Source organism: Uloborus diversus, chromosome 1, assembly GCF_026930045.1.
Source record: "Uloborus diversus isolate 005 chromosome 1, Udiv.v.3.1, whole genome shotgun sequence".
In the NCBI taxonomy this organism is placed as follows: domain Eukaryota; kingdom Metazoa; phylum Arthropoda; class Arachnida; order Araneae; family Uloboridae; genus Uloborus; species Uloborus diversus.
The window spans coordinates 101,864,599-102,008,777 of NC_072731.1; the positions used below are offsets into that span (position 1 = coordinate 101,864,599).

Consider the following 144,179-nt stretch of genomic DNA (forward strand, 5'->3'; position numbering starts at 1 on the left):
GTTAATCCAGTTTTCGCTTTCACCATTTTCAATCAACTCATATTTTAGAAGGAAATAAGGAAAACTAACATTATTTTGAGAAGCTCGAGAATACTACTAAGGAACGAATTAATTTCTGTCGCTGAAAGCAAACTAAGACTCATCGATTGCGTTAATAAATACTCAGAACAAACTGCCTGTGTTTACGTCAACAGACACACGTGGAACGCAACGTGGCAATGTTTTAGTTTCATCGGCAGTTTTGTAAATCACCGCAAGGTAGCGTATTCGAGCGCTGGAGTTCCGGATTTGTTGGAGTCAACTGTTGAGATACAGTTATCGTTAAAAACACTCGAAAAAAAGTTATTAAGAACATTAGCAATATCACTATCGTCCTGAATTAAAATTCCGTGCTCATCAACCAGTGGCCCAATATGACTATTTCGAACTTTCCCCGAATTAGCGTATGCAAAAACCCTCTTGGGATTCCTGTTTATATTATCTGCCAGTCTTTGTTCCAACTCTCTTTTCTGAATCCGTACCAAATACTTAAATTTACGCCTTGCCTTACAATATTGGAGCCTATCTGCACTGTGACCAGTTTCTCTAAACCTATGAAAAGCAGCTTGCTTGTAATTTAGACCGTCTTTAGGTTCCCTGGAGAACCACATTGGCCAAATTTTAGTGTTGACACCCTTTCTCTTAAAAAAAACATGATCCCCAACCGTTTTCGCTAGCTTTTCCTTAAACTCTGCAGACTGAAGATTCACATCGCTATTGTCCATTCCAGAAGAAAAAATTGCTTTCAAACTGTGCCTAAGTGCCACAAAATCAGTATTTCTGAAATTGGGCACAAACCTAAAATTCTCTACTTTGTGCTTGTCAAATTTAATCCCAAACCTAATACTGTTGTGGTCACTGTCTCCAATGTGTTCCCCTACACATAACCCCTGAACAGAACCTTACATATCACAGAAAACTAGATCCAAAATCACGTCCTGTCGAGTACCCTGAGTTACAATTTGATCTAAAAAAGTCACCAATTACTTTCAAAAATTCTTCTTCTCTGCATGGTAAAAATTATTCCAATCAATTCCTGGAAAATTAAAATCTCCCATTATAATGACTGACCCCTTGCTTGAAATGTCACTAATAATACTAAACAACCCTGGCTTAAGTTGGGTGGCCTATAAACGTTCCCTAAACGTAGTTTATTGCCCTTATTGCGCATCAACTCCAGCCAAATCATATCAATCTCATTAGGTTTATCATTAATTACCAATTCATTGCAAGTTAAAGTGTCTCTGACATAAAATAAAACCCCACCACCTCTTTTACCTACTCTATCTTGTCTAAACAAATTGTACCCAGCAATAGATAATAAATCATCATCACTTTTAGTAGCCCATGTCTCGGTAACTCCAATAATATCCAACCTCTCGTCTATTGTTATGCTTTTCAATTCTTCCATCTTGTTCCTAATACTACGAGCATTTGTATAAAAAAACCTTAAGTAAGCCCATCTTACCTTTCTTTAATGCTGCGCGATTATTTGAATCCCAACTGTTAAAATCTTTTCTCTTACTAGCCACCATATTTCCGTTTCTACTAAAATCCCAATAGTTAGTACCCATTCGAATTCTACTCCTTAAAGCATGCCCCTCATTCCAACTTAGTTTTTTGATTCTGAATCCTCTAAAACCAAGCCACTAACCATTTTGACCCCCGTAGAGCTCAGATGCAGGCCATCCCTAGCAATCCAATCGCGTTTACATTTACTCCACACATCAATAAACCTGGTAAATGGGAAGATTGGGCGCCGACTATTGGGCGCCGCATATTGGGTGCCGGGAACTTTGGGCGCCGAGTGTTTTGGGCGCCGGGAACTTTGGGTGCCGAGCATTTTGGGCACCGGGAACTTTGGGCGCCGAGCATTTTGAACGCCGGGAACTTTGGGCGCCGAGCGTTTTGGGCGGCGGGAACTTTGGGCGCCGAGCGTTTTGGGCGGCGGGAACTTTGGGCGCCGAGCGTTTTGGGCGGCGGGAACTTAGGGCGCCGGCAAGCGAATTTTGAAACCCTCTCAATTACAGTGCATTGGCGAAATTCAGAAGCTGCCAAAATCGTTGGCGACAATTTTGCAGTGCTGCTCTTTGCGGAGCGCAATGCTGCTTATGCTCTGCTCAAGAGCCTCTACTTGCAACCAGGGCTGTGGAGTCGGAGTCGGAGTCGAAGAGTCTGAGTCGGATAGATTTTAGGGTAAAGGAGTCGGAGTTGTTCAAAAACATGCCGACTCCGACTCCAGGCTTCTTATTTTCTTTCCTTTTCACTGATTCTCCTTGCATTTTTTAAGAACTGACTACCAATTGGTTCGATTACATGTATAAAAAGATACTAATGAGAAAATAACAGCCGTTATGGCAATCAGCTAGCTTGAGTGCTTACCGAACTTTCTGTAGCCGTCCCCTAGTTTGCTTGCTTTTGAACTTAACTAATAGCAACTGTCAGCAAACGATTTTGTTGCCTAACATTTTCAATTAATCACTTTCAAATAAAAATAGAAATATAGTGTTTTGTTCGATCTCAGTTATAAAATAGTAAAAGAAATGTAACAAATTAGTAAGTCAAGGCCCGTAGCTAAGGTGGAAACGTTTAAGGGTGATCGGCAAATTCAAAAAAGTTATGGCGCGAAAGCACGAATATCCAAAAGATCCGATGAAATAATCTCATGTTTTTTTTTTCTTTATTAAAACTATTTCTATAAGCTTGGTTCTGACTAAAAAGTATGGAACAAAATAAGTGTAAATAATTTCTTGATTACAACACTCAATAATTGCAGTTAATCTTAAAATCTTCACATTAAAATTAATTTTAAAGCAGCCAATAAAATTTAAATTAAAAATTTAGAGAAGAAGAAATATAGGTATAGTAAAAGCTATTCGTATAAATTTGTATACCCCTCCATTTTGTGTAAAATTAGCTCCTGACGTATACGAGTATGTGCCTTATTTTCGCTGAAATTTTATTGATGAAATATAATTCAAAATATATTCACGAAAATTTTCAGAATTAAAATATTTATATATTTTTATACACTCTGAAATTAACTTTTGGTGTCATCTACCAGATGGGTGTCACCGGGGCAGTCACCCCCTCTCAAGAACTTGGATTTAGAAAAAAAAGCTTTTTTACTCTCAAGTTACAGCTTTCAAAAACTGAAAGCACACGATTTCATCAATATCAATTTGTTAAACATTAAAGGGGGGCAAATTACAGATAATCCTTTTCATATTTTTTAAAAGGGATTTTTAAGTCATCTCACTTTTTAACTCGTAACTATTGGAAAATTTGATTTTTAAATTGAATTTCTAACGTTGTATACGGCTTAGGTTTACAATAAAAAACAAAATGCGAAATTTTCATAAAAAGGAATTAATATTTAAATCTCTGTTTAGAGGTTTCCCCCTTATTGGTTTTTCCTTAGCTGAACCAAAACTTAAACTGGAGTTTCAGTTTATTCATATAGCTGTGCTAAGCACAGTGCTAAAAGTAGTCATACCAGCACTTTTGAAAAAAAACTGAGTTATTAGAACCAAGTTGTTCTCTGTTTCGTATTTTACATAATAAATAAAATGTTTTAGGGTCATTTGATAGAGAACTTAAAAAAAGAAAGAAAAAAAAAACATCAGAATCAAATGTATGGAAGAGCCAAACATTAAAACACTATCTCAGCTTGAGCCCAACTTCAAATTCCACTTTTTTGCTTAGCAGGGCAGTATACAGAGTGCGGCATATATATAAAAAAAAAAAAAAAAAACCTGACGAAAATTGTATCATCGAATGGAAGAAAGGCAATTTCATTTTAATAAGTGCCTAATTTATTTTTGTCTCTCATTTTATTAGAAAATAGTTTACAACATATTTCCTAGTTTATGTATTGTTTTTCATTTTTCTTACAATTCTAAATAAAATACTTGCTAGTTTAAGTTGTTTAACCAAGTAGAACCACAGTTCGTTTGCTTGTTGTGCCCCGGCAAACAGTATTTGAAACGGTATGTCGTTTCGAGTGGCTTGGAAATGATCGTCGATGTCCGGAAAGTTGACAAAATGAACAATGAACATTTGACTTGAGCCATCTAGCTGGAGAACACTCTATTACATCTAGGATTGGCAGCGCACCATTAGTCCGGTTTCTTTTGGGTCCCCCCTCGTAGTACCTTTTTCACAAGGAATATTCTACTTATCGATAGCCACGTCTACATTTCCCTTGTTTACAACGGCAATAGGGCATTAACGAACAATATTATGGAATGCTTTCTATGCTTTTAGCATGCTTCATCGATTAAAATATTTATGTGACTCCCTTTGTTGATTTTATTTCATTCACAATTATTAAAGTCTCAATTTTGAAAATGAATTTTATAAATATGAAAAGTAGAAAAAATAAAATAAAACGAACGTATAAATTTGCATTTTAATTTTTTTAGATTGTTTTTCATTACCAATAATTGAAATGACTCCCAATACTTTGTTCATATGAAAGAGCATTCAACATGATAGGAATATACTTTATTAGTTCTTATGCGAAAGTAATTAAAAAAAAGATTAAAAATTTCAGGAAATAATTTTTTATAAACAATTAACGACTGGAATGTCTTGAAATCAAATTTTTCTTTTCTTTTATGAAGAAAACACGAAACAAGCGGTCTACTGTGAGTTCTGTAAGAGTAAGGTAAAAAAAAATGGACTCTCATTACATTTTCTTCATAAAACCTAGTTCATAAGTTTTATTTAGTAAAATTTAAGATTTTATATTTAAATTTTTATTTAGCTTCCAAAATACGGCTAACTGTTTCAATAAAAGTTTTAACAAATTTAATACTTTTTTTTTAAGAATAAACAGTTGTTTGGAACAGCATAGTTATATATCTTAGAATATTGCTCATTTAAAGAAGACACGAAGCTTTAACGATAAATTTACAGAAAAGGATATAAAGCACTGATTTACGGCAGTACTTTTCTATACTTTTTTAAATATTAAAGCATATTGCCATGTACATTACATAACATTCTGAGGAATCAGCTTTACGACTATATTAAACAAATAACACGATTTAGAACTGTCGAAAGTTCTAAATTAAGCAAACAAAATACATATTTAGGCAATTTCTTTAATTTATTTATTAATTTATGATTCAGTTTTGCATACACATTCAGATACGATAAATAATATAAAAGTCAAAAATTTTTAGGCTATCTAATAACCTTCAACATACATCGCAGTTATTGTGCTGGCAAAGGTTCCGCGTTCAAAGTACGAGAAATCGATAAATCTACGGGCACTCCTCGCTTTGGTTCATAGGGTGTCTCTCGAGCTATCATACGTATACAATCTATAATAGGACAGACAGACAGGCAGAGGGTACATCCAGTGCATTGATCAGTCATCACTTGTGGAAGATGAGTAACTGGATCAAATCGGATGGCTTGATATCCCGAGTCATTGCAGGCCATGTAGCATTTTCCACAGTTGATGCACATTTCCTGGAACAAATGAAAATTCTGTCTTGAAATACATCCTAAACCTAGTTTGTTTAAGAGCTACCTGTAAGCTCGTGTTCTTTTCCGAGGGACTCCCATCTTTTGATTCGTGTTAATGGAACTTTCACGGTTAGGCAACGGTCCCTTTAAATTTTCGTCTGCGGGTATTTCGATCCATTATTCAGTGTTAATAGTGCTATAGACACTAGTTTAATTTAATAATCACTGGATTTAACGCATCGTAAACATGCGTAGGGCTAAAACAGGCTTATGACTGCATGAAAAATACTGAGAAAAGGAATAAATAAAAAAGAGAATAAGAATTTTCACCATATTTCTGATAAGGAGCCAAGCATTGAGAAGAGACAAAATAAAGGAAGTGACTTTCCTTCGTGAAGCGAAGATCCCAAGTCGCGTTATACAATTTAAAATATAGCATATTGGAAGAAATCAGGTTTCTTTTGCTAGTTTCACTCAAAACATGTTAACCGTTCGTCGTTGTTGAGTCACATGACTTGGCGTCTTTGCCTCAAATTTGGTAAGCCAATGATTGGACTTGCTCTCTCCATTCACTAATTCCTGCTCTAAGAGGAGCCAAGACGCTAAAAATCATAAAAATACGATTACAAAGATAGTATTTCGTACCTAATGAATTGTTCATAATTCTTTTACAACATTTTTAAGTTAAAAAAATTCGAAAGATCCCATTTTTAAATGAAAAGAAAATTTTATAATCCGCAAAAATGCATGTGGTAACATACGCAGAAGAATCAAGTTTTCGTCTGCTAAAGTACTCGCAGTGCCCGTGTAATACCGTGGTAATATCCGCCATGACGTCAGGTGAATAGAGCGCATTTGAAAAACAAACTGTACAGATGTGAATAACAATGGTTGAAGAATAAATACTTTAACAAGTTACTCACTTCATCTATGACTGCCACTACTTGTTCAGTGATGTCTAGATTTGCAAATGTTCCAATCTTGTCTAAAGCAGTACCAATAATATCCTAGGGAGTAAAACTGTGTAAACAAAATTTCTTTCAGTTAGAGTTAAACTTTAAAGACGAATTTTCACACTGACCTTAATTTTTGGTATTGATCTTGTTGGTGTATTTGGTGGTCTGTTTGGTTTAGGATTATATTTTTCTTCTAATAAGTCTTCATGAAGTTTAATTTCAGAAATTATTGCTTGTTTTTGTGCCAAGAATGCTCCGAAGTTTGGAAGCTTCTAAAAATGAATTAATAATAACAATAATAATTCAAAAAAAAAGCAAACAAACCATTATTTAATTCATTTTCAGAGTGTCATGATTTTACGAACTAAATAAAAGTAATAAAACAAAACTCTTCAGGAAAAAATAAAAATGAATAATGCAAGAATATCAAGACAGAGATATAATATCTTTTATAGTTCGGATCTTAATTTTTTCGGACTCCGAATACCATTTGCTACAATCAGTTTATCCAAAAATCTATGTATATAAAAATGGATGTATGTTTGTGGGTGTGTGGGCATGTGTGTATGTTCCTTATACAAACCCACAGTTTTCTTTGGATTTCTTCCAAATTTGGAACAAAGGTCAATTGTTGCTCAGGAATTCATATAGGCGGGTTTTTGGAATTTTAAAACGACCCAAAAGGTCTAATTTCATATTTTGAGTCATAAAATTACTCTTTTCTACACGAACAAATTTTTGTATAGTTATAAATTTCGTCTAAATGAAAAGCCAGTAAACAACTGCCCTGGATGAAGTTTTTTCAAAGCTTAACTTTAATCGTTAAATTTTTGAACCTTGGTTTAAAGCAAATGAAAACGGTTATCAACATCTAACCACCAGGAACTATTTTAAATGCAATCAACACAAAATGTATCGTGAACGATTGCCGTCAATGCTATTTAGCGAGAGCGCTGAAGCATGTTTGGCGAGAAAGCCGTAGATGTAAGAAATGATGCTGTACATCGTTTCTTAAAGTGCGACCTATGAAGCCCCAGGGGTCCATTGGTGCTACTTGATTTGAATGCTACCGTTAAATTATAATTTTTAAATATTGTTTAACTATAAAATCCACAACAGTAAGAGTTGCGTGTAATTTTGGAATAGTGTTTTTCCCGTTAATAGCAGAGAAAATACGAACATGAGTAAGGTAGTAATATTGCATTCAATATTGACGTACAATCTTCGAATGTTTCAGCATTAGACTACTTTTATTAAAACCACATCTATTTCATCCTTACAACATAAATTTAATTTAATGTTCTATGATCCTTATGAAATCAATTTGCAATACATATATTTTCTTTATACTATTCCTTGATTTACGTCAAATCTTTAAGTAATTCTGTTCAACTATAACCGATAACTTAATTCGGTTTAATAGATGTCGCTCCAGGCGGTCAAAGAACAGGGGTACTAATAAAGCAAATAAATTGCAAAATAATCATAGTAATGCACAAAAGCGCATTCGGAATTTATCTTTCAAAGGCGATGGATGTGGTCAAGGCTTTCCTTACATGTATCTATATGTATAAAAATGGATGTATGTTTGTGTGTGTATATGTTCCTTATACAAATCCGCAGTTTTAGTCGGATTTCTTCCAAATTCGGCACAGAGGTAAATTATTGCTCAGGACTTCATATAGGCTGGTTTTTCGAATTTAAAAAAGATCCAAAGAGGTTAAAGTTTATATTTTAAATCATAAAAAGGCTGTTTTCGACGTAACGAATTTTCATATTTTTATGAGTTTGGTCTAAATGAAAAGCCTGTAAAAAATGCCATAAATGAAGTCTCTTCAAAGGTTAACTGTAATCGTTAAGTTCGTGAACCTTGGTTCAAAGCAAGTGAAATTGTTCAGCAACATATAACCACCAGGAGATATTTTAAATCCAATCAACACAAAAAGTATACTTAACAGTGGTTGTAAAGTTGATAAGCGACAAGCGTAAAGCATGTTTGGCAAGAAAGCCGAACGGAAAAGAAATGCTGCTGTTAATTGTTTTTTGAATAGCATCTTGCAAAGCAGGAATGCATTGCGGTCTCCGACGGTTCTACTTGCTTTGGTATTTCCATAGCAGTAATGGTAGAGCGAAATTATGGATCAGTATTTTCCACATGAACAGCTCAGAAAATACCAAAATTAGTTCGTATCAATAATTCATTCATTATCTATGTACAAGCTTCAATAATTTAATGTTGGATGGTCCTTAAAACCAATATGCATATGTTCTTTATACTATTCCATGATTTACGTCGGATCTTTACATAATTCGGTTCAACTAAGTTTAATCGCTGAAATCTAACAAAGAACTGGGGTAAAAAATACTAATTTCTCAAATAAATTGCAAAATAATCATATTTGTGCGTAGTAGCGTATCTGGAATTTGTTTTTCAAGGGGGAGGGGGGATGGTCATGACGTTTCTTACATGCACATAAACAACCATACTAGGATTACCAATGTGTGCTAAAACTAAAGGTTGTGCACCTTTTTTATCCGCAAAACCACACGGAAATATAATTCGGCGGAATTCATACAGTTTGGGAAGGTTGGAGTTTTAAGTTTGAAAAAAATGCAAATAAATATCAATTTAAATTTAAACTGTATTAAACTGCAAAAAATTGCTACGTTTTTTACATAAACAAATTTCTTCATTTGAAATTTTATATTATTTTAACGCTTGAGTAATAATACACCTGATGAAGCATCTTCGCCGACTAGCAATAATTTTAAATCTGTTAGCTGGTATGATGCAACTTTTGACAGAGATTACTATTAAAAAAGGCATGATGAAATATTGCGCCACAATATGAAGTTTTTTTCTTCATCGTGAAATAAACTAAACAAAGCTACATTCGCAATTACAAAGCTCAGTTCGATAACTGCTATTGTAAACAATCGAAAAATATTGGAAGTTTCTAATTACCACTAAGCATTTCAACCGTCTTTAAAGAAGTGCTGTGAGATATGAATGGAAAACTATCACTGTAATAGCTTAAATTCTCTTTAACAGTATAGGGATAAGGTGAAACACTTTGTATTTCACGTGTAACCACAATGGACCTTTTTTAAACTTCAAGAGATTGTAATCTTCAATGAGACTTTCGTTTTCTATCACGAACAACAAGTCATAAGAGCGTCGATCAAGTGCTGTAGATGCATTTGAGATGTAACTATTTTCGATATAGATAGCTTTGTGTTACTTGCTCGGTTGGTTTCACCCACAAATATAATTCTTCTTGCTTCTGGGAGGAGGACTAAGAATAATATTTAGGAGAAAGTTTTGAGTTAAATTTATGTATCAGAAAAATTTGAGTCATTTGAGTTTTAAATTTTTAAACTACGTTTCAAAACGGAAAATACATTTCGTTTACTTTTAAGCTGTGGATAAGGGGAACAAAATATGCAACAAGATTCTGTAAAATATAAACAAAAGATTTGTCTATTAGGCAACTGCAGTTGTAAGTGCAAACAAGACATTTGTTTTTAATTTCAAAGACTGCAAATAATATTTAAAAAAAAAGCTAACACGGATATTGACCAAAATGCGTACGCCTACTTCTTTCTCTATAACGCAGTTTAAATAACGGTTTTTAAATAGTTCCTTCAATAAGTTCACGTCCACTTACTTCTATTTTTATTGTTTTAAATAACTTAAAATAATAACTGTAATGTAGTCAATGGACCCATTCCCACCTCTCACGACCACTGTCTCTCAATAAATTAAAATTTTGGTGTTCTCTAAGGAATACTCTGTCTAAAGCAACAAAACTTAAACACGTGCTCTCTCTACCTGCATCAGTGTGAGATATCCTGTATAACATTTACGGCAAGTATTAGGTTTTAAAAATTTGAACAAGAACTTAAATCTTGACAAATTTCAAATCGTTACAAGGCATTAACATTACTGTCTAACTATCATTTTCAGCTACGAAAATAGAAATTTGACGTCAATATAAGAAAATAAAATGTAGCTGACGTGCGTCTTTTTAGGCAAGTTACACTTATCCAATTTTATTCTATGGCATTGCACTAAATCACCATGGAAAGAGCGAGCAGACACATTTTGTCAAGTTTTTATAGTAAGCAAACTTTTTCTGCGAAATGTGCTTGCCTGAAAACATACAAAATAACCTATCACTTGGTCGCTTCATTCGAAAAACACCGCCAAAAACTCCGTAAAACGGAGTGTTACCGTCTTTTAACAACACAGACTGAATTCTTTATTTTTTGTACGGTGGGCTATCTGTTTAGATTTTGGACATTGAGGATGATTTTAAATTAATCTGAAAACATTGTAACTGTGGCCAAGAAGACTATTTTGTATATATTTGTGCATGATAGATAGGGATTGACTTTTTTTTAGCAAGCTCACGACTCTTTCTAAGGAAACATTCAATGATTTATTTCCAAATAAAATGTATGTGAAAAGTACTGTTGTATTTTTTGATGTATTGGGGAAAACAAAACGTACAAAGGCAGCACAACGCTTTTCTTTCGAAGCATCACGTAAAAGGTTTTCTATCAAGATGTGCAAAGACAATCATTTGTCTTTGCATTAAGACAATTTATGTACCGCCTGTCTGATTTAACCTCAGACAACGCACCAGTGGACACTACAGAGCCCAAACAATATTCCTCATACTTTTTTGCTTTAAGTTGATGTTACTTTTTCGGCAAATGCTTAATTTTCTGTGTTATTTAAAGTATTTTGAAGATTTGAGCCTAGAAAGCGGTGTGAATGTAATTTTGTATGTTCATTTAGATAGAATTCATTCATTTGATTATCCAAAAGATATGCTGCATTGAAAAGCACTCGGGCAACGCCGGGTAATAAGCTAGTGATTATATAGAACCACGAAATAAGCCCTCACACGGTGTTTAAGTTTAAATACATGAAAAACAATTTGTTTTCCGTTAAAATAAGCTTTTTAAAAAATACACTTTTACCATAACTGAAAATAGTTACTCTATTTCGTCCCCCTACTCCTCCAATACATCTTGTAAAAGAGGTAACAATAGTTCAAAAAACAGGTAATAATAACACATACGGATTAAGAAGTGTATTAAAGTAAAACGAGAGAGATGGGGCACAATTATCACAACATGCACTCCTGTTTGTGAAAATTGCACCAACACGAAGGACTTACGCAAGTGAGCTGAAAATTGTAGGAAATGTAAAGTAGGGCATGATATGCAAATGATTAGAATTGCAGACCGGTAGCGCATGCGTATCCTGAGCAGCGCCCTCTGAACGGCGGAACGAACCGAATATAAATAGACGGCTGTAGCGAGGCGTGTATGATTATGGGTGGTTATATGCTAGAGTAAACGTTAACTGAATCTGTACTATGCCTCTTCGACGAAAGAAAGCGAAATTTGAGCAAATTTCAGAGTTTGAACGGGGCAGAATCGTCAGCCATCGTGAAGCTGGATTGTCTTATCGTGAAGTAGCCGCTCGTGTGCAGCGTAACAGCAGCACAATCATGCGTGTTTAGAAGAAGTGAACGGACGAGGTTCGGACAGCTTGGAAATCCGGGAGTGGACCCCGAAATGTGGCGTCAGCTCGCGGTGGCAGACACCTTGTGCGTATGGCGCTGACGGACCGCACAGCTTCTTCTAGACAATTGGCAGCATAGTGGTCAACAGCTACAGGCGTTTCATTGTGTGCTTCATCAATTCAGAGACGTCTGCTGCAGCGTTGGCTGCACGCAAGGATTCCTTTATACAGGATTCTTCTTACGCAAAACCATCGCCGCCTGCGGCTACAATGGGCCAATGTGCATAGGAGCCGGCATGCTGATTGGCAGCAGGTCGTCTTTTCTGACGAATCCCGCTTCAATTTGTGGCACCACGATGGCTGAATTCGTGTCTGGCGCTATGCCGGTGAACGGCACATTCCGGAGTGCATTATCGAAAGCTACAGTGGGCCAACACCCAGAGTTATGGTCTGGGGTGCCGTAGCATGTCATGGACGATCACAAGTGCTACTCATGGACAACAACAGCATATCGTAAATTTCCTAATTTTTATGCTAACTTATCAATCTCCTGAACCCGAAAATCCAATTCTTTTTCCGCACAAAAAATTCATTAATTACTTATTAAACATTGTAATTGTCCTAAAAGCTCCGCGAGAAGAAACGACCCCTGATTGGCCTGACGTCGTTTGTGCAACAGTACACCACGCCCCTTTCGCCTCGCAATACGTTTTTCAATAGGAGTTTAACGCTGATGCTCCTCTAAATTTATTTATTCTGTACTCTGTTCTGTACCTTTAATATTTTGAACACATTTTTGATTTTCAAAAATTATTGTGCAATGAAACAAGGACCAAATCTGACATCTGTAATTTGCAGAAAATAAAACGTTACACACCAGCATTTTTTTTTTTTACCCCAGCTGAAATCAGAGATGTATATGGAAGATCAGAGGTGCGATTTTTTCGGTTTATTTTTTTAAGTTAGTGTTTAATAAGTCAGGATAGTTACTACAAATGTGAAAATAGAAGTGGATGAGTTGTAGAGTTAATAAGTTCGTGGTTTGACTGACCAAAGGAGGATGCAATACAGCGCGCATGCGATTTTAATCTTTTCTTTCAATTCAGTTAAATGTTTTTAAAAGTTAAAATTGATAATTTATATCACTGATTAACTGCAAAATCAATTTCAGTATTGCTGCTACCCCCCCCCCAAAAAAAAAAAAAAAACAATTGTAAGCAAATTAAGAAAAACGAAACACGTTATTTTAATGCCAAAAACATGTACGCGAAAAAAAATATAATTATTTATAGAAAAAGTACATTATAGAATATCTGAGATATTGTTTGATCCAAAATGTGATATTTCAATCAATACTAATCTTTCAATCAATTTCTTTTTAAAATACTCAACTTCTTCAAAAAAAAAAAAAAAAAAAGCTACAGATTGTGGACAAAGGATATAAGTACAAACATAAGTACAATACTGTTTCATTTTAAAAATGTTTTTGCAAAAATATGTGTTTTGAATGAATAGTATATATTTTGGTGTTTTTACAAGTTGGGTGTTTCCAAGCTTACAAAAAATTTGAATAGTTTTTTTTCTATTCTAATTTACCCTAAGAGCATTTGTTGGAAATATCAATTTTAAAATAATACTAATGATAATAATTTTAAAGAAAAACTAAAATTGAATGAAAATATAACTTTAAGCTTGAGTAGTTTTAAGGTATTATAATTCCCCCCCCCCCCAAAAAAAAAAAGTTCTGCACATTGTTTTCGGATCTTAAAATTAGTACAAAAAAAATGGGGGACACAAATTAATGTTTATAAAAATGTAAGAAAGGGCTTAAAAAGTTAATGTTAAAGTTGTGAGAACTTCGAAAAATAAGTAACCTTAATGGAAAAGAGGACATATAAACTATAAAAATAATTTTTCATATAAATCAATGTTTGAGCAATGGTTTTTTTTTTTGTTTTTTTGTTACTAAAAGAGCGAAGTTCTTTCGTATTTTTGAGCATAAAAAGAAGAAAAAAGTTAGTTGGGAAATCACTTTTCATAACTCTTGAAATAACTTGTATATTTGATGCATGATATTAATTGAATTTCTGCTTGCATAATATGCTTTCAAAGCAAGATCAATTCCTTGACTATAATGATTCAAGGAAATGTTTAGGATTCAAGGATATTTTTACATCAATTCTTAGTCAATTCATTCAATTTACTTAGACTCATGTTTATGTGATGCCTTCTGTTCATCTAAAACAAATGTCTCAAGTGACCATTGACCACCTGCAGGTGTGCGATCTTTCAAAATTCCTGGAAAGTGTCATTCCCCTTAAATCTGTATATTTTTTGCTTCCCAAGGGTAAATTGGGAGAATTCTCGAAAAATTGAACAATAGCGCAAGCAAGCGCAGGGAAATAATGAAACAGTTCCTTCTGAAAATGCGGTAGATGTTTTTTTTTTTTTTTGAAGTTAAGATGTGGTTTGGAAACTGATAACATTCAACCATGTAACGATCACAAAAAACCATATTTCCGGCAGAAAAATAAATACAAAAATTACCTAAATAAATACCCGAACTAAACACAGAAATGCCTAAAGCACCCTACTAAAGCACACGGACATCGAAGAAAGACGTTAAGCAAATGCGAAGCGAAAGGCACATACACGTCACTTCTCGGAGAGTCACGTGACTCCCCGTTTTAGCGGAAAACGAAACTAATCTATTTTTAGTTGTAAATAATTTTTAAACTATCGCTCTGAGATGAGACAAAAAATGTATTCTGACAATTTTAGGTCATTCTGATTGTATTAAAATTAAAAACAAAAAATGCTGTTGTTGTCCATTGTGGGCAATTTGAACAGTACCCGATACATAAACGAAATTTTACAGCCCCAAGCTATTCCTTTCTTGCAAGGATTGCCAGGGGCTGTATTCCAGCAGGATAATGCCCATCCACATGTCGCCAGGACTGTCAAATCCTACCCTGATTCGCAGCAGGTACAACTGCTTCCTTGGCCTGCAAAATATCCGGATATGTCACGGATTGAACATGTGTGGGATTTCGTTAGGCGGCGTCTCGCTCGTGATCCTCGTCCTACTGCTTCGACAGACGAACTTTGGTTGCGCAAACAAACAATTTGGAATAAACTTTCCGCAGGCAGATATTCAAACTTTGTTTCACTCCATGCCGAGTCGTGTAGCAGCTCTTATTGCGGCGCATGATGGACACACAAAATACTAATTTCTACCTCTTTTTATTGTTCGCTTTGTTTTAAAATGTAATCATTTATTTGTACCATTACCACTCAACTGTGTATTCAGATCATTCAGCTTATAGCTTACCCCAAACAAATATGTCAAATACAAATAAAAAAAAACTCATTTTAATGAATAAAAAGAAAAGAAAATAGTATTACAATAACTTACGTTTTCAAAAAAAAAAACAGAATAAGTACTCCCAAAACGTTAAGTCAGCCACCTAGATTCATGAAACTTTCACAAATAAATAGTATTCTTGATCGCAATCAACAAAAAATATCACCGGAGGTGACACATAGTGTCAGATAAACTTAGCTTTAGGACAAAACGTAAATAAATAAAACTTAGGAGGACGACGAAATTGGGCACGGTGATATGTCAATTTACGTTATAAGTAAAAGATAGTTCTCAGAATAAAAAAAAAACCAAAAATGTGCAATCATCCAAATAAAATTTTCAATATAAATTGAAAAATGAAAAAAAAAAAAAAAAAGAAAGAAAGAAAGAAAAGAAAAAAAAAAAAAACACCAGAAGATTGACGAATATATTAAGTACATACAAAATGGACTTAAACATAATCGGAAAAACCTATTTTTTTTCCTCTAGAAAATAACTGATTCTATAATAGTAATGCATTAGTGTTTAAAACTCAGGGATTTGCATATTGTCGAATCTTATGTAAAGAAACGAACGAAATAAAAAAAGTTGCTTTGAGACAAAGATGCAAATCTCGTACATCAAATACATCAACGCACACGTGTGTGTGGGCGGAGTCAGCGGTGTTATAGGCTTCATAAGTGCCAACAGCAAACGATGCATCTCGTTCGTTAACCCACCTCGGCAAATTTCTTGGTGTTTTTCAGCATCAATCAGTATTTTTCAAACTCTAACAGTAAAAACGAGTAACCACCAACGTTCGGAAAATAGAATTAAGTGGTGAATTATGGGAAAGCTAGAAGCAGGACCTGTCAAGGTGGAGCCAGCGTCGATAGAAACTTATGGAGTTCCATACAGGATCCTGTACAGTTCCATAATACAGGATCCATCGACAGCAGGCCTGGGAAAGGCCATTATAATAAGTTTTAACAGGAACGCAACAGCTTCTTAGCTTTTTCGTGACATGTATGCGGCCATAGCGACCGAAGTTTCGAAGTCGACTGTTTCCAGAAAACTTCATGAGAGAGGTTTGTTTTGTACATGAAGACTTGCTCTTTGCTTCTCGCTCACTGCTACGCACAATAGAGCCCGTTTAGCATGGTGCAGAGAGCATAGAGATTGGATTATGAACCAGTGGACCACCGTTATCTTCATTGACGAGTAACGGTTTAGCTTAACCGCCGATTTTTGTCTTACGTTCGTATGGACAACAGGGACCCGCTACCATCTGCCTTTTGATGTCCACTAAATCGACCACTATGGCGTCAGAGGTTTGATGATCTTGGTAGGCATTATGTTGGAAGCCCGCGCACAACCCTTCAGTCCTTAACAGAGGCTGACAGCTGTGAGTTATAGGAATGAAGTCTTGGATCCCCATGTTTGCCTTTTAAGGGTTGCTGCTGACCCTGAGTTCATTCTAATGGACTAAAACGTTAGGCAAGATAGAGTTCTTTCGGTCGACGAATTTCTGGAAGGGGAGGGTATTAACGAGATGGATTAGCAAAGCAGATCTCCAGACTTCAACACTTGGAGCATGTCTGAAACTCTTTCGAGCAAGGCCGGATTAAGGATTCGGAAGCCTATAGGCATTAGAAGTGATGGGGCCCCCTGGAGACATGGCAAGGTCAAAAACGGGGGGAGAGGTATGGGGGGGGGGATCTGCAGTGTCTAAATTTTTCACTCACAAACGTGCACACGCATATACTTTTATTGCATAAAAACAGGGAAGGGGGGGGGGGGCCTTTTTTGAGGAAAATTTAACTTTTTTTAACGTATTTTAAACTAAAATATTTCTTCGGGGCCCCTCAGAACCTCGGGACCCCTAGGCTACTGCCTACTTTGCCTATTTAGTAATCCAGCCCTGCGTTTCGAGAGGGCAATAGCGACTCGCAACGCCCCTCCGAATATCACATATGGCTTGAGATCAACGCTATAGGATGAGTGGGACTCATTGCCTCCGAAACTTATTAACCACTTCATTTCAAATATGAAATCACTCTGCAAAGTCTGTATATCTACTAGAGGGGCCATAACTCCTACTATTTTGTTAAATTTTTCAACCGCTGTTTCATAACTTCCGACTCCAACGAATGTTGTTCATGGTCAAGCCCTAAATATTTTAAATATTGGATAATTATTTGTTTTGTCATCAATATATATATATATACGTACTAGATTTCATTAAATTCGCCCAGTGGTTCTGGAGATAATTGACCAAATGAAAACTCTCTTAGTTTTGCACACTAATGTGTGATAGATTTCAAGCTGCTAAAGAAAAAAAAAAAACAAAAGTAAACTAATTCTTAATCTTCAATGAAGAAATCATTTAAAATTGCATTACAGTCATTAAGGTTAACTTTGAGTCACACAAGTTAGCTGTGCGTCACTTAAGATTTTTAGGTATATTTGACTTAAAAAGAAAATAAAATAAAATAGAACTGCGAATTTTTCCAGACAAGGGCATGAAATAAGTTTTCTACTCTTGATAACATAGTTACTCTGAAGGTTCAAAATCTGGTAAATGTCGACATTTATGTATTTATTTATACAAATGCCGGGCATTAACACTTAAGTTATTCGCCTTCTGGCTTCCCAATATTTTCGGTGTCCAAACGTGAGCATTATAAGCCCAAAATTGCATAAACTGCAAGCTGGTTAGTCCTTGAGACCAATTTTAAATAAATGGGCATTTGGGCAATCGTGCCCGTTTAAAAGTCGAAAAATTACATTAGAAAATCGTAGATCTTAAATGTCGACATAACAAGCATTAATGGATCAACGATTTTAACAAGAAGGAACAAATCTTGAAATTGCCGCATTTACCCTTATTACTTTTTTCAAGTTTTCATATAGAGTTTCATCGAAAAAACCGCTGAAGTAGAGTGAATTTCCCGCCCCTAGAAGTGATGTCCGTGGCAGGCTTCTTCCCACCCCCTTCCCAGATCCTGCTCTAATTACACGGGAAATGCGTTATGGATAAGTAAAATTATTAATGCAAATTGATAAGAATTTTAATTTCTCAGAACACAATCATCTAAAAAAGGAAATTCTTTCTTGTTCTCATAATTAACACTTCATTGCACAATTAATATTAATGTCATTTAATTGTCATTCATTTGTGATAAAAACCTTACTCAAAATGACATTTTTTTATGTTTAAATGACGAGTCAAAAGCTTTTCTACTGTTTATTAATTTTTGTTTTGGTTTAGAAAAAAGCCGTAATTATAAATTGTCTTCAATTCACCACTGGAGACTAGAACCCCCCCCCCCCCCATCTTGATCATTAGTTTGAAAATTTTTAGAAAGGAGAAATTGTGACTCAAAAATAAATCAATGCGCAATCCTTTCCCATTCTCGGATTGCTCATTGATTTGTGAACCGATAGAGTTGTTTACCATACCAGTACATGGCCCCTGGATGGCTACAAACCATATTAACGATGTGCTCCAATACTGCCACTGGTTTTCCTTTTTGATGCCTGGGAGTTGGAGGACTCTGTCCATTCCATTCATCCAGATCCGGTAAGCTTTGGATGTAGAGCAACATTTTGAGTCCGGTCACGTAGTCATCAATTACTGTGAAATCCTGGTTTTGGACTGCACTGCAAACCTAACCGATATGAGAAATGATGCTTTATACGTAAAACATATCGTCTGCTAAATATATCACATAAACATCACCAGTAATTTCCTTACTTTACCAGCATTAATCTGAAAACAGAAAGCTGCTTAAGCATACAAAGCAATAGCACGTTTGCACGTTTTTTTTTTTTTTTTTGAGAAATTAAAATTGTGAAGAGTGTATTTTTTTGAAAAGGGAAAATGATTTGTAAATACGGAATTAAAATGAATGATACTTGACGAAATTGTCATTGCTATTTTCGGATAAACATGGCTCTTTCTGAATGAGCTGGATGCAACCCGAATCGTTTTGTATCTACCAAGAAGTATTAAATCATGGAAAAATAACATATTTAGAAAATTCGTTGAAGGAACTGGCTTTTAACTTTGTCGCCTGATGTTCTTCTTTATGAATCACGTTATATTCTGATGATTTTAATACTTATTAATATCAACATTAACTGTCCTTTCTCAGAAGTTGCGCATAGCATTCGCGAAAGATTCCATTTTGAAAAGAGGCGATGACTTGACACATTGCACTTTCTGAAGTTTTCAATTAAACGCGTGCACTTGCTATTTCTTCAACCACCACCACCTTGATTCAATATGAGAAGAATAATCTTTTTTTTATGAAATTGATTTAAATAACTCTCTTAACAATTTCATTTACAATTAAAGCACATAAAGTGGTTTCTATATTAATAGTTGGCAATTTTGAAAGATAAAAAATGTGTTAAAAGGGAAGTATAAGAGGGAAAAACAGTCCAGAAGTTTCTGGTGTCACATGATGAACCTCTATACTAGGCAGAAACTAAATTTGGCAATCTAAGGAATTGGGAGGCCACGACCAACCCTTCGCTTGGGGAAAATCTTGGTTGAGCCACTTGTGCACAGGCAATGACAAAGTTGACGTTGGCAATAATATAAAACTATGAAGAATTAAAATGGTTGTTTCAAACCCAAGAACGAACCTGTAGTACAGTTGCACCCGCCTGCAGAAACTGTAACCCTGCTTCAGCAGAATCGATACCACCCGTAGCTAGAATTGGGAACCCTGGAAGAGCTCTGGCGATGGCCGAAACGGCCCGCAATGCGATGGGTCGTATGGCGTTTCCGGAAACCCCACCATAAGTCGTCCTCCTGGCTTTTCCTATGGCAGGCCAGGGTGTTGCGTCACTTTTAAGTCCCATGAGGCCCGAAACAGTGTTGGTCACCGTCACACCGTCAGCGCCACCTTTGTAAAAAAAAAAAAAAAAAAATATATCGCACATATAAGTGCATAGTTGTGTTTAGAAAAACACTAAAACGTTCGTGTGAGGATAAGTTAGCAAAAGTCATTAGTGAAAGCGAATAAACGATCGAATGTATTCGCTTATTACAGCAAAAATATTTAAAACTAATTTTATGTCTTTTGCCAGCAGACCCCGTGATGCTAACCGGGTCCATAATCCAGAGAGGCTATTTCATTGAGCCAGCACCCGCTATTCGCATACATAGAAATATAATATAATAGGTCGACTGATTCAGCAATCCTCAAACTGCTGATATCTAAGGACAAGAGAGAGAGTTATTATGTTTATGAGCTTCAATGGATAAAACGTGATATATGCGTGATTAGTAATATTACGATAGATTACAATTAGTGCTCCAATAGCACCAGTGTATTATGAAGATACGAGTGTACAAAGTCTAAAAATACGTTTAAAATACATAAACTTGCTTACAATGCATAAAATAATGCAAATCAAAATGTTTTAGTCTTTTATTACTTTTTGATTTAAATTACTCAAAATAATTAAGGAGCTATGAAAGTAGTTTGAGATTTTTTCAGCTTTTTTAAGTCCTCGCTTATTTTCTCATCTGAAAGCAACAATCAGAAGTTCAGTCCATTGCGACATATAGCTTTTTGAATGCACAAAATAATTCAAGGTTCAAGGACAAAAATTCAAGGAAAAAAAAATACACATCTTCAACAAACTAATATGTGCTGTTTTGTTTCTCTCGCAGGAAACTTCTCTTATATAAAACCTCTCGTGGTGGACCAAAAGCTGATATGAAAGGGGAACGTGCTCTACTAGAATTTAGCTCGTGATCTTACATTTATTCCTATTCCTATTCCTATTCAGAGTCACAACTGACTACAACTGTATTTATGTCGAGGACTGCATACTAAGTGCCATGCCTCCATTATTTTATATACCGATTGATGGCAGCACCATCACCGTATCGAACAGTTAATGAGAATTTAGAACTAGTCCAGGAGTTAATAGCTACCTGGTGCTAGCACCCCCAGAGGTATCGTTTCAGTTGGAGGACATTGAGACCACGAGCATATTTAACGTCGCCCAGTCCCCTTTAATGACGACGGTGGGTCTTCGACCATCGAGGTTCGAACTCAGGACCCTCCGGTCCCGAATTCGACACTCTACCGATCGGGCTACCACGGCCCCATTACATTTATATGTTTCAGAAATTTTACTTTAAGGAAATCAAGTTGTTTCTTGGAAAATAAGTGAAAACACGCTTTAAATACTTCAAAAGCAAGTGCTCCGAAGTTGTAAATTATTATAACCCTTTCAGTGGCAGTGGTCGCGCTGTGAAACCACTAATTTATACATTTTTTTCTCTGTTTTTTCCGAATTTTTTGAATCAAAATAGCTTGAGTCCTCATCTTTTAAGTTCAATTAACAGCATTAGATGGCAGAATAACAAAAAATATTTTTTCGTAGGCGCAATTTCTTGTTCAAATCATCAAATTTTCAATTTTTCGTTTACCCCAAAAATTGGAATTTTTTTCAGATTTTAAAAATTTTAATTAGCGCTGAAAGAGTGAATCATTTTTCTTCATTTTACCTGAGGTAGTCAATCATATTGTTCGAAAAGATTCAAATTCATTTTTACATGCATAAACATGTTTTTGTCCTTCCCCAGGTGGGTGGTGCGAACAAATGGGGACACCACCCCAGCGAAAAAAATTCTAAAAAAAAAAAAAATTAACTGAAAAATCTATGTCTAGATGATCAAATAAACCCACTTGTGGTGTTTTTCTTAAGATTCCTCAAAAATTAATGACGCGCCCCTGAAAGGGATAACTTACCTTTGTACGCAGCAGTAGCAATTGCAACTATATCAGTCACGTTTGGAGTCAACTTGGCAAAGAATGGAATTTTAACAGTACTTCTCACCCACTTGCAAATTCCTTCCACTAGCTTTGGATCCTATAATAAGAATTGAAGTTATTTCTTTTCTATATATAATTAAAGTTTATTTGATCCAGTCATTTCACTTGTAATTTGCTCAAAATTTTTTAAAGTGCAGATGTACTCAAAGCCATATTTCTCTCTCCACTCCAATAAACAAATGGTTTAAATTATTGGTTTTCTGCTTACAGCCTTGAGTTCAATGCTATAACCTCAAATATCATCCTAATTTCGCAATTTAAGAAACGTTCTCTCACACTTCTTTGTTGATCAAACAAAAATCTTCATTGAGAGCACCCCCCCCCCTCCCCTCGTAAACCGATATTCAGCGTAATATTAACTATAAACGAAATACACTGAAAGAGCCAATACATTATGAACACCTACTTAATAACGTGTTGCGTCAATTTTAAATTCTCCTTGACATGGATTCAGGGGCACCCAGATGGGAGGTTACTGTGACCTTCCAAAAATTTACCTAATTCGGAAAACTTTGTCTGTAGATTCGGCAAATTGGGAGCCATAATTGCAGTGCTGCAATTTTAAAAAGCACGAATGTCCCTTGTGGTTAGAGGTGCCTACGTGAGCATACCCACATTTTATCGTTTGACAAATTCAGAAGTTCCGTCCTCCTAATAATTTAAGTTCGGGGCACCCCTGCATGGACTCCACAAGTTCCTCACTAATGACTAGTTGACTAGGGTGCACCAAATGTTTAAGCAGTGGTCACACAAATCGAGATAATTTGACATGCTATTCTGCTTATGTTTGATCTCTGGTTAGCTTTGCTATAAAAAAAATGTACTCGATCAAATTATGGAATTTATGCCAAGATTCAGCGATAGAGGTGACCAGCCGGACATCAATTGGAAGTCATCATTATGCTTTTTGTACCATTCTAACACAATATGAGCCTTTTGGCAAACGACATTGCTCTCTGAAAATTTCCACTTCCAGTTGTCAAAACAGATCCATGCAAGGGTGATAAGCAATTCTACTCAGATATTCCGCAAATTTCAGAACCTGTTCCATCAAGACTAAGGGTCTAAGAACCGCCTACAAGAACGTCTCCCAAAAAAAAAAGTTATCGCCAGTGTACATTAATACCTCTATCGACGCGATAATTGTGAAATATCCGATCAAGCAGGCACCTCTCATCCACTTTCCCATGGTCCAGTCTCAATGTTCCCGGGCCCACTATATATGTAGTTAAGAGTCATTTTTTTAAAGCTGGACAAAGTGAATGGGGGCCTGATAGTTGACACCTTCAATTTTCCTGAAACTTTCAGGATATTTTACTAGTATTGTGATAAGAAAAAGTGAAGCTTCTTTCCTCTTTAATTTGACTTGTTGGCCCTCGAGTGGAGGTCAAAGTTTAGGGTCGTGAGAAAAAAGAGCTAAATACAGTCGACTCCCGCTACTAGGCGATTCGACTTACGCGAAATGGCTATAACGCGAATTTTTCACGAACCAAAACTTTTAGAGCTAACGCGAATTTTTCGTCCACAACTCGGACTTTTTTGGAAGGAAGTATCAGCTTCATTATTGGCTACTAAATATTGATTTAATTAATGTTATTATATTCCTTTAAGTATCACTAACAGCCAAAGTTCCCACACCAAACTAGTCTAGTGGATCAAATAACCACTCAGCATCTTTCATTTATTTTTTTTTCATTCTAAACATAGAAGTTGATGAAATATGATGGCACCTTAGTGTCACCTTTATCTAAAGTTTGTGAAGATGGAGAAAAAAAAGAAAGTTTCCGATATTTTTTTTTTAATTATTCTCGATATGCTTGAACAACTACAAAACGTCAACGGTAGCAGGACAATCAGTACGAGCGACTCTTCCATATTAAAAGTCAAAACGAAAAGATATCCATAAAAGCTCAGAACTTAGTTTCATTCATTTTGTGCACCTTAAAGTATTTCACGTTGAATAACAGTTTTTTATTTTTTTAAATACAGTAAAAGTTCAGGTCCAGTGGCGCCGACTCCATAGGGCTTGAGGGGGCCCGAGTCCCCTCAATAGTTTGTTTTGGGTATTTTTACCCCAATAACTTAAGAACATTATTTGTCATATTATGGTTTCTAAAATCACAAAATTATATGTTGGTACTTTTTACTTTCTTTGTTTGAAAATAGTTACATAGTGTCGTGTTTAGCAATAACTATAAGGATACGATTCACACACGACAAACATTTATTTTACAATTCTACCACATGAACACTACAGATACATAATCTATCATTTTGCGAATAAGAATGGAACTCAAACGGAAACCATGGCAACCACAACTTAACACAGCTTGGTAAAATATTAATAAATAGTTGTTGCCAGGTTCAAGACACAACAGTCCCTCTGCGACTAAATATAACGTTACAACCCAAATCTCTTAGGTGCTTTTCTAATTCTGGTCGAGCGTCGCAATGGCACAGTAGTCGGGGAAGGAACTTCTATGCTAGGCTCAGGTGTAGGCACAGGTATCGGGGTTGATGAGGGTTCTGATGCAGGAATAGAAAGATCAGGCTTTTCTATCCCACTTGAATCAGATATTGCCTCTGGTTCCTCAGTACTTTCTGAAATTGTAGGAACACAATTTTCAAGTGTTGATCCAGTTGTTTCCAAGGATTGTCCACACTTCCTTAGCTGGTCAACATGTCGTTTCCATATTTCATTTCCGACTTGTACGCTATAATTCAAAGATCCATCACGGTTGATCACAGTACCTATCTTCCATTTAGGTAGTCCTGCATAATTCCTCACGGCTACTTTCTCCCCTTCGAGAAACTCACGTGTAATTTCTTCAGTCAAGCAGTGAGAGCTTTGCTTTTGCATCACATGTTCTCTTACATTCGGTTTCAAAATATCGAGCCTGGTACGAATACATCGTTTCAAAAACAGAAAACTTGGAGTTTCACCTGTTAATGAGTGTGGGGTTATTCGATACTGCATCAAATATCTTTGGAGTTTCACATTAATATCTCCAGGATCGCTTTGACTAGATTTCAATGATGCTTTAAAACCTTGAACTAACTTTTCTGCTTGCCCATTCGTAGCAGGATGATAAGGAGCAGAAGGTCTATGCTTAATGCCATTCATTTTCAGGAATTGACGAAATTCGTAACTTGTAAAACTTCGACCATTATCGCTCACAACCGTCAATGGAAGTCCATAATGGGCAAATAGAACTCTTAAGTATTCAATTGTTAAGTTCGATGTAATATTCTTCATTGGCATTACCTCCACCCATTTAGAAAATGCATCAACAACCACTAGAAACATTTTCCCCATAAATGGACCAGCAAAGTCGACATGAATCCTTTGCCATGGACCATTCGGCCATTCCCACGGATGTCGCTTGATTCTTGATGGGTCATTTCTAGTTGACACGCAAGCAGCACAATTTTGGACAAAACTAGTTATGCTCGAATCTATACCCTGCCAATAGCAGTAACTTCTTGCGAGGGCTTTCATTTTAACAATTCCAGGGTGTCCTACATGGAGCTCCTCCAAGACAGCTTTATGGTACTTCTGGGGAATGCAAACTCGATGACCATACATAATGCATCCTTGTTGCAAAGAAAATTCGGATTCTTTACCTTTCCAGGGTAAAGGCAGCTCAGTTCCAGTTCGTAAACTTTCATAAAGTTCAAACAGTTTGCTGTCAACTTTGGTCGCTTTAGCAATTTCACTTGCCGTAATTGGAAGCACTTCAACTTGTAAAATGTTAGCTGCATCTGCATCTGTAATATGCTCTACCTTCCCGGTTGACAATGGCAATCTTGACAGAGCATCTGCGTTTCCGTGATCCTTAGTGTTTCGGTACCTAATAGTATAACTGAAAGCTTGTAAAAACAGTGCATAGTGAACCATTCTTGTAGCAGAAAGACATGGTAAACTTTTATTTGGAGCAAAAATTGATACTAGGGGTTTGTGATCAGTGACTAAGTGAAAATGGCGTCCAAACAGGTACTGGTAATATTTCTTTACTGCCCAAACAATACTTAGGGCCTCCTTGTCAATTTGAGAATAATTGCGCTCTGTTGCTGTCAAAGATCTCGAAGCAAACATAATCGGCTTCTCCGAACCGTCTTCAGTAATATGGCTCAACACAGCTCCAATTCCCACTGGTGATGCGTCTGTTTGCAGTACAATGGGTAGCTTCGGATCGTAATGGCATAATAGTCTTTCTGATGATATTTCTTGTTTTAGCTTCAGAAAAGTATTCTGAAATTCTGTGGTCCAGCAAAATTTGGTTCCTTTCTTAAGTAGCTTATTTAGTGGCGCAACACAAGTGGATAAATTTGGTATGAATTTTCCATAATAATTCACTAACCCTAGAAAACTCTTTAACTCAGAAACGTTCTTCGGAACAGGCGCTTTCAAAACTGCTTCAATTTTTTCTTGAGTTTTGTGCAGTCCAAATTTGTCGATTTTGTGACCACAAAAGTTTACGGAATCTTTGAAAAATTCACTTTTACTCTTGTTAACTTTAAGTCCATGTTCAGAAAGTCTTTCTAATACTTGTTCTAATCTGCTTAGATGTTCTTGATCGTTACGGCCCGTTACGGTGATATCATCCAGAAATACATGCACTCCTGGGATTCCGGATAACACTTGTTCAATACTACGTTGCCAAACAGCAGGGGCTAAGGCGATTCCATAGTTCATTCGTTTGTATCTGAATAAACCTTTATGTGTATTTATAGTAAGTAAATGACGATCCTTTTCATCAACCATCATTTGTAAATATGCCTCTGTTAAATCTATTTTAGTAAAAGTCTCTCCGCCAGCCAAATTCGCAAAAATGTCCTCGATCCTAGGTAAGGGATACTGCTCAATATTAAGTCCAGGATTTATTGTCACTTTATAGTCTCCACAAATTCGCAATTTTCCGTTTTGCTTTACAACAGGTACTATTGGAGTTGCCCAATCACTATATTTAACTGGTTCGATGATATCTTCTGACACTAATCTAACGAGTTCAGCTTCGATTCGTTCCTTTAAAGCAAATGGTACCGGTCGAGGCTTGAAAAATACTGGCTTGACACCAGGTTTCATTTGTAGACGACAGCTAAAGTTTTCCAATTTTCCTATCCCTGGAGTAAATATTTTCTCATGTTTTTGTAACAATTCTAGTAGTTTATTGCTACGGGAGTCGGATTTGTAAGCACAAACAGTCTTAATTTCTTTCCAGTCAAGAGAGAAACTTCTTAACCATTCTCTTCCAAATACTGCACTCACTTTTTCATTTACTAAATAAATCTTCTTGTTGCTACTTTGATTCTTATACCGAACTTTGACATGTGCTTCTCCAGCGGGTATGATCACAGAGTTGTCAAAATTACGGAGTATCATATTCGTCGGTTTAATCACTACCAGTGGACACAGTTTCTTAAAATCAGTTACATTCATGCATGTGACTGCGGCTCCAGTATCTAATTCAATGTCACACTTTTGGTCTTCAATAAAAACTTCCAAATATATTTTATCTCTTGCTTGCGTAGCAGATTTTACATTAAGAACAGGGGCACTGTCAGAACACGATTCAATTTGTTTCACAGTTTCAGTTTTATTTCTTTTTGTGCGACAGACCTTCGCCAAATGTCCTTTCTTTTGGCAAATTCGGCATTCCGTGTCTTTGTGTTTACATTCATGGGCTAAATGAAGCGTACTGTCACACCTATAACATTTGCGAGATGATTTTGCTGCTTTTCTTTGAAATTCTGGTTTTTTAAATTTATTCGAGACAGTTTTAGCAACTTTATCTTCCGAACTATACAGTTTATTAATAGATACCATTTTATTTTGAATTTCATGCACATCACGTTGTGCCGATTCCATAGCGAAAGCAATTTCTTTCGCCTTGGCGTAAGTCAAATTATCTTGCGCCAACAACTTCTTCTGGATGTTTTCATTCCTTAAACCCATGACTAATTTATCTCTTAGCATTGTACTTAAATTGTCGCCAAAATTACAGTTCATCGACAATTTTTGTAATTCAGCGCAATATGTAGTAATATTCTCACCTTCTAATTGATTACGCTTGTAAAATCTGAAGCGTTCCGTCATCTCCAACGGTTTTGGATTCAAATGTTCAGTTAATAATGTTACAATGTCATCGTACTCCAGATCAGAAGGAGTTTTTGGCGTAGCCAAATTCTTCAATAATTTGTAAGTAGTGGCACCCATTAAACTTAAAATGGCTGGTACCTTCTTAGTCTCTTCAATCTCATTCACTAAGAAGTAAGACTCAAGTCGTTCTACGTAACTTGGCCAATCTTCCACTGCAACATCAAATGACTCAAAATTAATGCTGGAAGATCCCATCATCTTCGTCGCCAACTTTTTGTCGTGTTTAGCAATAACTATAAGGATACGATTCACACACGACAAACATTTATTTTACAATTCTACCACATGAACACTACAGATACATAATCTATCATTTTGCGAATAAGAATGGAACTCAAACGGAAACCATGGCAACCACAACTTAACACAGCTTGGTAAAATATTAATAAATAGTTGTTGCCAGGTTCAAGACACAACACATAGTAAAATACATTCAGTAAGGAATTAAAAGAAATAACTATTGCGGTAGTAAGCAGGTTAATTGAAAACGAGTGGTGTGAATAATGATAGTGTTACATTGCTGAGAGCACTCATACAATTTGTTCTAGTGCGCGAACTTTCGGGTCAAGTCTGTCGCCGGCGGCGCTCTCATCTAAGTGTTGCTGATCTGGAAAAAATATATCAGAGTTTGATTTGTATATGAAATGGAAAACGTGATAGTTTTCTTCAATTATTAGAGTTAATAAAGTAATCTGTATTAACTTTTTTAACTCTATTAAAGCATTAATTTTGAGACATTATTTTTATTTAATGAACTCTGAGCCTTATTCAAAGCAAGCTTAAATTAGTTATTTCACTATAGTAATCAAAGTGCGACAGCAATCTTTTATGCTTTATTCTTTTAATGTTTAGTTTAGATTTATTTAAATATTATTTCTCTCTTTTCAGAGCTATATATTCACTGCTCTGTAATAGACTAAAAGAATAATTATTACTGTAAATTAAATTAGCTTTTTACGAAAATATCATGCATGTTTTTTTTTTTTTCAAAGCCAAAAAATGGGTTGGCTTGTCGAGTTTCTCAGAGTGTCGATTTACCGAGAGTCGAGTTTTTGGGGTTCTAATGTTGATCATATGACTCTAAAAGGCTTAAAAAACTTTAAAACTCACTATTTTTTATCTCAAACTTAGAAAAATTTCCCCTGGCAAGACCCCCGTTATGGGCACCCCCCCCCCAATAGTTGTTATAAATCGGTGCCACTGGGAGTGCCTTTCCATGCAAGTCAAGTGCACTATCTTGTATAGTGCCGTAGTCTAGCTAAGGCACTGCATGGCTACCCACAAAATGGAACTGTAAAATTGTCCTGCACTTTAGGCAAGTGACGTGATCTAAGTGAAGCAGAAAATTTGTGTACCAATTTTTAGATTGTTTTACTTCGAAAACGCCATGTCACATATTTTTTGTTTGTATAAATTATACCCAGTGTAATAAAGTTTTCTGTAACCTTGAACACAACATGGCAATTCTTCTCACAAAGCTGATCCCCCATTTTGGAGCACTATATTTTGGAGATCCTAGATCCTCAAGGACAAACAAATAAGTTTTTTTAAAAAAGAAACTTTACTTTTTCTTATCATAGTACCACTAACACATCCTGAAATTTTTACGAAAATTGAAGACATCAACCATCAAAAGTGTCCAGTTTAAAAACAAATGACTCTTAAAATCTAATCAGCAACAGTTCGTATTCGAGCTCTCTAACTTTGAATTGCATTCTATTCCTAGCATTTCGTTTTGATTTCCATGAAAGGAACACACGGACAATCTGAATTGTGTTCATCTCTTAAAACATATCGTTGCCTCAAGCATCACTAAGACATATAATCCCAGGAATAACACTAAGATATCCTACTGTTGCTCTGAAGCGACGATATTTGTACATCAGAATTCGGAAATTTTTATGAATTCATATCCTTCCGAGATTTAAGGGTTAAAATTCAAATTATATTATTATTTTTTTTTTTGACTCAAAAGTAAACGTTTTTAATTTGGAGAAAAAAATCTATATTATTCTATACTTGGGACAAATAACCTGGAAGCATTGTGAAGGCTGCACAGATCTTAATCACAGTATAATGAAGCTGCCAGGTTAGGTTTGCTCCGACTATAAGCATTCGTTGTATTTACAGAATCTAACTAAGCGTGGTAAGAATTTCTTACCTGGCCACAAGCCAATCCCATTCCTCTCTCGCCCATTCCATGTGGACACGATAAATTTAATTCGAGGGCATCTGCGCCAGAAGCCTAAAACAATTTTATGAGATCTTATTAAAATAACAACTGAATTCAAAATTAAATGCAATCGATTTACAAATACTTTTATCTTTGATTGGATTTTCAAACAAAGTTTTCTTACCTCTGCTAGTTTTGCAAGATGAATCCAATCGTTTTCATTATAGGAACACATTATGCTGGCTATAACGATCTAAAAATACATGTATTAGTGTTAAGACCAATTTCGTTAATGTTAAGCGAAATTTAATTTTTCAAGTTCAGTGAACATTTTCCTCCTCAAGAATTATATACAGACTTAAAACGATAGTAGAACAATATTTTTTAAATATTACTAAATTTGGAAGAAATAATAATATGCATTTAATCTACAACTTTTAAAGTTTATGATCGTAAGCTAACATTTAAAAGCAATTTTATAGCTACAACATTTATTAATTTTAAAAACCTTAATATAAAAGGGATCGTTATTAGTTTCTATAAGAATGTCACTACCTTCCCTGGGAAGTCTTTTTTCAGTTCAGTGATACTCCGAAGCCAATAGGAAGTGGTTTTCTCACTAATGAGCTCTATGTTTAAGAACGACCCTTGTCCTGGACCATAAGTATGTCCTGATGTAGTTCCTCGAATGATTCTTGGAGACACGTTGGTCACAATGTCCTTGAGAAAATGAAAAGTAATTAATTTTTTTTCGAAATATAATTCATTGAAGGCATTCAAACATTCATCTTGAGAATACCGTAATGCTTCATTCTCACAGTTGAATTGATAAACATAATTTCTTTCTTTTTTTTTTTTTGGACTAAAACCCGTCAAAATTTGTGAGAACAAGCTGGTGAAGAAAATTTAATGCGGCATGAAAAGTAATCTTACCGGATTTAGGTTAATGTTCAGCATATTATCTAAAACTGCAAGATCACATGTTGTAGAACTTCTCTTTAGCCCAATAGCTAATTACATAAATCATGGCACTAGTTTGTTCCTTACAAATACTGGTGGGACTAAGCTTTAAGTTACGTTCCTTATCAGGAGCTTAGTTGACAGTACAAGCATAAAATTAACTAGTTGTTATGGTATCCAGAGACTGCAATTTTACTTTGCTTATGGATCCTACAATAGCCATAACAATGCAGGAGGTTCTCTCATAGAAGCTGAAATCACGTTACTCTGGTAAGTAAATTTAAATAAGGGCAAAAGTGCAGGTTCTAGGAACCGTTGTTTGAAATTTGCTTGCACTGATGGAATTGATTACTTGATCAAACAGTTCCCAGCCATCCTCCCTAAAATTGAAATTTATAACAGTAGTTTTTGATCTAGTTATGTAACAGATTGTATTTTACCAACCTAGTCTTTCTAGTCAATATTGAAAACTCAGTAAAAACAATGACGTGCATTTTTTCCTGTTTTCCTTTTTACAAATGACCAGCAATATGTATTAGTTAAATATTTAGAAACTGATACTATGTACAATGCCAAATGGAATTTCTTTTTACTTTTGTAACATTTGACTTTACTTGCAACCGTTAATTTCTCTTTTTATCAAATCACTTAGTAATACGTATTATGAAGACGTCACTGCAACGTCATGGACTGGCATTCGTAAGTTGCTGCTGATTTCACAGTGACGCTTTGTGACCGTCACGCAATGAGGTGACTTTCACATCAAGTTCCCATCTTTGTTACTGTGCTATTAGAGGGATGTGGGAGCGTTTTGAAAACTAATTTTGCGTCTTTTGAACTAGTTCTCCACTATTCGATTAATGCCAAGCTTTTTGAGCAATCACGATTGCTAATTGTTTTCACTTGACCGTTCTTGATGTTTGGTTCCTTTTTCAACCCCACCGTTCTCTGCAGGCGCAGCTCCTCCGGTCCTGAGCAATCCGCTTCTCCTGGTCGGGGGCGTCCATGTCCTACACGCACGCACGCTCATACACATACACACTCACACACATACACACACGCGCCTTTAAACACGTACTTTCTTCTTTGCGATTTTGGATGATGTAATAAATCAGGACTTCAAGTTTAGTCAACAGTGCAGCATTGCTAGTAACAAAGACAACAGAATGCTTGGGTTTATCAATAGATCTGTTTCTAACAAATCTAAGGTTCTTCTGCCTTTATATAGGAGTTCAGTAAGACCCCATTTGGAGTATGCTGTGCAGTTTTGGCCGCCTTATCTGAGGAAAGATATTTGTGCATTGGAAAGGGTTCAAAGAAGGGTAACTAGACTAGTAAGGGGACTTTCAGATTTAGGTTATAATACCAGACTTAATAGACTTAATATGTATAGCCATAGCCTGGAGCAAAGGAGGATCAGAGGGGACATGATTCAGTTGTTTAAATTTATCGAAATGAATGATGTTAAAGGATTAAATTTTCGCACCGAAAGCAGGAGGAGGGGTCATTGTTTTAAGCTATTCAAATATCAGGTTAACCCGGAAATAAGGAAAAACAACTACTTTAGTAGAGTTGTGGGCACTTGGAACAACTCACTGGAAGAGGTGGTAATGAGCAAGGGGGTGGATTGCTTTAAGAGGGCCATAGATCTTCATTGAGGATTAATAAATTGACTAGGCCAGCCTAACTAGCCCAAGAGCTTTTGGCGGTCGTCGTATTTGTATTTGTATACACACACGCCAACGTGCATACACAGAGGTCTACGAACTCATACAAGCCTACACATACCATACACAACTATACACACGTAACCGCCCAAGAGGAGGTGCAGGCTTGGGGGGACAAGAGCCGTTTCTAGAAACAATTGAGTAGGGTGGTAACAAATGAGTCTAATCCTGTCGCAACTCATGATTGCAAAAAAAAAAAAAAAAAAAAAAAAAAAAACATAATTTGAATTCAAAATTTCAGAATTCAAATTTGGTATAATTATTTTCTTTTCTTTTTGTTTACCAGATGTAAAAGTTTATTTCAGATCACCTTTTCAAGGGAAAATGTCTTGGTGAGTGCAAATGCCCACCCGGCTTCAAAGGCACGTCTGATCATCGGGCTGCTCGTGGTGGGAGGTGCACTTGCGAGCCCAAAGGGATTCTCTAACTTTAGTCCACATATCTCAACGCTGAGGTCAACGAGGTCAACGGGAGACATGAACGGAGGTAGAGAAGGAGTTGGTGACACTTTAATTTCGTGTTGAGACTGAAACATAAAAGTATTCAATTAGACGAAAAAAAAGAGGGGTCACCTTTTTTACTTTATTTTTTGTCAGAAAAAGGAATTGAATTAACATTCTTAAAAAGAAAGTCGATTTTAATTGTTAATAATATATACACGGGTTTGAAAAATCTCTAAGCCAAACAAATTTTTTAAAATTATTAGAATGAATGAAGGACGGATGCAAGGGAGGAGCAATCGCCCCTCCCTTGAGAAACCTTGTACTTGCGATTTTTTCGAATTGAAGTCCTAAAACACAAGTGTAGGTCCCTTTTGACTACGATAAGGAAATAAATGCGACTGAAATTTCTCTGCCGGAAGCTTTTCGGAATTGAAGTTCCAAAAAAGCAGTTTTAGACTACGTTCTATGATGCTAGAAGGAAGAGGTTTCGAAGCATACCCATGGAATGCATCCGAAGTTAAAGTTCTTAATCGCAATTTCAGAATACCTCTATCAACGGAAAAGGAAAGAAATAGCTTCAGGGACCTCCTTCGCTGATAAATCTCTATATTTTAGTTGCTTTCGATAGAAAAACTATGGCAGCGTCCCCCCCCCCCGCCCCCAAGTATGTATAAATCCGATACGTAGTCAGCGGTAAGTAGAAAAATCAACCGCCCCCTCCTTGAAACATTTCTGGACCCGTCAATGGAATGAGGGTCATTCTTCAAAAAATGTAACTTTTCTGTCATACGCCTTTTACAGTAAAAACTTTAAGGAACAATTCATTTAACAATGATTTTTAATATTATCAAAAATATATCTATTTAAACTTGCCAACAATTTTTTAATAATAATTTTTATTTTAGTATATTTTTGGTTCACAACATGTACACTCTATAACAAAAAAATCAAAGCACCAAGAAGGAGTGATCCGATTGAGACGAAAGCTGGTAGATAGGAAGACGATCGCAGAATAGTAAATGACTGAATTCTTAGAACAATTGAATAATTTATATCAGAGTTACAGTAAAACAAGTTCAATAAGGTATTGACCCGCCTCTATCATGGATACAAGCTGAAGCACGGCGTGGCGTGGCAAACACCGATAAAGCTCCCGGAGGGTGTCCTACGGTAATTCCGGCCAAATTCGCTCCAATTGTCGGACGAGGTCATCAACATTCCTTGCCAGATGCAACCGCCATCCCATCATATCCCAGATATGCTGGATGGAAGAGAAATCTGGCGATCTGGCAGGCAACCAGCCGAGGGTACTCCAAAAGGAACGGCAGCAAAACAGGTCTTAGGATGTCGTCGACGTACCACTATGCAGTAAGTGTCCCTCTAATTATGACCAAAGGGGTTCAGTTATCAAAGGAAATGGCACCCCAGATCATAATGCCTTGTTGAGAGTTAGTGTGGCGTGCAAAAGTGAAACCAAGATCCGCCCTCTGCTTTGGGTGTCTCCAAACACGTCTTCGATGATCGTCATGACACTGTTGGAAACGGGATTCGTCGCTAAAGACTATACGTCCCTAGTCGATACCATTCCAACCTGATCGAGCCATGCACCACTGTAATCTGGCTCGGCAGTGTTTAGGCGTCAGTGTCAGGTGACGTAACGGTCGGTGCGAGCGTAGATTTCGTTGTCCCAACCGTCTGTAAATGGTCATGATGGACTCTGGTGTTTGGGTTGAACGTCTGATGGTTCATAGAGATGAAGAAAGCGCTGTGACAGCTGATCAGACAATCACTCTGTCATCACGATCTGTTGTGACCGTAGGTCGACCGCTACCATCCTGACTCTGAACTCTGTCATTTTTCACCCATCCTTGCCAGCATCTTCGAATCGGCGCACAGTGAAGTATTTGACTGAAAATCCTGGCCAAAACTAGTTTGAAATTTTCACTCTTCTGAAGGCGACACCCTTGTGTGCGTTTGTGCGCTGTACGGCGAAGCTATCCCACATATAGGCATGAAACGTGGTATACAAGTTGTGTGAAAGGCCTGATGTAACAATTTGAAACTCGATTTTTTAAATTTGAATGAGAAAATGAAATATTTAACATTTTATCCACGGTTTAGACTTTTGCATGTTTACGATCGTAAAAACGATCCTAGTAAACGTAGAAAAAAACCCAATGCATCACTAGATAGGAAAAATAATTTTCTTCAAGAATATGGTTTGTTTGAAGTTCTAACGCAATTAATCGAATTTCTAAGAATTTACAAAGGGAGGTCACTTTTCCGACTTATTTCAATTATTCAATCAATGTAAACTAAAACTCCTGCATCCAATATTCTAATAATGTTATGGCTCTGAAACTGTTTAAAGAAATAATGTTAACACCTTACCTTCATTTACAGCGTAAACGCTGAAGAATGGGTGAGGTGATGTTATGTTGTTTCACTGATTTATAATAATTTTTTTTTTCAATGAGTTGAAATAAAAAATTTCAATAATTTTCACTCGATCCGAAATTGATTCCACAGTTGGCTCTTTGCCAATAATGCTTAGACAAGTGATAAGTAAACATGTTCGATGCGAATGGCTGTTTTCCTTTGAAGATATGTAATTAAGTGCACTGTTCGAGGGAAAAAAAGCAAAAAGCGGTTAAAAAAATCCTAGTATTCTGTACAAAACACCAATTTGAAACCAAAAAAATAATCAATTTTATTCTTTTCGTTTGGTTTCAATCATTAAAACCCTGAGTTAATCATGCACAAAAAGAATTGAAGACAAGGGTTTCGAGGTCACAAAGAACCTTTTTTCTATTGTACCAAAAATAAATAAATGAACTAGGATGTTATAACTGTAAAAACACTCGAAAATGGATATTCAAAAGCTCTTTGTCTTTGGATTGTATATATTGTACTCGTACCTTCAGTCGATCCTTAGTTTTACATAGCTTAATGTGTCCCGCTAAAAATTGTACGAACAAAAACTTGGAACTAAAATTTTATGTAACTTCAATTTCACAATGAGTTGGTAAAATGTCTTAAATGTGGATAGCTCGCTAGCGTTAGGAGACAGTTACAATTGTCTCCTAACACTACCAAGTGTGTGTGGGGGGGGAGGTATTTTCCCTCTTTTGCTACGTATAAGGGGGAAAAGACCCTCCCCCGGCACATTATTTGTAGCAATGATCTGAAAAAATATAAATATTTATTTATTTTATCTAAAATCTATTCCAATTTTAAGGAAGAGCAAATTTTCTTAGCGAGATCAAAGAAAAAAAAATTAATTTATTAATTCATTAACGTACATGAGAAAATTAACATAATTGAACGCAAACACATGTTTTAGGGGTGCAATGAATCTCTTTAACGATGCATAAAGGTAAGCGTTTTCGAAATTAGTTGGATGATTCTCATTCTATACCTTACAACTTTATACATTGATGAAGCGGTTTCTCGTAACCCTGAAACTCGTGTCTGAAATTTTATTGTTGTATGTCTTAATTTTCATTCAGTAGTACTTATGATGGCTTTTTACAAATTTATTAAATCTTTGTAGGTAAATTCAGTTTAAAATCATGACTTGTCACAAAAAGATCGGATTATGCCCTTTTTTTAAAAAAAATCATTTAAAAAAAGGGCAGTTGTAGGCGGAAGATTTTTTGGCTGAAATTAGCACTAGAGACTTTGCCAAATACGATGCAACTTTCAAAACAGCCCGACCAAGCCCGACACCCATTTAAAAACCTTTCTCTAGTTATAAATTAAGGCGAAAAGCCTTTAAAAATCTCACGTACCAAGTTTTCTTTATTTTTTTTCACAAAAAGAAAATAAAAATATTTACTTTGATTTATAATTAGCACTAAGCCCTGACATTTCTTTATACCGTTAAATTGGTTTGGTTCCATTCCATTCATTTAGAAAGCCACAAAAAAATCTACATTGAAACGTAATAATTGAGCTAAAACGTAACAAAAAAGCGAAAATTCTTATAGAAATCTCATCTTTCACCGAGGCTATGAGCAATTGTATGTGACTCAAGTTTCCAAAACAGGTGCCGATCGATGCATCAGTTAGTCAACTATCATAGGATAAATTTTCATAAAAATCGGGTAAATTTTTAATTTTGGACTTTTGGCCAGGATTTTCAGTCAAATACTCCACTGTGCGGCGCATCGCTTCGACTTAAATGACAAGCGATTCTCCGATTTGACCAACCGGCCTCTTTCAATCCAACGATACGACCTCTTTTTAACCGACTTCAAAAAAGGAGGTTATGATTTCGTATTGCGGCTTTTTATGTGTGTTTTCGAATTATTCCAACACTACTTAACCGATTTGAAAATTTATTTTGTTTGTTTTGGAAGGGTATATTTCCCAGATGGTCCCCAGATGTTCCCCAGCTGTAATTTGGTCTATATCTGATAAAGGGTCTCGGAGAAATCCAAGAAACATTAAATTTCATACGTCATGGTCACGTGATGTTGCTGTGATCGGTGTATTTTCACACCTAAAAGCTTTTGGCTTTCTCTTGAACGACATTTAATTCTCGCGGCACATGGATGATTAATTTTGTCAACGCTGCGCCGCATGGTAATTCTTTATTGTAGGTGTTACTAATGTATTTATTACTGCGTCGCAAAGCAGTAAACTAAATATATTTTGCTACTTTAATAGTTGAATCAATTACCTTAATATTTTATTTACTAATAAATAACTTTATTTAGGCACTAAAATATAAAATTCTTTATTTAATATTCCAATTTTTAAATATATTTAGTGTTCAATTGAGGAGGAATTGAATACAGAACACGCCTCCCCCACGATTTAATTTATATTCTTTAATAATATACATTATAACTGTGTATGATTTCTGAAGTTTGACCAATATTCTAGATTTACTATTTCACGATGCCGCCAGTTCAATTTGAAATTAGGGTTATATCAATTAGCAGGCTTAAAAAAAAAGAGGAGGTTCTGAACTCGTCGGATTTGTTTTTCCTTTGTACAATGTTCCATAAATACTCGAAGACACCTGTTCCCAGGGGCGTGCACAGGGAGGGGGAGGGACACCTGCTGGCCCGGGCCCGAGCCTGGAGGGGGCCCAATAATTTTGTAACTAACGGTGAAATATAGGGGTAAACAATATCTAGAGGGGCCCGAAAAAGTCATTTGTGATGGGCTCCATAATTTCTGTGCACGCCCCTGCCTGTACCGATAAGGAAAAATCTTGTTTTGTTTGAAACAGCATAGTTCCTCGGCGGCGGTCTAATGTTAATCAAGTTCAGGTTTGATGAAATTGAGGAAACTCTTCAAATATCATACTCACATTTAAATCGATTTGTACTTTATTAACTTTGTATATCGTCTCACTTAGTGAACCAGTTTTTATGTTTTTTTTTTTTTTTTTTGTTTTGTTTTGTTCAGTGGTGGTTTTGTTTAGGGGTGGTCTAACTTAGGTTCCAAATCTTTGATTTACACTATTTGTTCTTTAGGGAAAAGTTAAGGGTAAAACAATAAATTTCATGCCATTTCCATCACAAACGATTAAATATAAAACCCATTGATAAACAAAGGCCATAAAACAAAAGTTCATACTTTCTTTACCTATAGTTAAAGAAAGTACTAAAAATATATATTATTAAGAGTAATGATAATGAAAATTTTGAATTAAGGATTCTCTGAAGCAAATATGAAATTCATTCTAGTGGAATTTTTAATCTTCATCTATAGTGGGGCCATGAGAAGAAACATGCAACTTTTATTACGAGTTACATGACACTAATTGCGAAACATAAATTACAATTTACAATATTACAATTCTAAAATTTACAATTTTACAAATTTAAACTTAAAGCGATTTCGTTTTTTTTTTTTTTTAGTAACTCGTGCATTTGCTTTCGGAAAGTAAACTTTGATAAAATTGAACAAATGATGAAGACAATTTGTTTTTTGTACATAGTTACGCATTTGAAAAAGGCTTTCTTCACAGTCGTGGGAAGTCTCTGAGACGCTCGCCGTGTTATTTACACCACTAAAAAGCAAAAAATAAATTACTTTTAAATAAAAAAATCCGCCTTCAAAAAATACCCAGGAACTAAAAAGCAAAAAATAACTGATTACACTTACATTCTATTTCCTACCCAAACATAGAAATGAAATTTATTTTACAATTCCAGTACAAAAATCAACTAAACTAAACACCGAATTATAAAATAAACACTGATTTAAATTACTATAAGATGAATTATTTTAAATGCCTAATTATATACGATCTCTTAATTTTTAATAACCTTTTGAAGTCGGAGCCTCCTATAAGCTACTACCTAACGTAACTGAGTAGGTTTAGTTTTAAAGACTAATTTCGCGTATAGTTAAATTAGTATTTAATTCAGGATTCGGTGGGTTATCAGTTACGTTATGTAGTCGTTTATAGGAAAATTACTACTTTGATATTAAGTTGCCCTCGATTTTTTAAAAAGTTTTTTTCTTTTTTTTATTTTCGTGAACAAGGCATTTTTTTATTATTATTATTTTTATTTATAAGTAAAATAATTGGAACGTAGCTGGGCCATTGTTTATGGTTACTTCTATTGGGTACTACTTTCATGTAAGAATGAAAAAAAAAAAAGAAGAAAACAAAAGGTTTCGAATTTGAAAAATATTTGCGTTCAAAAGTTACGTTTTCTGGAGAATGACATATGAATATCAATCAGATTGACTACCAGTCAAGTTCATCAAGGGAAAGTACTGTTAACAGATACGTAAAAATCAGTACACGAGATGTGTTTCCTGGGTAGAATGCGACCCCGCTCTCTAATGCACTAATACAGCAGAACTCCGTTAATAATTATGAAGGGCATGTTTTTCATCCGCGTTATACATAACCACGGTAAACCGAACATAACTTTAACAGCAGTATTACAATGTAGGATTGCTAAGAGATATTGAATAAATGAAAAATTGACTTTCAAAAAAGCATAGTAATTCTTATTATAAGCAAAAACAGTTTCTCCAATACGTAACGATGCAACAGTAATAAGCAGCAAATGATATTTTTTCTAACTCAGTTTACTTACAACGATGGAATTTTCTGAAATTGTTTCTTAACTATTCGTAATAATTTAGTAATTTTACAGGAAATGTTGGAACAAGTCGCGCTCGATCGACGAGTATTAGTCATATTAAACTCTTATTTAATTGGGATTACAATGAATAAACTCCGTTTCAAGGGAAAACCACTAGTATTATCAGCTATAAGAAATAAAATGGAAAACAAATCAGTTCTTTCGCAGCCTGGATATAAAGTTTTATCTATAGGATCTGGGGTTCCTTCTAAAGAAATTTCAGCGAGAGATGCTGTCGGTTGTGTGTGAAATCGCTTTTACAGATCAAGTTAATGGAGATTACTATTTTGTTACCAAGCTAACCGTGGGTGAGATTGGTGAGATTCTCTGCAAAAAATATTAAGTTCAAACAAAAATTGCAGAAAAAGAATGCCCCAAGAATTTTGGGGTTAAAGCGCTGACTCAGAGGAAATGAAGTGAATTGGGCTAAATGAAGAGAGATTGGGATACCTGATAAAATCAAAGGTCAATTATGAGCCATTAAAGAAAAATCGTCAAAAGGAGACATTGACCCGAATAGGGTCTTCCGATCGAATGCAGTAACCGATGATGATGATGAATTCAATGTACGTAAGGAAGTGGCACAAACCTGAATGAAACTGTGCATATACCACGCCGCTGTTTTCCCGTCGTTTGTAGCTTCGACAGTGGTCTCTGCGATCCCAGCCAGGTCCCCACCGCAAAATACCCACGGCTCGGACGTCTGCATCGTCTGGAGATTCACTTTGGGCAGGCCATCACTCGTCAGCTCAAGAGGATCCAAAGCTTCAATCACTATCGCATGGATACGCACGTATGAGACGTTAAACATAGTGGTATCAGTTTAAAATATCTATATAATCCTATGTTTAAACGTATTGTATACGTCTACTGTTACCAGTCCAGAACTGATTTTCATGTCTCTATACTCCGTTCACGGAAAAGACAGACTGAAAGTAAACAAGAAGACAAGCAGAATGCCAGAATGAAGGTATACAACTTCAATGAATTTTCTCTAGATTCGTCGTCTGCTTGGCACCAGTTAGTTCTTGTTCAAGAAAAAATGCGTCATTCGGTGACTTACGCCGTTTGGCGATGTGATTGACATCACCAAATAGCGCTTTTCATTGTATGCAATAAATATATCTTTCCCGTGAACCAATTATGGTCACTAGCCATTCAGCATACGGTTGCAAACACTACTGATACGTTTTAGAAGCAATTAGTGAGCTCATCCAGCAGGGACACTCACAAAAAGAGTGGGGGATAGGGAAGGGGGGCACGACTCCGATTGCATCTTTGATCATTTTAAGAGCTCATTAAGGGATTTTGCTATGAGTGGTTGTCTCGTTCTTGGGAGAAGGTTGTTCTGTAGCATTTGAAGGGCTGCGCCCGCCGCCGCTCTTCGAGGCGATGAACTCGCTTCCATTTTGTGAACACTGTTTGCAAACATAAGAGTAAAATGAGATGCGTTCGTAGTCTGAAACTATTCCGAGTCTAAAATGCATGTAAATGCAATCAACATATGAGTGTTTTTCAATTATGGATTATATTATCGCACGAAAGAACTGTCAAAAAACAAGGGTGCAACTCAGTAATTAATACAAACTAGCTGCGTATTGCACTTATTTCAAAAACCAAAAGGATGGAAAGGAACACATGTTCAACACTCATTCCTAAATGAGAGGGGAAATTTAGTGTAATTTTTTTAAATCAGAATAAGTCTCTCTCTCATGACTAGCATCACCTTTTCCGCAAGCATCTCTGAGTAGTATTGGCTGTTAATTGTACTCTGCAGTTCGAGTATGAAGTGAGGAAGTTAAAACTTCAACAGCTGGTCTTAATGGCGTTCGTGAGACACTGATTCTCAACCACATTTGAACTTTTCTACCCACTTATAAAAATTTCCACCGTTCATTCAACTTTCACCATACCCTTTCGTCATTCTAGAGTATACATTTGCTTGATTTTCACCTTCAGCAATCAAACACCTAATCACACCAATGTAGAACTTTAAGAAGACCCGACATCGTTAACTTAATTTTGAGGTTATAAACAGAGCAATATAAATCAATCAGCTGATTAGAACTCATCCCAGTGATGCCAACTTAAGATCTCAAATGTATCTAACTTGTTCTGCCAACAGTCTTTTCCTGATACCAATTTGTCTTAATATTCAATGAACATCGTATTTTAGACCGGAGTAATCAGTTTGGAATTTGAAGAAGATGGCGCCAAATGCTGCCCATTATATCGGGCGGAGTTGCTGTATTTGATGCAAGATACTACACTACTCCACGACCTGCCGTGTTTACCACTACACGTGGTTCAGTTAGTTGGATGGGTCCCTGAAAGCAGCCATACGTTCTTCAAATCCCAACTTATTCACTCTGGTCAGAGGCAGAGAACAATTGACCACCATCTACTATTATTTATGCATCTACTATTATTTATGCATTACTACTATTATTTATGCGGAAGTTTGTCTGTATGGATGTATGGATGGATGTTTGTTACTCTTTCACGCAAAAACTACTGAATGGATTTTGATCAAACTTTACAATAATATAGTTTATGCATCAGAATAACACATAGGGTAGTTTTCACCCCGTTATGGGGGCAAAAGCCCCCTAAAAGAGGAGATAAAACCCAATTTTCGAATAAATTCTCTAATATGGGGATGAAAAAATACATGCACATATTAACATTATATGTCCATCGAAAGCTCAGATTTTTCTGCTGAAGATGGCACCTGTTCGAAATTTCTAAGTAGAATAAAAAACGAGTTATGAGCGTTTTAGTTCCCTGTTCGGAGGCTTTCCTCAACACAATATAGTATTTGGGGTATCATCTCAACTCCCTGTCGATAGCGACAATTGTTGTATTGTTGACTATTTTTAGCACGCTTTTATTAGCTTCACCTGTATGTATGTATCTTGTATTAAATATAATTGAAAACTGAGCGTATGTATCTATGTATGTAACTATGTATCTATGTAGTCATCTATGTATCTATGTCCAAGTTTCTTCTCGACAGTGCACTAACCATCGAACCAGGTATCGATGGATTCGTAATCTTCCCATCTTTATGTTTGGCTATTTAACGTAATCCTCCGATAATAATTAGCGGAGATATCAATTAAAATAATTAATTATGACACTTAGATTTCGACATAAAATCCCTATTTTTCGAAGGCTTTCCTCCATTCAAATTATTATTCAGTGCTTCATCTCAACTTTCCGCAACAATGCTTTTATTAAAATTTATAGCGTGAAGAAAATCATATTGAGACGAAAGATTTGTCGTCATTTTTATTTCTCGAATTTGAACAAGTAAATTTCTGTATTTTGTTTTGAGGCTTTTCCTGTAATGGGGGATTTAAAATGTTTCCTTTTTGGTTCTTTTTTCCTCAATCTGCCGCAAAATTTTAATGATTTTTTTTTTGTTTAAGCCTGGTTCTTGAATACGCATCACTTGACATAACTTTTATTTTGAGGTAAACCATGCAAAACCGGGCGACGCAGCTAGTCTTAAATTATTCAATGATGATTACAACATTGTTTATTGAAAGAAATATACCTAAATATGTATCCCTTTTAGTTTAAAACATTATAATCCTTATAAAAAAAAATTTGATATGAAGGCAAAAATGCTTTTTCGAAATTTTAGAGTTTGTCGCTTGACTTCTTTTTGACATAAACGGTTTAATTATGGTTTTCCAATTAGAGAGTGCTTAACGAAATGAGGACCATATTGAGCAGTTTTATGTTGATTTCTTAGATTGATTAACTTTCATAAGACATTAAATGTTCTTCTGGGCCCATCAAGGATTTTTTTGAACTAAACGTTTTATTTAATAATTTTCAAGCACATCATTTAAATTATCTGAAGTTCAAATTTCATCCCATGTGGATCAATAGTATGCATTCTATAGCCCTGTGAAGTGGGATTTTTTTTTTTTTTTTTGCTAACCCTGTACATTTTATTCGGCAGTGGCAAAGATATTAGAATATCTGTAGTTCAAAGTTCATCTCATAGGGACTAATAGTGGTGCATCCTAGATTCCTTTGAAGTGGGTAAACTCATTTTTTTTGCTAGTCCTGTACATTTTATCCGGTAGTAGGAAATATATTGGGATTCAGCTCCCCCCCCCCCTCACACACACAACATTGATAGTTCAATCGGAACCGCTTCAGCAGACTCAATTATTGCAATTGAACCACGTGATTAATAAGGGCAGAAATAAGATGTTTTTCACAAATGTGATCTTATAGCTACAAACCTGCTTTATCACTTAGAGTGGATCCAAAAGCGGAAATGACAAAATTTGCTTTCAAGATGACTTTCTGGTTGTCGTCGACAGTCCAATTGCCCTTTTCATCTTCTTCTGTGCGAGAGAACTCAATACTCACGATTCGCCCGTTGTCTAAAGAAACTTTTTTAGGAGACAGGAAAGGCATGAACTCACATTTTTCTTCCTTGGCTAACTCAACCTGTCGAGGCAAAGCGTATAACTACTAAATCTGTGTTTAAAAAGAAAAAAGTACCAGTTGCTGAACTGGCCAACAGAAGCTATGCTTTTATTGAATAATATCTTAATATATAAAAATCTTCTGTGCGTACGTTTGTCACCATAAGGCTTTTAAACGACTGGACCGATTTTGATCATATTTTTTGTGTTTAATTAAGTTGTGGCAAGCATGGTTTCGAAGCGCGATGGATCGAATCGGAAACGTTTTTGTTAACTAATTAATTAATTTAAACATTGGACGGTTATATCTCCCAAATGATTAATATTTATTTTAACCTATTGTTGAGCGAGAACTGAAATAAATATTTTACCCGTTGCCAAAATCAATAAGAAAGCCAGATCTGCTTTTTGTAATGAAATTTCCTACTGTGATATGTCAATTGAGAATAAATAAAACGTAGAGCGAGATAGTGAAAAGCCTTCATTTCTTGAAAGCAACGATTTTAGCTCCCGAGATACATTTTAAAGTAAAGTACTGGAAGGTTCACGCAAAACGTGTGTTCTGTCGTCGTAGTTGAACCATGTGACCGGATCGGTGCTTTAGGTTTTCCTAGCCAAATGATAGAAAGTACCGTACCTAGAAACATTTGTTTCTCGGCTGAAATCCGAGGGGCACCAATGTCAAGAATACTTTAAGGATTATCTAACTAATCAGTACATTATTAAAGGAAAAGATGATGGAATTTCAAGACGAAACAAATTTTATTTCGTCCAGAAAAATTGCAACAGGGTAGTTCTGTACACAAAAGATCAGTGCAGTGGAAGATCTTTATCTTTGGTGGAAAGAACAAATTAGGCAATATATGAAGTATTAAAAGTTTTCCTTCAAAAGATCGGAGTGCTAATCGGTCGGAGTTGGCTTCGCTCACTGATCGGCAAGATTACAGTAACGTGGTGGCTTGGCGACTTTAGCCATAAACAATAAAGTTGTGTGATCATTTGTTTAAATTTTAAAGCTTCTGTTAATGTAATTTATTGTATTTTTTGTTTATTTGGCGAAATATTTTAAATTGCAAAGAATTGCTTTTCGTTTTTAAAGAGTTTTTAGTCATTTTAGTTGAAGACTCTGTTTATTTTACATCGGAAGGGGGTGGGGGGAAGGATGAGTGATTTTCGCTTATCCAGAGAACTGTTTTTGACTTTATCATTTTTTAAACGATATCCTTTCGATTGTTTTATTCTTTTTCATATGGGGGATGTTGCAGCGGGATTTCCCGTTTGTTCTAGATGGGTAGTTAGTTTTTCACACTTAATATCTGAGGACGCTTTTTATCCTTTGAGTATGGCTGAAGGTACAAACCATCAAGTACGGGAGAAAAAAAGGTTAATAAAGTAACTGCTCGGTGGGCATTTGATAAATCAAGTTGTAATAAATAGACGCATTGTGACACCAAGCAGTTTAACACATTTTCTTTTTACTTATTTTTTTCAACAAAACGGTTCAAACACTTAATAGTTTGTTGAAATTTTTTAACTTTTCAATTTACAAAGTTTGAACAGAACAACGTCTGTCAGGTCCTCTAGTCTATATATATAAAGCAGACGGTGTTTCTATCTTTCTTTGTTTCTTTGTACCCGATGGCTAGAAGCCCTCATAGCACCTACAGCCCTGAAACTTGGCACAAAACCCGAACGTACCCCGGGGGTACCTTGAAGCTCGAATTCTAAATTTCTGATTAGTTTTTCATAATTAACTAATAAGGCTGAAATTTCACGTTTTTTGCGTAATTAGGGGGTAAAAAATCCCCCCACCCCCTAGCATTATACGTCGTTGGAAAGAACCGAAGATATAAGCGATTCTATTTTCGATTCTAATTAAGTCAATTTTCAAGGCTAAACTTGATTTTTGTTTCTGCAGTGACGTCATCTTCGGTATACGAATGCGTTTGAATAGTAGAACGGGTGAATTCTTGATTTGGTTATTGCGCTGTTGTCATTTTTGTTAAATTCATTGTGCGAATGTTAATTGATTTTCTTTTTAATTTGAAAGTCGCTTGGCGAATTTGGCGATAAACAATGTAGTTGCGGATTATTTGTTTGTTTCGCAAAATATTTTGGATTTCGAAGGATTGCATTTAGGTTTTCAAAGGGTGTTCGCGCATTTTAGTTAAAAAATATGATTACTGATTATTTGACATCAGACAGGGGGGGGGGTGGATTTTTTTTTTTTTAATTCTAGAGGGGTTTTTTTTTTCCTTTTCTCAGACGATAGCTTTTCTACGGTTAAATTCTTCATACAGGGTGCTGGATTTCCTTTTAGTACTAGATGTACCGAGCTTTTTAATTGTGTTGTTTTTCTGCTGGGGAGTTGAATCCTCTTTCGTACGGGATACGGGTTTTCCTTTTTGTCCTAGATGTACCGTGATTTCTTGAAATAGGTATAGAAAATACGAAAAAGATAGATATTGATTAATTAATACAGCTGACAAATTTATTAAAACAGCCGCCGTAGGCGTCAAACTTGGCGTAAAAACAGAGAAGCGGGAGGGGAGTGGATTTTCTTATTCAATGGACTTTCTTTAAATTAATAGCACGGGCATCACCGTGCGGGTACAGCTTATAATGTTGAAAGTATATTGAAACAACAAATCGAATTAAGTTAAATTTCAGTTAAATTTGTCAATTCAGCATTATCAACTTCAACACTTTCACAACTTCAATAAAAGCATAGCTTCAGTCGGCAGGCGCGCAACTGCCTTTTTCTTTTTTTTTTTCAATTAAAAAAAAAAAAACATATCACTCTCCTTTGAACCAAACTTTTGGTTAACAGCCGAACGTGCTAGCTGATTGCTCCACTAATGCTCCTCTTCATCTGAACTGTTCAATGGTTTTATATAAACAAAGCTCTACGTGTGCATGTCGAAGGAAGCAGGTGGAGCGCTTTTTATGTCGTTTTTTCTCAGTTCACTCCGGCCGCCAACGTCCCATAAGAATTATAGCTTCAAAAAAACTTTCCAGGAATAAAACGTTCTTCAACAAATTTTCCTCCATAAAATCTCTGAACTTCATAAAACTCCCGAATAAAACTCATGGACTTAAAAAAAAAAAAAAAAATCCGAGTGAAACTTCTTGCATAATATTTACTCCTTAACAACGTAAAAACTAGGGATTGCAATACCGGACCAAAAATTCAATACCGGTATTCGATATTTTTAAAGCATGATACCGGAATACCGGTATTTGAAATTTCTCAAAACATGCTTGAAGACACATAAAACATATTGTTTCGTTGCCACATTTCATAATTTTGAGCAAAAATTGTATTATTTATGAAAACGTATTGTGAGCAAGCATAAAATGAAGGGATAAACATCAAAATAAAATATCAATAATAGTAAAAATCATAATGCATCTATTGAATTGTCTCTAAGCCTCGAACTCATTTCAATGCTCAATTTTCCTACAATTGAAAACACTCTACCTGAATTCACGCAGGTGGGTGGTACTATTAACAATGCGCGATACACCTCCTCTAAATGTCTAGAAGTTCATCTTCAAAGAATTCGGTCTCTTGAGTGTTATTTTTGGTTAAGTTCTTTTATTTGTGTGTGTGTGCGTGTTTGTTTTGTATTGTGTGTATTTTTCTTTTTTTTTAATTTGTAGCTAGTTGTAATTTATTTTCGAGAGACGATACTTTTCCAATATTAACATAACTTTCTCTTGAGCAGGAGAAGATTGTTTTGCAGTAAGTTACCTTTTTTTATGCAGAAGAGGATTGTGTTTGCTTTTTATTTGCACTTTTGTTTGAAATTTACGATAAACATGACTACATTTGCTCTGGTTAGTTTCATCTGTCCATTTTCGCTTTCTTTTCAAATTTCTTTCCAATTATAATTATGCAAAAATCTGAAAATATGTTTCAATTGATTATTTTTTACCTCTATGTAAATTTTCAAGGCACTGTATATTTTCTATATATTATCTTGCCAAGTATAAAGCCAAATAGCGAGACAGGACAACAAACCAATACTGATGACAACACATTACCATTTGTTATGCTAATAAAAAAAGTTTTTTTTTTTTTCAAAATTTAGTACAGATGAGACAAATAATAATAATAAAAAAAAAAACTCATAAAGTATTTCTGCAATTGATGGTTGGAATTAACTGTTCATTGGACAAGTGCAATCAAAATTACACTCGAAATTAACTCTCACACAAGGAAAAACCTTAAATGATCAGGGAAATAGAAAAATAAAACCACTGTTCAAAAAAGCGCACGAAAATGTGATTCATCCCACCATCTAGTAATGACAATATCATTCGGCAATCTTCCCGCTACTTCTTTTTAAATGATCAATAGGTTGATTTTTGGTTCTGTATCATAGAAAAAGAAACGTACACTTAAAATAAAAGTAGATATTTAATAAGTTAAATTGAAAGGTCTTTCATTATATTATTTTATTATTTTTAACTAATACCGAAAATACTGGTATTTTGCCTCAACAAATACTGGTATTACGAAATTGAAAAATTGCTCAAAATACCTTTATTCGGTATACCGGTATTGCAATCACTAGTAAAAACTATTAGACAAAACTTTTTGATTTGTATTAAACTTCTATAAATATATATCTATACTTCTATAAATATATAAATATCATAAATATATCTCCGTCGTGCTGTTATTCACAGCAGAACGTTGTCAAGCAAGGCTGTTGTCCGTGAGCAACTCGTACAGCTAAGCATGAAATTATTTGAAGCAAGGATATGTCACTCTATTTGCTTTGAGTAGAGTTTGCGAGTAATACTTTCTATCAGAAGGTGCTTTTGACAAACAAATAACAAAGAAGTAATTACATTTAATTTTCTAATTGAGACATAATTGTTCTACACATGCTAAAGTATTACAATTACGTTATAATTACTCTTTGGACATACTAAAATAATGCTACAAGTAAAATACAAATTTAAAAAATAGCCCGTGTTAGAAACTTTCTGGCTTTGAATTGGATTTCATCGTGTCAACCGCCTCCTCCCCCTCTCCCCCAAAAAATCTTAACTTCACAGGCAGCAATTTCATCACAGTCTAGTATTTTTATTGCAAAAAAGAATTTTTCTTAAGTCACCTCCTCAGGAACGGCTCGAATGTTTGTGAATCCTCTTCTGAAGACGACGAAGACCTTCCTGGCTCCACATCGGATGGCAGACGTTGCACAGTCGAATGCAGTGTCTCCAGCTCCCAGAACAATCACATTGCCATAGAGTTCCGGTAGACGCTGACTGCACTGACACATTCCTGACAATAGGACACCTTGATATTAAAAAGTTAGTTTCTTCAAAACAGACTTCACTCGTTCACTGGCACTGAACCTGGTATTTTTTGCCTATAGAAATGTACGATTTTCTTTATTGGATAAATGACTATATTTGGGGCAAACCACACCAGGCAGTGCGATAATGCTGTGATTAGGATCTGCGTAGCCTTCACAATGCTGCCAGGCTAGATTTGCCTCAACAATAGTTATGGGGACCCAAACAGTAGTAATGGGTAGGTTTGTTTTGTGCTGTCAATATCAAGTTTGCAATCGATAGTCCAGGAATACCATTAGTGGATTCTCAAATTAGCCTTTTTCAAGAACACCCTAACTATACATTTTTCCCGAACGTAAGTTTTATATATGCTAGGGAAAAAAAGCTCAAAAGGGGGAAAATGCAATTTTCTTGCATTTAAGTTTTTGAAGGCTTTTTGAAGTGATAACTTCTTATGGGAGGGTAAACCGATTTGTGACATTGTAACGGCGTAAATTTATTTATAATATAGAATGCTAGGATACGCAGAATATGTGTAGACACGGTGACTCGACCTGGAGGCGCGGACATCGCGATCCAGTGGGCTAATGTTCGTGTCATGAGGCAAATCTCAAGGGCACTTTTCGGAGAAAATCCTAAACGTTGCTAAAAATGCTTTGTAAAAAAAAAACATTGTATATACGTATCATTGTCATACTTTTCTTTTGAAATAACCAATAATCCTTATATATTATTTCTGAGGCCTGTTTTTTTGTTCATACGCGAGATCTTCCTTATTTCTTGAACGATTTCTTTGTTTACCCCTCATTTTAAAGCTTATCGTGTAGGCTAATGACGAAAAATACGCCCACGTTCTAAAGAAATTGTCTGTTTCTTTCTTCTTCTTCTTCTTTTTTTTTTTTTTTTTTTTTGTAAAAAAAACCTGTTTTAAAGCACCGAACTGAAGTTTTCGGTTAATTTTATTAAGTTTAACTTGGGCTGTGACTGAAAGAGCTGAATGGCTCGTTCGGGAGAGCGTTCGACTGGTAACCAGAAGAATGAGTGTTCGGGCACAGCCCGGAGTATCTGTACCGAAAAACCAGACTAATCATGCATTACATGAACACTTAAAGTACAATAAATAACACAAGTCAGGCAATAAAATAAATGATATCGGAATGCTCCTTGCTGTTACGAAAACTTGATGCATCCTGTAGCTAAATTGTTTCTTAATTGTAAGGGGTTTTTTCCCTTCTGTTTTTGAAATTTAGGAAACTAAAGCATAATATATGCGAAAATATAAGTATCAGATTTAAGATTTCAGACTACAATAAAATAAATTTTGCTCAGAAAAAAAAATCGTATACTGAAATGTAGATTCCTCTGATGACAGTTTTTGACCGTTTGTACAAATAAAAAAATTACTACCTCAAATTGAAATTACGCTTTTCATTTAATTAACCTATGAATATTTATTAGAATACGAAGCAAAACATTAAAATTACAAACAACTCGATGGGTATTTTTTTTTTTCTCTTTCGGAAAAAACAAATAGCCAGTCACATTTTTACTACATTCGAAAAGCTACGCTTAAAAAACGAACTTAGTTCAACTGATTTTGTATTGAACCGTGCGGTTAAATGATAAACACGTGCTGCCATCTAAGACATAACAGTTCAAGCAGCCTGCGATGACAAAAAGTGTATAAATTTTCAAAAATAAAACCACTTCTCTTCAATATCTTATTTTAGATATTATTTCTGAGGAATTTTTTTTTTGTCGGTATGTGACAGCTTTCTTCTTTCTTGAAGAAATCCCCCCCCCCTCATATGAAAGCTTACCAGGCCGGCTAATGACGAAAAATAGACCAACGGTCTAAAGTCAATTTTTCGGAAACCCCCCTTGCTGCTGCAAAACCTTATTCGAAGGGTGTTCTTTCTTAGTTTTAAGTTTTGACTTCGTTCAGATAACTAAGCATAATCTATCTATACTAATAATATAAAGCAGTAGAGTTTGTTTGTTTGAACGCGCTAATTTCGGGAACTACTGGTTCGACTTGAAAAATTATTTTTGTGTTAAATAGTCCATTCATTGAGAAAGGCTACCCAGGTAGCATCAACTCATCGGATTTTGCTCGGCCGATCATCGACTCCTCCTAAACTCATCGCGTAATGCACGCTGATATCGTTGCGATCAGAATCCGAGAACGGTTTTCGATGAGCTGTTTTTGCCAAAAAATATTTTACTGGTGTTTTTCAAATCTTGCATTAAGGCGCATTTATTTATTTCCTAGAAACTGATATCAGAGTGCTACAAAAACATCAACTGAACATCTCTTTCATTTTTGGGGGAGTCCGTGCAACGCCGGGCACGTAGCTAGACATAAATAAATACTGCTTCTTACCTGCTTTGCTTGCTTTGGAAACTAGTGGTAAAAATTCTTTTGAGGTCAAAAATCCATTCTCTTGTTTTAAGTGTTGGAACACAGGAGCAATTTTAGGTTCAGGTAGACCTAATAAGAAATTAAGATATAAAAAAAATTACATTTTCATAATATTATAGGACCATATGTTCTTGCCAGGTAACTCAAATAATAAACTATTTATTTTTACAAGTTACAAGATAATGAAAATTATATTATGAGAGACAAACATGACGAAAAAGGGGGAAAGGGACTCCAATTAAAAATATTTCCATACTAATTCTATATATCTTTTCTATTTTTTTTAAAAACATATTCGTTAGTTTTTCTTAATTAACAACAAATAAAATTAATACCGATTCCAATGAAAGCTGCAGCGTATCCATCTTGTTTGAGTGATAAGAGATTAAAATCCCTTCCCAAGCTTTTATTATATTCAACCTGTAAAGTATAGGTATAATCACTTTCTTCATATTTATTTTTAGAAATATAGTAATGCAAAACAATGTAGAAGATTGAATGATGATTTTACTTTTCAGAAAACTAGTTAGTATTCATATTCATATTCTGATTGAACAAGAGGTTGCGTACAATTTTTATGTTATTACTAATTCTCAAGTATGAAGGCAAGTTATAAAAGAAGTTGGTTACGAACCTTGACTCCTAAATCTTTCATCATGTCTACTTCAAATGCCACAACATCGAATGGTAGTCGGTATTGAGGTATTTCAGATGAACTGAAAATAACAAATTAAAATTTTTCGAAAAATGTTATCTTTATATATGTATATATATATCATAATATATATATATACACACACACACATATATATATATATATATATATATATATATATATATATATATTTCTTTTTTTATTATTATACTTTAACTTTTAAAGTACAAGCTTTCTTATCTGGTTTACGCTGAAATTAAAGCACGAAAAAAAAAAAACGTCTAATTCCAACACTTCCCTACTGTTAGTACGGAATCCAAAATCGTTTTTTCAAATAGCTCAAAAAATCTCATTTCTACATTCTGCAGATACCTTTAGTATTTTATATATGTGTTAAAAAGAATATATACGTATATATTTGTCGCTTTATTTTACGATTCATATGAATAGCATAAATTTAAAAAAAAATTAACTAACGACCCCCCAATGTACGCGTATGAACATCTAATTCAAAAATACAGCTTTTTAAAATAATTGTAGGCGTTTTAATAGAGTTTATTGGGAAAATTGCAACAGCTAGATACTTAATTGTTGACAAGATACATGTACATATGTATTTGCATTGCATTAATAAAATACAATTTTGTTGGAAATTTGATTGATTATAATAGTAAACAATTTTGACGCCATGGATTTTATTTCCTTTTGTTTGTTTTGTTTGTTATTTATACTGACCTTAGGCCACCAACATATTTTTCTCTTTCGAAAACTGTTATATTGGTATAGCCAAGTCTTCCCAAGAATGTTGCACAGCTTATGCCTGCTGGACCACACCCAATGATGGCAATTTTTGAGCTGTAGCTTTCCGGAATTGCAACACCGGCAAAGAGATTCGGATTTCTCACTTGAGGCAACTTCATTTTTTTGAATGTCTGAAAAAGAATTTCGAATTAGAAGATAATTTGCAAGATATCGCGCAGTACACAGGAAATTTAAGGATACAATTCATAAGTGTGTTTTTTTCCTGCATGTCATTTCTGTGTTTTACGGAAATCTGAACAAATGTAATATCAAGAAGCAGCTTCCTTGGATCGTGCATTCAAGCTAGTGTACATTAAGATAAATAAATACCTTCGTGCTGAAAAGTAAAGTAAAAATAACAATGTCAAAAAGCGCAAATTGCAGATTACTGCAGGCACGTGTTTCGACGTTATAAGGAACGCCTTTATCAATACAAAAAGTAATAAGCTTATGGATGAAAAGACAAGCTCATTACTTTTTGCATTGATAAAGACGTTCCTTGTAATGCCAAAACACGTGTCTGCAGTAATCTGCAATTTGTGCTTTTTGGCGATGGTATTTCTTACTTTATTTACTGCACATTATTCTAAGATCTTTAATCTTTCTACAAACGCACTTACGTACATTTGTCTATCAGATTTTCGGAATTTATTTTTTGAGAGCAATTTTGTTAAACATACAGCTATGAACATATTTCGTGCAAGCAAAAAAAAAAAAAAAATATATATATATTACGAGAAATAAACCGAAAAATTGCGTTGAAACAGAAAAGAAAATGTTAATTTCCTTCTTAAATCATAGAAACCGGCACCTCTCTCTTTACCGAGTAAGTCTCTTTCATATTCATTCTTACGTGCGCTGATCCGGAGTTTTGCACATGTCGAAGTCGATTGCAATGTTTTTCTTGTTTTGAACAATTTGGGTGATATAAACTTAAATTTTTTTCACATTTTACGAATTCTGCTTTTTGGAAACGATATCAAACAATCTGATCAACAATCATTATTTCAAGGTAAAAAACAAGGCTATGGGGTCGGAGTCAGGAATCTAACGTTTAAATTTCAATAGTCGCAGTCTACATCGGTCATTTTCCCTTAAAACCCGCAACTCTGCAAGGATGGCGAAGTCGGAGTCGGACTGCATTTTCAATAAAGGAGTCCGAGTCGGATTCGAAGGCTCTGAAACTCACAGAATCGGCAACTTTCCCTCCGACTCCGTAGCTCTGCTAGCAATACTCTTCAATGTAAGTCTCACTATATGTAGACCTTTTCAAACTAACAATTAATTCAATTAGCAAGCCTAAAGTACATGATCTGTTCGAGTTTCAATCAATGATTCGCACAAGAAACTTACTTCGACAGCAAACTGTTGAAGCCCTCCAATATTTATGGGTCCTTCTTCAGTAGCGTACAAATTGCAGCCTCCTACACAAAGATCACTTGTTGGACACACCATGCCACAAGAGAGACCTGCTGGATTGTCCGAGAGAATCATCTTTGCTGCCCCATAGTAATTCTGCAATGCATAATAAAGAAATTTCAGCAGAAGTATGCACAAGTGTCACAGAAGACAAACATAATACCCATCTAGTTCCGTTGAAAGATACACTCCTAGGTTTGTGAATATTGCAACACCACGAAGGACTAACGCGAATGGGCTGAAAATTGCAGGAAATGTAAAGTAGGCCAAGATATGCAAATGATCAGAATTGCAGCCCGGTCGCATGCGTATGCTGAGCAGCGCCTTCGTGAAGCTGGATTGTCGTATCTTGCAGTAGCTGCTCGTGTGCAGAGTAACTGCAGCACAATCATGCGTGTTTGGAAGCAGTGGACGGACGAGGGTATGACAGCTCGGAAATCAGACCCCGAAATGTGACGTCAGCTAGCGATGACAGACACCTGGTGCGTATGGCGCTGACGGACCACCCACAGCTTCTTCTAGTCAATTGGCAGCACAGTGGTCAACAGATACAGGTGTTTCATAGTGTGCTTCATCAATTCGGAGACGTCTGCTGCAGCGTAGGCTGCGCGCAAGGATTCCTTTATGAAGGATTCCTCTCACGCAAAATCATCGCCGCCTGTGGCTACAATGGGCCAATGTGCATAGGAGTTGACGTGCTGATTGGCAGCAGGTCGTCTTTTCTGACGAATCCTGCTTCAATTTGTGGAACCATGATGGCCGAATTCGTGTCAGGTGCTATGCCGGTGAACGGCACATTCCGGAATGCATTATCTAACGCCACAGTGGACGAACACCCGGAGTTATGGTCTGGGGTGCTATAGCATATCATGGACGTTCACAATTGCTACGAATTGTGGGCAATTTTAACAGTACCCGATACATAAACGAAGTTTTACAGCCTCAAGCTATTCTTTTCCTGCAAGGATTGCCAGGGGTTGTATTCCAGCAGGATATTGCCCGCCCACATGTCGCCAGGATTGCCAAATCCCACCTTGATTCGCAGCAGGTACAGCTTTTTCCTGACCTGCATATTCCCCGGATATAACACCGATTGAACATGTGTGGGATTTCGTTGGGCGGGGTCTCACTCGTGATCCTCGTCCTGTTGTTTCGTTTGGTTGCGCATACAAACAATATGGAATACTCTTCCGCAGGCAGATATTCAAACTTTGTTTCACTCCATGCCGAGTCGTGTAGCAGCTCTTATTGCAGCGCGTGATGGCCGCACAAAACACTAATTTCTGTCTTTTTTTATTGTTTGTTTGGTTTGAAAATGTACCATTTATTTCCATCATTTATTTATCCATCATTTATTTGTACCATTACCACTCAACTGTGTATTAAATTTCATTCAACTATGATGCTTCCTTTATAATGTTGCAATTTTCACAAACAGGAGTGTATTTTTTTAAATTTACGCAAAAGTACAGGGTGTTTGTAGAGTCTTGAACTAATAAAGAAAATTTATTTAAAAAAATAATTTAAGATTTTTGACGATTATTTTTTGATGGAAAAACATTTTTGCCCCATTAACCCCAGTCTCCTCTAGTTTTCGAAAACGATAATGTCACAAAAGAATTAATATTTTTAATATTTTGACATAAAAAATGCATTGATAAGTTAAAATTTTTTTTAAAAAAAGTTTTTCCTACTTTTGTAGAAATACAGCTGATGAAAGCTTTGATATCTATCTGCGTTGGACAACCTTTTTGACATGGAGCATCGGCACACTTTAGGCATCTACAACAAGAAAAATGTTTCAGCATTACATATACATAAAAAATTGGGTAAATCAAGCATATATGGTATGGGTATGTTTTTTTAAGATAACTTGAAGTAGAAAATCTTGAAAATTTCTCAAGTAATGTTAGTGTTTGTCCTGTGTTTTTGTAAAATTTTCAGATGAAGGAGTCATTTCGTGTTTCTGTGGTGACAACTTCTTTCAGCAGGTGTTGTTTCTTGTTTCATCACTAACTTTCTTCAACACGAAAACAGTTTTAAACCGGCTAATAAGCTAAACTTAATGATTGCAGACCATTGTATGAAAAATCAGGTAAGTTGATGACAATGTCTTCTCTTTTCTTTCTGTTTTTTTTTTCGATTGAAAATTCTTTATGCTAGCAAATTAGGCCTAATTATGGAACACGCGTGAGTGCAACATCTCGGGCACATGTGAACATTTCTCAGATGCGTCGCTACATTTAAACTAATCAAAGCAGTATTGTAGCAAACGGAGTATCCCACCGCCTCCCACTCACCCGAAATGTTCAGGCAATTCAAGTGTGGCACTCTATTGCGGATCTAAAATGGTGGACAACTTGACCAAAGCCCAAAGAGAAGCAAAAAGAGTGTTTCTAAACCATTAATTTCGTAAATTTTCCGGTTTTAACCTCCGAGATCCCTGTCTTCAACTATAGCGTTTTCGAGAATTCAACTTCAAACAATTTTCGCGGTAGGAAACCTTTTTCCTCTGCCCCATCTAACGTAGCGAAATACAGTTTTTAAATTGTTTTCAGCTGGAAAAGCTTTTGAATATCATTCCCGTCTTTCAAACAACACCAAAGATGACTTAAAATTACATTTTTAGAACCTCAATGCTGAAGTTTCCAGGGAGATCTACGGGACCCTGAATTTTCTCCCTTTTTCTAATGTCATCAAGTAATGCCTAAAAATGTATTTCAGGCCTTCAATTTCGTATCCCCCTTCCCCTCCCCTCCTGCGATTTCTACATATAATCTAAAATTGCGTTTTCGAAACGTAAGAACCGAAAAATGTTTGGAGACATCCTCCAATTCCTTCTACCAACTTCATTAAAGTTAGCCGAAAAAACGTTTTTAGAACTTCAATTTCGAAAAAATTCCAGGGGAGAAGAGAAGGCCCTTAAACCTTACGCTTCCCCAAGATTGCTTGAAGTTGCGTCATTAGGGTTTCAATTTCGACATTTACCCGATAGAAATCCCTAAACACTCTGTTCATAATGATGGTTCATTAAGTATTACTTAGCAAGCGTTTCACATTCGATTCTTGGACTGTATGAACCAATTCGGTTGGGAAAATTATTCACGTTGTGAAGATCTTTTCGTAGGATTTTTCTTACACTACCATCTGAAAATCGCAGGCCGTTGCATGTTTTAACGAGCTAAACACATTTCTGTTTTCAGTATAGTATCTGCGGCTCACCCTAACTTGAATAATTTTTCCATCTGGAACAGAATTATGTTGGTCAAGTTGGGACCGAATACGTGTCTGCCACGAGCCATTTGCAAATTACTCAGTGTTTCAGCTTCAGTTAGTCTACATTGCATGCATCTATTGACTGGCAATCTCAATAATAATACGTACTATGTTCGTATTTTAAACAAAAGGAAATATCGTTCCTTTTACACGGATACAGATAAAAAATGAGATAGAAATTGAAATGCGACCCCCCGACCCCCCAGTTCTGCATTTATCAAATTCACGTATTAATTTTTATAAGACATGGATTTATTGTTTCGATTACATGGATTTGCTTTAATTCGTTCAGGTTTAAATAAAGCATTCACTGCTTCTTCGAAGGTTTAAAATTGTTCTTGAAATTAAGTGAAAAGTTAAGTATAATAGGTATTTTACATTTTCAGTTTTCGCAAAAACTGTTCATGAATGCAGTTGAAAAAAGGGCGAAACGCAGGAAGGTTTCTAATGAACGTTCCTAGCGTAGATGTGGAGGTTGAGGTTAGAGACAACCGAATAAAATGACGAATATGCTGAGCAGGATATTAATGAATTTTTCCTCTGTTCTTCAGCAGTTTGAAAATACTCAGGAAAAAATAACGTTCTCATGGGCATGGAAATTATTTGTCAGAAAACTAGGAAAATTATGATGCAACACTATAAAACTGTCATGTCTTTGCTCATACTTTCCAAAATGCATTTCTTATTCCAAGTTTTTACAGCAATGTTTTGTTTCCATGAACTAACGCAAGAAATTTTGAACAGTAATGCATTTGATTAAAAATATACCTATCATGTACAAGTTAAAAGAAACTTAGTTTCTTAAAAGTATCCACTCGATTCTTAAAATCATTGGAAGGAGGTGTACCTTGCTGCTTCTCTTAATGCAGCTCTCTCACTCAAAGTTGTATGCTTGATATCATCAAAATCCTTTTTCAAGGGTCGGCAGCTCTGAAAGCAAAAACATTACCTATGGTTACATATTGCTGTTCTTACAATGCATATAAATATTGGATTTCAAATATAAAAAATATTGTCAGAAGGTATATCGGAAAATATAGCTAGCACGGTCCCGCGAAATTCCTATTGTGCTTGTAAAAGTAACTGTTCGCCTTGCATACTATTCACAAAGCATTTCAATATTCATGTGACACACTCAAAACGCCCGATCAACACGGCAAGCCCGTCATTTCAAATTTTTCCGGAAGGGGGGGGGGGGTCAAAGGGTGTATACTCAATGCAAATTGTACTAAAAACAACCGAAACCGCTTCCAATTATATGTAAATACATTGATTTCTTAAATCCAGGGGGGGGGCAATTGCCCCTTCCTAACGTCTTTAAATGACGGGCCTGCCAACACCGGATAAACATTGCACCGCTAGATTCTTCACTTAGAGTACATAAACAATCCCCAAAGAACTGCATCTCCACGACCCATGTTTTTGTTAAAAATGTATGACGTCGTATCCGGTGATAAAAACAAACGAGTCCAATCAGTCATTCAGCGGGGTGCATTATGACTCTGTAACAGCAATGGATGTTTTGAACATATTTCTATATCAGCTTATAAAGATTCCAATCCTCATGTTTCTATTAAAAGCCTTTTTCTTGTATACTGAATAGCCGCGTTCACAACACAATTTTTGACCCTGTAAATCCCCGCCCCGGCTCCGCAAAAAAAACGACTGAAAAATTCACCGTTTCCATGTAAAAAGAGGTTTCCCATTGTACCAGAGAAAGCGGTTTTTACCCAGCATCCTTAGCGGCTACATCCAGCAAGTAGACGAAATTATCCGTTTTCACTCCAGAAGCAAGCAGGAGGAGAAAAATTCCACATATACCCCGCCAGGGGTGGCTTTAGCGCCGGAGAAACCGGACCCCTGTCCGGGGCGACAAATTTTAGAGGCGGCATTTTGATTCGAATGTCTAAAACACATTTTTCATTAGAGACAAACTTGTACAAAAGTACTATTTTGCAAAGATGCTTCCTTCTTGTAGCTTTTGAGAATCTGAAAAGTACATGAATGTTGAATAATGAATATTCAACATTCATGTTGAATAAACGTACATAAGAGAACGTTTGAAATCATCTTTCTTTTCTTGATGTGTCCATCACTCGTCATAACAATATGTTTACAACTACTGTTTTCCGTAAACCCTTTGCTGTTTCTCTTCCCCCCACAAGTTATCCGTTCACCCTCCTAAACAAAAATTGGCTGCTTTTAGATCTTTTATTTACCGTGCTTTAGTCATTTGTTCAATTTCCAATTACTTTCATCTGAACTGAATTACCTACGAGGTATTGCGGTTGATCGGGGATTCACATCAGATATTATTGATACCATTTATAAGAAGCTATGTAGCTCAGCTAACAAAAATCAAACACTTGCTCCTGTGAACTATTCGAGTTCCGTTGTCTTACCCTTTTTTCCTAAAATCAGTCTACAATTGCCAAAATCTTAAAAAAGTTTCATTTTTCCGTCACTTTTTCTCCTGTTAATAAATTAAAATTTTCACAGCTTAAACACCCTGTTCAGAACCTTGACAAATGGGGCATTTATAGTGTTTCCTGCCAGTGCAAATTGGCCTACATTGGGCAGACTCGACGATCCCTCAAATTCCGGATAAAAGAACACGAAAACTACGTCAAAAAACAGGATCTCAAACGCTCCTCTATTGCTCAACATTGTTGGTCTTGTGGCCATAATTTTATTTTTTCTTCCGCCAAAGTTATTCACGAGTGTTTGTCCATTCATGATTTAGATTTTTGGGAGTCATATTACATATGGAAAAATGCTAATTTAATCGTCAATGATTTGTCTAGCACTCCCCCTTTTCCTAATGTTTGGAAGTCTGTTATTTGATTTATTTTTTGTCCGTGACGTTTTCTCCTGAGTGCAACTGTCCTCTGTAGTTCTGACGTAACCCTGACGTCATCGTTTCCGGTACTGCTCTCATATCTTTTACAACTCGTCTCTCATTCCAATGTTCGCCTCGACTGTGTTTTAGTCGGGTTGAACCTGTCTTCGTTTTTATTTGCACTGATGATGGCACTTGTATTTTAGAGTGCCGAAACAGCTGTTTGCTGGTTTTTTAACCTTTTTTCATTTTGAATTTGTACTTTATATACGTTGTCATATTTTATTCACTATGCAGTACAAAGTTTTCGACTACTTTTTATGTATACATGAATGTTGTTGGTCTTTTTGTTCTCCTACGCTTATTGTACTAAATTGCCATCGCCAACGTCAGATGGTCATGTGTCTAGTTGCCAAGTGAGACAGAATGGGGGGGGGGGGGCGATTCCCATCAGAGTCCTCCGCCTGATTCTTCTGGGCCCTAGGCGATGTGCTTTAAAGCCATATTGTCCATGCCGCTCTCTTCTTGTCAATTGTTTCGTGTACTGATCAGGGTGAGCGTATCTTTTGGCGTTGTTTTGGAAGGGTTGTATTTCTCTTTCGTACCAGTAATAAAAAAGAAAAAGAAAGAAACATGTGTTACTGTCACCACCATTCCTGCCCTTCCATAAAGTGATGTTTTCTCTTTGAGTTGATTGTGTTAAACGACAAATTTATCATACACTCGAGCAGGGAATTTTCAACCAATGAAGTGATTTTTGAAGTGCTCTGTATCTTTGTAGTCGAAGAATCTTCCTGAAGTAGTTTTATGTTTTTAAACAATTATTCGTTTCTGCTCTCTTCTGTTGTATTCATAAGGTTGAATAAAATTATAATTATTATCCACTTACGTCAGGGACGGATTGGGTCCCCCAAGAGGGCGATAACCATGACTCTCAAAAGGCGCAAAAAAAAAAGAGTAAATAAAATTTAAAAAAATAAGAAAAAAAAAAAAAACAGACGACGACACAAAGGCACGCAAGTTCAAAAGCGCAAAAAATGATAAAAGATCGCACGCAGGGTTCTCCCCCTCCCTTTCCAGAGGGCTGAACATAATATTTTTAAAAATATATTCCATATTATTAAAGAGAAGAAACGAGCACCCCTTGGGAAAACAAAGTAATTTTAATATAAAAAAAAATAGAATGTTGTGAAAAATTTTAATTTCTTTTAAAAAGAACCTTAAACTTGATTTTTCGATTGTTACAGATTATTGCTCTACTAACTCTGCATCTGATTTTGAACGTTTTTGCAATTGGAAGTATACATTTAGGACTAACGGTTGCGAAAATAAAGGTCTTGCAGGTTAGAACGGAACACCCTGTACATATATATATATATATATATATATATATATATATATATATATATATATATATATATATATATATATATATATATATATATATATATATATATATATATATATATATATATGTATATATTTATATATATATATATATATATATATATATATATTTATTTATATATATATATATATATATATATATATATATATATATTGTAACGGATCCGGCGAGACTTCCAACTTTCTTGAAAGGACGACACAGTTCTTGATAAAAACACAGGAGCTTTATTTACACTATGTACAGGAGAAATCGTTAACAACTGCTAAATTAATCATCAGCAATTAAACAAGTATCACTCAACACCGTAAACTCAACGGTTACAAACGTATTTATTTCCAAATACGAAAACAACACAGCGAAATGCCTCGCAATAAACAGGGCTAATACACTCTCAGTACGAATTCTCAATCGAAACTCCCTTTTTATCCATCGCTAACGGTTTATATACACACCGAAAAGAAATCTCTCAAATATTCCAAAAGCTTCTGGAAAATAGTAGACCGTTATCAAATTTTATCAATGAACAAAAAAGAAATAGGGGGGTTGTATACTTTAGCCATATGTAAAGGGGTTGTATATTCATTACGGGAAACTATTTACAGGTTACGTTACTACAATAATTACTATTTACAGGATTTGTAACAATATATATATATATATATATATATATATATATATAGAGAGAGAGAGAGAGAGAGAGATGGAAGGTGTGGGGAGGAAATGTGGAATAGGTGGTGAAAAACACTGAAAAAATTCGAACGTTCCGTTTCTTTTGCTCTTATGGAGCTTTGCTTATTTTTACTATTTTACATCATCTCCCGGTTGATCCTGTAGCTCTTTTTGTCTGGGAATAGGTTTGAATAATAGAAGATCCAGTTATCCTGCCTCTATGTGATTTGTGCTTTTCTTGGAGCTACATTTTTTAGCAGTTCAAGAGTAGGAAACAATTTGCGTACATAGACGTATCAGTGACAACCGCATCAGGATATATTTTGAAATTTCAACGAAAATGGAGCACAATATTGGGAAAAGAAAGTGGATACATATGAGAGAAGGGTAAATTTTAAATAAATAATGCTCACCATAGTTTATACTTGTCTTTTAATGTAAACTTTTTTTACACCACTTGATTAAAAACTTAAAATTTCTATGAACTTTATGATTACATAAAACAATGTATTTTTTGTGTGGGAAAGGGGGTTGAAGGACCTCAAAATACCTCGATGGGTGACACCCAGGGACACCACTGATTTATATACATGTGTGTGTAGATAAATAGATTATTATATGCATGCATACATAATTATGTAAGCCACATAAAACATAGAAATAACTTGATATTTTCTAATAGTAAAACTTACCCCACACTTTTTATCTTGATTTCTTTTCCACTGTCTCTTATGCACTTTCGTTTGGGCACTTGGTATGACGGTGGCATTAGTGTAAACTCTTGGATTTAAGGCCAAAATGTTCTGCAAAAAATTAGTATTTATTACATGAGATAAATGCACGAAAGCAATACATTCAGCTGAGGAGACAAAAGTCATGGGATGCCCTCCGATATTCTTTCGGACCCTTTATTGCAAGGAATATGAAACTGATTGAGGCGTAACCAATTTTAGAACAGAAATAGAAAACCTACAGAAATACATGCCATCGCTATAGATGTCCGTATTGTCGTTGCTGCTCTTTTTTTTTTTTTTTGCACGAACTGATCGCTCGATTATGCCGCTTCAATGATTGATGGAATTCATGCAGGGCCACGGAGAGCCAAGGGGGACCCGTTGTCAGTTATGTCGCCAGGTCCCTCCCGCCTCCTCAAAAAAGAAAAAAAAAGAAGAAGAAAAGGAAAGGGGGAAAAGAAGAAAAAAAGGGGGGGGGGAACTTGCTTACTAAAAAACAATTAACGCGATTTTAAGTGCCACAGAGTGATTTTTTTTCAATCTTAACGTTTTCGCTTTTTTTTCCCCTTTTTTCTTTCTTCCTTTCCTTTCTTTTTTTCTTTCTTCTTTTTTTTTGCGTCAGTGTTGTCGGGCGCCCCCAAGGCCCAGGCCCCTAGTTTCCGACTAGGCTGACATGACCTCTCGTCGGGCCTGAGCATAACTTGATGCACAACTCGGTAGCGACAGCCACTGGCCGACATTGAAAGCGCGAAACTTGAAGTAAACGGGCAAAAACGTAGCCTTCAATTCAGCGCTGTTTGCATTCTATCAGGCTACGGCAAAAGTTGTATGTGCGCATGTGCAAAGCCTCAAGCATGCGCTTTTCGGATGCTTGCCCGTCTAGTAGAAGGGTTCAGTTGCCCTTGGAACTGATTTCTCTTTGGTGTCTAGTTAATACTATCATCCATGTTCAATCCCCTAGATTACTCGACATGAATTCAAACCCAACGAGAGGTCATGTCAGCCTAGTCGGAAACTAGGGCCCAGTGACACTGATGCAAAAAAAAGAAAGAAAGAAAAAGAAGGAATAAAAACGAAGAAAAGAAAGAAAAAAGGAAAAAAAAGAAAGGAAAAAAGTAAGAAAAAAAAGGAAAAGGGGGAAAAACTCCGAATAAGAGAAAAAGTCAAGATTAAGTAAAATTTACTCGTTTAGTATTTACTATTGTGGCACTTAAAATAGAGTCAATTGTTTTCTAATAAACAGTTTTGATCCTCCCTCCTTTTTTTTTCTTTCTCTATTCTTTTCTCCTCCCTCCTGTTTTTCCTTCTTTACCTCATTTTCTTCTCTTTCTTCATTTTTTCGGGGGGTGGGGGAGGGGGCCCCGTGACATACCCGACAAGGGGCCCGCCTTGGCTCTTTGCGGCCCGGACCATGGCCAACAGCCATGTAGGTTTGTTTGGTAATTGAGTTCTGATTTCTTTCCATAACAATAGGAATAAAAATTCCATGTTTCGTTTTTTATTTGATCCATGAAAACCCATGTCACATATAGTTCAATGTTATATCTTTGAAATGTGAACTCCTGAGCAAAAACTGATGTCACACAGTGGCGGATTGGTTGAAAAAATCGGCCCTGGCATCAGGAGATGTAGCGGCCCCCTAGCTCTTATAGATAAATTTTACCTAACGATTGGGATATCACTTAAATATAAGGAAATTATTCCTAACAATTAAATATGTTTTATTTAAACGAATTTTAACAGATAGGAACACTTCTGCGCTTTAATGGTGAACACATTGATACAGTATTAGCTAAACCTTATTCTGGGGAAAATTTGTGATTGTAATTGCCCATTTAAGTATTTTTATAATGCCCGGAACTTGATTGAATGTTTCCATAATGATAACACTGCTTGTTCAGTGTGTCCTTTTCTGCAGTCATAACAAGTAACTTAATTTTCCTATTTTATGAAACTGATCTAGCGATGTTCATGGGTGAAAGACTAGGGCCGTCTTTTTAGAACGTGATGGTTCCCTCGACACAAACACACATTACTGGGCCCTGTCATAAACATTCCCTTTTTTATACTACCATACCCTGACGACCCCCAGACTCGATACGAGGTCAAAAACTTGGTGGGAGGGGTCGGGTACGAGTCTTACAGCCCCTTAATTTTTTTATTCAAATGCATGTATCAATACAAAGAGAGAAAGTGGACTTAACTTTCTGGCTTCTGGGAGTCATTAAAGTATTAGCAATATAAACTTAATGGAAAGATTAACTTTGAGTCTGAAATAAGGGGTCCAGGGGGCCTTTCCCCCGGAAAATTTTCGAAATTGTAGTCTTAAAAATTCAATTTTAGGCAATATTTAGCGATGTTAGGGGAGCGTAGTTTCAGAGTTTCTCCTGCTGCAATTTTTCGGAAGTGGAAATCCAAAAACAGAATTTTAAATTATTTCCGAGTATATACTATGAAGAGCGGTTCCGGGAGCTCTCCTCTGAAATTTTAAAAAATATATTAGCTCTGAAAACGCAGTTTTAGAAGATCTTTGGTGATTTTAAGTCGAGATAGATTCCGAGGCCATCCACCAGAAAATTTTAAAATTGAAGTCTTAAAAGCTATTTTTGGTAAACACAGGCGGATTTACGGGGGTACGCCGTGGGGTAAATTTTCTCCAAACAACCTTTAAAAAGGAAAACTTTAAAAAATATTTTCCAAATTTTAGCCCAACCCGAATAAACACCAGAGAGAAACCAGCACTGACAGATTCTAGTATATTTTTCTTACTGTCTGACTGTTGATTAAAGTCAACAGTAAAATACTGACCTAACAAAAAGAGCCGTTACATTCATATTTCCGATCTAGAGAAAATTATCTCTCGTTAAAAAAAAAAAAATGAATGTATAGTGCGAATAAAAGAAATTAAAAACCAAAAAAAAAAAAAAAAAAATTGATTGCACGAACTAAAAATTTACAAAAATCGCACTCACAGAAACGATACCGTTACGAAATTTGCGATCTTTTACGATCGAGACGAAACTTTACGAAACTTTTTTTTATACAAAAATATAAACTTCACATTTTTTTTCTGGTCGTGAATGGTTTATTACATTTCATTTTCCCACTTTTTAAAAGAATTATTTTCAAAAATTGAACGCGGTAAAACTTTTCCTCTTTTTTTCGTGGTAAGTAGGGGGTAAACTTAAAAGCGATTTTTTAATTTTTTTTACAATTTTTTTCTTCTAGGAGGAAGAAAAAAATCTTTTTTATGAATTTTAGTTACACTTACTAAAATAGTCGCTGTATTTTACAAATGATTGTAAAATACTCGCTTTTGTCATCAAAATAGTCGCCTTTGCCCTCAAAATAGCAGCTTTAATCGACATTTGCAGTGCTGTATCCCCCTCCCCGTCCCCTGTATTGCAATGGCGTAGCTACAGTTTCTGTCGCCCGGGGCGGTTCTTCTATTTGCCACCTTTTCATTGAGACGTATCTAATATTTAAAGCATTGAAAATTATCGCTCAAAATAGAAAACTTCATTTAAGGTAGCAAAAGGAAACTAATTTAATCCGTATTCTTCCTACAAAAATGAAGGGGGCGGGGTCAGGCGCCTATCTCGGAGAAATATTCTGAATTTACATCAAAAATTGCAGTTAAAGTAACTTTTGGGGGAATGGGGTTCTCTACAGAATCTTTATCAAAACTGAAGTCAGTTTAAACCTTTGAGGACGATAGAGAATCAGCTTTTATTCCGTAACAAAGTTCAATAATGTTTTCCCTGCATTAATTCAGCACTGGCAAAGAAACAACTTTTACAGAAATATATTTGATACTTATATACAGAAACAGATGTTATATTTCCAGAAATATATTTCATATTACATATTTGAATATTTTCCGAAATTTGAGTTTTAAAAATACAACTTAAGTGTTGAATTACAATTTAAGGACTTACAATTTAAAGACATTAAGAATGAGGAAGATTCAAGGGCTCACGACGGAAATATTACATCTTTGAACACGGAAATGATCGTTCAGTCCAAAACCTTACATTTCAAAGGGTTTTTTTTTTTCTCCTTTGCCTCCAGTATTAGATTTAAAGTATGATTCCCTTATTTGATTTTTTTCACACCAAAAGTGCTGAATCGCCGCCCCGGGCGGACCATACCCTCTCCTCCCCTCCCTAGCTACGCCACTGCTTTTTTGTTGCACCCCCAGAATTCACAGCCTAAATCCGCCTATGTTGGTAAAGACTAGGGCACCAGCAGTTACTCGAAAGTTAAGTTCCAAAAACGAAATTTTTGCTGACCTTCAGTGATGTTAGGAAAAGGAATTTTCCGGAGGCTCACCCCGGAAAATTTTCGAAATTGAAGCACTAAAAACGAGATTTAAAACGTTCTTCATTGATGATGCCGAGAGAGAGGAGGGGACGAGGCACTTTCCCAGAAAATTTTTGAAACTGTTAAGTTAAAAACCCAGTTTTAGACCATCTTTGGAAAAGTTAAAAAAATGGGAGAGGTTCGAGTGCTTTCCTACAGCAAATTTTCGAAACTGAAATTCCATGTTATGGCGGGAGTGGGTTCGGCTGTTCTCTTATGAAATTATTCAAAATTGAAGCCCAAAAATTTAAATTTTACACGATCTTCGATGATATTAGGAGGGGGGAGGTTCTGGGGACCACCGGAATTCTTCCGACGTTGGTTTTTATCAACTTATTTTCTTTTTAAACTGAGGGGCCCGAAACCATGAGTTTGTACAGCGTACAGAATACTTTATGTTTTGTCAAAAAATGTTTGAAACTCACATTTCGGCGGCATTTGGCCTATAATTTGATAATCTTAATAATGTAGAGCCTTTCAAGCTCCTCAATGGAATTTTACAATTGCATTTTTTTAAATAATTTTTTCCGAAAAAAATATTGTGTCACTTTTATTCCAATTGTTATAAACAGAGTTGCCGAGAGAAAAAAGGGAAAAAAATGACATAGGTCAATGTTTTTCACAGGCCCCCTTCTACACCTTTCACCATTAGGATATTTTACCCTCTGCACGAGTTCAGTTAAAAGCCGGACCCCTATTCTCCAACTAAGCTGACATGACCTCACGTCGGACGTTGTTGTAAGCTGCATTTTAGAGCAATTTGAATGGTCATTTATAAATAAAAGCGTCAAAGAAACCAAAAGTATTTTAACTTTTTACGACCGCTAAGGTTTCCCTGCTTTTTTTTTTTAATTTATTCATTTATTTTTTATTACACCACTAAAAATATATTGGCAGCCCAGGGCCCGAACAACTAAAAGTAAGGCTCTAGGTCCACATTAATTTGGAGGCCCCCTTATGCTGTGATTGATTTACATTTTTAAAGCACGAAAGCACTTTTAGAGGTATCTTTGTATAATCACACAACTATGTATAAATCACTTATGTGCGTTTATGAATCCCCTTTGGGCCCCCTCATAATCGTGATCAAGGAAATTCGTTACTGGAAGAATGATTAAAAATTCCCCTTTAAAAAAGTTTTTTTCCAATTAATAAGTCACATATTTTTTGAAATACATGTATTTTTCATATCGTTGCAATACTATGAATAATTCTTTGAAAAATGTGGAGCCCCTTAGGAACATGGGGCCCCAGTTCTAGGCCTAGTCAGCCTGTGTGGTAATCAGGCCCTGGGCAGCCCCATTTCAGAAATTTCCCCTCCCCCCCTCTTGGTAACGTCCTGCCTCCCTCCACCCGCAAGCTTTAATCCATGCGTTAAGAGGAGCTGAGGCTGTATTTTGCGAATTTGCGTTATTCTAAACACATCCGCGCAAAATTTACATTTTGCTGTTAGTAGACAGGCCCGAAATATGCTGTTAGTTGATCGGCCCAAAGCATGACCGGCCCACCGGCCAAATGCCCGGTTGCTCGCCGGCTGTATCCGCCACTGATGTCACATTCGAACTCAGGGTACCGAATTCATTTGAAATCAACACCGAATAATATCCGTGCACCAAAATGACTTCCGCTGTGTTATCTTTGGTGACATGATTCGAGATGTGGACTGTGAAGCTCTCCTACAGAAAAATTTCGACGTTTCAAGGTCTCTTCTATGAGAAATACAAAAGCGAAGTTTTGAACTATATGTCGGGATGTTAAAATGGAGTATTAAGGAGCACTTTGCTGAAAATTTTCAAAATTTTAGTTTTAAAAACCAAGTTATAGATTATTTTTCCAACGATAAATGAGGAAAGTGTGTTTAAGGACTCTCCCGCGGAAGTTTTTAGAAAGTGAAGTCTTAAAAAAGTATTTTAGGCTATTTTTGATGAAAATAGGAGTAGGGTCAGGGATCGGAGGCATTATTGCTTTGGAGGAGTGGGTTAGCATTTTATAATCAATAGAACTAATAAATAGAAGAGAAATTAGTAAAGCAATTTGTGCTTAGTTTTATATATAAACAAATCACCCTATTCTTTTCGACTTGAATTGTGTGACTTTCTCACATAATACGAAAACTACATAATTGCTTTCTGGAGAGAGAGCCCATTTACATTTATTTTTGTACCGCAGTACTGGCTCTTCGTAAATGAGTCAACTTAAGCATCGCGTCATGGGCACATTAGGGGTAGGATTTGAGACAGCCTCCTCCTTAATGTTTAACAGAAGCCACATATGAAATAAGCATTTTAAAAAGCGATTCCCAATCAATGGATGTATCTACCCCCCCCCCCCCCCCCCAAAAAAAAAAAAAAACCTACCTCCCGTTTAAAAGGGGTCCCGCCCTCAATGGAATCTTAAACTAAACCAGGCTTGCAGGGCTGGACTGGGCAATCGGGCGATCACCCGAAGCGTGGGTCGCGGGGCAGGTAGCGATTTGGGGCTCACCTGAAGTGCGCACCAGAGGGGGAGGAAGCTGTTCCCCTGACCAAGACCAGCGAAGCAGAAAATTCGCTTCCCCCCGTCGGAGCTTATCTCTGCAAGGATTATCTTGTAACCTCTTCCCTGTTTGGCGAGAATTTCTTGACCCAATGGCTTTGACAGAGGCAGAGTCGCCAATGCAATTGTGGAATCGTCGCTTTTTGTCGTCAATTTTTGACACTCGTTTAACTTTGCTACTTTAAAATATAAATGAACATATATTGGATAAATGACTAGTCATGGGCTTACTTATTATTATTTCTTTAAAATTTGGATTCAAATGTTGCAGTTTTAGTTCAGGGATAAAACTAAGTCTTAACACTTTTGTAGCTGTGATATTTTCACTATCAATTATGATTTATATAAATATAATATTTGAAAAAAAAAATTGATTACCCAGTTATGGTCTAACTCGCTGAGTTACGGTCATACTAAAACCTAAAAATGGTCATGCTTGCTGAATACAATTGTTTTCATAGAATACACAAAAAGAATATTCAACCAGGTCCGGATCTATAAATTTCGCCCCCCTCCACTGCAAAAACTCTGTAGGGCCCCTCAACAGAGGCCAGCAGTGTATATTTGTAACGTTAATAAGTCTGAGTGCTAGTGTTTTTCATTTTTTTTCCAATTTCCTGGGCCGTTGAGTCCTGCCGCACCTCAGGTACGCAAATCCGGGCCTGTATTCAACAATAAAAATTTACGATGAAATAAAATTTAAAGTATCTGGACTTAATAGTTCGAGCAATATCAAAACACAAAGATTGGAAAACTGACAATTTATGAATGTTGAAAAGTTCGTTTGAACAAAAAATAAAGTAGAGTTATTCTACCGCTGCATTTTTTATTTATCGTTTGCCAAATTTAGCTTATGTTTGTCGTATGAATACCAAATAATAATTTTGAGTTGGAATGACCAAAAAATTAATTATGGCCATAAATGTACACATAACTAAAATACTTACTTTTAATTGTCTAGTTATAGCCTAGATAAATTACTAATGCATATTTTTGTTCTTTTTAGTGTTAATGCATATAAATACACAAAAACGGTACATTAAAAAATTAATTGCATATTACTGTGTTCCTCATTTACTTTTAGATTGTTTTTTTCAACTTTAAGAGAAATAAAAATGGACATTCAAACATCTTGATCTACACAAAGGAAAAATCAGGTGACCAATGAAAAAATGATTTTAGCAGGGCGCAATATTTAAATTCGCATCTTTATCACATGTACTGGCAACGATATTGTTGATAGCAAGCGTAGAGCACAATATTTAATTCGCTTCTTCATTATCATAACGCGGAAACGCTGTCGACAGGTGCGCCAAAGTACATCATTTGTGACGTCATAAAGACTACGCCCTTACTTTCTAAATCGGACATTTTAAAAAAATGATTAAAAATTTAGCGTTGAGAAAATGAAAGTTTTTGCTCGCGCCATGTTATTATTTTTTTGCTTATTCTATCAACTTCAGTGACTAAAACTAATAAGGAAGCAGCCCCAATGTATTTCCATCTTGTCGTTTATTTATTTATTTATTTATTTTTTTCGTTGCTTCATGACTTTATTGTTGTTTATCAATTTAAATTCAATCAATTCAAAAGAGGAATAAAAATAAAAGGAAAAGAACGTTCACTTTTTAAAGCCGTTTAGTCGAAGTTAGTGAAATATTTCGTGCCAACACTTCTATAACTTCAAAATAACTAAAAATAAGAGTATGTATACTTCGAAAGTTATTGTGAGTCTATGTTAGTTAATTATTAAATCTCTCCTATTGTAAGTATTTACGAAAATTAATTTTTAAATAGCTGGAAACATCGTATAACGTATAAGTATTAATCATAGAAAATACAATGAACTACTGAGAGCTTAAAACATTTATTACATGAAAAATTATTTTTTGGCTATTCTATAAGAAACGCTTTTCAAAAATGTCCAACTTATTGTTTTCAAGTTCTGAAATTTGTTTTTTAACAAAATCTTGCCTTTGTTTAGTATTGCTGTCTGTATTTTCTTCCAAACCGCTGCGAATGCTGTTTAGTCTTATGTACGTATCTATTTGAGCAAGTTTCAAGTTTTTTATAAAATCACAAAAATGTGTGGGGGTGAGATTATTCATCATTCGAATGAAAAAAAAAAATCTTTAAAGAGCGATTAGGATAAAAGGCACAAAGCACTACGATAAAATCTAAGTACGAAGAAAATCTGACCGTGGTTTGCTATTTATATTTTAGTGATTGACCTTCAAATGTTCTAAACGTCAGAAAAGTCACCTATGACTTCCCATTTTCAGTTGTTACAAATTGATCTTATCTCCTAAAATGTCATTCAAAAATCTGCTTAAGACTCCTGAAAGAGTTTCTTTTGTAGATGGGGAGCCTTATCAATACCACCTTGGGGTATAGCTTTATACAATAGTACTATTTAGGGATTAAGCTGGAGTGCTTTCAAAATTGTAAAGACAGGTGAAATTTCCTGAAGCTATTTCTAAAAACATTTCTAGAAAGCAAACATTTCTAGAGCACAATGCACTCCCCTACTGTTAAGATCTTTTATGGAATGTATGTGCAACTAATTGGGAGAATTAGGTGTATCAACTGGTCCATACACAATTGTTTCTGGTACTAAGGTTTAAAATTTAGGTTCTCTATTTTTTTTAGTGTGTAGTAATTTAGTTTACTCTACACGGCATAGTAGAAAACCAAGGTTTTACGTAATGCTACTTATAACTGATTTGTTCTCAAACACTGCAATACGCGCAAAACATTTAATATGTTATATTTCCTGGTTGGCTAAATTAATAGTGTATATTTAAAGTATGAACAGTCGTCTTCTAAACTAAGAAATTGTAATACTGTGTCACTGATGATTGTACTGTTCATACGTCACTACACATGTACCGAATTTTGTGGAAAGAAAGAGCATTAAATTTAGATTTTAAATCAATAATTAGTGCATTTTTTCAAATTTTTTAGATGTGTCATTTCTGTTCCCAGGCCGCATAATATGATCTTGAAATACAATTTGTTATTAGTTAAAGAAAATACGTCAGGGAAAAATTGTTAAGTTTTATACTGTACATCATATTAATAGCGGTGAAATGAATAGTTACAGTTAAAGTAATGAAAGTTGTTTTTCCCTCATGAAAAATAAAGAATGAGTTCAGTATACAAGCAAATCGGTTTATTAAATTTTAATCAAAACTAATAGGCTAGCCTGTAAAAATAACTATACCTAAAATTATTCGCCAAGTTCACTGATTAGCTGGATTAAATGGGACCTCTTCCCGCAGAAATTTTCTTAGCCGTGCGAAAAACAGAAAGCTTGTGCTTTTCGTCGCAAAATCAATGATAACTAAGCTCAAAACGTTTTGGAATTACGTCTTACTTACAGATAAAAATAAATTCATTATTTTTGGTTAAATTGTTTTATAATTGTCAATAGAAGAAAAAATTAGGAACTTAATGTTAAGAACTTAGTTGGACCAGTTAATCAGGTCGGTGAAGGTGTTCTTGTGTGAGGGTGCATATCAGCATCAGGACTAGGTAGTTTGGAATTTTTTGATGAAATAATGAATCATGCTGTTCATTTAAATATTTTAAAAACTAATTTTTAACTCTTAGCCAAAAATTTGGTTATCGGAAACAACTTTGTTTTTTATCAAGATAACTATAAGAAGCACACGGTTTTAAACGTTTGCGTCTAGTGCCTCAAAAATTGTCCTAAAACTTAGAAAATGCTTCTTCAATCTCCAGAATTGAACGTAATGTAACATATTTAGACATATCTGGAGGCTAGATTACGAAAATACAGCATTGGAATGAAAAGTGAACAAGAAACAGCAAGACTCGAAGTGTGGTTGATCACTTACTCAGAAATTGCACAAAAAAGGAAGGAAAAAAAGAATGAAATTTACTCCCAGACGTTTAAAAGGTATTGTTGATACTGCATGATAGTCTACCAAATAATAACTTTATAAAAAGTCAGATTATTCAATAATATATAGACATGTTTTAAAGTGTACAAAGACTTTTGTGAGATAAAATTTCCGATACTTTTTGGTTTTTAATTTTTTTTAAATTAAGTTTTAATATTTTTAAAAAAAATTTCATGTAGTTTTGTTGAAAACGGATCATAGATCTTATAATTAATTATCTATTCCGAAATATTAATTCTAACCAATGGTTAGGGTCCTATTTCATTGAAAGTGGTAGGTGTACGAACACTTTTGGGAGCCACTGTATCTTAAGGGACAATTTTCCTATCTTCATTTGCCAACTTTCAAATGTAGATGGCGCGGATTTTCACTCGGTTTATAGGGGGGGGGGAATAAAGGCCCTCTCTAAACAGCTTCACACAGAGGGGAGTAATTAGGCGTTAATAGCTCCGACGCGGGAGCTATTAACGCGAACCCCTCTCCCTTCAGGCAAATGCAAAGCCGAAGACCGGTTTGCTCTTTCAACATTTCTCCGGATATAGTTGAAGAGCAACAAATGGTCAAATTTTAGCTTCCGCGCGATTTGTGATGGATGCATTTGTGGGAATTAGTTTTTCTGAAAGGTATTGATACCAGGGCCCAATTTCCCAATAGACCTAAGTACGCCACAATTTTCAGGGGCCGCAAATTTTGCTTTAACCACATTTTTTTCTTAATTTTTTTTTTTTTTTTTTTTTTTTTTTGTTCTTAAAAGAAAAATATTAGCATTTTTTCTTTTTCAAAGTTACAATTTTTTCTCGTCATTTAATAATGATTACTTTCACACATCTTATGAAAATCAAATGTGTTTCAATCATGGTAATTGATCAGCGTAAAACAGTAAGTGAAGACGAAAAGAGGGTGTCAATTTCAGAAAGTGTCGTTACGTTTATCCAGAAGTCGCAACAAGATTGGAGTTTGACAAGGATTTTAGTGTTATACTTAAGTTTATTCAGTGCTGGTTTCTTGAGTGATTGACGTTTATTTTCTTTTTTACATTATTAATATTTAAATTGTTTTCTGTTAATATTAAGTCTCGAAAATAAATAAAAATGAATGACGAACGAAAAAGGCTGATTGCTTTTAAATAAAGGAAACATGCTAAATTAAAAACCGAAGAACAAAAAAGAGTCATCAAAAATTTTTTAAACTTTTTTTTTTTTTTCAAATATGCAGTTTTCAAAAGCGGAAACTTTAGACTCTTTGCAATGTATTCCAGTTACAATTTACTAATGAAATACCATTGAACAGTGAGGAATTGTAAGAACACAAGTGAGTTAACGTAATAACAGAGTAAATTATTCAAATCGTTGATTCGTAGATGAAAAAAATAATAGGATAAAGATGCTGCTATAAATAAAGATGGCGACTGATAAAATGGTTAACGCACAAGACATTAAAGTTCAGTGCTCATCAAAGATTCAGCGATATAGATATTAAAGAATTAAGTTAGGTTTGATTCCAAAACACAGTTTTGATCAAAAGAGCACGTAAACGTAACTTTTTTTCAAAAAGTGACAGAATTCATTCGGAATGTAATCGTGTTTTTTTTTCCTTCTAAATTCAAAATGTCTTTTTGAGCAAACAATGAAACAGCAAAAAAGTTTTTTTCTTCCTTCTGAAAATAAAGATGCTGTCTTATGTGAAACATACTAACATGCGTAGCATTCGAGAAAAATCTCGGTTACTCTTTATCTCCCCATTTTTCATCATTATATTTTCCCTTATAAGTCTAACTCAAGTCTATATCATGTTTCAGTAATTCATCTGCGTGCCATTACAAGGAAATGCTTTAAAACTTCAAAGAATGATAGAAAACATGTTTTATGAAACTATAGGGCCATGGAAAAAAATAAATAAATAGATAACCATGCTGTATTAGTTGATAATTGCAAATGAATATACATATTGCAGTGGCGTATATATGTTTTTATTTTGGAGGGGGCCCAAACAACCAAGAATAGCTCCCCCTCCCACTTTTTTTTTGTAATTTTATTGTTTTGAGGGGTGAGTAACAGTGCCCTTATCTTTTCATTTTTTCGATGCGGGGAAAGGACTTCATACTGTTTGTCCTCTTTATACTGTCATACAGTGCCGCAACCAAAAAATAGTTTTTGGCGGGCATTCTTAAAAAATCTCGCTTCTGGTGGGAGAATAGATCGGTGGTCCTCCCCCAGAATTTTTTTGTAATTGCAGTCCTAAGAACGCAGTTTTAGACGGTCTCTGGCGATGCCACGGGGAGGAAGAATTCGGAGCCCTTCTGCGGAAATTTTTAGAAATTGAAATTTTAAAAATGCCATTATAGGCTATATTTGTTAAAGTTAGTGTAATGAGCGGAATAGGACTTTTTGAAGTTGCCCCGGATTGATTTTTTTTTAAAAAAATAGAGCGAAATCCATCACCTCTAAGCCCATTTTTCCAAATTTAATTTCTAAAAACGCAGTTTCAAACTGACTCCGATAATTTTACGGGCAGGGCAGTTCTGGAGCTCTCCCCAAAAACTCTTTTGAAATTCAAGTCCTGAAAAACGAAGAGATATTCAATTATACTAGGTGGAGGGATTTAAATGATCTCGACTTTAAATTTTTCGCAATTGTAAATTTTTCATTTTCAAATTTCTTACGGGAGCAGTCGGACCCTCGTCCGAATTTTTTTCGTAATTGAAATCTTAAAAGCGCGACTGTGAACCATATTTGGTAATGTTTGGGGTTCGGCCATTTTTCAAAATTGAAGCTCCATAAAAGTAATCTTAAACGATTTTCGATGCTTTTGGCAGACAAGGCGTTTGGTAATTGTCCCCTGGAAATTTTTCGATATTGAAGCCCTGAAAACGAGGTTTGAGAAGCTCTTTAGTGGTTTTAGTGGGTGGAGAGGGCTGACGAAGTGCAGCACTTTGAAGACTTAGGAAAAAGAAAAAAAAAATGGGGAGGAAGGGGTAAAGAAATAGGAGGTGTTGGACGTAATTACCTGATCAACAGTCAGTCACTTTTGAAAATTTTATTTTAAGGTTCTTTTCAAAAGTAATTCAGATTTTTCCCAACATTAGGTAATTTTTGGAAAGGAATAGTTCAAGAATCCTCCCCTGAAAGGTAAAACGCAATTTCAGGTCATCTTTGGAGACGTCTTGAGGTAAGGAGTGGCACAATTTTAGACTATTTTCGGTAGTAACTAGTAACCTTAGTGAATAGGGATTGGTTCGGGGATATTCCTCCAGAAATGAATGAAAAACGCCTAAATAAATGCATTTTTAGAACATTTATTTCCATTATTAGTCCAACCGAACAACTAAAACTTATTTTAAATTTCTAGCTGGGGACGAGAGTTAAGAAGAGAAATATTTAGAAAAACTCTTCTTTTTAGAAAGACAAGGGAGAAGAAAAATATGTGTGGGGGGGGGGGACGAAGAAAGCGAACTTACTTTCCTAAGCTATAAACTGCATCTGTTAAAAACATTTTAATTTAAAGATTTATTTTGAAAGAATTGAGATTTTTCCTTAATATTATTTGCTTTTCTTTTGTAAAAATAACTTCGCTTTCCCAAGACACATTCTTTTCTTGAGTATGGAGTGCGGATCCCCTGACCCCTTCTGAACACCATTGCCTGTTGCCATCTAAAGCAGAATTCCCAAACTTTAACGATTCGCGGCAGCCTTTGAAGAATTTGAATTTTCTCAAGGCATCCTAATCTAGTTTTATATACATATTATTGTTACCATGGACACCTCTTCCTGCGGTACCCAGTTCGGAAATCTCTGATCTAACGTATTATAATAGTTATCACTATCATATTTATTTATTCTTTTTTTTTTTTTTTATAGCTAAAAGTTTGGAAATTGTTTGTGAGCAACTGAAACCAAAAATAACTACCTTTATTTAAATTTTTTTAAAGATTTTGGAGGGGGCCCGGGCCCCTTCAGCCCCTTCCTTATATACGCCCTTGACATATTATAAATATTATTTATATTGATCTTATGTGAATCGCTTTATAACGTGCCCCAGAGCAGAAGGGGAGACCGGGGTAAGTTGTTACATTCGAATTTGAAATTAACTGCCAGTAGAAACTGACTTTCCTTGCACTAGATGATAGCACTCACCCATCTGTATTCCCTGACTCACTGGAGTGCTTATATTTAGTCGCAGGGAGAGTGCTCAAAGAAAAGGGTTGAGTGAAACATTTTCGCTTTGTAATGATATGTATATATTCATCTTGTGAGCTGTGATGCATATTGACTGCATAAACTGCAGAGTTCCTCGTGTACAATCGATTTGAGGCGCTCCTCAGCAAAATGTAGCAATTTATTTCGAGTATGAATGTTTATTTATAATCACCGCAACTTTATGCATTATCATTAGTCGTCGAATTGCTTGTAAAAAAATGTCAATATTAAGTTAATTATGTTTCTGATTTTATATTTACTTTATAACGGATGCACCGTTTCTTTATTGAAGAAAATGAATTTCGAGAATTATTTAACTATCAATTCCAGTTGAGTGAAACATTTTCGCTTTGTAATGATATGTATATATTCATCTTGTGAGCTGTGATGCATATTGACTGCATAAACTGCAGAGTTCCTCGTGTACAATCCTTCTGAGGCGCTCCTCAGCAAAATGTAGCAATTTATTTCGAGTATGAATGTTTATTTATAATCACCGCAACTTTATGCATTATCATTAGCCGTCAAATTGCATGTAAAAAAATGTCAATATTATTTTAATTATGTTTATGATTTTATATTTACTTTATAACGGATGCACCGTTTCTTTATTGAAGAAAATGAATTTCGAGAATTATTTAACTATCAATTCCAGTTGAGTGAAACATTTTCGCTTTGTAATGATATGTATATATTCATCTTGTGAGCTGTGATGCATATTGACTGCATAAACTGCAGAGTTCCTCGTGTACAATCGATTTGAGGCGCTCCTCAGCAAAATGTAGCAATTTATTTCGAGTATGAATGTTTATTTATAATCACCGCAACTTTATTCATTATCATTAGTCATCGAATTGCTTGTAAAAAAATGTCAATATTAAGTTATGTTTCTGATTTTATATTTACTTTATAACGGATGCACCGTTTCTTTATTGAAAAAAATGAATTTCGAGAATTATTTAACTATCAATTCCAGTTGAGTGAAGCATTTTCCTCTTTGTATGATATGTATATATTCATCTTGTGAGCTGTGATGCATATTGACTGCATAAACTGCAGAGTTCCTCGTGTACAATCGATTTGAGGCGCTCCTCAGCAAAATGTAGCAATTTATTTCGAGTATGAATGTTTATTTATAATCACCGCAACTTTATTCATTATCATTAGTCATCGAATTGCATGTAAAAAAATGTCAATATTAAGTTAATTATGTTTCTGATTTTATATTTACTTTATAACGGATGCACCGTTTCTTTATTGAAAAAAATGAATTTCGAGAATTATTTAACTATCAATTCCAGTTGAGTGAAGCATTTTCCTCTTTGTATGATATGTATATATTCATCTTGTGAGCTGTGATGCATATTGACTGCATAAACTGCAGAGTTCCTAGTATACAATCCTTCTGAGGCGCTCCTCAGCAAAATGTAGCAATTTATTTCGAGTATGAATGTTTATTTATAATCACCGCAACTTTATTCATTATCATTAGTCATCGAATTGCTTGTAAAAAAATGTCAATATTAAGTTAATTATGTTTCTGATTTTATATTTACTTTATAACGGATGCACCGTTTCTTTATTGAAGAAAATGAATTTCGAGAATTATTTAACTATCAATTCCAGTTGAGTGAAACATTTTCGCTTTGTAATGATATGTATATATTCATCTTGTGAGCTGTGATGCATATTGACTGCATAAACTGCAGAGTTCCTCGTGTACAATCAATTTGAGGCGCTCCTCAGCAAAATGTAGCAATTTATTTCGAGTATGAATGTTTATTTATAATCACCGCAACTTTACTCATTATCATTAGTCATCAAATTGCATGTAAAGAAAATGTCAATATTAAGTTAATTTTGTTTTTGATTTGATATTTACTTTATATCGGATGTACCGTTTCTTTATTGAAGAAAATGAATTTCGAGAATTATTTAACTATCAATTCCAGTTGAGTGAAGCATTTTCCTCTTTGTATGATATGTATATATTCATCTTGTGAGTTGTGGTGCATATTGACTGCATAAACTGCAGAGTTCCTCGTGTACAATCGATTTTAGGGGCACATCAACAAAATGTAGCCTATTATTTCGTGTATGAATATTTATTTATAGTCACCGCCACATTTTTCATTGTATCATTAGTCATCAAATTGCATATAAAAAAATTTCAATAATAAGTGAAATATGTTTTTGATTTTATATTTACTTTATATCCAATAAACCGTTTCTAAGAGAATGAATTTCGAGAATTGTTTAATTATCAATTCCAGTTGAGTGAAACATTTTCCGCTTTGTATGATAAGTATATATTCATCTTGCGAGCTGTGATGCATATTGACTGCATAAACTGCAGAGTTCCTCGAATACCATCCATTTGAGGAATTATCAATTCCAGTTGAGTGAAACCTTCCTGGAACAAAGTAATCTGTATTTGATTGATTTAATTTGAAAGTAATAACTTCAGATAAAAATACCTCGATCGCAGAAATAAATTACTTCCTCCAAGCCCTTCCGTACCATTGCAGATGACTATTTAGTCTCTTGTAAGTTTTGACTACATATGAAACCCCCCCCCCCCACTAAAATTTACTGTTATGTGCTGTGTAGGTAATTATTACGGAAATACTGAGCAAAAAGGAGTCATAAATGTTAAATATTTAGATGAAATTAAGTTAATGATCAATTTACATGAGGGGAAATCAAAAAGAAAATGAAAAGGAAAACAAGAATAAATTTAACAGTATCAAATTCTTTTCCAAACCATTATTGAAATGAGATTCCTCATTTTTTTGAAAAATAGTCACAACCCTAAAACTTTCAAAACAGGAAAGCTTCTTGGATTTGGTCTGCACATTTTTTCACCTTTCGTTTTTCTCTTTTATGTCCCATATACGATGTTTGTGTAAATCATATACTATTTCTTATTGAGATATTAAGTCAAGAATATTTAGGAAAACTATGATGAAAAGTTGAAATTTCAGAAATTATTCTGAGTGTCGATCGAACAACAGATATTTGATGGAGCCTGCTTTTTCCAGAGAAGAAATCCTCTTTATTAAGTGACTAAACCGAAGCAGTCGTTAATAAACCGGTAACTTCAAACCAAACTATACAATTACAGCAAACGTGACAGATTTAGGTAAATTAAAAATTTTTGCTCACACATAGTCGAATACACTATGATTTTTCATTTATCTCATAAATAAAAATAAAAAAACATATATAAATGTTTTTCGTTTCAAAATAGCCAAAAAATCGCTTTTATTATTATTATTATTTTATTTTTTTTTCATTTTATTAGAGAATGGCATTCACAACAACAAAATACAGACCGACAAAATCAAAAATTGCGAAATGCCTCAGTGAAAAGCTGAAATTAGCAAAAGGAACGCATTCAACCCCTTCTCGATGGGGTGTCGATTCCTTGGGCCCTCGGGAAACATCGTTATCAGACTATGAAGAAAGGAGGAACTCGCAAGTGGCTCGCATTGGGAAAAAGGGGAGAAAGCTGAAGTGATTTATGGTAGAGTTAATTAGGAAAAATGCCAGACACTGGTATTTTTCAGATTTCTTACTTCAGCGACATCTGCATGAGGAAGTTGGAACTAAATGTCCGTAGATTGAACAAGTTTTTAAAACATCCACACTTTAAAATATAAAAATTGATTAAAATGAACTTTAAAAATTATTATTAAGACCCTCAAAGTCTTATGAATCATCGATGAATGTTTTTTTTTCCAATAGTATTACAGGATTTGTAGTAGGAAGCTAAGTTGCTCAGTTTTTAGTGCGTGTATGGTTGCTATTCTGAAACCGTCGCCAAGCGAGATTTTCATTTAAAATTAATTTAAATTATAAAAACGCAAAATTTTTCTACAATATTATCTCAATCCATTCTAGACTGAAAATCACGTCGTATGCAACAAAGATCGGGAGGCTATTTGCTGTTGATTTTGATTACGGGAGTAGATTGATTTTCCCTTGGCGCCAATCTCTTGGGACAACAGCCTTAAGATTGAAAAATAGTTAATTGTCCAGTCACTTGATATCGATCTATTAGCAGGTCCATAAATCGTGACTAGCTCTGTCAAATGTCGATCGTTTAGCGTTTCTCCGTTAAACTTTGCGACGGTTTTATCAACAATGATTTTGGAGCTACAAGCAATTTCTAAAAAAAATCATACTGCCGAGTTTTTTTAAACTATCGGAACTGTGACAAAGCTTTGATTCTGTAATATTTTCAAGTTCCTAAATTTTTCCAAAAATGTGAAGTTTTATAAACAAATTCAAGAAAAGGAAGAAACTGGGGAAAAAAATTAAAATAATGATAATAATGATAAAAATTAATTAGCTTTTGCAGAAGCGATAATTATTTTTATTTTTGCTTTTTTTTTTTTTTCCCCAAAAATAAGACGACATCCAATGTGCATGTATTGCACCGTAAAACCGCACCATATTGCAACGGTCAAAATAAAATCCACTTATGTTTCAATTTTTTCGCCAGCAAAACTTTTACTGATAAAGCTGCAGGAATGTCAACCCCGGCGAAATTGAGATCGTTCTAAATTCGCGGGGAGGAAAGAGCGCAGTTCATGCTTGGCGATAACTTTTCTGTTTTGCCAAACCTGTTTTAGGGTTGCTTGGTGCGCACTTCGAGTTTGCCCGCGATTTGTGGTAAAAGGGTCATTTCATGTCAAGTGATAAAAAGTTTTTTCATCACATTTTTGGATTTCTTTGAAATTTGGCTAATCGATTGTACCCTTCAAGGAAATTAGAAGTCCAAATTTTTAGATTTTTATTTCTTTTATTTTTTTATTTATAAGACTTTGATTTTTGGAAAAACCTTCTTTTTTTTCATGGATGCTTGAACATAAAATGGACGATAACTCAGCATCAAAGATAGATAGAAAGATTGGGTGAAAAGCATTTTAAAGTACATTAGTTGCTCTTTAATATGATATGCAGCATGACTAATTTTGTAAATATTTTCATTTTTAAAAATTAAAATTTAAATTTTTCAGAAAACATATAAAGAATTTTTGTTTAAAAATTCCCAAAAAATTTTGCGTATTTTATTTTTATTCGTACAAAATTTCAACTTGGGATCTCAATGGGATCATTTTTTTTATGAGTTCTTACTTCCTTTTACAAAAAAGAAAGTATTGTATTCGCAAAAAAAATTTCACTCAAAAATCGGCCTTAACTTTTATTTTGCTCACCCCCGAATGAATGTTGGTTTTTTTTTTCGACTTGACCACACGTGGATATATGCCTAGGAACGTACAGATACCCGAAATATCCATTTCGACGACCCCCAGTTAATTACAACGATTTTTCTCGTGACGTCTGTATGTACGTATGTATGTGCGTATGTATGTGCGTATGTGTGTATGTATCTCGCCTAACTCAAAAACGGTATGTCCTAGAAAGTTTAAATTTGGTACGTGGACTCCTAGTGGGGTCTAGTTGTGCGCCTTCCCTTTTGGTTGCATTCGGGTGTTCCTAAGGGGGTCTTTTGCCCCTTTTTGCGGGGAAATCATTGTCAATTTCGATGTAAACTCAAGTGGTGTTATATTTTGCGATATATCGCCAGTCTTTTGGTCGCCAAGTTTTGTTGCCAACTTGGCGACAAATTTGGCGTCTTTTTTTTTCTTAACCTGGTTTTGATTTGGCCACTGTTGATAACATTTAGAGAGTAAACTATTGAATCACATTAAAACTGTTAATAATGGGAAAATGACATTAAATTGGAGTAAAAGGAAGTCATGTGATGTACATATCAGCTCGTTGAATAAAATTTGACTTAAGAAATAATGATATTTTCCAGATTCTATTTAGTTAAATATAGGGCTCTATTACTGGTGATGGTCTAGTGAGTAGTAAGTAAACATGGCTATGCTTGATATGAGCTGGGATGAACTTGAAGATTTTTGAAGTTCAAACCCGTAAAACGCGATTGTAGGATTTCTTTGTTAAAAGTTATTGCACCTTCAGTTTCTTGAAGTTAATGCTCCGAACACGTAATTTAAGCCAATCATCGACGACAGAAGAAAGAGTCGAAATCACCGAAGATCTTCTAAAATTTCATTGTTAAGACTTCAATTCCGAAACCCATACGCGGGAGATCTCCCAAACCCCCTCCCTCTATAGCATTATTCGAGATCACCTACGATTGCGTTAATGGGAATTTCAATTTCGAAAATTTGCTAGTGGTGCACTCCGAGCCTCTCCTCCCATTAAAATTACCAAAAATCTTCTGAAACTGCGTTTTCTACAACCTAGAAAATATTTCGGGAGAACGCCTCCCTCTCTGTCTTCAACATCATAAAAAAACGACTTTAATCTCATTTTCAGTGCTACAATTACGAAAAATTTCTGCCCGCGAGCCCCTTGAAAACTCCTCCTTCTGTCATTGATGATTGGCTTAAATTACGTGTTCGGAGCATTAACTTCAAGAAACTGAAGGTGCATTAACTTTTAACAAAGAAATCTTACAATCGCGTTTTACAGGTTTGAACTTCAAAATATTTCGAGGGATAGCCCCGGAAACTCTTCTTTCCTTAACGTTACTATGCATCGTCTAAAACTGCATTTTTTGAGCTACAATTAAAAAAAATTTCCAGGGAAGAACCTTTACTGTCACAATAGAGACTACTTTACAATTGCGTATTTGAAGTTCAAATTTCGAAAAATTATCGAGGGATATGACCCACGAATCCCTTCATCCCTTAACATCACTATAGATCGTCCAAAACTGTTTTTCGAACTACAACCTTGAAAAATTCCCCCCCCCCCTTCCAGAAATAATCGAATAAAATGTACTGTTGTATTTTGGTACCTGAAATTCGAAAAATTATCGGGAACTTCCTCTCCCCTCTAACATAAAATATGCATCTAAAACTGCAGTTATTAAACTTCAATTTCAAAAAACTGCCGGGAGGTAGCCCCCTCCGACACTCTCTTTTTCTGACTAAATATTATCCTTCTGATTAAGTACTACATATTGCTGATACTAAAGTCGAGCAACATGAACTCATCTAAACCAGAAGCTGAATCTTCTCTCTCTCTCTCTCTCTGCATATTGAAACATGCGTTTAAAACAATTAAGGGGCTGCCAAATACGTCCACCCCCCCACCCCCCATTTTTTTGACCTAGCAACGACCCTGCTCATCACATCTTCAAATTCTACGTAGCAACCCTCAAAAATGAGTCCCCAGAATAAGATGAAAACCCTGTAGAATTAATAACTCCCCTGAAAATGTCTACAGTGCAGGCTGCGTGTCATGAACCCGTTGTAGGCACCCCTTACAGCGGAAACTGGCAGATTAAAAGCAAAGCATTCGTATCTGAATACTAAACTCTATTTCGGAAGAAAAGTACGAAAGGAATTTTTAATCAAACTATAACACACTTTACAATTTATTAAAATTACGAAAGTGCAACGTGATAGAAAAATTTAAAGCCAGATGAATGTGTGTTAGGGGCGACATTTTGAAGCTTTGCCCCACCTCGGAAAATTCCTAGATCCGGCACTGTCTTTCAGTCGGAACGGAAAATGATTAGATTTTGGCTTTAATCGTCATGATGGAGTGGCACAATTGAATATTTTCTTATTAGGCTTCACTGCTATGCCTCAAAGAGGTTGGTTTCGTGCTGAATTTGCTAGAGGTTCTGCTTTCAAGTCCCTGCCATTTTGTCAGTTTTGTTTAAATTTCACCCATTAGAATATTTTAAATACTTCTTACTTTTTTTTTCAAAGAAAAAAAAAAGACTAAAATTACGAAAACAAAATAATAGTAATAAAAACTAAAAAAAAAAGGAAGAAAAGAGGGGGGAGGGGAAACAGCGCTTTTGTAAAAACATAGCTAAAATATTTAAAAAAAAATAAAATTCGAATTTTAAAATTTTATTTTACAGCGGCAAAATATCCTTCAACTAATTTTATTTTTGAATGAGCTCAGGCCCGTCATTTCAAAATTTTCCTACGGGGGGGGGGGGGGGTCAAAGAGCATGGTACTCAATGTCTAATCAATCGAAAATAATCAAAAACCACGCCCACATACATATAAATACATTCATTTCTCAAAGCCGGGGGTGGGAGAATTGTCACCACCTGAACACGGCTAATGACGGACCTGAATGAGCTAAAAATAATAACAAAATCATTGACCAATCAAGTAAAGTTATAATGTTAAAAAAAGTGGGGAGTGCATGGTGCATGATTTCAGTCGTCTTACGTTTCTTATCGTTCGCTATCTGTTAATAACAATGTACAATTCTTATAAAAATAGAAATAGCGATAGAGCTAACCTTATACTAAATACAACACTTCAACGAAACTAATTTTGCAGACGACCTAAAAGTCCCACAAAATGAAGTTTTTTTCCCCGACATTTCCTAAAAACTCAACACTGCTGCAGAGTTGGCTTTAAAAATATATATATGATAAACATATTACTGACTTACTTCAATATCAGGTGGATCTCTGCTTAAATAATTTCCACTTGACATCGGCATTTTTCTTCTCACAACTTTCTTCTAACAACTGATCCAACTCAAGTGATGAATAAAATCGTGAAGCGATAACAGAAGAGAGATAAACCGATATCATTCAAAAGAAATTGCCTTCCATAGCAGTAGATTATTTATTTAACTTTTTGATTTTTTGTCGCTGGTTCAATAAACATTAATTGTACCTCCGAAGGAATCAAAATTTATAAGGACGCTAACGATTTCCGGTTTCATTCAGAAAGTAAACTGTAGAGAAAAGGAACATATCGGTTGCCAAATCGAAGGCGATAGCGACTAGCTCAGCTGGCGAGGATAATCGCAGCTGATGTACAGAATGAAACTTAGAAACGGAGAGAATTAAAACCGAAGGTCAACGAAGCAAATATTACATCAGAGAGGGGAAGTACAAACGATCATTTATTGCTTGAATACGTACGAGATAGAAAACTCTCTCTTTCGTTCGAAGGTTGCTTCAGTGAAAGTTAAGTCTCAAAGCTGTTTATGTAATACTTTATTCAGGGGTGCCCACCCCCTCTAAGAGCAAGGGCACACCAATCTAAATATTGCGAAGACCCCCCTCCCCAAAAAAAATGTGAAAATACCCCTTAAAACACCCCCCTAAAAATTTCAATGGCGCAGTCTGCGCCATGATCCTCCCCACCCCAGACGGAAAATGGAAGAAGGGATCCCGATGGGGTGACAGTGGGAAAGCGTCACAGTGATCTCCTAATATGGAGGTCACTGTGACCTACCAAATATTTTCCACATTCGACAAATTTTATCTGGCGATTCGGCAAATTTGGGGAGATAATTACGATTTTTGCATGTCCGAATGAACCTTTTCATATGATCTGCATGTGTGCATACCCGAACTGTATCGTTGGGCAAAATGTGAAGTTCCCTTCTGCAAACTGAGAAATTTTTCCCAAAAAATTAAGTTCAGTGCGCCATTGAATGCGAGTTGAAGAGGTTTCAAGGTATAGAAATTTTGGAAGGATATGTAATGAATGAGCAATTGGAACCAAGCTATGCCTTCGGACCAGAACTTTCTTCAATTTGAACTGAAAATAGTATTGATCAGGAGGTTTCAAAATACAGAAGGTTTTGGAGAATATAATGAATGAGCGATTGGAACCAAAACGCTATGCCTTTGGACCAGACGTTACTTCATTGAATCGAAAATAGTATTGATCAGCCGCGAAAAACGAATAAAGTGCTCTTTTGAAACACCCGATTACAAATAAAAAGAGGGGTACACCACCAACTCCGTCATTTCAAATTTTTCCAGGGGGTCAGTGGGGTAGCCAAGGTGAGTGTCTAAGGGGTTTGGTGTCCCTCCCCGAAACGGGTAAGAAAATTTAAAAAATAAGAAGACAATTTGTTTCACATATAATTTTCCTGTTTGTATACATAAGAAAACTCGAATTTCAATGCACGCAAATTTAAACTGGAACCCTTACAAGTGAAAATTTGGCTACGTTACTGCAGTGAGGAAGGAGGAGGGGTCAGAGGGTGTACATGTATCCAATGCATATGATACTGAAAAACCGCAAAGAAATCTGCCCATGCAATTGGAAATACAGTGAAATTTCTATGAGAGATTACCTGTATATATCGATCACTACCATTAACGTCAATTTTTCAATGCACTGATTTTCCCTCTTATGTCTTATCTAACCAGTGTTAAAAATCCATCAAGAGAGACCATCTAAACATCTTCCAAATGAAAGGCAAATTGCAAAACGGAAGATAAGACCGTTTCCGATAAAACGACAAAAAGTACTTTTAAACAAAAAAAAAAGAAAGAAAAAAATCTTTATTGTTAATACAAAAACATACTACATAAACTACATTCGACACACTCAAAATCATTATCAAAAAGCTCCATATTTACTTCAATGGGAAGTAGAAAGTTAAATCGTCACATTCGAGGCACTGATGAGTCGTTATTTTCTGTTTTTAACCGACTTCAAAAAGGAGGCGGTTATCAGTTCATACCGTATGTATGTTTTTTTTTTTTGTTTTTTTTTGTTTGTCCACTCATAGCGTCTCACCTAGTGAACCGATTTTGATGATTCTTTTTTTAATGGATAGGGGATGGCTCAACTTAGGTCCCATTACTTTGTTTGACCATATTTGTTCTTTAGAAAAAAAGTTATGGGCAAAAAACAGTAAATTTTATGCAATTAAAATGATATTGTAGCGAAGTTCGCACTTTTCATTCGTGGATAACGGTGGCTCAGTGGTAGAATTCTCGCCTCCCACACGAGCGACCCGGGTTCAAATCCCGACTAGGATAAAGTGAATTTTACTAAAATTTTGTTTCTACTGTTTCCCGTATTTTCTCGAATGTTCTATTAATTTCTGTATCTTTCCAAGTCTGGAAAGTTCCAGCACTTTCTCAAGTTGTATATAAGGAGATGTAACGTTCATTCGTGGTTCTGAATAAAGATCTCGAGTTGAGAATAACGAGTATTCGCTTCATTTGGCTTTCACATTGTCTTCGCTATCTTCATCTACGCAATATTATGAAACTCATTGTTATAAAAGTTTGGTGCCATATAACAGTAACATTAATAGTAATTGTAATGATAATTTTGAATAAAGGCTTTTCTAAAGCAATACAGTGATATAGAGCCGAACTTCTTACTAGGTAACTTCTTACTTTTACTGAAATATCTACATTTACACTAAAAAGAATGAAATAAAAAATTTTTGAAAAAAAAAAAAAAAAATAGAACCGACTTCAAAATTGCTCTAAAAAGTGAAAAATAATTTTATTCTTTAAACACCATCGATAATACTTTTAAACATAATTTTTGAAGTTGGCGCAAAAACAAAAAGTGAAATCCATTGTAACCATGCTTCGTTCATATTTTTATCAAAAAATCATCCAAAGTTAGGAACGGAACAGTTATATCGTTACTCAAATATGCTGTCATCAATGCGTAATGCATGTGGTAGTGAAGAAACTAGACCTGGTAAAATTTATACTTGTAGTTGAGTTATGGCTGTGAATGATTTTATCGATCGTTTTTGCGCCAACTTCAAAAATTATGTTTAAAAGTACTAGCTGCGTGCCCGGCGTTGCACGGGCTACTTAAAAAATGTAAGAGCAGTCCAGTTGATGCTTTTTTAGTACACTGACACTAGTTTCTAACGCGTTAAGGAATAAATAAATGCACGTAAAGCAAGGTTTGCAAAACACCAGTAAAACATATTTTTGCCAAAACACCTCATCAACGTTAATCTATCGTTATCAATGATACAAGTTATGAGTACATTTTCAGTCAGCACAAAAGGGGAAAATATATGCATTATCAACTATAATCTTTACTCACGTTAAACTGAATTACATCTGATAGACTATATCGGAAATATTTATGCACAATAACAATCCGCTTTTTACATAAAATAGTCTACTACCCGGCGTTGCCCGGGTGTTTATTAATGCAACATACCACTCAGATAAATATTTGGATGGATTCTATCCACATTGTCGTACAAGAATTACATCAATCCGTTTTCCAGGTACAAACCCTCAAAGAACTCAAATAACTTGTAAATCACTCATTTACTTTACGACGTGCACGGTCCTCCTCGAAAATGAAAGTTATGTCATGTGACGCGTATTTAACAATCAGGCTTGAACAAAAAAAAAAAAAAAAAAAAACAGGAAAATTTTGCTGCAGATTACGGCAAAATAATCGAAAAGTAAACAACTTAAACACCCTGATTACAGGAAAAGCCTTAAAACAAAAGCCTAATTTTATTTCTTTATATTCGAGAAAAAAAATTGCAACAGATGTTTCTTTTCAATGATTTTCTTCACGCTGTAAATTTTAATAAAAGCGTTCATCCGGAAAGTTGAGTTGAAGCACTGAATAATAATTTGAATGGAGGAAAGCCTTCGAAAAATATGGATTTTATTTTGAAATCTAAGAGTCATAATTAATAATTTTTAATTGATATCTCCGCTAATTATTATCGGAGGATTATGTTAAATAGCCAAACATGAAGACGGGAAGATGACGAATCCATCGATACCTGGTTCGATGGTCAGTTCACTGTCGTTCGGGAGAAGAAGCTTGGACATAGATAGATAGATAGATAGATACTCAGATTTTATATGTATAAGATTATCGATGGTGTTTAAAGAATAAAATTATTTTTCACTTTTTAGAGCAATTTTGAAGTCGGTTCTATTTTTTTTTTTTTCTTCAAAAATTTTTTGGTTAGAGTTCGAGCATATATGAATGTGCAGAATATACAAGACAGGATCATATCTGCTTCGCGGTACTTCCGATTCTTCAGTCTATTTTGCTAGGACTATCAAACCAAAGGGAAAAATGGCGATACACAGCGACATTTTGCTTTTTGAATTCGTGAACTACATAAATTAGCATTTCCAGAACAATTAAAACAACTTTTTTATATTAAATAAACTACAGTGAGTCACAGACAAACAAAATTTTCTGTAAAATATATCAGGCAATTTCGACAAGACTTTTGTTATAACTGTTGCTACTTTAGCTTGTTGATAACAAACTACTTACTAATAACACTTTATCATCAGTTATGCTTTCTGATGACGATTGAATCACGATCTAATGAATTTTTGCTATGCTATATAGAAAAATGGAGGGTTATCCTCATTGGTTTACGTGCCCTTATTTGGCACACTCTGACCTTATTAGTACAATAGTAAGTTTTTTTTTTGGGGGGGGGGATTTATTAACCATGGTTGTTGTTGTTACACAGTAAAATGATTGTAATGATATATCATTAAATACTCAATTGAAGAGTATGCAATTATTCTATAGAGCAGAGCTGAATAATAAATAATTTGACTTGTTTTTCTTTGATGTACAGTCATACTTCTCTCGCTCGTGGCGTAGTCAGGATCGTGGGAGGAAGGACAAGTCCTGAGGCTAACTTTGATGCCGTTAGGAAAAGAGTTAGGGCTTGGAGGATGATTTTAGAAACCCTTTGACATTAAGTTTTCAAATACGCAATTTCAGGATATATGTAGAGACGTTATTGGAGGAGGGAGGGGGGCATTGTTCAAAGTTGAAGGCCTTAAAAAGGCTTTTAGGCTATATTTGGTGACGTAATTCGAGGAAGAGAGGGTTCAATGGAGGCTCTAAAAACTCAATTATAAGCTATCTTAGGGATTTTTTAGGGGAGGAGTAGGATATTCGGGAGCTCTTCTTGATAAAAACATTTAAAGGTCATGTTTAGCTACGTTAGATGAGGGAGAGAAAGGAAGTTTTCCTATCAAAAATAGTTTGAAATTGAAGTCTCGAAAACGGCCCCTTAGATGACACCAGCAGGGACGGAGCTTGGAAATCGGGTCGGAACGTTTCAAAAAGGGGGGGGGGGGCTGAGTCTTTCTCCTGGCTGCTCCACTTTTACTCCCACTGACGATGTGGGGACACACATGTATTACACAATCAACCAAGCCCGCCGCTAGGCATCTGAGCGTCCGCGTGCTAGGCGAACTATGCCCCCCCCCTCTCTTTATATAGCTGGTTCACCAAAAAAAGGGGAGTACTAGGGGGTTGCACGTAAAGCTTTTTTTTGAGGGGGGCATAGAGCTATATTACTGACTCGTATAATACTGTCCACGGTTTTGGATGGTTAATGACCTCCCGTATCCACCCCTGACTTGTTAACGTTTGCCTTTTTTTCGTGTATTAGGGAAGGGTAATTAATTGGCACAGGGGGGGGGGGCGTCACAGCATCATTTAAAGAATTTTTACTAGGCAACACAAGTTTAACATCCTTCCCAATAATTTTCTCTTTTCTTAACAAACGTGCGTATAATCGTCGCCTCAAAGCAGCGGCAGGATATATTAGTGTTGTTCCTGTAATTAGATGTGTAACTGTTGCTCTGAGGCGTATATATATACATATATATATAAGTATATATAGATATATATAGAGAGAGAAAGAGAGAGATCCGTCGCGAAATCAAAAAAGTAGGAGGTGCAAGGAACTAACGGTTCCTTAATTATTTCAAGTGAGCGTATCCTAAATACAGAGAAAGATAAGTTTCAGCTTTTGTTTTAAGAGGATGCCGTGAATAGATCTAAATATCGGCTATATTAACACTCATTGAAAGTGCAATATTAACTCCAAAAGAAGGGGGCTCCGGGGGCTTCTCCCCCGGAAAAGTTTTGAATTTGTAGTCTTAAAAACGCATTATAGAGGAGCTTTGGTAATGTTAAGGAAGGAGACGTTCGGTGGCGCTCCCCTGTCTATTTTTCGAAATTGTAGCTCTAAGAATGCAGTTTTAGACGATCTCTGATAATGTTAGAGGGAGTAGAGATCTGAGGGCGCATCTCAGAAAATTTTCCTAACTTGTAATCTTAGAAATGCATTCTAACTGTCATTCGTAATATTAAGGGCCTGTTTCTCACAATTGAAACCTTAAAAAAAAATTTTGAAAAAAAATAGAACCGACTTCAAAATTGCTCTAAAAAGTGAAAAATAATTTTATTCTTTAAACACCTTCGATAATACTTCTAAACATAATTTTTGAAGTTGGCGCAAAAACGATCGATAAAATCATTCACAGCCATAACTCAACTACAAGTATAAATTTTACCAGGTCCAGTTTCTTCACTACCACATGCATTACGCATTGATGACAGCATATTTGAGTAACGATATAAATGTTTCGTTCCTAAGTTTGGATGATTTTTTGATAAAAATATGAACGAAGCATGGTTACAATGGATTTTACTTTTTGTTTTTGCGCCAACTTCAAAAATTATGTTTAAAAGTATTATCGAAGGTGTTTAAAGAATAAAATTATTTTTCACTTTTTAGAGCAATTTTGAAGTCGGTTCTATTTTTTTTCAAAATTTTTTTATTTCATTCTTTTTAGTGTAAATGTAGATATTTCAGTAAAAGTAAGAAGTTACCTAGTAAGAAGTGCGGCTCTATATCACTGTATTGCTTTAGAAAAGCCTTTATTCAAAATTATTATTACAATTACTATTAACGTTACAGTTATATGGCACCAAACTTTTATAACAATGAGTTTCATATTGTCGCGTAGATGAAGATCGCGAAGACAATGTGAAAGCCAAATGAAGCGAATACTCGTTAGTCTCAACTCGAGATCTTTATTCAGAACCACGAATGAACGTTACATCTCCTTATATACAACTTGAAAAAGTGCTGGAACTTTCCAGACTTGAAAAGATACAGAAATTAATAGAACATTCGAGAAAATACGGGAAACAGTAGAAACGAAATTTTAGTAAAATTCACTTTCTCCTAGTCGGGATTTGAACCCGGGTTGCTCGTGTGGGAGACGAGAATTCTACCACTGAGCCACCGTTATCCACCGATGAAAAGAGCGAACTTCGCTACAATATGTTTTTAATCATTTAATATGGAAATTTACTGTTTTTTGCCCATAACTTTTTATCTAAAGAACAAATATGGTCAAACAAAGTAATGGGACCTAAGTTGAGCCATCCTCTATCCATTAAAAATAGAATCATCAAAATCGGTTCACTAGGTGAGACGCTATGAGTGGACAAACAAAAAAAAAAAAAAAAACATACATACGGTATGAACTGATAACCGCCTCCTTTTTGAAGTCGGTTAAAAACGGAGATACTATTTCCAATTATGTTAAGAATAGGGAGGTTCGGGGGATCTACGTCGAATTTTTCTGCAATTTTAGAGCTAAAAACGCAGTTTTTAATACGATATTTTCTTGATATTACGCGGAGAGATTCGAGAGCATAAACCAGGAAATTTTTCTAATTTGCAGTCGTAAAAACGCATTCTAATTATCTTTAGCAGTGGTAGGGGAGAAGAGGTTTTGAGCACTCTCTTGGAAATTGTTTGAAAATGTAGTTCTAAAAATGCTGCTTTAGATGATCTTTTGTGATCTTAAGAGAAAGAGAATTAAAGGCCCATCCCACGAAATTTTTCGAATTTGTAGACTGAAAACCATTCTAGACTATTTTTGGTAAGGTTAAGGGCTAAAAAGATTCTGAGGTCTACTCCCAAAATTTTTTCGAAATTGAACTCTTAAAATTGCGAATGTAGGCAATCCATGATTCATAAGTAACTTATAGAGGACCGGCAATTTTTCGAAATTGAATCTCCAAAAGCGTAGTTATTGAAGACTTTCCAATGATGTTAGCCCCCCCCCCCCCAAAATGCAACCTACTTAAGTAATAACATATTTTGATATTTACGTATTATTGCAACCAGACCTAATTAGGCCATGTTTTGCAAATCTGCTTTATGGATTATTACTCGTCCATCTTATGATATTTTTGTTCTTAAAATTGGAATAGAAAAAGAACCACATCGAATTTTCAAAAAATCGATTCGAGGTGCATACCCTCATGCTACAAACTAACTTTGTGCAAAATTTCATGAAAATCGGTCGAACGGTCTAGGCGCTATGCGCGTCACAGAGATCCTGACAGACAGAGGGACTTTCAGCTTTATTATTAGTAAAGATTATATGTATGCAGGGCAGTCCCAAGGGAGGGGGCGAGCGGGGCAATCGCACCGAGCGCCACGAAATGAGGGGGCGCCTCAAGGCGCCCCTCGTTTCGACGGAACACGACGACATTCACACGAAATGAGGGGCGCCCTTCCGCCCTTCGTATGAAATGCCGCGATAAAATTAGGGGCGCCTTGCGGTGCCCCCTCATTTCAGGTATCATAGATACGTAGCCATAGACACACAAAATAGAGAACCATTGCAATGATTCTCTACTTTGTCCTATGGCACGAAAATATTCCTGTCTCTCAGTCTCCAAAATATTCGTTTCTTTTGTATCATTGAAACAGATACAAATTACAAATTCTGAGAATATAACTGTTTAGAATCAAACAAAAGGCACTTCTCATTTATCTAGTTCTCACCAAATTTGCTTGAGTTCTGCCCCTGAGTGACGTAACTAGAAAATTTTCTTAAAGGGGCACATTGAAAAAAAAAATTTTTTTTTTGATTGGATAGGAAAAAAGATCACAAGGTGTCCGGTCAAAATTTTGAAACTTTTAGTTTTAAAAACGCAATTTTAGCCTTTAAACGCAATTATAGGCCATGTTTATTGACGTTAGGGCAAGGGAGGGAGCTCAGAGACTGTTTTCGATCGATTAATTTTTTAAAAATAGATTGAAATCAGTTCCTTCTCCCCCTGCAAGTTTTCGAAATTATTATTATTTCTAAACAAGATTTTATGGATAGGAAGATCTGGAGCATTTCCCTGAAAAATTGCTCAAAATTATGGTTCAAAAAAATTAAGCAGTGTTTTACTTTAGGGGCTTTCCCATTTAAATTTTTTGTAAGTGTCGTTTGAAAAACGCATTGCTTGTGATATTAAAGAAAGGCGGCATGGGGGCCCTTGCACGAATATTTTCTTAAACTCAAGTCTTAAAAGCAATTTGTGAGGCCATATTTTTTAATATTAAGGTCAGTGATTTTTCGAAATTAGAGCTCCAAAAACGCAATTCTGAGCGATTTTCGGTGTTGAGTATTTGTGGGCTTCTCCCTAAAACTGACAAATATTTGATGCAAAAGAATAACATCTTTGTTTATAACATATAAGAAAGTTGATATTAAATTGGTACAAGTAAAACCAAAAAATTATTGAAAAGAATCATTGGATGAGTGAAGAGATCAAAATTTAATTTCGATGTAATTTGCTTCGATAAATACATTTTCTATTTATAGTTAGAAAATTATTTATTCGTGTTCTTAGTTTGATCAATATGAATAACCAATTCAGTTCTAATTATTTGTTTTTTATCTAGTGGGATAACATTTTCCTTGTTAAATATTTGGATTGTTAACATTTCCATTTTTCGAAAAGTTCTGGGGCATTAATGTTTTACAAATACAGTGTAAAACCTGTGAAGTTGACCACCCTTGTAAGTTGACCACCTGCCTAAGTTGACCGCTTTTTTCAGGCACGGAATCAGCCCTTATCACATAAATCAACTTCTGTAAGTTGACCACTAAAATAGTGCACCGCAAGGGGTCAACTTACACAGGTTTCACTGTACTAAAAACAGATTCATTGCTTGTGTTTTAATTTGTAATATGCATAGCCCTTTGATTGTTCTGTTTATCACTATGTAAAAAATTCAAGTATGTATTACGCACTGATGTTATAACTCACTTGATTTTTCTGTGTGTATAGGGGGGGGGGGGGCGCCAGGAACCTTTCGTCCCGGGCGCCGTCAACTCTTCAGACGGCCCTGTATGTATGATTATCAATAACATAAAAAAAAATTTTGAAAAAAAAAATAGAACCGACTTCAAAATTGCTCTAAAAAGAGAAAAATAATTTTATTCTTTAAACACCATCGATAATGCTTTTAAACATAATTTTTGAAGTTGGCGCAAAATTAAAGCGTAAAATCCAGTGTACCATGTTTCGTTCATATTTTTTTCAGAAAAGCATCCAAAGTTACAAACGAAACATTTATCACGTTATTCAAATATGCTGTCATCAATGCATAATGTATGTGATAGTGAAGAAACTGGTCCTGGTTAAATTTATAGTTGTATTTGAGTTATGGCTGTGAATGATTTTATCTATCGTTTTTGCGCCAACTTCAAAAATTATGTTTAAAAGCATTATCGATGGTGTTTAAAGAATAAAATTATTTTTCTCTTTTTAGAGCAATTTTGAAGTCGGTTCTATTTTTTTTTCAAAATTTTTTTATTTCATTCTTTTTAGTGTAAATGTAGGTATTTCAGAAATAATAAGAAGTTACCATCACGAAACTTCACATTTTTTTCTTAAAAATGCTCCATACTAAAAAAAAAAACTATTGACAGGCGTTAAACTTTAAGCGATTGGCACTAAAAACTTATCTTTGTTCCTCTCTCGAAATCATGCGTAGTTAATTCAATTATAACCATTTAAGTATTACGTTTTTCCTAACTAATTTACATTCCACAGCATCTAAGTTGCTCATGATGCAATCCTATATTTTCTTACTTAGTCCCGATCATCTGTTATCGGCATAGATGATAACGCTAAAATTCTACAGAGTAGTTGAGTCAAACCTAATTGTAGCATTGTGAAGGCTAAGCAGATCCTAATCACTGCATCACCCTCGCTTCCAGGTTAGGTTTACCCCTACTATGGAGCAATAGCACTGAAGAAAGGAAGATTTTGATAATTCACATAGGGTTACTATAAATCAGCAGGGTTACTAAAATAAAATTATTTACGCCAAAAATGAGACGACAGCGCCAGATTCCCCATTATCAAAATATCCCTTGAAGAAATTTGATGCTTGCTTCAAAGAAGCCTTCATTCAAAATTATCATTACAATAGGGAAGTTTTCGATTTTTCAATTTTATTTTTATATGATAGAGTAACATGTATGAACATCATAGGTGAAAAAATTTTTGCGATACGATAAGTAGTTTTTTTTAAATTAATTTTTAAAGTTCAAGCGCCTGAGACGTCAGATGGCATAGGAAGTGACGTCCGATAGGAGAGAAACGCTAGCGAACCGGTTCCCATGTCATGGGAGAAATCGAAGAACGTGCATCGACTTCGAAGATGAAACGTAAAAGGCTTATCTCCTCGCGTTTCTGGAACATTAAACCTCTCATCCTCTCGGAAATATTCGAATTTCACCATTGATATTATTTGAGGAAGATTATTTAGATTGTACTTTAACGAATCCGGCCTCCATAATGTGTTCAAAAGGATTATTGAATTTCTAAAAAATAAAAATATCAGCGCGCTCAAAATGTCCCTAGCGAAAACAAGGGATCTTCGGCGGAAGGCTTCCCATTCGCGCCCTGTGACGTAGGCTCGTGACGTTTCAGAAGAGCGCACTTTTGCGCGTGGATTTTTAAAAATTCATTAAAAATCAACCACGGTGTTTTAAAATTCGGCGATGGTGAATTTTTTAGTTTTGAGGGTCAATTAACAATATGCAATAGCCCAAAATATGAACATTTAATAGGTTGCAACTTCCCTATTACTATTAATGTTACTGTTATAGAGCACCAAAGTTTTATAACAATGAGTTTCCTATTGTCGCGTAGATGAAGATAGCGAAGACAATGTGAAAGCTAAATGAAGCGAATACTCGTTAGTCTCAACTCGAGATCTTTATTCAGAACCACGAATGAACGTTACATCTCCTTATATACAACTTGAGAAAGTGCTGGAACTTTCCAGACTTGGAAAGATACAGAGATTAATAGAAGATTCGAGAAAATACGGGAAACAGTAGAAATGAAATTTTAGTAAAATTTACTTTGTCCTAGTCGGGATTTGAACCCGGGTTGCTCGTGTGGGAGGCGAGAATTCTACCACTGAGCCACCGCTATCCACGGATGAAAAGTGCGAACTTCGCTACAAAATCATTTAATAGGGAAATTGCATAAAACTTACTGTTTTTTGCCCATAACTTTTTTTCTAAAGAACAAATATGGTCAAACAAAGTAATGGGACCTAAGTTGAGCCATCCCCTATCCATTAAAAAAAGAATCATCAAAATCGGTTCACTGAGTGAGACGCTATGAGTGGACAAACAAAAAAAAAACATACATACGGTATGAATTGATAACCGCCTCCTTTTTGAAGTCGGTTAAAAAGTGATACACGTGATAAAAATACGGAATAACATAAGATTTCGTCAAATTTTGCCTGGCAACATAAAAAATATTTCAAGCATCTATTAAATAGCTTTAAGATATAATAATAGTGCAATTTGAGTAAAGCTTGGAATGGTTTTGGAACTTCTGAAAGGGATTAAAACTATGAGATTTAAAAAATAATATTTACATCCAACTATAGTGCGATAAGAAATTACTTGAACATATGAAACGTTTAACTACGGTTTTAGTGCTATGGGTTAGTGCCCCTTGTGCCCATGACCGTATCTCGCCCTGGAAACATGTACATCAAAGTACAAGGCTCTGATTTCTCTTACAGCTCAGGGCGTATACTTTCGCGCCTGAGCCCCCCCCCCCTCTCCCCCATACATACTTATACAAAAATAAAGCCAATTATTATCAACAATCAAGATATTTTCATATCTTAATTGTTGATAATAACCAATTTTAATCATTACATAACTGAGCATGTTACTTTCGTGTATCATAAAAGACAGGATTTAAATCAAATGTAACATTAGCTTTAATTCCTGTCTTTATGTGTTGGCATTTTGAAAAACTATTTAAGAAAAATACTTAATAAAAATGAAAAAAATAAAACTGAATTGAAGCTTAGTTTATGACGCTCCCTCTCATATCTTGGCGCCCCGCTCGCCCCCCTCTTCGGAATGCCCTCTGTTCACTTATGTTAAGTAAATTAAGTTGCATTGCAGCTATGAAAAATTGTCCCCTATTTTTTTTTTCCAAAATCCATCCAAAATTTTGGGGGTGCACCCCCTGGCACCCCCGTAAATCCGCCTACGTGCGCGTGCCCGCAGCGAATGTATCTGCACAGCAGCGAATACATCCACCGAACGCGCGGGTGTATATCCTACCTTGTAATAATTTTTACAATCTACATAAGTATCAAATCAATTTTAAACGAATTAGAAGTAAAGATATGACTTTTACTTCTCATTCGTTTCTAATTGATCTTTAAATGATCTAATCTTTACCTTTTATTTAAGAATTTTTACGATTATCGGACGACATGCAACTCCGCGGAAAATGTATCCACACGTCAACTGATGTATCCGCGCATGGCGTGTGTCTGCATAATCTAGCTCTGCCGATCACCCTCGCGTAATTTTGAACTCTGCGTGTCGAGAGGGCGGATAGAGGTCTTATCTAGAGGTGCCTTTTCGTTGTGAATACACAAATACTATTGGAGACTAATATGCTAGTTTGGAGGGAGTGGGGACATACGGACCTGCTTCGTAAATTGTTCGAAATTGAAATCTTAAATACCCAGGTAATCTTTAGAAATAGCGATAGGTTAAGATAAATATTACGATTTGGGCCCCTTCCCCACGGAAGATTTTTAAACAGAAGTCCTAAATAAAGCCCTCGATCCGTATCTTAAGTGGCGACACGCTCTAGCGCAGCGTCCGCCTTTTTGTGTCGTTCCGCAACTTTCTCACTATCTCAACAGTAGAAAAATACAGAGTTTCGCTCATTGAAAAGTACCTTTTTATCAACGAATGTTTACAGATTTTTAATCGCAACTTATGTAATTGATAATATACATACAAAAATGTTGAATTTTACCTTCGTAAAATATTTTTTTTTATTATTAAATCGAATATTAGTAAAACGGTGTTTTTAAGAAAATTTCGACCATTTTTAAGAGTAATTTCTTTTTTCCCTCCATATAGACTTTCTGAGTTACAAATTACTTGAAGTGTTTTAAATATGCGTTTTATTATTAGAAAGTTGGTGTAGTAGAACCAGGGGCGGATACAGAAAAATCTCTCGGAAGGGACCCGGGAAATTGAATAGCATCTCATCCTTCCCCTGCCACATACGATGTTTCATAACAAAGATTTTATTACTTTATTTCAAAATGTTTCTTTTTTTTAAATTTTTTAAGGATCCCTTAAACTAATGATCCACTTCTAAGTACATACATATTATGTACCAATATACTTTGAATGTTGACGTAAAACATCTTTAACGTTTCAAGCCAATTAAATACTTAACCATAATAATGTTACCGAAATGCTATACAATTAGCGGTTTTAATTTTAGGAACAAAAATTGAGGGCAAGGTTATTCAATAAAAAAATATACCCATACCTCATTTCAGGCACGTAGCTAGAACATTGTTAAGGGGGGGGGGGGGGTCCAAGGTTGCACGAACTTCAAAAGAGGAGGCATGCTAAAGCAGAACTAGTAGTTGATAATTACACAAGACTAAGATAAATTCAATTAAAACTGATCATTATAATATGATAATTAACTAAAATTAATTAAATAATTGAAATTAATAGAGTCTTTAGTTAAAATTAGTTAACAAAAAGTTAATATGTTAAGTGGAAAATTAATTATTGTCAGTTCGTAAATTAACATTAAACTGAAAGTTATCACATACAAAGTTTCCAAATATGGGTGAACCTCTGTCCTCCTGAAAATAAGTGATATATTTTCTATTAATAAAAAGGGCACAATAAAAGAAAAACGGAAAACGAAAACTGTTCTAGAAATTACTTGGAAAATGCATGCGATAATTTAATAAAATATTAAAGCTTTGTAATATAGTTCAACAAAATATGTACATTTGTACTTATGCCATTTTATTTGAAAACTAGAAAGTCACCCGTCAAGGCATGACGGGTGAAAATTGCTTCAACTCTTCTCCATTTGAACGAAGCAATTGCCTGTTTGGTGATATTTTGATAGTTGAAATTTTAACTCTAACACCAGTGGATTAACCCTAAACTCCAGTAGATACATAGGCGGATTTAGGACTGAGTTCCTGGGGGGGGGGGGCAGGATTTTTTTTTTTTTTGAGCAACATTTTTATAACTCCCCCCCCCCTCCCATGTTTTTGTCAATGCTTTACTTTTTTGTGTTGTTTTTATTAATGTGTGTTTTCATGTTGTCCTTTTTGAATTGACCTTAAGAGAGGGGGCTGATATCAAGAGAGTGACACAGGGCTCCCTTTTAAGTGGGAAATAGAATATCTCTTATTTTAGGGGTCCCGGGGGTTTCTCCCCCGGAAGAAATTTTGTAAAATGGATATAAAATTCTGCATTTTGAAGCCTTATAAAGGTTAATGGGACAGACAAAGAAAGTGATAACTAGATTATACAGTTTTACAGTATTGTTCAAACTTTGTAAGAAACAGCCATTTTAAGTTTGAAAGAAAAAATAAACTATAGATTTCTCATTACAACAACCTTTTTTTAATTATAATAAATGCAGAAAAAGAAAAGGAATAGAGGTAGTGTATGATTTTTTTTTCGGGCTAAACAGATTAACAATATGCAGTAGAAGTAAGATGAAAGCAATCAATGCTAAAAAATTTCCAAAATACTGCATTAGGGATTGAATATATAGGAAGATATGAAACATATGAGTCACAAAAATTTATTTCGAATAATATGTTACAAACACAAGAACCATGATTTTTACATTTTTAATGCAGGATGTGGCAAGGACTGAATTTGACAAATTTTGGCATTCCTCTTCCTCTACCATTTGTTAGAAATTTTAAAATTTAAGATTTGTAGCCACATGTTTCCAAACATTCAAAGTGTTCAAGCACTTGAAAATAAAATTAGTTTTTTCAACCAATTTTCATTTTTTAAGGAACGAATCATGCAATTTGTTTTTGGGAGTTAGGGACCCACTTCAAAGCATGGGCCCTAAGCAATAGCTTGTTTATCTTATAGGCAAATTCAGCCCTGTTTGTTGTAATTCACTCTTACCTGCAGATTTTTGCTTGATTTTCTTGTAATTTTTACAAAAATTCCTCAGTTTTCACAATTAAAGGATTTTTACGATTTTACCAATCTTTGTTAGGGTTTATTTAGATTTTTATAAAATTTTACACAAATTTTCCAAAACTTTTGATGACTCAATTATTTAGATTTCAATAATGACAAGGACTGACTCACTTAGACTTAGATGATTATGACTTACCTTACTTTTTAAACAGTATTTATAAAGTAAGTAAAATAGTACTTTCCCACTAAGTAAAAAGATTCAATTAATCAGAACACTCAGATAACTAAAATTTATTCAGTTTGTGTTAGAATTAAATTTCTCTCTCTCTCAAAAAAAAAAAAAAAAAAGGCGGGGGGGGGGGGGGAACTATTTTTTAGAATCTCTCAAAAAGCCAATTAATCTACTAAGAACATAAATATTATGCACAAATCCGCTTTAAATGTGGACACAAATCATAACGAGTAGATCGTTCTGTTAGCGCGAATGGGGGGGGGGGTCCTCCCCCATTTGCTTTAGGTTCTAATTTGTTAAAATAATCGTCGAGTATTATTGAGTGTTGCAGCTTAATGTATAGCTTGTTTAGCCTATATTTTCATACACTTGCCCAAATGGTTTTCAGTCCAAAATAGTGAATTTAGACACATTTTCAGCACCCCAGTGACAGCTGCACTATTTGTATTTAATGTTAGTTTTTTTTTTTTTTGTCCTTTTCTTTTCTCCCATCAGAAAAGGACATTCGCTATTCTCTTCATTTTCACTAAACTATTCAAAAAAGAAAAAAGCCATGATTTTTTTGTTTTAAGATTTTGGAAGATGTGTTGTTAATATATAAAGTCCTCTCAAAACAGGGGGGTATTGCCCTTATGCCCCCCCCCCATAAATCCACCCATGCTGTTCTAAACTATTCAAAAAAGAAAAATAATGATTTTTTTTATTTTTGGAAAATGTGTTATTAGTACATAAAGTTCTCCCAAAACTGGGGGGGGGGGCATTGCCCCCCTCTGCCCCCCATAAATCCGCCCATGAGTAGATAACGTTCATTGTTTTCGTTTCTTCATTCCTCTGATATGACACAGTCTTACCATTAAAACTGTTCAAGTTACCGGATCGAGTTCAGCCTTGTCACAATAAAGCCTTTCCTTGCATGTTAAACATTACCAAAACATATTATCGAATTACATATCATGCCGTGGTGCGAATTCATTGTTGAAACACGCGGGTTACTCGATCATCGGCATTATTTATATGAGGATAAATAAATCTATATCTATGGAGTCGAATGTATAACTATATGAATGTTACATAACGTAACCCTGTCCGATTTGAACAACATTTCAGGCAAAATCCCACAACTCTCTCAACGAAAATATTAACCAAGTTTCATTTAAAAAGCTTGAATGCGTTTTTATTTATTTACATTTACAATATTTTTTTTGATAACACGAAATAGAATGATATTTCCAATCTTATCTGTTTTCTAATTATCATTCCTAATCATCAATTAAAAGCTTGAACAAACTATTAACTCTTTGAGGGACGGAGGCTTTCTTTGTTGCAACCATTTTTTATATCTATGTTTTTTCTTTTTCAGCCAATTGACACAGTGATTTCAGTTAGCTGAAAAAAAAAAGAGAAGCAAGAAATAAATGGTGTTCTCAAGTGAAGTCGCTATTCCTCAAAGGGTGAAAGCTGTTCGAAAAAATTTTAAATATCGGAAAAGGCCTATTGCCGTTTTTTATCATTATTTTTTTCTTTCTCACGGGGCTGTGTTAGAGGCTTTAGCCTTTTGCGGAACAAGTGCGAACCAACGATATGGCATCCAGTCATTCATATGCCACCATTAGGGCGCGGATGTGAATGTCACAGGAAAATTTGATGCCCAGTTTCCACCAGATGGAGACACCTGAGCTCTCTTCGATACGAAACTGCAAAAGGAATTTAATTTTGTCAAGAGTATTCACAGTCAAACGACCTAAGGGATCTTGGAAGAATGATAAGGATGGAATGTATACCTAATGAATTAAATTAAGCATCTGTGTAATTTTATTTTAACAACATGTTGTTAATTTTAACAACAGTACATATCATATTTCACGACGCTGGTAATGATTTTTTTCTTCAATACGATGTTAGCAAAACACTCTATTGCAAGAAATAGTAAATATCTTTAGCTTGAAGAAAATAAGTGTTTAAAAAAAAGGCAATATATAAAAGAAAATCTCAAAAACATTTACCTCGTATTCACCTTTTTTGTTTCTTTGCTTGTAACGCAGTAAATAGCGGTAATTTTCACCTAGTAATTTATAGTTAAATGCATATGCCTGTTTTTTGTTACGTTTAATGCTACCTTCACAATTTACTAAAGATGGATGCATAGATGCTAATTAAATAACTACTTAGTACAAAGCCAGTGAATAACAATCAGAAAATGTATTCCAATGATGCAAATACAAATATGTTTTATGGAACAACATCGAATAAGATTTTTTTTCGTCAATTAAAAACTAACTGTTGTTCTTTTGGGATCATAGAATCACAATTCAGTAATATTTAAAAGTAATAATTTCTAATAAATTACTTATTACATGCGTTAATATGGCCGAACTTGTAATTTCATAAACTGATCACAGTAAAATATTCAAGTAATTTTCAATTTAATTTTTCTATAAAACTTTGATACCGTAAAAAGTTTCTTACATCAACTTCAAGTTTTATTTATTCATTTATTTTACCTTCAAACACGAATTTTTTTTTTTGGGGGGGGGGGGGGGGGCGGGGGGCATTTAATATGTTTCATGATCATGCTTAAATATTGGGGGGAAAACATCAGTAAAAAATCTACGTAATTTGTTGCTCAGACAGGAGAGAGATGTTAAAAGTAATCTAAAAATTCAAATAAAATTTTTATCAAAATATAAAATGAATCTGAAATGAACCATGCCAAAAATATAGAGTTAAAATGAAAAAAAAAAAAAAATCAATAATTATTTTTCTCATCCTCAAACACACGAAATGTGTAGAATTTCTTTTTTTACTGCTGGCTTAGAATCTAAAATTAGTTTTTAAATGGAAAAACACATTAACACGTAAAATTGCACGTATTATCAAGAAAACTTTAAAAGGGAGCACTGCGACTTACCTAGTTTGGGTAAACTTAATTTTCTTTTGCATACAATTTTGTTCAAGATATGTTTCCTATAAGTATGACGTAGATAAAAACTGCGTGTTAAAACAGAAAAGAATCGGAATTCAATTACTGATTCACCAGGAACGCACCTCACTCTGACTGTCTTTCGTACAACATGCGTATAGGAAATCCACGAAAATCCAAAAAGAAAAGAGAAAGAAATAAAGAAAACCACGCCAATGAGACTTTGGGATACGGCGGAAGTGACAATAAATGCTTGTTTTTACTTTGCCAATGGCAATTTGATGGACCAAGGAGAGGGGCTGAATTTCAAGGTCACAGGACACAGCTGGTTTGAAAGTCGAAAGGGACATTTCCCCGTTTCGGACGGAGTAGGTGACACAGCAAAAAGCAGACGAAAATTGGGAACCTGTGGTTGTTGCACGAGGTTCTCGTGTTCTGAATTGACTCAAGCGCTGAGAAAATTGCCGATTACTGGGAATATTTAAGGGGAGAGAATGCTGCGTTTTATAAAATCATTACCTTTCGTAAAAATTTTGTTGATGCGAGATGGAACAACTGAGAAAAAGGTAGAGGGGTCTTTCGGGAAGGGGGGGGGGTCCGGACCCCATGGACCCACCCCTTGGCTACGTCCTTGCTCATTTGAGGCTTTAATATTATTTTATAGTATTTTAAGTATAAAATATTATTTAATTAAGAAAATCATAGCTATTAAACATATAAGTTTTACTGAAAAATTCAGAACAATTTGTGTGGATTTCAAAGCAGCTGCTGATTGTTCTTGAAGCCATGATACAGTTGAGATAACATATTCATATTACATGCCGTCTCCATTAATATCAGGATTTTCTCAAGAAACTACTATATGATTTCTTTCATTTTGCATTTTTTATAAGCTGAAAAAGAAAAAGCTATTATTTCGCAAATAGCTTCTTGGATCAAAATAATTCTTTTAGGGACGCCTGCACACTTTTTGAAGAATGTTAGTTATTGATTCCATCAAAGAAAAATTAATGGACGAATCGCGATATTACGTTCCCTTGAATTCAAAACCAGCTAGTTAAATGTATAAATGTATTCTGCCACTCTAGGACTCTAGTATGACTCCTTTAGCAAATAAAAAATGTTATTATTCAAAATATGCTCTATGTGTGTTTTGTGTTCTGTTTAATTAACTATATAAAAATGCTATGGAGAAGTCAATTAAAAAACTATATCAATAAAATAGATAAATAAATTCATCCTTTTGGGGGGCGGGCACGGGCCTCCTGCCCCCGCCTTAAATCCACTACTGAGTAGAACAGTATTGAGCTAAATTAATCATGTTATAAATTATTTGTGGGCAACAGTTTGAACTTATTCATGCAAAGCAGTATCATTTATACACTGCTCAAAACAATTAGGGGAGCACATGGTTTTAACAGAATTGCGCAAAGATGTCTACCAATAAGTAACATAAAATGAATCCTCCATAAATTACAGCCTGCCAATAAACGGAAGAAGAAAACTTTATATGCAAATCAAAGTTCATGACGTCACAAACCAGAAAAAGAAGATAAGGCCAGAAATCGGGATGTTGCAGACACGTCTGTTTTATTGCCGTAACTGTGAGATTTGATTGCGCAGTCTTTCTGTTTTTGAGACAAGCTTAAGAGAATGTCTGAACAACGTGATTTACCTGAATCCATGGCATGGCGTGTCATAGGCCGACTGGAATCAGGCCAAACACAACGGAGTGTCGCGGACGCTGTTGGAGTCGCCAGAAGTGTTGTTGCAAGACTGTGGAATCGATTCCAAGAAACAGGAAATGTCAGACGTCGACCAGGGCAAGGTCGGCCACGCGCCACTACAACAACTGATGACCGGTATATACGGTTAACAGCCCGTCGAAACAGAACAGAGAATGCTACTCAGCTGCAAAGACAGTTGTTCTTGGCAACAGGACGAAGGGTGTCCAGCCAAACAGTACGTAATAGGCTTCATGGGGGAGGGCTCTATGCACGTAGGCCAATGGTCTGCATTCCGTTGACCCCACGCCACCGTGCGGCCCGAAGAAGATGGGCTGCTGAACATCGATATTGGCAGCAACATGATTGGAGCCAAGTGCTGTTTACAGACGAGTCCCGATTCAGTCTTGACACTCAACGCGTTCTGGTATGGCGGGAGAGGGGCACCCGAAATAACCCCGCATTCGCTCGTGAAAGGTCACAATACAGACGAGCTGGTTGGATGGTATGGGGTGGAATCAGCATAGGCGGACGTACGGACCTGCACATCATTCGGAATGGCACTTTGACGGGCCGCAGGTATGCAGACGAGATACTGCGATCTCATGTCATCCCTTACGCTGGAGCCATTGGCGATTCCTTTATTTTCCAGGATGATAATGCCAGACCACATAGAGCTCGTCTGGTGGAGAACATGCTTGAAGCTGAAACAATACAACGTATGGAATGGCCAGCGTGCTCTCCTGACCTGAATCCAATTGAGCATGTTTGGGACATGCTCGGACGACGCATTGCTGTGCGGCCAAGGCCGCCTGTGACTGTCCCAGACTTGGAGATTGCACTTCTTGAGGAATGGAACAATATTCCCCAAAGTCTGATCGATAACCTCATCGCATCCATGGCAAACAGGTGTGCAGCAGTCTTAGCTGTTCGAGGAGACCACACGGCCTATTAAAACTCATGCATCATGTCAATTCAGAGCCTTTTTTTTATCGTTTACATGCAACCAAATTGTTGCCCTAAATCATCTTTTCATGTTTTTCCCATATTTTCAAATAATTAAAGCTTAATTTCACATTGTTTTATTTTTTTTCTCTGTATTACACATGGATACGCGTGTACTACCCATTTTATGCCAATACGCGGCTGTATCGCACGGTTTTCTTGATTTTTTTGCTTGCTCCCCTAATTGTTTTGAGCAGTGTATTACTAATGTGTGTAGTTTTCTTATGGAAAATCATTCACTTCTAAAAAATGGCAAAATTTCTTTTTGTTTTAACTAATAAGGTTTTATTTTCAGCAAAACTCTTCCATGGTTTTTTTTTTTTTTTTTACACATTTTTCCAACACTTTCTTTTTTTCATGGCGATTTTAGGTTTAAAAATGACTTTCATTAAAAACCTGATTTTTAAGGATACTACTAGTTCTTAAAAATTCAACGAACTGATAATAAAATGTGACCAGTTTTAAATCAATATTAAAAAAATAATAATAATTGAATTATTTGATACCAATAGGAATTCAAATAAAAGTGCAGATTACATCTGTGACAAACTGTTATAAAGAGTAATAATGAATTTATAAATTAACAAATACTGGGATAAATTATATATATATATATATATATATATATATATATATATATATATATATATATATATATATATATATATATATATATTAAAAAGGTTTTCACATCAAAATAAAAATTAAAGGAAAACAGATTTTTTCCGGGAAAAAAAAATCACGTAATTATGTAACTTAGCTTGAGTTACATGTTAATATAATCTCAAAGAAGCTTATTTTTTTTTTAATGAATAATTTCATACTTTTAATATCTTAATTTTTATGCGCAAAAGAGATAAATATTTAAATTGGCAACACACTGAAACTCATGGCTATGACACAATTAAAAACAAAACGACGTGTTCTTAAAATAATTTTGCTAGTTATTGAGACATTTTGAAACTAACTAATCAATAGACAATTTACATTAAAAATAAATAAAATAATTAGTATATTTAAATTTTGACGGCTTTGTTATCTTAACCCAGAAAAATCAGTTTTAAAAACAGGGCAAATATTTTAATACTGCTAGAAATTTATTAGGTTTCGTTACATAGCTGAGCTTTACAATGTTTGAAGGAACTATATGATGATTTTAGTGAATGTCCTTATTATCCCATGAAAATTAACAAACCATCAGACAGTTTCATGAAAAGTAAAAAATATTACAATTTGAACAAGAGTTTCAAAAAGTATCTGAAATTGCACAGCAGTATTGATGAAAACATTTAAAATACATAAATAATCTTTCAATGTATTTTGATATAATAATTTTGAACTGTTGGAACATCTTAATGCATGCGTTTGATGAAAAATACGAATGGCAAAGAGAAAATATCTAGTATTCCGCACAGTGAAATCACACATGCAACGACACAAAATGGCGGACTGAACCCACGTGACTGCCCGCCTCCAATCGCAGTCGAAAGCGGCGCGCAGTGCATGGATCTAAAAAACCCATTTTATGCTGTATGATGTTGGGAGAGGGGATTTTTCTTTTCTTCTTGAGTAGCTTTTTATACTTCCTTTTCTGCAGCATTAGCAGAATAACTTTTTGCCAACAAATTCAAAAGCTTCGGTATCAAAGCAGGGGAGATAGTGGACTCAAGTAAAACTTTCTGAAGACAATGGAATTTTATGAAACTATGAGGAAGCTCGACCCCTCCCTCCTTCTTCTCAATCAAATTCTTCAAATATACATACAAATATCATTGAAATCATTAAAAAAAACATTAAAATTTTTTTTTTAAACAAGTTTTTAGTTTTAGAATGAAAGTTAGTCCAAAGTTTTTGGAAATAGCAACTCAATATTTCCGGATCCCAAACACTGCTGTGTCAAAGGGACAGACAGGATACCTCCATGATTTTTAATAGCACATCAAACATGTCTTGGCCCATTTATTGGTGCTTCTTTTGTTTAGTGTTTTTCAAGTCCATAAATCCCACACACTTAACATCAATAAGCGAAATTAAGAGGGCATGAATGAGATAAGAGAAAAGCCTCAACATATGTTTTTGGTTAACAATCATTTTTTTAATTGTGAGGAGAATATTAGTTTTTGAAAAGAAAAAATAATTATGTGTAGAAAGAAGCATATAAACCTTGTACTTCTTTTTTTTTTTTGGGGGGGGGGGGGGGGGTCGGGGAGGGGACTAACGCACTGACAAGGGTGGCTTAGCCCTACTTAACCTCATCCATGCTTACACTACTTTACCCTCACTGTCAATTAACTTTTTGAGGGGAAAGATAGCGGCTAGAAAAGGATTTAAAATTATACGTGCAAAAAGAGTATCTTTTCGAATTGTACAAGATTTTCTTGCGTGTTTGTGTGTGTCATAGCATAACATTTGCATTCATTTTTCAATAGCAATAAATAATTTTTTTTTGAGCAATCACGATTGCTCAAAAAAAATTATTTATCAAACGTTCTCATTTGACCGTTTTTGGTGTCTGTGCCTTTTACAACTTGAACCAGAAGCCTATGCAGCACCACCGCCCACCCTCCTCTGCTGGCGGCATGTCGCGGCTGCTCCGGTTTTGAGCTATCCGCTTCTCCTGGTCGAAGGCGTCCATGTCCTACACACACGCACGTTCACACACATACACGACTTCACACACATACACTCACATACGCTTACGTGCATACACACAGGTCTGCGCACACACACAACTATGCACACGTAACCGCCCAGGAGGAGAGGCAGGCTTGGGGGGGGGGGACAGGAGCCGTTTCTAGAAACAATAACTCCAAGAAGTAGGGTCCTGTTTCAGTTCGTGATTGCGAAAAACATAATTTGAATTAAAAATTTCAGAGTTCAAATTAATTTTCTTTTTATTTATTTTTTTATGTTGACACTATGTCATTCTTTTGAAAGGCGATAAGTTCCAATCTCATCCACTGATTTTGAATTTTAATATCTCCATGAATTTTAGTAAATGTTTTTCCTCAAACCTAAGCCATTTATTTTAAATTCACTAAATTTTCTAATTTAGTTTGTCCAAACCCAAGCTCTTAACTTGTTATCATTTACTGATGACTTTTGCTGGCTTTATGTCACCCAAGTTATTCAGTTAAAAACAGAAAATACTTTTCCTATAATGCAAGCATTTTTATGAGGCTATGTTGAGAGGATTCCGACAGAACTAGAAACAACTTAAAATAGGAATCAGTGTTGAAGTTTAGAAAATTTAGATCAGTTAATGAAACAGCAAAAAAAAAGAAAAAAAAACACAAAGCCATTTCTATAACTTTGTTCTTAGTTTGTACAAAAACAAGAATTAAATAAGAAAAACCGACACACAATTAAATATGTACTATTAACAGGACTTGAAAAAGGTTTAAGACTCAATCTTGATAGTATTAATGTAAGTAAATAAATAAGTAAATAAAAAATAATGCAAGATTCCCACTCACTTTGAGATATCCTGGTGTTCCGTGAAAAATCCAAGAAAGTCCAGACTTGATTATTGAATTTGTGGCTGCCTGAATGAATCTAAAACTTGATTTCTTTTGAAACATGAGTAAAACTAAACTATTAAGTATTTTACTACCAGAACCTCCTCATGCTTTGATGCATCTTTCCGCTGATACAGTAAATCTTTGGGAACTTCTTTCACATTAAGGCATTCTAGACGATCCTCTCAGGAAGGGTGACTGGCTAATTAACTATGGGGGGGGGGGGGGAGACTAACTAAAATATATACATTAAAGTTTAAAAACCAAAGTATGTCTTTTTTTATTATTTTTATTTTTGATATAAAAAGTTAAATTGAATATGACTAGTGCCTTGAATACAAAGAATGAAAAGTCAAACTTCAAAAAAGAAAAAAAAAGCAAAAAGGATGGGGTGGGCAGCGGTATCAAGTTTTTGCTCACGAAAAATCGAAGATCCATCACTGGGCTATCCCACAAAAATTTTCTTCTAAAAAATGCAGTTTTCAACAATCTTTAGTGATAACAAGGAGGAAGGAAGATCTTGACGTTCTTCTCTGAAATTTTTCCGAAATTGAAGCTTTAGCAATGCGAATGTTAGCCATCTTTGGTGACGTGAAAGAAATAGATGGGATTCACTTACATTTCGATATTGGAGTTCCGAAATATGATTTTAGAGGATCTTTAATGATGCTTGGTAAAGGGTGGTTCAGAGGCTTTTCCCCCCAAAAATTTCGGATACAAAGTCTTGTGCAATCGCAGTCCATCTATGGTGACATTAGAGGAAAGCATGGGTTTCAGAACTTTTCCCTAGCAATATTTTGATATTGAAGAGCCAAAAATGCAGCTTTAGACGATTTTCGATGATTTTGTTTTGTTCAAAGAGCACTTTGCCCTTTCCTATCCAGCCTTGAGATTCTTTCGGCTCAGCAGTAAAGTACTGGGCTAACATAATAAAGGTCCACTGATCAAACATTGTCATGGACACGATTTACTCACTCTGCTTCCACATTTGTACGCCACATGTTGGTGATCCAGCTACTATACAAACGGCGAGATATAATGCAGCAACAGGCCCTACATTGACAGCAACTGAAGTCTCGTTGCTTACGGCTGAGAGCCTGTCTTCTTACCGCCCCATCTGATTCAAATATATCTTTGTGCTTCATTGATTATAAATTAACACAGGAGGGTTAAAAATTTTCAAGATCTAGTAGCTTTTACACAACACAGAACCAAATTCACTGTGTATTTTTTAAATCCATTATCACAGTAATGAAACATATTGCAAAATTGACTGTTTCATAACTAGGACAATAGCACTATAGTTGGGGCGCAGCTTCATAATGGTCATTAAGATCCATGTAGCCAACACACCACCCATATAGCCACCAAGTTAGCTTCGCCGTAACTATCATTCTTATTTAGTCAGAATTTAAATTTTAAATATATTGAATAGTATGAAAGTGGCACAATACGATGACAAAAATCGAAAATATAAAAAAATTTATTCCATGTAAGTCATACAAAAAGAGTCATTTTTTATACATAAATAAGAAGTAATATTTAGACTAGGACAGTAAAAAGTAAAAAATAAATATAAGTACATAATACAGATCACAGACAATGAAAACCATGATAAAAAGAAATCTTTTTTGCAAAGAATTTCCTATTTAAAAATTTGGAAGAAAATATCACGGTTACATAATGTATGTGCTAAAACCACATCATATCCAGTATATACATTGTTAAAGAATTCATTAATTGTGAGGAACTTTTACTGCATTGCTTAATGTGTTTACTTACTGGTTTAAATAAGTTATTGCCCAATAGTTACTTCAGTGAAAATTAATTTAAGTACATACTTTTACAAATTCATTTGGATAAAATAAATATGCAACTACAGTGAAATCCAAAAAGTCAGTGTTATGTGATAAAGCTCTGGTAAAGCCAGAAATAGCATTTAGCTAATCAATTTGTGATGCAATTTTTTTCTTAGATATAATAATCTACATTATGGCATAATCATTGTAATTTAATTATAATATCTGACAGAAACAGGTTATTGTTTACCCCTTTTTCAGAAAAAAAGGGGTTTCTATGACTTTAGGATCTCACATCTTCAACATTTAAACTATGGCCCCAAAACTGAACAAGATTCGACTCCTGACTAAAATTTTAGTTAAAAACAGAGACATATTACAACTACACTTCCCCTGAATTTGCACTTGTAAACCACTATTGTTTTTCAAACCTCTTAATTTAATTCACCTGATTGAAGTCAAGTAATTCCTTTCAAAAAATTTACACAAAAGGGATGACTCCAATAACTATTTAAAAATTATTTAAAGGATATTTTTAAATAAAAAATTCTCAATTAAAAAACTAAAAATTAGATATGAATGCTTAAATTTTATTTCCAAGTAACTACAGCTAATGAGATGAGACATTTAAGATCACTAAAAATTACAAATGAAACATTTCTTCAGATGACTGAAAAATGTTAGTTGATTTTTATGGATAACTTTCCCACACAGCACAAGTATATCTTCAGATCCTGTGAAAGTGTGAAATCACTTTCTGAATTGTCCCTTGCATCCCAAGAACATTCAGAAATTTGTGAACGATAACCTTAGGATGACCTCAGGAGAGAAGAATACCTTACATAGTGACATTCCAAGTGACATTAAGGCAGGATAACTTCTGGACCATGGAAAATTTTGGGGACTAGTTAAGACTCATACACTCTGTGTGGCACTCTGAAGCATTCAAGAACATGCTATAAACAATGATAGGACATTTATCTACAGTACTTATAAATGAAATGATAAAACAAAAATCTATAAAGAACATGGTCTTTTAAAAAATAATACATAAACTAAAGCAAAATTCGACAATATTTAAAAAGTTGCTTAAAAGATCTTCATGGCAAATACATCTTTAAAAGATAATATACATAAAAGTATAAAATATAATATAAATATTACAATGAAATTATAAAATAAGCTATACATAAAGCAAACACACAAAAAAACTAATTACACTCAGAAAAGAGTTGATAACTACTGCATAATATAGTACTAATGTTGTTTTTCAATAAGCTGACTTGTACAGTTTTCTGCAGTAATCCAGTAGTTTCGACAAGTTTTCTGCAGCAAACCGCTTTTACGTATTACGAGATACAAACCTTCAGATGCCACAATGTAACTTGCCAAAATGTATTTAGGGACAGTCAAAGGGCATTTTTTGGTTGTTTACGGTAAATATGTGTAAACATAAGTAGTTAAAATTCATTTAAGGGTTATTAACATGGAAATTAATCTTAAAACTTGAGTGATACATATTTTGTAAAGATACTGCCTTTTCTTAGCACAAAGAAACAACATGGGCACATTCTTATTGCCTCCAAAAAGCATTAAGTAAGCTCCGTTAAGAATTTTTCGGATAATCCGGCTGTTTAGTAATCCAGGGTAGTGTGAGCCCCAATTACCTTAGATTCTCAAGACTTGACTGTACTTGATTTCTTCAAAAAGTTTAGTTAAAAAATAAACATTTAAGAATTTTAAAGTACTTTGTTTTAGTAAGCAATTATTTTTCATTTGTTTTTAATTAGAAATTTCCTTCAGAACAAATACGCAAAAAAAAAAAAAAAATACAAAAAACGTGCATAGTTACAAAATATCTGACTTGGTAATTTATGACATGAAAAAATGAAAACTGAAAATTAATTATTTCATTTTCTTTTACTTTTTCTGGAACTAAACTAGATGAATTTACATGAATATTATATTTGTGCATAAAAAATCCTACATCCCTTAAAAAACTCTGAAATGAGCATGGCAAGAGATTTAAAAAGTACTTTTTGGGGGTAGGGAAGAGGGAGCAATTACCAAAAACGTGTTTCATTTTAAAATTAATGCAACACATACATAATAGATAAAAATAAAAAGCAAGTAAATAAATATTCAAAAAATAAAACACATCAATCAACTAACAAATTGAGAATTTTTTTAAATGCTATGATTGATCAATAACAAAAAACAAATATTTGCCACTGCAAACTAGAGATCAGATTTTTCATTGGCTAGAGGATCAGTGGTAACATTTTTTAGATTGTCTGAATCATTGTTTCCTTTTAGATCCTTTATCTCCACTCCCATGCCTCTCTCTGAAATAAAAGAAATATTGAAACTCAAATAAAATTGACAATACTGCTCAATGTTAACAAAAGAAGCTTTTAAAGCAATCAACTTAAAAAAAAGGGGTGACAATTATAAATTCTAACAAAGTCAAGCATGAAAAGATTCTCAGGACTAGGTTGTCCTCTATTTGACTATTGGTTCTGAATATATGATATCACAATATCAAATTTCATTTTAAAAATTGCCTTATCCTATCCTTTTTTAAAAAAATTCCCTGACTTTTCCAGGTTGTTTTTTTAGAAAATTCAAGGTTACTCGCTTCATTCAAAATTAAGTTTAAATAGCGATATTTTCAAAATAATTAACATTGTTTAAAGTAGCAATGCGGAAGAACTGAAACTTAAAAAAAAAAATTGATTTTTTTTTTCTTTCTTTTCTCTTTTAAAATTTAGTTTTTAAAAACAATTTGTTCAAAATCGTTTTAATTCATTTACTACTAGTTGAGAAATGGAATGCTTTCAAGTTATTTTAGCATTTCTTCGATGTCACATATCATGCAATCTTTTAGCATCTGCTGTTGAGTTACAATACTTATTTTTATTTTCTTATTAGTATATGACACAGTAAAATACAAAGCTAAATTTCAGCATAAATATGATTAACTTGTTGAATCGATCGGCATACTATAATGCATAACAAAAATCAACATCCGCCGATCATAGGCCAATCCTAATAATCATTTTTGTTTTTTCCTTTCGCATATTAAAGGATACCTACATTAACATTTCAATTTTAATTTCCCAAAAAGATATAGTTAATATTCAAAAATTCATAACTTTTTGCATATTTCGTTACTTTTAACAGTTTACACTGATATAAATATCCAATTCTGTTTTCGGAAGTTTATGTCTACTTTAATCGTGAAAACGACCAAATATGGTGCCTAAGTGAAAAATTTAATAAATAGATTTTTGAATTTGTAGCATATAAGCAGTTATAAATAATTAATAATCCCTAAAAACTACAATTAAGACAAAATAGTCAGAATTTAGCACATAAGCATCTAGATCAATTAGAATAAAAAAATGTTCTGATTAAAGTTTGCATTTTTCCATACAATAATTACGAATTATCCAGAAAAAAAGGCACATTTTGCGTTGTTTTCAATAGTTTGCATTGCAATTAATATCCAATACTTAAATTGTCTTGTGTACTTCCATCTTGGGAATGACCAAATATGACGACATCGCCCAAAAATAAGAAATAATTTTTTTGAATTTATAGCATGAAAACAATTGAAAAATAATAATTCTTCATGACACTACAATTCAGTTGAAACGTTTTTATCTCAGTTGGGTCGAAGGCAATGAGGATAAGATTAAGTTTTAAGAACAAAAGTTTTCATTTCTCAAGAAAATTATTTAAAACAATATTATTAATAATAAAACAATTTGCAGCCCATTTTGTATTATTTTCATTAATTTGCAATGAAAGAAAACATCCAATTCTGCTTTGTTTTTGGAAACTTAGGCATTTAGGATCGTGTCTACTTCCATCTTGTGAATGACTAAAACTGGCGGCTCCATTTCACCCATAGCTAAAAAGAGTTTCCAATAGAAAAAAAAAAAGGATTTTCCCTGACCCTCTCATCTTCAGGTTGTGCTTCCGAAGCAGTAAATTGTCTTTTTTCCTTGTTGAGTTTGTGCATAATTCCCGTTCACCTGAGGAATTTTTTCCTTGGGAACTATTGAGGGTCAAAAATGGCGGAAATATTTTTGGGTCGCCACTTGTTTTTATTAACAGCATGATTTTGCCTCAAAATGTTTAGTTTTTTTTTTTTTGGAAACATCGATAAAAATGAAGATTAGATCGCATACAACAAAATTCCCTGGGGAAAAAAAGTGGGAATTTTTTTTAAAGGCACATTAGGAGAATTCCCTGACTTTTCCCTGACATTTTTGACTATGTCATTTTCCCTGACAACTCCAGATTTTCCCAGAGCGTAGGAACCCTGAATTCTATTACAGAATTGGCTCAATGAATATGACAGAGAGAAGAATTACCTGCTAAGTTTTGCAACTGATGAATTAGAAAGTTTGATCATCGGAAGAAGTCGTTCCATAAATCTGTGATAATTTCGCTCTAATTCTCTTTGATAGTCTTTCTGCTCAGGACCAATTAATGTTCGATTTTTTCTCAAGGCTTCGTTACATCTATTGAATACAAATACACATGTCAAGCTTTAGTGAAAACATTTTTTGTTCAATAACATTACTATTTATCATGTTGATAAAAATTTCAGAAACTTATGGTCATAAATAAAACAATTAACAGTTGCAAAAATAGGTTTAATGTGTTTTACTCACTTTAAAAGAAAATCTTTAAAGGAAAGTCTTAATTTGTGTTGAAGGGCAGTAGGAGACTTTTTCCCATCTACTAAATCAATCAAAAACACATGAGCAATTTCCATAGGACCCTGTTAACAAAGAAGAAAAAAAAATTAGTCACTTATGAAGTTTTATTAATGTAACCTTCTATTATAGTCAAATCTGAAAATAAGATACTGAAATGAAGAGCAAGAACTCCCCCAGAAACAAGAGCACTTTATTGCTCTCAGCTTTCAAGAAACTACAGCATACACGTGACAGAACTCACAATACTATGCGTAAGCCCTCTTAATGGAATAGCCAATTTGCCACAAAAAATTATTCTAATTAGTGGGATATTCCATTATCCATACTCAAAATGACAACTTAAGATGATTAGGTACATTGGAAATTTATTACATCATGTGGGATAGTTTTTTCACTGATATTCCAATACGTGAGCTTGATTGCAGTTTATACTGTAATTATCTTGCAGTGACAAAAGTAAAACAAAAAGAAAATATTAAAACTCTAAACATTGACATTTTGAGTTAAAAAAAGACAAACTAGGTATGAGTACAGTAGTGTATATAGACTTTGGTGCATCTCCCCCCCCCTCTTTAAGATTTATAAGTACATGCCTTGCTCTCCCCCCCCCCTGCCGCGGGGGTTGCGGGGATGATATATACGCCACTGTATGAGTAGTATTCTCTTTTAGGTACAAGAAAACCTCTTTTTTTTTGATGGGTTATCAAATTTTCACATGTTTCTTCCTTGATATCAATACTAATCTGCTCTTTTGAAATAATTTTTATTTTTAGAAAAAAAAGATAATGCATAATGAGAACCAAATATAAATAAACTTAAGATGCCATCATCATAGATTCATTATGCAATGCTTGACATTGATATTGAAAAATAGTTACAATAGCAATAAAAATTCTTGTATTGGTTAGTGGTTACAAAAGTTAAGTAAAAGATAAAAAAAAGACAACAGGGAAACACGCCCCTCATTTCTAGGTCTTCAGGAGGGGGGGGGGGTTTACTCAATGCATTTTTTGAAAAAAAAAAAAAACACCTAAGTGCATTAAATGCAACATTATGTTTTTAAAATCCAGAGGGGGGGGGGTCAAGTGACCCTCCCTGATTGCCCAAATGATAGGCCTGCAGGGTACTTGTTTTTCCTAAAATTTTTCAGTCAGGCTTTTACTCTCACAGGGAGATTATTAAGGAATCTTATCTATACTTCTTAGACAATGATTTTTTTTTTTTACTTTGAACACAATGATAAACAAGTGCAACCCAATTTTGTAAAAGAGTACAGTTGTTTTCCTTACCTGCACAAAAAAGAAAAAAAAAACCAAAAATATTCACATTGAAGAATACCATCACAGCAGGTGGTCTCCTTCATGCATAAAGAGTTGAGAATACTAGGATCCCTGGCGTTACTTCATAATAATATTTAACAACATTGATCAAATTAAGAGAGAATGGATATTTTGTTGATTTTTTCCTGGATTTTAAACATAAGTCAGAGCATGAATAGCAAAACACTATTAAAAGTGAGAGAAATCTAACCTGATTCACAGTTGTTCCGATACAACCCTGAAGTACCATCTGCAAGATTTTCGGGTCAGCTGGATCTTGCGATGTTGCAGCAGCAAGTTCTTGATTTTTTTTCTTAATATCTTCTATTGCAACTTCAATCGGAGTGAGAACAATCTGTAAAGTATAAGTATGAAAAATATTTATTTTGCACACACATATGATCTGAAAGGTCTAAGTGTATATCTGTGTAATACGTAAGAGGTCTGTGTGTATCCTATGTATACAATAGCTGTACCTGCATGGCTGTGATCAAGCTAAAAGATTAAAATAAGCTCTTTGAGAGTATATGTAATTTTCCCTTCCCTTTCCAAAATAAAAAGAAAAATATTGTTTTGTTGGTCAAAATATGAGCACATAATTTCACATAAACTCTACGCATAGTAAATTTCCATGAAGTAATAAAAATTCCTGATACAATGACGACAATGTCTGTCAAAACTCCTTCTTCCAAAGAAAAAAACACCGAATTTTAGGTTTCCAAAACTTTTTGGTATTAAAAGAATAAAACTGAAATTTTTATCGAAATTGGATGAGCTACCTTCTTTTGGGTGAAAGAAGCAACCAAGCCAAATTTTGAGAAAACCTTGGCTTTAGGAGTACCGTACATCTGCCCTCCCCACACATTTCCCTTGACCTCCCACTTTTTTGGTGCACCAGTCGTCTAAGCAGTACTCACAGTGAAAGACCTCTAAACTGACAAATCGTAAGAATGCAAAACACTTTTTTTAAATTCAGCACATTTATTTCTCAAGTTACATGCATTATTCATGGGGCTAAATTTCAAAAATATGCTGTTTCACCTGCATTGGAAAATCTTATGATAAAAAATGAACTGTTTTACCAAGGAAGTAATCTTGGCCGACTCCAAAGCAGCCATACAGCCTGCCCAGTAGCAGAAACTGCGAGACGTGTATTGCAGATTTTTCAGCGGCCTGCAGACAATTTTAGAAAAGAACAAAAAGAAAGAAAAAAAGAGGAAGTCGCACAAATTTCCAAGGCAGGAAAAAGAAAACAAAGTTTCGGAAAGTGCAACCAAAAAAAAAAAAAAAAACACCGAAGACGAAAGGGCGAACAAAAGGGGGGAGGGCGCACTGACCTGTGGGGCGGTGGGCAAGTCAGCCCTCTGGAGCACCCCTCGAATCTGCCGCCCCCTGAAGTTGCTGCCTGGGGCAAGAACCCCGGCTTGCCTGCCCGTAGATCTGGCTCTGGCTCATAAAGAAGATTTTTCAGGGCCAAAAGAAGTGAGCTTATGGCTGTGATGATATTCAAAAAGCAAGAGATATAAAACTAGAAGCATCCTGATAAAAGGTCATGAGAACTGTGACCTTCCAGAAAAAAATTCTTATTCGGAAAAGTTGTCTGACGACTTGAAAAATTGGGAGAGTGATAATATTTCAATTTTTTAAAATATTTTATTTTTAATGATGCCCAATGTCTGGTCTCATTAAATGTAGGTATGTATGCCTGTACATATTTCAAAATCTGCATTTTACTTTTATCAATTGGTAAAACTTGAGAGTTTTATTTTGGTAATTAATTTTTCCTCGCTCAAAAATGTAGGTTCAAGGCACTCCTGGATCTAACTCCGGATTCATAAATATTTTAAATATTAAAACTAAATGATTAACCAAATGACCAATGTAGAGACGTACCGAGTACTCGGTAACTACTCGGTACTCGGCCTACTCGGCCAGTTTGCCGAGTACTCGGTACTCGGCCAAATTCTGATCAGATACTCGGCCAATACCGAGTAGTTGCAAAAAATTGAATATTGTCCAAGGCAGATACTAAAATTTATAGAAAAAAGAGCAAGTATTATATTCTGCAATCATTTACAATTAAAATTTATAAGTAAAATTTTAAATTTTGAGAATAATGAAGTTTGATGCTTCAATAGAATAAATCTTTATTTTAATGTCCCCAAAGTTGATAAAACTTATTTATGTAAAATTATGCAAAAAAAAAGTATAGAAAATATGGAATTTTTATATTAAAAATGGATTTTTGTTACAAACAAAAATTAGTTATTAAAAATTTTGAAAATACCTTTGCTTAAAAAATAAAACAACGTTAAAAGCACAGTGCAAAAACACTGCAGACACGTGTTTTGGCATTACAAGGAATTCCTTTTTCAATGCACCACATGGGAGCTCGTGGATATAAAGGCATCCAACAAAAGTCGGATTTTTTTGTCGAATGTCTTTACATTCTTTAGCACACATGTTATGCACTGAAAAAGACGTTCCTTGTGGGGTTGGGGGGGTCAGAAACACATGTCTGCAGTGTTCCTGCACATTTGTTGTAGTAAAATTATTTATGTTTGGCGGACTAAAACTATAACTGATTGGCATAAATTTGTTTTAATTACAACTTGATTAATCATACCTTTTATTTATTTATTTTTAATTTTAGAAATAATTTTTTTGTAAAATTGTTGACACAAACAAAATTGTTTATATAATGCGTAAATTGAATTTCAGCAGGAATTTAATTTTAAAAACTATTATATGGACAAGGAGGTCTATACTACTATTCCAATAAGTTCATAATTCATCACATGTGCGTCGGTGGTTCTTCATAAAACATAATTGGTACTTGGTAACTCGGCCGAGTAGTGAAAGGCCGAGTACTCGGTAACTCGGTACTCAGCCGAGTAGTAAAAGGCCGAGTACTCGGTACTCGGCTACTCGGCCAAAGTGCTACTCGGTACGTCTCTAGACCAATGAAAAATTAGAAACCAGCCGTAGAACCATTAGAAATGCTAATTATGCTGAGCTTATGTAATTGAGTTACACTTCTCTCACTTTCACCTATAAGTACAATATTTGAGTTCACAATAACACATAACTTTAGCATGCCTGCAATAGTCTGTAGCTTAGTGCCAGAAGGACGTAAGTCACATTATGGTAATTTTACAGGAGAAAGGAAAAACTTTTTCTGGAGCATGCAAAGGATGGGACGCAAGTTCTTTTAACCCTGGTAACAAATTAAAAAAGATTTTTTAAAAAAGAACACGTTCACATGGTTCAATGCGGAATAGGCTTCTACATGCAATACACTAATAAATGGAAAACCGCAATTTTTGGACTTATGTCACTCTGGCTCTGAAGTACAGTAATGTAACTGTCACTGATTAGTTGCAGTTGACTCAACACACTTTGGTTTTTTTGAAATAAAGTATTTACAACACATTACAGTGGACGTCAGTTAATTGAATCTGTGATTAATTGAATAAACTGCTTTAATGACTCAAATTGGCAAACACAGAATAAAATCAAGCCTAATTGAATTAGCCGCTTTATTGAATCAAAACTGTTTAGAACAAACCTGATTCATATAAGAGGTGGCTACTATAAAATCACAAATATTAATTTAAGTAGCATTACAACTGAATCAATTTCTCCCACTTACCTGTTGACGTTCAACAACTTGAATTCTTGTTTTTACGTACGGGAAAGAGCATGCAGTAGTTAGAATGGTTTTCCTTTTATATTGTTCATGAAGGTCACCATGAGCACGTCCATCTGGAGTGAATGGTGTTGCATAGATAAAACATTCTATAAAATAATTCATTAATTTAATGAATACACTTACATGGAAATTAAGTATATAAGTAAATGTTTTTTTTTTTTTTTTTTAATTTTTATTTATTTTACTAATTTATTTATTTTTACTTTAATTTAAAGCAATCACAGTAATATAGGGAAAAACAAATCTCAAACCTAAATATGGTAAAAAAATTCATGATTTTTCCCTGAAGTCTGAAAAATATTCATAATTATCGAATACAAATACAAAATCCTCCTTCAGCATTTTTTAGATCTACATTTGGGAGAAAAAAGATGAATTCTTATTCTTTATAATTTTGATGGTATTCACATCATGTTCGTATTTTTCTTGAGGTACATTTAAGCTGTCTATGTAGGAAAGCTTAACGCAGTATAGATGTGATAGTTTAACAGATGAATGAAAATAATTATACTAAACAAAATTACAAACTTAAATTGTAAAAGGTTCATCAAATGATTTCAAAATGCAAAATTTCTATGATACTCCTGTTAAAATCTCTTTTTTGTTGAAGTATTTACAATACAGGAGATCATCAACTCAAATTGCATAAGAACAAAATATAAAATTAAAGAGAAGATGATGAGAAAAACTTTTATATAACTGGGTGTTCTAAAAGATGTTTGGGGAAAAAAAAAAGTTTCACTATAATGCTGTAAAATTGACTAAATGCTTCAATAAAAACAGCTAATCATGACCGCATCTTGAAATCCAAGCTCTTGGTATTATCTCAATAAAAACTTCCAAGGTTTTAAGAAAACAAAACTTACTGATATTATAATTCCTATCAAAATGAGTAACTCTTTCTCTTAACTGCCAATCCTCAAAGAAAGGTTCCACATAAGTGATCTGGATATATGCCTATAGAAATAAAAGAGAAAATGAAAGTTAGTGGTATCTGAGATCAATATGAAGTACATCAAAATAAAGTAAAGGTTACTACAATTTGTTCTTTCTGAGCAACACAGCTTCAAATGACCACAATCTGGTGAAACATATATTACGCTCATAAACTCAACACTAATCAACACTTCTTTTATTAAACAACTTCATTTATACATGCAAATTTTGAAACTTCGCATTGGTTTCTCTACTTCTGAAAATACTAAATTGGTTATTCAAGTAATACATTGACTTGGTTTGTAGTGTTTTGGTTCTATTCCATTTTCTAGTTACTAATCATAAACTAACTTTCATGTATGGTTTACAATAAGATTAACTTTTTTAAAAAATATTCTTTTCATGAAATTTGTCTTGTTTGGGAAATTTAGAAGTAATCATTATAATATCTTAATTATATAAAAATCAACCAGGCATACTTATAGCAACTGTTAAAGATAAAACAATAATTGCAACAAAATCAGAAAGCTAGCACAAATGGCTTTTTCAATTAACTTAGAATTACACGTTCTCTATGGTATTTTAAAAGGTAAATTAGAGATCACATTACATTATCTCAAACATTATTCAAAGATTCAGAGCTACAGCAAAACTGAAAAATTTTGTTTGCTGATTTAGTTTATGTCATCGCCTCAAAGCAATAGTAGGATAAATTTACTGTTGTTTTCAGGCTTATATGTCTTACTGTTGCTCTGAGGCGATGAAGTACTTCAATTTACACACCAGAATGGACAGCAAAACAAATGCTTAAGATTTCATAAGAAAAACAAAGTAGTTTTGATTTACAAATAACTCAAGAGTATATTTTACAGCTTTAAAAAGATAAAACCTATGTATTAAACATATTAATACAGAAAACAAAAAATACTTTGTCAGGATTTAGTTTCACACGATCCACTGTGTTTGAATCCTTAATGACTTCAACAAATTCTGCACCAAATCTTTCAACATAAAAATTCTATAAGAGATAAAATTATATGTATTAACACTAAAAAGATATGAAAAACAAATTTAAGTTATTATTTATTAAGGTAATCTGCATAGTACATTAGAAAATACATTTAAGTATGGTATGCTATTAAAAACATTAATTAGTCCAAACTTTGAAAACATATCTACAATCAGAAAAAAGGAATTATAATTAAATTCAGTGAATTAAAAATGACAACCACAAGCAAAACAAAAGACTTATTACGTATAAAATTAAAGTTTTTTTTTTTTTTCAATTTGTCAAAAGAGCAAAATTATTGTTTGAAAATTTAGTTCATACACTTGACGTTGTTTAACCTCAACAGTTAACTTTATTCAAACTAAAGATGGATTTGAACTTCTTTAAACATAATGCACAATTATAAAATAGCACGTTAAAAACAATTATTCATTCCTCTGAAGCCTATTTGAAATCTGTTTTTACAAGAGTATTTGTCAAAGTAATGTTTTCAATGCCACAATTGAGGCAGTGGGTGAAAGCGAAGAGATGTGGCAAAGTTATAAATTTCGAGATAACCAATACAAATAGCAGCAGAAACTATCCTCTGTTCCAGGGTAAGAGATAGAACTAATAGCCCTGGTAATTGCTGCTATGTGGCTTGATAGCGAAAAAAATTTCAGTCTACCTCAAGTTTACCTAAAATCTGAACTTCAAATGCGTTTCACTCAAAACTTTTAAATGTCCACTTAAATCCCTTTGCTGATCATTGCTTCAAAAAAGCATCAGCGTAACACTTGGAAACAAATCAAGTTTGTAGTTACAACAATATCATTTAGTTTTCCTTCCTTTGAACATCAGCATAACAATATTTTGCAATACATTTTTAAAGGAAAATAATATGTTTGGTTTATATAACAGTGCAAACTTTAAAAAAAAAAACTTACTTCTAATCTGTGTGATATTTCTGGCAATTTTGTTAAATATGGTTCTTTATATATAAATTCTTCACCATCCAAATCGCCAAATTTGCTTCCATAAAATCCCACTCGAAAATAGGTTCCAAAGACTCTTTTTCCAACCTAAAAATCAAATAGCAATTATTAAGACTGTAAATATTTTGAAATACTATCTTCATGAGTGATAAATACAATAAAACTTACCTGTTGATCAATCTTCACAAATGCATCATGTAATTTGCTATGTATAAGAGCCAAGCTTTTGTAATCTCTATATGCTTCAGCAATAGGAATTAATATTTTATAAACTTCATTTACATTTTCATACATGCCACCCTATGAAAAAAGCAAGATATATACAGACACCAAAAGAAACATTTTCATGAAAAACCAAGTACATAACCAAGGTACTTCGTATAGTGATATACTGACAATATAGTGTAACTATTTCAAGTGATTCGAGGGTATTTCTTATACAGTTGAACCTATTTATCTGAAACCTCTGCTGATCTCAAAAACCTCCATATGAAGAAATTTTTCACTTTTCTTACAGTTGTAGCAAAACTCAATGTTTTTTCTATGTTTATGTTCATACAAGGGTGCCCACCTAGGGTGGCGGGAAGAGGGGTCATGCGCAGGCTACACCATTGAAATTTTTAGGGGGTGTTTTAAGGGGGTACTTTTTACTTTTTCAGGAGGGCACCTGCTTTTGTGGGGGGGGGGGGGTCTTTCACAATATTTAGTAGGTGGCTCCTTGCTTTTAGAGTGGGTGGGCACCTCTGCATTCATATATTATAACTATCTAATGATGGTGACACAGCAGCCAATGAATCCATTGGAAGGTTCTGACACAGAAAAGTTGAGTTGAATTTCATAATCCATATTTAAAATTTGAGCAAAGACTGAAATAAATCAAATGCTACAATTAGCAGTAGATTAAAATAATACTGGAGTAGCTCTGTTATGGAAGTTAGTTGCAAAATGTTTTTGCACTAATTAAAAAATCATTTGAAGTTAGAGTAGTTGCTCGATATGGGAAAACATTTTAGACTTGAGATTTTAACACAATCGCTAAGTTTTGAAGTTTTTGATCAAACTCAATGCACATATTTGAATGTTTTAGATGAAGTTGATTAGTGTATCATTTTCAAAAATATCTCAGGGTTTGAGAATGAAGAAGAATAAATATAATGCTTGCAAAGCAAAAACAATCAATGAATTATATATAGAAGGAGAGCAATGCACTCAATTTTAGAAATCCAAGACGAAATGTTATCCTTGGATGCCTGAAGTGATAACTCAATATGTGTCAGTTTCAACATAGCCAAGATGTTGATCGATAATTCTTGAAACAAAATAAGCTTTTAAGTGTTGATTAGATTGACTAAATGTATACAAAAATTATTACAAACAATATTTTGTACCAAAAATCTGTATGTTAAAAACCATAATACAACATGGAAAAAAAAAAAAAATCGATAACATGCTTTGGTATTTATTATACTATGACTTTCACATTTGATATGATTTTTACATTTTTAAATATGATTATTAGAGGTTTTCAATATTTCTTCCTTTGTTTTTAACTTCAACTATTTCTTTTAGAAATTATATTATTTTAATACTTGTTTGTGCATTTTAAGTATTTACATGCTTCCATTTTTTTGAGCGAAAATTCTCTAAAGGGTATTGCTGGTCAATAATTTGTCTACCTGTTAGTATTTTACCATTTACAATATTTCCTGATGTATTGAGAAGTAGAATTGATAGCTATAAGAAAAATTCTGTAATGAAATATTCAATTGTCACCAAAATTGTTCTGGGTCAATGTCAGGGGAGTGCACAGACATTTTGGGGCGCGTCACAAATGTCTCTTACGGCTCCCTCCATATTGTTTACCCCTATATTTCACTCCTCATTTTAAAAATATTCGCCCCCCTTCAGGCTAGGACCTAGGCCAACAGGTGCCCCCCCCCCACCCATGTACGCCCCTGTGTGATGCCATTTTACCTAACGATTTATGTAAGCATCATTAGGTTGATTTGCTGATTATACAGGATGTGGATCAAATACCCTATAGTGCAGACCCACATAAATACATATAGGAACATACATTTTGTGTGTATTGTGCTCAATGATTTATTTTTTGCTGCATGCCTAAATAAATTAGTGAATAACAAAAATATGCTTGATAAAAGAATCTTAAAACTACTCTTACACTTAAGAAAACAAAGAAAATATTTGAAAAATACTATCTCGGTTCATCATCAATTAATTTAAATTGCACTAATTTTTCTCAATGTTAAAGTTTATCTTACCAAACTAAAAGAATTTGCAGCTTGTTCCAATAATCCTATCAGGCCATTTTCTGTAAAATATTTTCCTGTGCAAATGCCCTCCTCATCAGGAGAAACGACATCATCTGATACTGCACTTTCATCCAAAACATCTGGGGATATTTTCTAAAATAAAAGAATGCCTTATACATGCAAATAAAAACAGAAAAGAAATACATATTTTTTGGCACTTTTTACATCTAGTTTGGTGAAAGAGAATGAAAGAAAAGTTACACATTGATGAATTACAAAAATATGCTTTAACCTAAAAGAATGTAAAACCAGAAAATAACCTTAATGTTGAATTTTTATTCATTAAGACCTTTAGTAATAGCCATTGTAATTAATGCAAGTGAAAAATATTCTTCGAAAAATATTAATTCTAGCACGGAACTTGGAGGCTATTAATTTCAACATTGAATATGTTACATGCTTTTTCCCTTCAATTTTATCAATTTAATTCTGGAAAAAGAGGTGTATTTTTGAGTTTAGTAATTGAAAATTATTTTCATCTGCATTTTATTTCCTACACAAATAATAAATGCTTTCCCCCCCCCTCTAAATATTGATGCTTTTCTTCTTCCACTCTTCTTACATGTAATATTTTATGCATTATATTAATTTATATAAAACTTTTAATGTCTTAACATAAAAACTGATTTTAAACATTAACTAATGAAAGGTCAATTTTAAAATAAAGCATCAATTCATGAGCACATAAGCCTGTAGAAAATAATAAGCGTTTTATCATGCAAAATTGCAGTAATCAGTATACACTAGAACTTAATTTTGAATGCAATATTTTCTCTAATAGTTCATACAAACTTACCTCAAAAGCTACACAGCCCACAGGAAGATATGATCTGTCTTCCAGCATATAAAGATACTCTGCAACGAGGGCAGCAGAATGAACATAACAATGAGCAGCTTCAACATGATTGCATCTCTGTGAATGAAATAATTTGACAAAAATAGACAATATTTTAAACAATAACTATGAATTGAAAAAATATGAAAGAAAAATCAAATATTTAAACTAAGGTAAAAATAATACATAAAACTAATTTTACAACAGTTTTTTTATTTTAATTTTAATTTGTAAATTAAATAATTGATTGATAATTTATGACATAATCCTGTGGAAAAAGGACGAAAAACATAAACAAAGGATTTTTTTTAACGATATCTACTCCATATATGCATTTTTTATTCTTCTACAAAATATGGGCTCATACAAAGGCAAATGACTAAATAAACAAACACCGGCAGAAGAATATCATCTGCTTCAGTATAAGGCTCCACTGATGTATTGGCACCGATGGTTCAAAACTTCAGCCATTGGCATCAGCTCTGATGCTAACTTGGAGAAAAATTCATTCTATTGGCTTTGGAAAAGATCTAAATGACAATGTAGGTCCAATGTTTTGTAGAAAAAAAAGAAAAAAAAAAACCCCAAATTTTTATTTATCCCATTTTTATTTCATAAATAAAGTGAGTACAGCATATAGGGTTCGAAATTGGGCAGCAATGGGACTAACACAGCTCTGGATTTTGGATTGCTACAGAAATATTTTTAACTAATACTTTTAAATAACACTTTCCTTTATTTCTGATTACATCAATTAACAAAGTCTTTGCTTCAAGAAGCCTTAGTCCTGGCCAGTTCTGTGCATTTTATGCACACTCAAACTTCTAGAAAATTTTCAAACTTATAACTATACTCCTTGAGCATGACCCCCCCCCCCCTCCCAAAACAAAGTTAAGTGTATTGCCAGCTGCTGTTTACAAGTGTTAAAATAGCAAATTATCATTTATTTTTTCATCAACTAACTATAAATAAATCAATAGTAATAGTATTATAGTACAGCAGTGATGATTGTTTAAAGTATACTCTCTGCATCCGGCTTTTCTTTCTTTTCATTTCTATAGTACTTATACTTCACATCTACGTAGGGAATTTACCATTGTTATTTATTTTGCAATACTGTAACATTAGCCTAATCCAAAATAGAAAAAAAATTGCAATGGATTAAATTTTGATGTTATTTTTTGCTTCTTTTATAAAAGGTAAGAAAAAAACTAAACAAATAAAAAAATAATTCAATCGCTAGATAAACCAGCAATTCTCCGATTAACAAAAAAAAAACTTTGTAGTGGTTTTTCTCTTTATGAATAGAACCATAGGCGCCCATATGCGAAGTTTTAAGGAGGGCTGGTCTCAGATGTTTTCCCCATGGTTTAGCAGGATATTTTCCCCCATAGAAATCGATTTCAGTACAGATAGTTTTTAAAGTTAGACATTTTAAATAAATTATTCATTAATGGCAAGAGAAGAAATGCTTTTACATTTTTGAAAGAAAAAAGTACTGAAAGCAAGGAAGTTCTAATTTCAAGGGGGGGGGGGTGACTTGCCCCCCCCCCCCCCTATATGGGCATTCTTGAATAGAACTAAAAAAAGCTCTGGAAAGTAAATTTTGCAAGTGTTTGGAAATACTGAATAATTTTCCAGATTATTAAAAATGATTGAACACACAAAATAAACCTTGTATGGAACATTTAGACAAACAACAGTTATAAAATTACTATTGAAAAAAAAACTTCCATTACGAATGCAAAACAATAAGTAAAAAATCTCACTTCAGTATGCTTTTGTGCCATATTAGCAAGCCATGTAAGACGTAAATCAGGTGAAGTTTGATAACCTTTAGCTATACGATACATCAAATCCATGAGCATTTCTGGGTCTTCTTGAAATTCTTTCATCTTAACAGTGTCAGATAAAATCATGTGCAAATTGAAGACTAAATCATGTACCTAAATAATAAAGGAAAAAATTATCTTTTCTATTTTCATGAACAATCACCTAACTTTTTAAATGTGAGTTCTTGCGAAGGAAAGAATTCATTTGTACTTACAGCATAAATAACAAGTAAATTCCAGCTTCATTAAAAAAAAAAAAAAAAACATAGTATCTACTGCATGTTTTAGCAATCAGTCAGGGCTTTACACCTCCATAAAAAGTTCCCAGAATTTAACAATTTTATTTATAGTCTGTTCCAAAAAACAAAAAAACTGAAAAGTTAGAGTTTAATGAAATTACAATCAATTTATATTAATAGGTTAATCTTACATTCCATGTTTAATTTTTAGTTTTCAGAATAAAAATTATTGTAGTATAATAATTTTTAGCAAAGTTAATAAAATTTTGAATTTGGAAGCATTTATCTATAAAAACATGTTTATCAAAATTTTATGAAATACAGTGAAATCCTGTTATAGGGCATTCCACGGCATTTTTGACATTTATGTAGAGTACGTAATGTGACCTTTTTTGCCATAACTTTTTGATTTACTGTTTGATTAGCATATTATTTTATTTTGATCTTTTCCTACCAACACACCAGCTCAAAATAAAATAATTTGCAAATCAAACGGTAAATTAAAAAGTTATGGCAAAAAAAGGTCACGTTACGGACCCTACATAATGTCAAAAATACCGTTCAATGCCCCTATAACGAAATAACCGTTACAATGAAGAAAACGCTCGGCCCCATTTTAAAACCCATTAAGATGATGTATAAAAAATCTCGTTTTAACAAAATGAATATCTTCAAAAATTCGTTACAACAAAATGTTTTTATCTCCATGTCAGTTTGAATATTTTTTACTTAATGCTCTTTTTGGAAATGGTTTTCACAAGTCGTAACCTGCAACCTTTGTTTGTACTTTCATAACCGAGTCATTTAACATGGATATATCCACTCACGCTGATACGGAAGCTGATGTGTGATAACAAAAGTCAGTGTCTAGCCCATAGACGGATTTAGGCTGTGAATTCTGGGGGTGCAACAATACAGGGGATCGAGAAGGGATACAGTGCTGCCAATGGCAACTATAATTACAATTTTGACTGCAAAATTGACTATTGACTATTTAAGACAAAATATGGGGAATGCGACTGCTGTAAAAACAGCGACTATTTTAGTAAGTATAACTAAAATAGGTAAAAAAGCTAGGTTTTTTTTTCTTTTTTCTGAAAGGAAAAAAAAAGGGAAAATCGCTTTTAAGCTTATCCCCTAGTTACAGGGGGAAAAAAAAAAAAAATTTTAGGGCACTTAATTTTTGAAAACAATCATTTCAAAAAGTGGGAAAAAGAAATGTAATAAATCATTCAAGACCAGAAATGTGATGTTTATATTTTTGCATTAAAAAAAGTTTCGTTTTTATTTGATCGTGATTTTTTTAAAGGTATCGTTTTTGTGAGTGTGGTTTTTGTAAAGGATTCGTTTTTGCAATCACTATTTCTGAAAAAAATTTGTTTCCACTACTATTTTTTTTAAACTGTTTTTTGGTTTTTAATTTCTTGTATTTGTACTAAATATTCATTTTCTTAAAACAAGAGCTAATTTTCTTTTGATCGGAAACATCACGAATACAGCCTTTTGAGCTCTTTTTATACGTCAGTCTTTTACTGTTGTCTTTAATTAACAGTTAGACAATGAAAAATTATTCTAGAATGCGTCAGTACTGGTTTCTCGAGTGTTTATTCAAGGTTGGGCTAAAGTTTATAAAAGGTTTTTTTAAGTTTTCCTTTTCAAAAGTTGTTTAGAGAAAGTTTGCGGCGTGAAAGTATATCCCACTTCATGGCACTAATATGATAAAAATGGTATTTTTTAAAAAATGGGAGACTATTTTAGAAACTTTTTTCAAAATTTGGTAACTATTTTGGAGACTATTTTTCATATGAAAAGCAACTAGAGCAACTATTTTTGGTAGCGAAACTCAGTGTCAGACCTGCAGGGGGGGGGGGGGGGTCTTCACTCAGGAAATTTTGAAATTGTACAGAGAAAATGTTGGTTTTTAGTTAATTTCAGAGTGATTTTATTGCAATGCTTACTGGAATGATGTGTAAGGTCTTTAGATCATTTTGAGGAAGTATATTACAATAATCATATTTTTTGACTTTATTAGCCATGGTTGTTTCGAAGAAAAAGAAAATTATAATGTTATACCAGTACATTCTCAATTACAGAGTATAAAATTATCATGTAATGCAGCACAGAAAAATAATTCAAGGAATGTTTTTATCTGATTTATGTAATTATTTATAATCTTTCTTTTTTAAATGGAGAAATATTTCTTCTCAATTTGTGTGGCACAATTTCTGTTGCACTGGCGATGTGTGGCGACCGGGTCACACAATAAACTGCCTATTATTGTATTTTTGGTTTTGCTTTCAAGGAAATTAATTTGTAGAAAAACAACAAATTTGACAAAATTCCTAAGAAGAAATATATATATTCTCCTGATAATATATATTTCATTTAAATTTTCTTTGAAAATCCAACCAAAAATGTTGGGGATGCGGCGCAGCCCTAGCACCCCCGTAAATCCGCCTATGGTTTAGCTATGTGCAATCGGTTTCTGCATGCCATATGTGAGGCATCCCGCAAATTCACAAGGGGGTCAGCAAGTTCTCAACTGTTCTTTTGATCAGTATAAGTGACGTTTATAAATCAAATTAGAATCTTGTATAATGTTCTCTGGGACCAAATCTCTTGTACAAAAGAAAATAACACTTTTTGAGAAGACATTCAATGAATAAAAGTCAGTGTTCAATATTTTCTTTTGTTTTTTCAGAATCATATTTTAGATTAAATTATGTAGCAGCTTTAATTATATTAGAGGGTAGATTACCGAAATTAATACTTTTAAAAATAATGAAAATTTTAAGACGATTCAGTTACAACGAATATTCCGTTACAATGAAGTATTTTAACCATCCCTTGGAGTTCGTAGTAACGGGACTTCACTGTAATATAAATTGCTTTGAACAAACTTATAAGCTGATTGGTTTTGGATACAGTAAACCATTTTTTCAAAAAATAAATAGGACTGTGTGAATATTTTCAAAGACACATAAGTACTAATCGGTTTTTTTACAATCTCCAATATGTTTATAAAGATCAGCAAATGTAAAATAAAATTTTTCTGTTATAATGAATAAAAATTAAAGTAAATACAAAGGGAAACATTAATGAATGACAAAGAAACATTGTTAACAAATATATAAAGAGCTATGTCTACTGCAATTCATTTTGCTAGTTAGAGAGTTATAATGCTGTTTGTCCCAAATTTAACTACTTAAGGAAAAAAATATTATTGTTATATAATGTTTAAATATACATTTAATTATTATCTATACAAACATCGAAAGAAATGCAAAGGAAAATTGTTTCAAAAATAAAATATCTAGAAAAGATTTTTCTTAACAAAAAAAAAAGAGAGAGACCCTAATTATGATTAGGATGAAATAATCCATTGGAAAAGAAACTCACTTGTTCGGGAAATGTAGTAGCTTGAAGTTCTGAATCGTCTTCTGCATATACAAGAATAGTTTTTAAGGAATGTCTTAAATATTCTTCATTAAAATTTCTATTAGTTCCCACCAATGAACTCAAAGACATTGTTACTTGCATTTTAACACGAGCAAAGTTCTATAATAATAACATGTAAAATGTATTAGTATTAATCAAATATTATGCAAACACAGAATAAAATGTTAATGACATCAGTAGCACATGCATGCAGGGTGTTAACAGGTACGAGAAAAAATACAATAATTGAAATAATTCAATCAAAACGATAACTATATGAAGTTTCAAGTATCTAACCTCGTCAACAAAACAAAGTATTAATGTACATTTTAAATTTCTTTAGTGCTTTTATTCAGTTTGTTTGAAAATTAATCTACATTTCTTTTTTGTTATTGTTATTGGTTTATAGCTTTTTAAAGACACCTTCTTTATTTTGAGACTTTCACAATTTATGGTTCCAAATTGAATTTCTTTTTATGACATTTTTCAGTACAAATCTAAGAACCTAAATTTGAAAAAAAAAAACTTATCTGAAAGACTAGTAGGTATGAAGATGTTAGCAAAAAGTGGCTGTTCCACTCAAAATTAACCATGAAAATTATCTCTATAAGCTTAAAAGCATCTTTGCTTGCAGGATATTCATTTCCTATAAAATTACTTTAAGATAATAACTTCAATTTATTCTTTAAATATAACACTTATACTATATATAATATACTTTCAATTTATGGCAATACATATTAATCCAAAAATGTACTTTGTAATGAAATGATACATAATTATGGAGTATTTTTACAGCCCTTTTTGTTGTCCCGCCTGTACCCGCCTGAATAAAAAAACTGATAAGAAAAGACTGTATGCAGTAAACTCCCGAATATCCGTGGCCTTTCACACTTTAAAATTTTCTTTTTAAAATCTGCCATACGTGCATTTTTTACAAAAACGGTTATCATTTTAGGCATAGTTTCAATGCATGCAAGAGTTAGTGATCTTTTAAAGCCATTGCATGCACCAGCAATAATTTTTAATACTGCACTTATTTTCACTGTATTACGTTTTATATACAATAGAAATATTTTTCAGCATAAGACCATTTTTATCTTTTTTACTCCTCATTTTAAACCGTTTTTATGTTATCTGCGATACCTGTGCTAACCAATTCTGCAGATAATCGGGAGTGTACTGCTATGCTAAGCACAAAAGTTGTATCTGCACTTTATATCAAAATTGAGTTACGGCCACTAGACGATTCTTTGTCACATATTTCAAATAAATACAATCTTTTATGGTCATTTGTCAGTGGGAAATGTTTTTACAAAAATTCTGAAAAAGTTGCAACTGAATCAAATACCTGGAGGTGCAAAACTTTAAACGGCAAATTCTTATTTTGAACCCGGCTGCAGAAAAGACACTTCCCCTTAACACGGCAATGCACTGTATTTTTACTGTACAAGATTTTCATCAACATAGGCAACTGTCTGATCCAGATTAATGTTGATGTATAAACACAATGTTTATTTTTCTAAATTCTTTTCTTTTTATTTATTTATTTAATTTTAAACTTCAAAAATTTTTTTTAAACTTATTTATCAATTACAAATGATAAATCTTATCTTAGTGATTCTTTTAAAATTAATTTGTCTATTTTTTCTACTAGGCAATCACTTTTGATTAGGTGTTCTTGGCACATTACTTTAATACTTCATTTCATTGCTTAGATACGACAATTATAATTGATTTTTCCATAAATCATATCTAATTATCACAGGACGCGGGAGCGTCCCGCCCCGCCAAGGAAACCAAATGTCAGCAGCCAACAGAAGCAAATCCACCGCCAAAGACGAAAGAAAATAAAAGTGACCAAGAACAAGATTACACGACAGAACAAGTTGGGCTTTTTTGGGTTTTTCACCCCTCTGTATCTCAGCCCCATGAAGACCCCCGGAGTTGATTTTTGGTACACTCAATCTCTAGTGGCCCCTGACGCCGTAAACCAAAATACAATCCCTTGGACCATCAGGGGGAGGAGGTATTAAAGTTATTAAATGGCTGTTCAAAAAAGTTTTCGCTTTCTTTGACAGGGCTACAGCCCAGACGAAAAAAGGAATCAAGCTGAAATTTCGCAAACACATTCCTTGTGCCCTACTGATGTGCCTTTTGTGCCATTTGACCCCCTCTCCTTCCCCCTCACATTTACCCCCCAAATTGTACCTTCCTGGGGTTCTATCACAGCCCCCCTGGGGGCTACAGTAATGATTTTTTGTATACATTCTTGGGGGGCCATTGAGTACATATACAAAAATTCAACCCCCAGGGACATCATGGGCCAGAGTAATTGAAGTTTGAAAATCACTAATTTTCCCTAAATTCTTATGTACTTACTCTCAGCTCATAGGGTTTGTTTATCTCGGACTACAATTGCAAGGTTAGAACAGATCTAACAGTTATTCCAAAGTTGTCTTAGGAAATGAAATTCAATCAAGACTAAAACATATCCAACAGTTGCAACTAGACGTTAAATCGCGAATATCACAAATTTGCCACAGTGACTGAGCATGCGCGCAGACTTAGCTCACTGGGCTTTCTGTTTTCAGATTCTATGTTGTTTGTTTATACTTAAGCAGAGAAACAAATGAATGAATGAGATTAGAATGCTGTAACCCCCCCCCCCCCCAAAAGTTTTGCCGATACGAAATTTCCTTCCCCGTTTTTCAGTTTTAATATATTTATGGAGGGAAGAAATTTTAAATGTCGGCGCGAAACTGGAGTTAAACCATTACAACATTTTATGTGACAAATTATATGAAACTGTGTGCATATGAATACGGCACATATAACTTTTTAATTGAAAGCGAAAAATAGCACTTTTTTATTGGTTTGCTTATTTTCTAAATTAATGGATTTTTCACAAACAACACATAATGAATTGAAAATATATGAAATACGTGTGTGGATATCCGTGCTTTGCAGCAATTTGTTAGCTGAAATTTTTTTGCAATTAATGTAAGCAAGACTTTTAATGAGCTTAGTCTGCGTGCAACATGCGCATTCGCTATGGCAAATTTGGGATATCCGCAATTTGACATCGAGTAAAGTTGTATAGATCTTCTGACACATTCAAATTTAAAGTATTTAATGGCTTAGTTTTTTTTTTTTTGCTCGGTGATAACATGCATTATTTCATTTTTTAAATGAACTTTTAAACAAAACTAGGTATTAAACAAGACAAAGACTTCTATCAAGAAAAAGATAAATCACCAAACAATTAAAATTTTCCCATAAAACGTAAAATAATCCACGATTTAAGAAAAAATGTAATTAAACAAAAAATGAAAAGCTAGATTAAAATAGCCCTCAAGCTGTAAAACATTTGAAGAAACCTTCATGAAAATGCTGAATAATCTGTCAAATAAAGAAACTGTAATAGAATTTATTGCAAAGTCTTAAAATACTCGAAAACAATATAATTTAAAATATAGTATTTTATTATCCAAGAAGTTTTCTTTGCAACAGAGAGGATACAAGGATTGAATTAAAATTTAAACCTCCCAATTCTCGCAAAATGAACATGGAATCTTAATAGTCAGAAAATAACTTGACGTAAAATTAGATTGGCCATTATTGTTCCTTAAAAACACAAAACAGCATTGTTTCAACTGAAAATTTTCTGACTTGAAGTTCTCAATTCTAAAAATACAGACAAAGTAATAATATCAATGCAAAAAGATGTGATATCTCATCAAAAACAACCCTGTTGTAAAAATTTCCCCACCAAGAAAACCTTTAACCTTTTCGCACAAAAAAGAAAACCTGCATCCTAAACCCAAAAACCCTCAGCCATAAAAAGTTATGATATCTAGTTTGCCCGCCAAGTATCTGCCAAACTATCATCCTTCCTCTTTTCCTTTTTCATCACAGCTACTTCCATTAGAACCTCCTCCCACCTTCAACTCCTCAGAAATATGGATAGATCTTTTAAATTGTTTATCTTGTTTGGCGAGAAGCTTTTCAAATTGAAGTGGTTGCTTGGTGAGCAAAAAGCTTCCCACCAAACAAGATAAACAATTTAAAAGATCTATCCATATTTCTGAGGAGTTGAAGATGGGAGGAGGTTCTAATGGAAGTAGCTGTGATGAAAAAGAAGAATAGGGAGGATGTTAGTTTGGCAGATGCTTGGCGGGCAAACTAGATATCATAACTTTTTATGGCTGAGGGTTTTTGGGTTTAGGATGCAGGTTTTCTTTTTTGTGCGGAAAAGTTAAAGGTTTACTTGTCGGGGAAATTTTTACAACAGGGTTGTTTTTGATGAGATTTTTTTTATTACCAAAGATACTTAAATGAATTAATTTCAAATGTGTTTTTCATTTTCATTTAGTCTCCTTTCAAAGATGTCTTAATATTTTTAAGCTTTACAATTTTTAGCAGTATCTTTTATTTAATGCTAGCAGCGTTGCCCGGTCTACCACCAAAAAAAAAAAAAAAGAGAATTGTATCAAGTGACACATGTTCAACAATCAGGATAAAATAAAAAGAGAAAAAAAGTTAAAATTTCCCACCATAGTAATCACAACAGTCTCTAAAAATCCTCATTAAAATTTGGACTTAAGTGCTTAAAAATTCTCATTCGAATAAGGAAACTTCCAAAATAAAGTTAACACTATCCTGAAAATACCAATGCCTGTCAGATTGTGTCTGTTGCTATATGAACTATCTCTATTGTTGTACGGCCATGGTGGTCTGATCAGTATTTTACAACTTACTGAACTTTAAATGTAAAATGAATGGCTTTTTTACCATTTTGGCAGATTCTTTTAAATTTACTGGAGTTTTTAATGTTTTTTTCTTCTTTTAGACATTTCAGTTTAAACTGAACTTCGTTGTTACAACTGTCTTTCCTTTCACTAAACATCAAAGTAATACTAGCCAATGGGTTAAAGATCATGAGACCCTTACTTGTACGCAATTATCAAGGGGAACAATTTGTTTTACTGTTGCAAATCATAATCTTATAACTATAGCAATGATACTATAGTTGAAATGCTATTTCACCACTTATTTTTGTGTGCGTGAATGTGCATATCTTACAAACTCAAATGGCTAAATTATAAAACTATCTTACATTGCCTATTTCAAAATTCTGACGCATTAAAAGATAGAGAGATGCAGATGCTTGAGAACGAACACTGCTAATGCTTGAACTACAGTGCCTTAGTAACCTCAAACATAAATCAGCACATTGTTCAGTTTCTTCTTCAAAGAGCAGTTCAGGAAACTATAAAAACAATAAAATTGAAACAAACAATCATAAAGAAAAAAGTTTTCATATTTAAATAAAAATTTGAAAAATGTCAGTTAACAGATATCAAAGTTTGAAAAATTCATATTACTTTATAGACTAAAGAACGCTGAGTTGTGAACATATTTTGCAGGACAGTTGTGCTTTGGTTAGTTCCAAGGGCATGTAACAGAACTTTCAAAACAGTGCTAAGAACGCCTTGCAACATGTCAGTGTGACAAGCAACCTACATAAAAAAATACCAATTCAATGTCATATAGTAATTTTAGATTGTAACCATGAATTGCATTAACTTATAAAAGCATGAATTGATTCATGAGAACCACTATAATTTACCTGAACAATAAGCTCAAGTGTATCAAGAACAATCATATTCACTTCTGAAGAAAGATTACTTTCTATTTGGATCACTGCTTCTGTATCTAGTTTGGGTCTAAATAAAAAAGTGAAAAAATATATATATATAAAAGGTAAGCAATGTTGCAGTTAATTCTTATACATATCATTGCATTGATTTTTCTACTTCATAAAATATTTATAAACTGTACTTTTGCTTACAGGTGTGTTAGCAACATACTTGTATTACAAAAGACATACAAAAAATTTAGTTTCTTTAGGAAAGATAAAAGTGACAATAGGCATATTTGAGCACATCACTAACTTTTACATGTAATTAGTGATTGCAATACCAGTATACCGAATACTGGTATTTAGAACTATTTTGCAATTTCGTAATACCGGTATTTGCCGGGGTAGAATACCGGTATTTTTGGTAGTACCTAAAAATAAAGTTTTTAATTAAAGTGCTTTAAATTTAACCAACCAGATATCTACTGTTATTTTAAATATAAATTTCTTTTTCGGTGAGGGAGAGGTACAGTACCAAAACCAATCTATTTAAGTAAAAATTTGGCTTCAAATGCACAAACTTATAGAACATCAAGGAATAAAAGTAGTGGAAAGAATACAAAAAGGTATTTTCATCATTAGATGGTGTGATAAATTGCACTTTCGTGAATTTATGTGAACCACATTTTTATTTTCTTCATTTCCTAGACTTGCCCGCTTGTGAAAATTAATTTTAAGAGTAATGGAATTTAAGTGTTGTGCTGTGAACAATTTATTCCAACCATGAATTGCAGAAATTTTTTTATATGTTTTTTAAAAATATTTTTCTGAACTGTACTGATTTTTGAGAAACTTTTTTCTTGTTAGTATAACAAACAGCAATCTGTTGTCACTGGTATTAGCATGCTGTTCTGTCTTGCTATTCAGTTTTGCACCAAGCGAGATAATGTTTAATAAAACCTAAAATGTTTGCAAAAAAAAAAAGAAACCAGTTGGAACGTATTTTCAGATATTTACCCGATTGTAAAGAATTTCAAAAAGGAAACAAAAACTAAATTAACAAGATCAAATTTTTTGTAAATTTCAAACCAAAGGGTCAATAAGAAGCAAACACAAACCTGTTTTGACCAAGAGGAAATTGCTGAAGATGATGGTAATACAGAAAAAGAATTGTTGCTAGAAGAATAGTTACAACTAGCTATAAATAATAATGATAATGAAAAAAACTACCCACAATACAAAAGAAACA

The 144,179-nt window shown here is 34.4% G+C and overlaps 2 protein-coding genes across 2 annotated transcripts in view; both read right to left on the reverse strand.

The window, feature by feature from the left end:
- Positions 1-5,143: 5,143 nt before the first annotated feature.
- LOC129216977 (dihydropyrimidine dehydrogenase [NADP(+)]-like) lies at positions 5,144-88,423 on the reverse strand. The gene is made up of 22 exons (XM_054851239.1): positions 88,279-88,423; positions 64,748-64,858; positions 59,987-60,069; positions 57,558-57,645; positions 55,798-55,959; positions 54,379-54,575; positions 53,623-53,704; positions 53,324-53,408; positions 52,950-53,057; positions 50,383-50,552; positions 45,065-45,275; positions 41,392-41,576; positions 33,549-33,764; positions 31,107-31,271; positions 30,736-30,804; positions 30,540-30,623; positions 22,135-22,255; positions 20,009-20,271; positions 18,847-19,026; positions 6,599-6,745; positions 6,441-6,524; positions 5,144-5,520 (listed from the first exon to the last, which is right to left on the reverse strand). The coding sequence occupies exons 1-22, from the start codon at positions 88,327-88,329 to the stop codon at positions 5,260-5,262; spliced, it is 3,123 nt and encodes a 1,040-aa protein (XP_054707214.1). The 5' UTR covers positions 88,330-88,423; the 3' UTR covers positions 5,144-5,259.
- A 29,484-nt stretch (positions 88,424-117,907) lies between these two features.
- The window catches only part of LOC129217073 (dedicator of cytokinesis protein 7-like), a 126,241-nt gene continuing 99,969 nt past the window's right edge, over positions 117,908-144,179 (reverse strand). The window contains exons 29-44 of the mRNA XM_054851357.1: positions 142,919-143,015; positions 142,674-142,808; positions 142,406-142,558; positions 137,248-137,406; positions 133,547-133,723; positions 131,739-131,855; positions 130,892-131,035; positions 128,778-128,909; positions 128,562-128,696; positions 127,555-127,644; positions 126,557-126,647; positions 125,631-125,776; positions 122,190-122,333; positions 120,612-120,721; positions 120,309-120,458; positions 117,908-118,271 (exon numbers count right to left, since the gene is read on the reverse strand). Of these exons, the coding sequence (XP_054707332.1) occupies positions 118,226-118,271; positions 120,309-120,458; positions 120,612-120,721; positions 122,190-122,333; positions 125,631-125,776; positions 126,557-126,647; positions 127,555-127,644; positions 128,562-128,696; positions 128,778-128,909; positions 130,892-131,035; positions 131,739-131,855; positions 133,547-133,723; positions 137,248-137,406; positions 142,406-142,558; positions 142,674-142,808; positions 142,919-143,015 (2,026 nt within the window). The 3' untranslated portion in view covers positions 117,908-118,225. The remainder of the gene's footprint in view (positions 118,272-120,308; positions 120,459-120,611; positions 120,722-122,189; positions 122,334-125,630; positions 125,777-126,556; positions 126,648-127,554; positions 127,645-128,561; positions 128,697-128,777; positions 128,910-130,891; positions 131,036-131,738; positions 131,856-133,546; positions 133,724-137,247; positions 137,407-142,405; positions 142,559-142,673; positions 142,809-142,918; positions 143,016-144,179) is intronic.

Coding starts and splice junctions, on each gene's coding strand:
- LOC129216977 (XM_054851239.1), bottom strand. CDS start 88,329: ATGCCGATGTCAAGTGGAAATTATTTAAGCAGAGATCCACCTGATATT. Junction 30,624..30,735: donor ATCTTGCAAAACTAGCAGAG/GTAAGAAAACTT, acceptor AAATTGTTTTAG/GCTTCTGGCGCAGATGCCCT. Junction 22,256..30,539: donor TGGGATTGGCTTGTGGCCAG/GTAAGAAATTCT, acceptor TTCTTATTATAG/GATCCAAAGCTAGTGGAAGG.